Genomic DNA, 118,377 nt, shown 5'->3' with positions numbered 1-118,377 from the left:
ATCAGTGTTAAAAAGAGCGATTTAGTGGTTGAAGGAGCAGAAAATTCTTCCTGTTTGAAAAATCTGTTTACATATACTGCAGACCAACCTACACACTGCAGCTTACATACTAATTAGATCCTTCAATCTTTAATGTCAATTGAAGGAAATACATTCATGACAAAGTAGGCTATCACTATCAACGCCAACGTGTGTCACCTCGTATCCCCCCGGGTGTTTATTACAGCCCCCGAGGATCAAACTGTATGGGGCAGACTATAAAGGTGATTGCGGTGTTTATGAGAACTGATTTTCAATCAGGCAAATGCAGGAGAGTGACTTTCCTCTTGAGTACAATTCAGCCCCTCACATGCTGAGTGATAATTGCAGCTCATCTGAAAAGGCTGTTTTCATGCTCCCTCTCAAGGTGTATCCTTGCTTTTTGGATGCTTTTTTTTTTTTTTTTTTTTTTTTTTTTTTTTTTTACTCTGCATGACTTGAGGAAGCAGCAGAACAGAATAAGATAAAAGTTACTGGAGCACAATGTCACTCCCCTCAGGCAAGGGTAAATTCAACTTTATCAAAAGCCCAACTGTAAACTGTAGTTTTGTGCTTGGCAAGGTTAAATGATTTGGTGAGGACAACATGTCTAGATTGCTGTCAGTGTTGAGTGTTAATACAACAAAAAGGGAGGGAGAGAAAGACAAAGAGTTGTTATACATAATCCACACAGCCAGAGCTAGTGTATATGAATGCATACAATCAACCCGGCACAGTTGTTTGGCCCCTCACTTTGTTTAAGTACCTTGCTGCCTTTCCTCCCCCCACAGCACATACACACAAACCATCACACCACAATGTTTCTACCTCTCTTCATTTTCATCAAAACATTGCAGATGAGGTCCTGAGCTCAATTAATCATTCTACAGCCCTCCCGCACTGCCCCCCCTCCCCATTAATCACCGAGCCCAGCATACTGCAGGGTCAGGTTTCACAAACCTTTCTTTCTGGGAGTGGTTGTGTTGTCACTTGATGAGTATACATACCTACACCCAAACGCACTCGCCTGAATACACTTGCAGGCACACACACCACACACACACACACACACACCACACACACCACATTAAGGATTGCCATTGTTGCCCTTGTTGTTTTATTCCATTCAGGAAAAGTGGGCTTGGCTTATTGCAGTTAAGTTAAACCTGGAATAAGCCAAGCTCCTGTAGATACCCTGTTCAAAATTAAGTGATGCTAAACAGTTTTAGCACACAAACTGGAGATTTCACAGGATTCCCGTACCTCTGGCACCTTCAGTGGAAGCTAGTGCTGGTACATTACCAGGTCTGCTCAGACTTCTGGGGAAAAAAATACCAAGAGTCAGAAGATCAGGGACAAGTTATACGCGACCAAAAGACAGAGCATTTTCGGAAAATTTTGAACAAAAGAAGGAAACACCTCCAACTGATCTAACCACTTCAAAGAGACATAACTCAAGGTGAGTGAATGTTACCTGAAATGTTACCTTCTGCAAATCGGGAGGGCTGCAGTCTGATGTAGCAAAGCTCATCACACAACAGTCACAAAGGTGAACATTATCTTGTGTAGGCTAACATAGAGATAAGGCAAGGCACGTTTATTTGTATAGCACATTTCAACAACAAGGCAATTTCAAGTGTTTCACATAAAACCATTAAAAGCATCAAAACATCAGGCAAAAGAAAAGGATATTTAAAAATGATTAAGAACAGTGATTAAAACATTAAGCAAGCTATAAATGGAATAAATGTTACAGTGCAGTTTAAGACATCCTCAAATCTGGTTCAGGGAAAGGCAGCAGCAGAATCTGTCTTCAATCTTGATTTGAAGGAGCTGAGGGTTGCAGCAGACCTGCAGGTTTCTGGGACTTTGAACTGGGTGCTCCTCATAAAGTTAAATATTATTGTGTCAAAATATAGCATTATCTGTGTGTTAGCACTTTGCATGTATTCTTATAATAAAAGTTGGTTGAAATGCATTCAATTGATTTTAGATAATATACAAAAGAAGTTCGCATGAGCTCTATTGCTTGTTTGCATAAATACAGCTATATTAAAACTATACTATTAAAACTATTGAAAAAAAGGAAATTAGGCTTGAATAATACAGAATATGTCTTGTAAAAGACCATTCAAATTTACAACTTACTTTCCACCAAGGCATGATACTTTATTATACACCTATCACAGAAGTGTCTTTGTAAGTTTGCATAATTTTTCAAAGTAACTTCTGAAGACAATAATGTGATATTAGTTGCTTGGATTCATGAAAAACTGACCACTGCGTTCCTTAGTTCTTCAGGTCTAATTTTTGTTAATGGAAGTAGATAGTACAACAGCTTGAGAAGCAGGGGCAGTCTGATTAATTATAATAAATTTGTGGCTCTTATCTGTCCTTAGTCAACCTTGGCAATTTTATTGCACTCCTTTTACTGCGAGCTCCTCCGAGGCACAGAAAACACCCATCTTTGCGTCAAATATCTGCTTAAAACACAAGACAAAGCCTTATCTACAGGCAGCTGTGAGCGTGTTAAGAGAGCAAATGATTCAGTTCCTCAGTACGGCACTACTTGGCCTGTGATGCATTGAATCTCTCAGCTTTAAGGAGACAGTACACTCTCATGTTGTGAATGGATGTATTTAACTTACTTCTTGAACACTCACTGATGTTCCAATTAACCAAACTGATGGAGATCAATAAGATTGTTTTTCTTGTCAGGCTATGAGACAACACCAGAATCTCCCACTAAATCTCACAACCAAGCAGCAATATCACAAGAACAGAGTTGTTGTCTTGAAAAATATTGCAAGCAAACAACAATCTCACTGCGGCAAGAAAAGCAGAAAGCAGCGGTGCAGGAGCGCTGGACCAACAGCACAAGGCAAGAACATCACAAGCCGCTGAGAATTCACAAGTTGGCTGTTTTCCTATCAGACAATCTGCTGCTGGTGCAGTCTCAGTCTAAACAAATCATGGCCCTTCCAGGCGTCTATCCTGAACAACTGGCACAATATGACACTGGTGCTCTATGATAAGAGATTGGGTCTGTGTTTATTTGCAGTACTTTAGTGAGAATCCTTTGAAAAAGAATTCCATATTTTTATATTTATCAATTAACTGCATACAAAGCACACTTAAAAAAATAAATAAAATAAAATCGAAATCGAACCAATATTTGGTGTGGCCACCTTTTGCTTTTAAAACAGCACCAGTTCTCTCTGGTACACTTCCCCATAGTTTTTCAAGGTATTTGAAGGTGGGTTTTTCCACACATCTTGGAGACTTGCCACAGTTGTTTTGTAGATTTAGGCTGCCTGAGTCTCTTCTTTCTCTTCATGTAATCCCAGACTGACTCCATGATGTTGAGATCAGAGCTCTGTGGGGGTCACACCATCTGTGGAAGGATTCTTTAGTCTTCCTGTCGCTAAAGATAGCTGCTTAAAACTCTGGCTGTATGTTTGGGGTCGTTGTCATGTAGCAGAATGAGTTTGGGACAGATCAGAGTCCTCCTTTATGGTATTTTGTCTGCCTAAAACTAAACTTAGTTTTTTTGCATGTTTGAAGCTTTGATTAGAATATTTGTGTTCAGTCATATCTATCAACAATGTACAAGGACCTTTTACAACAAGTAAAAGTAATATAAATCCATGCAAGAACATAAATTGCTTATTACTTACCCTCCCTTTACTTGAGTTTTTACAATTATGTTGAATATATATATAGAGGGATAGAGGGATAGAGGGATAGATAGATAGATAGATAGATAGATAGATAGATAGATAGATAGATAGATAGATAGATAGATAGATAGATAGATAGATAGATAGATAGATAGATAGATAGATAGATAGATAGATAGATAGATAGATTTTTTTTTTTTTTTTTTTTGAATTGGAAACCATTGGAAACCATTTTTTTTTACAATGATCCCTCAAATGTGTTTATCAAAAATCTTTGACACGTGTGACATATTAGCACACTGAAACTGTTAACTCCAGTGGGAATTTAATAATCATAAATAACTATTTAAAAAGTATTTGTGATAGGCCAAAATTGGCTGATAAAATCAGCCATCTGATATATTGGTTGGGCTCTAGTGATAAAATCTGTGGTAGCAAATAGGATGTGTAGGAGCTTTTTACTCCAGTAAGAATGAATGGGCATTGGGCTGAGTGCCACAAAGAGTAATATAATGAGTGATGGACTGAACACCTACGTTGGTTTTGGTCACAATGGTTTCCAATACCAAATATTAAGCACAATTCCATTGTTTAAACAGTATTTAATGTCTTGTATGCTGAATTTGAAGAATAATATTAATCTGTCCATATTCAGCCATGCTTTGTGCTGGCAAATTCAATATCATATAGGCACACTGTATTAGGATTACCTTCCTTGATTGGCCATGCCTCTAAAACTTGATTAAAATCCACCTGTGGAAAATTCAATAAACATTTTTCACTGCTGGCACTGTGACATGTTATAGCAGGAAAAGGAAAGTGTAACTAACGACATTAATGATGGCTCGCCTCCATGCAGGTGTGCCAGTAAGCCAGTGAGACAGCACGGACAGCACTGGCACTGGAACACCAAAATGGAATACAGCCATTAATAATGTTATTAGCTACACTTGTGTTTGAGCAGTAAAGATGTCTGTTGTGAAAGGTCTTTTAATTAAGCGTGACTTAGAAAGGGCACACTGGTCTATATAAAGTCTTGGTTCACCATACAGGTCATATATGACTAAAAACAAGGCATAATGTCAAAAAACTATAGTTATGCCTATCCACAGTGCTCCAACATCATTAAGCCTGACGTTATTTTCTTTTTTTTTTAGGTATCACAAGGAAAGACACTACCCTAAAAGAGGTCTATTTTCAATAAAATCACTTCTCATCACTTTCTGCTTACCCACTTGCCAATATGCTTTAAAACATGTTTCTAATGTTTATGCACTGATATTCTCTCTTGCCTCTAAAGCAACACCTGAAAGGCAGTGGACTGTATGAATACTGTAAGCTAGGGGTTTAACAGTATGAGTATTTGTCACAAACGTTCTGAAATTTCATCAGTTCAGTACGCCCTGTGAGCCAAACCATTACTGCCAGAAGTCTCTTTATGTCGATACGCTTACAAAAAGTCTAGAGAGTTGTTGTCCATCAGCTATGGCAAACTAGCACAGCTAGTTTTGAAAGCAACCGGCAACCATCGATGACATCACCCATTTGTTTGTAACCTGCAATTTTGAAGCCTACAGTTTGGCATTTTGGCAGTTGCCATCTTGTTTTTTTTGGAGCCACACGTGACCATATTTGGGGTTGAGGAGTACGGAATGGATTTAACTCCCTCCTTCTGACTAAGAACCCTCCGATGCCAGCCCGACTATAGCAGAAACCTGGGGGCTGTCAATCAAACCACACATGCCCCGAAACGTACCTCTCTTTGAGGCCAGATCTTTAATTGATTATGGAATTATTTTCAAATGGACCACCAGGGAGCACTGGTCAGGAGGTGTGAATATCGCTAATGACACAATAATGACTTGTGGAAAAAATGTCTACTTTTATTATTTCATGAGAGAGGTTGAATGGCCACAGATTTTTTGGAGCCAGCATCTAGGCCCCAAGTGCTATTCCAGTTTAAGGCAGTTCTCACTTTTTAGACCCAAAAGCGACATCCACTTTTATATACAGTTAATGCTTAAAAGGTAAGCAAACAATGTGGCAGTTTTATTAAACCTGTAAGGTGTGTTGCCTCACACTACATGCCGAGTTTGAATTTTAACCAACCTTCCTGCATTGCCAGGCTGCAATTTCTCTGCTAACTTCAGGCAAATCAACCGGCCACCATCGGGAGCTCACACTGAGCTTGAGACCAGAGCCTCGGTTGCTTTCGTTCAGTGACATATCCAATAAAGTTTTTTCAAACAAGTTGGTTGTGTCCTCAGTGTTGATACAAATAAAGAAATGCTGTGCAATTTTTAAAGCTAAAATTGCTTTTTTGGGGGTTAAAGGGGACCTATTGTGTGTGAGAGATAAAAAAAAAAAAAATACACAACAAATGAGTGACAGTCCCTCTAACATTCACTAATCAACAAGCATTCAGTGTCAAACAACAGAAAATTGGGACAGAAATGCAGAAACACAGCAGCTAGCAGAATGCAACAACTCTCACAGGCAATTACAAGATGGTGGCTGACTCTGCCTCACATTATGTAAACAGACAGAAACTCTGACTCTGAAAATACAATCGGACTAAATAAACTCTAACAGTGTGACATAAACAGGAAGAATGTTCGACCCACACTTTTATAGATGCACACGCTAAAAGAAATCAGATATCACCTTGATCCGAGGAGGTTTTGCTGTCATTTGCATGTCTCACTGCCGCGTTTACGGGGACATGCAGTGTGTGCATTCACATAGAAAGAGCATGATCTAATGTTACCATCAAGCAGAAACACAGCAACCTCTGCATCCGTGATCATACCTGTCAACTCTCTGAGGTCTCTCCACCATTCTAGAGCCTCACCGTTGTTAACGCGGCGATTCGCCTTTGCCTGATCGTATCACTTCTTTTTCGTTTTTTATTCTTTTGACCATATGCTCTTTGGCTGTTTCTAGGCCATCTCTACCCCCTAAAGATGCTATTAAATTGTGATGGTCATGTTATTTATTCTTTTTCTATGGTACCAAAAACATACCCAACCATAACTCCAAAACCAAGGTCAATACCAAACCATGAATTGTGTGCACTGTTACAACCCTATTGTTACCCGTGCCGACCTTTTCGCATGTTTGATAGTAGATCTGTAAATATGTTATGTGAGCAACAAACTTGTGTTTGATCCCACAAAAGCTATAGTTGATCAAAGCCAAGTTGGGTGTAACTCACCTGGTCAATGATAAATGCTAGGTCGGCCTGTTTTTCTGTGCTGATTTTATCTTGCTGTCGCCTAAGACACCAGGCCATGGTGATAATAACATCCAGTTATTACAATTTGAGTGCAAGTACTGAGAATCAATAAAGAAGAGGTAGAGTGTGTCTGATCCTGACACACAGAGTGCAACTTGAAGCAGTGCGGTGCACAGACATGTGGCATTTCTTTCAACCCTACCTATATTTACTGTGGCTGTTTACTTCTTCCAAAAAGGACTGAAGTCTAGTGCAATTTGTACATCTGTTTGTATTTGAAAGCCAATCCTTCTGTGACGGCAAGACTTAGGCTCAGCTTGGCACAAAAATGTAGAGCACTCTAAAAAAAAATCATTGCATATGATATGAATACACTACATCCTCCACTTGTTCAAACCATGAAAGCCGAAACCCATTTTCTATATGCTGAAAATCATTCCGACTCTTATAAAAGGTTTGTGACTCCACAGGGAAGCCAATTAACAGAAAAGCAGTGGTGCGCACATCTGCAGTGCCCCAAAATCATCATTTGCACATCAAACAGCCTCCTCCTTCATCCTGGTCAATTTGCATATAATACCACAAAGGTGCATCAATGTCAAATACAAGTCTTGATTCCAATGCAGCATCTATGTCTCCTTTGCTGGGATGCTGAGGTAGGTGCAACTGAGATACACAAAGAAACGAGTAATATGGGGCAGGTAAGCAGCAAAACATATACTGAAGTCATACAGGGTGATGTGTTGTGGTGAGCGATAAAATAGGCATAGCATATTATCTTAGAGATGAAGATTGCTTTGGCAGGACTTGGCCAAAATCCAGTTGAAATTGATGTCCACCAGAACTGAAGAACAAGGAGGTGGGGCAGGTTGGCAAGAACCAACTGAAATAACTGTCTCAAAACAAAACAAAGATAATGTATTTAGTACTAATGTCTCTCACAAATATACTTTACCTCGGCGGGCCGCCCAGGTATAATAACTGCTGCCGAAGTATGTTTGGCAAATCATTTGAACATTATTTTTTTGTCTGAGAACACCATCAGGGATCAATTGACTTGTAGACAACTCTCCCTCCCTATACCTCTACAATACCTGTTCATTCGGCTATTGCAAAAAAATGGTCAACTATTTAATTAAATTGTTGGCTTTTATAAAAGTTTTATTGCAATGACAGTAACGTAGAAATAAATAATAACCATGTAAATAACAACAGAATCCAATGATTTGCAAAGCATGTAAACCCATATTTAATTGAAAATGGAGCAAAGGCAGCACATCAAATTCTGAAACTGAGAAATGTTATTGTTTTATGAAAAGCGTATCCTGATTTTGAATTTGATGGCAGCAACACGTTTCAAAAAGTTGGGACAGGGACAAGTAAAGACTGGAAAAGTTGTCTAAACCTAAAAGAAACAGCTGGTTGAACATCTCACAACTTATTAGGTTAACTGGCAACAGGTCAGTAACATAAAAAGAGCATCCCAGAGAGTCTCGGCACTGAAAATGGGGAGAGGCTCTCCGCTTAGTGAAAGACTGCGTGGGCAAATAGTGCAACAATCGAAGAATAATGTTCTTCAATGTAAAATGGCAAAGAATTTGGTGATTTCATCATCTACGGTACATAATATCATTAAAAGATTGAGATAATCTGGAGAAATCTGCATGGGACAATGCAGAAAGATCTATATTAGATGGCTGTGATGTTCAGGCCCTCAGGTTGCACTGCATTAGAAACAGACACAATCCTATCATTAAAATCATTGCATGGGCTCAGGGACACTTCTGAAAACTATTGTCTGTGAACACAGTTCATCGCTGCCTCTGCAAATGCTGGTTAAAACTCTATTTTTAATTAAATATGGGTTTCTGTGTAAATCATTGAATTCTGTTTTTATTTACATTTTATACAACATCCCAACTGTTTTTTGGATTGTACTTTTGACTGGAGCACAACAGTTGAGCCAGCCCTGTAAAGCGTCCATCTGTGAGTGAGGGATTAAAGTTACATCACTGGTCAGCTGAATGCTGCTTCTTCCATTTCAAGTTCAAAACCCTCATTTCAAAAAGGTCCTCCAGCAATTCACACACTGTCCAGGCATATACGCAGTTTTGACTCAGTCTTTGATTTCTTTCAAAGGGGGTAGGTGGTTCCTATGGTAGGGGAACCACTGAGTTTAATTTAGGTAAATCTTATATTAGAATGGCTCATTTCACTATTAACTATTTTGGTCACAAAAGCATTGCACCCACTGCAATTACTGAAAGAGGCTTCTGTATGTGCAGCCGTCGATCTATAGCGTCTACCCATGGTCTGCATGCGAGACGTTCGGTGAACATTTGTAAATTGTGGCTACATAAAATAACCTGGGTCACACTCTCCCCTAAAATGCATGAGTATCTGCATAAACATTGGTCACACCCACCACCACAAGTAAATACTCAACCCATGGGAAATACTGAGTACATAGTAAAACATACAGTTTTTTGCCAATCAAGCTTAAGTGTTGCTTTATATAATAAGTTTGCCTCCCAATTTTGTTGTCAGTACAGAGTCATCTGAAATGGAGGATGGCAAGGACTGGGATCAGCTGCTATTGCTCTGTGTAAAAATGTCATGGAAAAGCAAATTTGGACTGACACAACTAAAGTAACTTATAAGTAAACATGGCACAATACAAAACCTCCCTCTACTGAAGTTCGTCAAAGAAAAAAAACAGCATGTCATCTGAGACAATTTAAAGCATTTATTTTGCTTGCATATGTCACTACGGTTGTTGAACTGAAAAGAAAACAGCAGTTTTATAATGCTGCTCAAATTTGACTGTGTGCAATGCAGCAATTACAGGAATACCACTGATAATAGTAATAGAGAAAACCCTGAACTCTTGGTCATTTTGAAAGATTTTGTCCTCACAGAGGATTTATAATGCACACACACATGCAAATGCGCATGCACACACACATATACATTTGTATTTGCTTCACTGATAACCTGATTACAGAACACAGCTATTTTCACACAATCCAAAAAGATTCATCGGAAGTCAGAGGGGGAAAGGTTTGATAATTTAACCACTGCCTGTAGTAGCACTTTAACTATCCAGCTAGCAGAACACACTGGTTTGGATACATGCATTATTCATGTGTTTTCTCTCCTCAGAAGGACACATTAAATATTTGTTAACTTGTAAAAGCATCATGCAACACTCTGCACCTCAGGACTAACAATTTTCCACACACGCTTCATAGTAAAGCTACATCTGCTACAGCACTGGTCCTATTAAGGCAAAGAGGAAGGGCTCGAATATTGGAGAGGAACAGTTAAACCTCAAAGACGAAGGCGAACACAAGGGAGAGACTATATATCTACAAATAAATAAGGCAACATGCCGTCACTGTCAAACAGCTATTGCAACATCTGAATTCCCAGTGATGTTGTAGGTTGACAAGAAGCACACAGAAGTACTTCAAAACAAGACACGAAGCATCCTGACTTTGATAAGTGATTTTTAGCTGGTAGCGCTGGTCATACCATATTCTTGTGGACAAAATAATGACGATTCCAATAAACTTCTAATTAAACTGCCAGTGTTTTTTAACTGTCAAGGAAGTGGGACGGAAAGTCAAAGTTAAAGTTTTTTTTATTGTCCTTTTAGAAATGCAGCTGTCTTTGGGATAACTTTCAATATTCTTAGAATAAATAAGGCAGGGAGTCCACTGCATTAGTTATTGTTTTAATTTTTACTCTCTAAATAGTCCCAATAAATCATCTGTAATTACTATACAGCCAATGCAAGTATCCCTAATTTCATTCTATATATGCAGATAGGCTAATTACATTGCATTAAAAATAGAATTTGGTTCTTTTCTGCAGTGATTAATTAGTTTCTATGTTGCTCCGAGAAACAATCTTGTATTAAAGATTCAAACATGCTTAGACTCCAAAATGAACTTGAAAGAAACCACATATGAGATAACTGATGAATTATATAGTCTCGTTGTGTGTTTGCTTCTTTGTGCTTTGAGTGGAAAATTAGGCCAGAGAAGTTTGAGCAAAGCAGTCTGAAATATTTCCCATTGTTTCATAAATTTTCAAAGGTGAAAACAAACTTTACTACCCTTCCCCTCCAAAAATGCAAAGAATCATTTAATATTTTGTTTTACCCAGACAAGGATTCAACATTTTTGCTGGGGAACAAAAATATTATCTTAATTCACAACTTGGGATTTAGTGGTTGGATGGCAAGATGTTTAGTGGATGTGATAAACTCTGGTCTGGTTGAATGGCTGCTATTAAAAGGTGGAAAACAAAATATACTTTCTAAATGAGAACATCTCTGATGCTGTCACTATCAAAACATAATTATAATGAAAGGAAGTGTCATAGATGGCCGTCCTAGTGTAACTGGAGATCTAACTGATGGAGGCAGCTTTGTTTCTTAACTACAGTATGTGACTGAGGATGGTTGGCGGACAGTGACACTAATTAACTATCGCAATAAACAAGTATTTATGGTAGTAACAGCCTATACAAACAGAATGACAGTCCTTTTATATAATGAATACGGGCTCATGTTAACTTGATTTCTTAGTTAATACTCATGTATTAAAAATAAAGTGCCATTTTACGTTTAACTTCATGATAAAAGCACTGGGATTCCAATAACCTTAGCCCCAAAAGGTAGTTCCAGGGATTTTGTATGTGTGGGGGAATACTATCATACATGTGAAAATAACTGTCAGCTACGGAGATGCATTGTGGGTAATGTAGGTGCAAGGTTTAGACAAGAAAGACGCATGCATAGAATTAAAAGAATGATATCTTTCATTCTGCCACATTGATTTTAATACTATTTTTTCAAATAGTCAAATCATAAAAGGCCAAAGTCATAAAAAAATGCTGCATCAGTGGAGTGCTCTTGTCAATGAAACCAATAATTTCTGATATTAACAATATGCAAAATCAATTAGAACAACTGTTTGTACATTTTACACCCATTCAATAACACTTACTTTACATTGTGAATAATTTGCCAGCGAACACCTCAGATAGTGCAAAATATAATGGAATCTTTTTTGAACTGTTATTTATGCAATTATCCTTTTCACTGTCAGTAACATGCAAGGTCACCAACAACAGTTTCCCAAGTGTTTTAAATTGTAAGACTTGAATCTGTCTGAATAAACTCCTGTGGCTCACCATGATATGATGCAACATGTGACGGCCCTCCATCTCTCTGCCTCTCCCTGTGGGTGTGTCTCTCTCGCTCGACCTCTCCATCTCTCCTCGTCACTTCAACTCTCCCCCTGTGTGTTTTGTAGGAGTGCCAGTTGTATGAGGTCCGTCCAGTTGGTTGCTTGCACCTGAGGAGGGAGTGGCCTAAGAGTATAAAAGGGCTGCCTTGCCGCGATTGCTCTCTGCTGAGAAGCACGGATGCAGACCACGTGGCTTACATTTAGATTCATTTGCTTTTGTCATTTAAATTTACACTTACATTCACTCGTCACCCATCCACACATGCTTACATTACTGATACCGTACATTCCCACATTTTGTTCTTAGTTGCTGAGTTTACTTTGATAAACACTCTTTTGTCTTTGGATTTGTGTGTGGAGTTTCCCATCTGTTGTCCAGCCTTGAACCGGATTGTGACACAGCAACACAAATCTTCAATACAGACTGTCAGTCGCCATGGCGCTGAGCTCCAGACAGAAACAAACACGCAGAGCTGTGGAAGTTGTCATCCCACCTGTCGTTTGCTCTTTCTACAACCACAAACCAGCACGTTTCATACGTGACTGTTTATTTGTCTGTTGTGTAATTCCTGTTACTAGTAACTGAAGGTTGTGTAGGGAATGAAATCTAAGAGACTTTATTTTAAACTTGAAATTTTAAAAAGCTGCGTAGTGAATCATACATACAAATGTCACAGGATGTTTGATGGTGAAACAATGTCAAAACTGCACATCATTCTCAGCACCAATGCCCAATCTGCACTAATAATTTAAAAACTTAGATTAGGTAGTGGGTCTTATGAATGTAAGATGCAAGATTTTATTATTTATTCATTGAGTGACTGATAGACTAGAGGCACTTACAACCTGGCAGAAAAAAGGTCTTTATAATTCAACAGTAACAGTAACAAAATAAAACTTTCCTCAGACTGAAAGCAAGTAAATTGGCAATTGTGAGCTGATTTACTTTGTGTAATTGTCGAGAGGGGAACACAGTATCAGTAGAGTTTTGATTGCATTGCCTAATGACAAGTTCGGTTGTTTCGTTCGTACGCGCACTAGAAATTATTTACTGGGTGTGCTTCTTTAGCGGGTGTTCTTAAATAGTTTCTTAGCAGGAAATGTTTTGTAGCCAACATTGATATGCACCTCCCCAGAGTATAAAATCACTATTCCTCTCTGTAGCTTCACCTCAGGGTCGAATCAAGGCCACAATTATTTAAATTATCTTTGTACTTTTCTGATTACATTTCAAACCTTTAAAATGCCTTTTGTTTTTAGTGGTTGAGCTACTGCATTGTGAATTAATTTAACACCCATGCTCCTTTCCTCTTGGCATAATTAGCATATCCAGTGTTCCTCTAATTAAGCAATCTGGAAATGTCCATTAGTAACATGTAAAAGGAAATAAACACTGGAAGAATATCATAGCCCATTTTTACCGAATTTGATGGGGTAACAATTTCCCATCTTCCGCTTAATTGAAAATATTTTTCAGAGATAAAGTGCAATACATTATATGCCTTCAAGACATGATTATCCTCATGATTGGGCATATCAGAAGTACAGATCAAGACGGGGAAGATGACTTCCAAAAAAAGATGATCATCCTGTGTACTGTCGGGACAGAAATGGGGCGCACAGAATTTCAACAACCTATTAATGCAACGTCTGGTCTATCATCCTGCTATGAAAGTCCACAGCAGACAAAGAATAAAGGCCACTAAACAAACAGGCAGAGTTTAAAAGGGTTGGCTGAGGTTGCCCATAGGCTAATTAAAGCAGCTCCGCTGGCAGAGTTGCCCATAGAAACTCAAAACGGAAAGAATATTTCATTAGAAGTCTTGAATATTTCATTTGAATGCACATCTTTGGACGCATTTCCTCTTTCCTCTCGTACATTAGGAATTAGGCGCTGCAACAATTAAAGACGCTCATCTGCATATGAAGAGAAGCCTGTGAAATCAGCGCTCAGTCGGTGCAGTCGTGGCCCACGTTCTGAACTGTCCTTTATGAAGGGATTTAAGGGACCCAGGGAGCTGTACGGTAAATTCCCGAGCCCACTTGTCGCACCGAGGCCCATCAGCAGGTTCGTCAACATACCTCACAACGCTCATTACAGCCCTGGCTACTCACACCCCGTCTGACATCCTGTGGCCCGTAGAAACCAACATCCAGCTCTCCTGGCCTGTCTGCCACTGCATCACCATGGCAACCGCTCTTTTGCTCACAAACCCTCATAGATATGTTTTTTTCCTCCAAAGCTAAATTTCCTGAAGGCTGGTTTTAAGCATGACAGCTAACCATCCAAGTGATGTTAAAGCACTTCAAGGTAAAGTTGTGGCAGTGCCAGGTCCTTCTGTATCTTCTGCTTATTTATGAGATATGACGACAACCTTAGCCCTCAACCTCAGCATCCCAGATTATCATTACAATGACAACAAAGGCTCTGAGTGAAACTAATCAGATTATACTGTTGTTTTTAAAATCCTGAATATATTATAGTGAATTAAATTTGCACGGTTTATTATTCCACCTCCATCTTCATACCAATAAACGGATCTTTGACGTGCCAACAGTGATAGTAAGTGTTTGCTTTTGTAAAATACCATTTTTATCTGACAACTACATGCTGCATAAAAACAGACAACTCTGTTAAAAACACAGTTAAGATTATCTGTGTCAGATGATAAGCAGACTAACCTGGGATTTACAGATAACTCTGTGCTGATTAGGTCTGTCACAATTATGAATCACCTGATTGTAATTATTCGTTTCCATTCATGTCTACAAAAACAGCTGGATGACACAGGAATGTCATATTTCCATCAATATTGTGATATAATTTCCCATCCTTTAAAGTGGCGCACTTTTAATGATGTCATCTAATCTCGCCCCTTTCTTGTGCTACGGTTTAATGGCACAGATTCACTTCTAATATTCAACAGATGACATTTCGATGAGCATCTTTTGACAAAGACATTATGGATTTAGTTGCAAAGCAAAATACCACAGCCAATAATGACTCTTCTTCTTCCTAAATCTTATGTGTATTATTATGCAGTTTAGGCTTATTCTATAATAGTGTTCCATGTAAACAGCATATCCCAAATATGATCACAAACAGGCTATGACTAAGAGCAATATGCTCATTCAGATGTAAACACACAATTATACAAGTTGAGCTGTTATTACTGAAGCATAATTGGTCAGCACTTAGCAACTCAGATGTCCTCTTCAGCCATGGTAACTAAAATAATGTACCAACAGTTTCCCGACTAATAACTAAAGTGTTTTTTTTTAATTTGGTGAGATTTATCGCTGTGTATGTCATGATGAGTTATTTAAAACACAAAAAAAGGAATACTGTACCACATTCAGATCATCTTCTGCTCATCCACTGTAACTCCCTCACTCAATTAACTAATGTTCTCATTTCCATCATCTCAGTGTGCCGTTGCTGTGTCTGCCATTCACTGTTGCAAATGACAATTAGACTGACATGATAACAAGCACTGTATTTCCAATTTAACAGCTGCTGACACGTCAGCCCATGTCACCTTCAATATTTAGGTAACTTATAATGACAACTCTCTTAACGTAAACCTGCACTGCAGAATCTTTGTCTCCCCCTTCTGCCAGGGAGGGTCATGAAAATACCGTTGACCCATGCTTCCATCAAAGGCTCTGCCGTCACCTACTCTTTGAGCATATCAGCCCCAGTGAAATGGCTCCTTTCAAAATCAGAATTTGATCAATGTGGTCTGATAACATTTGGAAAGTCTAGAAATAATATTGAATTATTTGATCCCCATTCAAGTTAGCATAGGGCTAAACTGGAAGTTGGCCGAAAGGGTAAGACAGTGTAGAGCATGCTCTGCCTATACAGATGCCCAGTTCGGATTCATCTAGGCAGCGTGGGAATGTCTCACCGGGCACCAGATGTAAAAACTCTGTATACTGTGAAACACAGATATTTATCTGGCAGTGTTAGGCTTAATCAGCTTTGTGTGAACTAACTTGGCTGTTGCATGACTTGATCTTGCCTGCCTCTCTACTCACATGATTCCACTCTGCTCAGTCACCCATGTCATTAATAACCCATGGTTATTGTTAGGCAATGAGCAAAGTTTAAGTTTGGAAAGAAAAAGGATTATTTATCAAGAGTTTAACATACAAAAAAAACTATTGATGTGTTTCATCTGGACTGCTTTAGTGTATTTTAAGTGACATAGGAATATAAGCAAACAACCAAACATCATAAAATTCTGATTTACACATTGCTAAATCCTGATTGGCACATGGAAGTAGTGACACCTTTTTACTAAATGCAGCGCTGCCCCTTGTGTGTAATAAGGTCTGTTAGAAATGGCTTAGGTTCCCTGTGAAAGGATGAGAGCAGTTTGCAACAGTTGTGTCTTTGGAAGCCCCTATGGATATCGCGATAAATATTGCATGCTTCAGATGTGTTTTATTGAACTACATATGACAGCTGGCCGCAGTGTGTGAAACTGCAGTGCATCTGGATGGTGCTTTTAGGTCAGAGACAGATCATGATGTCTCTGAGCAAAGAGGAATCTGGTATCAAAGAGTTGCCTTGGAGAGGCGACACAGAGGAAGAGGGCCTTATCATGTTGAAGCTTGAAATATTTATTTGATACAATAGACACTTACAGTTGCTGTAGCTCAAGTGTGACATGATTGAAAACCGCAGCAAGCTATTAATGTTTCACATGTGGTTATGAGTAAAAGATGAACCGAACCCAATTTTTTTATTATTATCCTATTATTTATATAGTCAACAACAACTTGCAGGTAATTAATCATTTTGCTCACTTTTCTCTCTATTTTTCTGGCTTGACAGTGTTGTTCACTGAACATATTGTTTCAACTGAAGGCGCTGCCTGAAATGAATTCTTATTAGCCATCTAAAAATAGTCTCCTGGTTTCAGGGTCTAGGCTGCCTGTAATCTGACAAGCGCAGAGGGAGCATCATGACCAGCCAGCTGCCAGAGCCTCAATGAAAAACATAAGGTATATGGGCATTATAACTCTCCTGTGGAATATCAGTAGTTGTTATGAAAGATTTCTTGCTGACCATTAGCACTGGAAAATCAATACGAGGAGTCTTGTCTTATGTCCACAGTATATAGTCGTACAGTATATAGAACTGATGGTGATTGTTTCATCTGCTTTTATCAAGATAATAATTCCCATTCCTATTTCGTGTGGTACATTCAGTTAGAATTATACGAGTTCCCGCTGCTGTGAATTTACACTTGGGTGACAAATATGGCTTTACTGTTAATAATGTTTTTGTGCTCAGTTAATTTATATTTATTTATATTTATATATATGGCCCCACTCTTTTTCCAAATCTCTATTTCTTTGCCATTGCAGTGTCCATATCCATATTCATTAATACCCTGCGTAACGCAAGCCATTATCTACTGTAAAAGTGCACATTCTCATTACTGCGAGGTTCTAACAAGATGGATCTTCACGGTTTGTGTTAAGATTAGCAGCTCACATGTATTATCAACAGCGGCAACATTCTGAAAGCAAAACTGTTGACTGCCAAGTAGGGATGGGCCATCCTTTACAAATAGCAATCAAATCATTGAAAAAAAAAAAAAGTAAAAATATGGACAATTGAATGCTTTATAAAACTGCCATCTTGTTTTAAAAATATATATATATTCTCTTGTTCTTATCAGCACCTGGTAGTAATGTGCTGGTACCGCCAGAGGGTGGTAGTAATGTACCTTAAAGCTATTTGCCAACTGGCATTAAACAACAAAGGTAGGAGGATGTTAAAATGGGTGTTTTTTTGTGATTAGATGCGACACTACAAACAGCAGAAACATGCAAAGATTTCTATAGCTGTCAAAACGTTCTGTGCGGAACACCTTAAAAAAAAGTATGAATCAAATTCTGCCAGGTAAAGATAGCATGTCGTAAGTCTACCACAGCTATGTACAGTCATATATACAGTTGCAGTAAAAATAAAAAATGTGTCGAAATTTTGAATAATAAATTCTAACGCAAAACTTAATTAAAATGACTTTGAATAAACAAATGCCACCGTTATGTAATCTTATTATGAAGGTATATTGCAATGTGGGGTATTTATTGTAAACACAAAGAAATCCTTTATTGAAGCACCAGCAGAATGTTTGTTGATTTTAACACGTGTTTGGGGTTTGTTCATTGATAGCTTAAATTTAGGATTTTATCGTGCTTTTTTTTTACAGTCATGTAACGAATGCAGTCGTTATAAACTGGAATAACGTTCACCTACGTCCCCTCTCTGTTCTGCGAGAGGCACACCGCCCTTCATGATACACAGAGCGAACAGAAGAGCAGCAGCTCAGAAATTACCGTGACTTTCAGTGACAGAAAAATGCATGAGCGATTCAGACGGCGCTGAAATGAAGCAGGAGCACAAGGACTCGGTAAATACCATAATACCCTGTTTGGTTCTGGGGGGCAGGAGGTCTCGTTGGCAGGGCTGCATTTGCTTTGATTCACTCCAACTCATACGCTGCCGTCAGGTCGTGAGATAAATGTGCACTCTGTTTAGGTCAAAAAGTGTTCATAAAACCCTCAATGGATCATTTAAGTCATGCGACCAAGAATCAAACACCGATGTGATCAACGTGCACATATGCATGTTGAATTGAGAGAAAACAACTGCTTTGGGAATATCCGTGTCTTTGAGTGTAATCTGTCCTCCTCTTTTCCCTTCAGCCACTATAGGTTAAGTTTCAGTGTCTGCAGAGCAAAGACCTGGACTCCAATCTACCGGGAAGAAGGTAAGGATGCTGGATAACAAACTGCACGAGGGACCTCAGTAAGGATTGGCTTTAACACATGCACCAATTACAGTGAGCACAGCATGCATCCTTTTCCAAACACTGCTGAGCGCACCACACACCCCCTGAGAAAACATCTGCCTCCGTACACAGATACCAATTCTGCTCCCACATTTACAGGCGCATTATTCTGGTGTACACACACACACACACACACACACACACACACACACTACAAATTAAATTAAAAAAAAATTGCTAAATAAGAAAGCACATATTAATTTCCTTCTTTCAGATCCAAATAGAATTGTAATACATATTTATTTTTGCCATTATCCTAATGTTCACTGACTGTGAAATTAAAAATGACTTCCAAAAGTACCAAACCAAGAATTATTTTATCTTTCATTATTTGTATTTTCATACAAATGAACAAGATATTTTACAAAATCAAAGCCAAAAAATGAAGAACTGTCAACCATTCTTGCAAAAGAGGTTTAAGTCAAAGCTGGTTAAAATACATCCCCTACCTTTATGTAATCACAATATCCTATCATTAGATACTCAGCCTTCTTTTAATATTACATGCCCACTCAACAAACCGTTATTACGTTTATTAATAATAAACAATGCTGACACTCTAATATACTGAGGATAACATGATACACAGGAGTGCTGTAATCATAATGGTTTACTGAAAGTTTATATCTTAATATATACAAGAATATGCAATATTCAGATTCTCAACAAGAAATTATTAATGAAAGAAAATCAAAAAGCTGGTGAATCAATGAACCACCATAGGCAGGCATAGTAGGCTCCAATTTTGTGCACATGCTATTGGAGGTACAGCGGTACAGCTCCACTGTAGGAGATACAATACAATACAAGATTGAATTAAAGGCTGACTTTTAATCATTACAATCAGTAATATATGCAGAAAGAGTTTTATTTATTTGATCATCAAATATTTTAGAATCACATGCCTTGCATTGCTCTAATGTCCACTTACATAGCATATTCAAATTACCTCATCTTTTGTTGGTGATGCCACCCATCAAAAAAAAGAAATAGTTTCATTTTCTGCAGTTAGATTTGGTTACACAAACACCTTTTTTATTGTCGTTTTCCCTTTACATTGCTTAGCCATTACATGCTCGAGGCTAACATTACAGCCTCGTCCTGAATATACACTTTTTTTTTTAAGGATTCATCATTTACCCTTTATCTTCAGGATCAATTGATCAAGATAAAAGTTACTAATAATAGAATTACCTGACTAGAACTCAAAGGGAAAGTTCGGTATTTTTCAACTTGGACCATATTTTTCCATCATTTTGGATCTAAGTGACTAATGGGGTCAACAATGTTTTAAATCAGTCCAGTATTGAGCGAGAGTGATTTAGCAAGGAACCATGAAACAAGCCGTGTTGTCATACTTTGGGGCCTTTGCACCCTGCCAATATATACATGCTCTAAAAGTGCTGTTTTTGGCAACTGACAAAGCTCAGATGTTACCTGGATGTAACATAAAGGTCTCTCCTTAATGTAAAGTTATGGTACTTGTTCAACACTGCACCAGTATGGTGGTATATGAAAACTTCATACCAGGAGGGAATTCAAACCGGTGTAGCGTTTAGTCGTAGTTTCACAAAGACCCTCAGGTGTTCCAGCAAGGATACTGATAATGTGTCCTTTACAACTGCCTGGAACATGTATTAAGAGTTTGTCTGTTTCAGCTGGTTAAAGCAGGAATAATATGTGCACTTCATCTGCACTCTTTAATTTGACTTTCCAAATCCAAGCTTAAAGATAGGAGCCTCAAAGAAAACTTCCAACTCTGCAACAAGTTCTGGTTGAATAAAAACACAATCTGTGGTTTTCTGCACATCAAACTGTTGGGCTCTTCTATTCCTTTTATTCTCTGAAATCACTCTCACTCAGATTATATAAGGATCAATGCACACTGAGCGCCCTGAAATATCTCACAGCACATTTCTTTCCTGGAGCAAGACTCCAGACACATTGTTTCTGGATAATCAAGATCATAGTTTACATTGTACAAATTCAATTGTTATGGAGGCCTTCCAGTTTATGAAATTAATGGATTTCTTCTTTTTTTTTTAAAGCATTTGGAACAGTGGTATTACTGTGAACATGTAAATGTACCCAAACATGACCAAAGGAATTGTCCCATGCATTGTAACAAAACTATGTTTAATTACAATTTGTTGTAGCTTTAGCCAAACCATGCATATAGTGTTGTGTTGTGTGCATCAAAACTGATAAAAAAAAAACCATGGTGACAGAAATTTGAATTTGACATCAACCAACATAAAAAGACACATAACCTTCTCCTGTGTAACATATTTGGGGTGCTGCTCATTGTTATTTTGGGTGTTGTGTAATGTGGGACCTTGTACAAACCCACAGAGCAACAGTCATCTCTTTGGCAAACATTATATTGGTCATTGCTGAAGCCCACAGTGGTGCAGTAGGATTGCAAACCATTGCAATATTCATGAAAATTTGACCACAGACATATTTTTTCTGTAGTTGAATAAAATATAACTTGCATACTTGTTACTAAATGAATAGTTACTTAGCTAAATATTGTACTTGTCATCATTCACTGCCTGCTGTGTGCATCTAATCTCATCATGGCACGCGTGATGGGTGTGTGCAAACAGAGGATGATGGAAATGGAGATGATGGAATTTCAGCCTGCTTCTCTGACAAAACTTAGTCATCGTAACCCAATTTTTGTGAAACGGACTTCACTGCTCCCCTGCACAGTAGCACACTGATGGCCATCCACAATGAGCGACCATTTCTTGCCAACCAAAACTATGTAAGGCTGTCAAAACCCACCTCTGCATCCATGACTCAACAGTGACTATGTAGGTCAGCACCCTCTGACAGGCTCTATATGCTTGGAGGGTGTAGTTGCATATTGTCGAGGCAGCTCAAGCACAGAGACTGATACACACACACACACACACACACACACACACACACACACACACACACACACACACCTCTAAACCATTAAAGGTACAGAAAGAGGTCATGAGCTTCTAAGAACTACAATACTGATACAGCATCATAGAAGAGGAGGATGCAGCGAGATCACACAGCTCATTTCATTTCACTTGACTGCAGTAAGACAAAGTGAGGTGTAGTGAATCTGGCTCTTACAGACTGGTAGGTTCATAAACGTAAGAGGAATTATTTTGCATGAGAAATAGCCACAACGCACTGGCCATAAGGCACAAGTCCCTAACTACAGCCTTGTGGGGCCTTGCTTATCATCAGTGGCAATTTTTGTGTCGCAAATATTCCCACAACAGCCTTTGATGTAATTACTTTCCAAACAGCTCCCCTCCAGCCAATATCCTGTTCTAAATTCATGGCTTGGCTTGTTTGCAACGTCACTGGAACACACACACGCGTTTTTCATTTGCTGCCCTGTGGAGAACAAAGACGCTGCAGTCGCACTGACACCAGGGAGAGGAACCAGCTATACTCAATACCACGGCATGACAGAGAGTAAACAGGAGAAGGTCAGAGTTCTGAGGGTGCACCAGAAAAACAGCGGTAGAATTTTTTTTTGTTCAGGCCAAGCTTTAAACTTAGTGAGGAAGCAGTGTGAAGGAGGTAGCTCCTCTGAGAAGTGAGAGCAGACCAACCAAACATGCAGTGAGTTTTATTTCAAGAATACAAAGACCTATAGTCTGCCATCAACTTCTCTTTCTCCAGACAGTGCTGAAGGATAACTGGAGTCCCTTTTTAAAAAATGTGAACTTATTTTTAAGTCATATGTTTTACAGACACGGAGTACAAATACTGTACAACTTAAATCTGGTCATAATTTGTTAAGCCCGCAGCTGGGGGGGGGGTACAATTAAAATATACATGTACAGCAAAAAGTTTGGTCAACATCTTTAGTTCAATTAGAAAATATATCAAAATGTATAATGTTCAATAAGCCACATATGTTGAAATGGTGAATTTTAGAGACTGAATGACACGATGAACGGTTCTTTTTTAACGATCTAAGCACACACTCTAAAGCAGCTGGCACAAGTATGAGCTTCTTAAAAAGAAAAAGACAGCACTACAATGCTTGATTACTTTACAACCTTAAAGAAAGACAGAATGGAGCGGCATGGCTTGTCAGTAAGAAAGCTTTTCTGGACACTTTTCATGGAGTGCAAATATTTTGTTCACTGTCACTGATATTTCTATAGAATACAGGTTCATTAAATTTTCTCTTTGCCACCACAACAAACCACCCTTACTTTTAATATACCCGAGAGGCGGAAAATTGGGGACAAGTATGCTGCACTCCACGGTCAGTGTGCCAGTTTGATAAATAACACTCATCTCCAGGAGGAGAATATGGGGTTCAAAATGCTGAGTAAAATAAGCTCAAAGAGGCTTCAAAAGAACTCTAAATAATGTTTCATCCCAATGGTGCTCTGGAAGGAGAGATAACTACTAAATACATGGTCACCTGTCGGCACAGTCATGTGAAAAATGACTTTGATACAATTTTAATTTAGCAATCTGACTAAGGCTGACTAAAACCTCGAAAATATCTTGTTCTTCTTGAAGTCACTGCCTCACCACTTCTATTGTATTTATGAGAATGAAGAGCCAATTAAGTGCCTTTATTTGTTTATGTGCCGTTTTTATAGAAATAAACCAGAAATGTCTCACTGTCATGAAAAAGAATCTATTTTGACAGCGTTCCGCCTGGACATCAACATTTGACAAAAGTCCACCTCTAAGCTTCTCAGCAGCCACATTTTCAACAGCCATGCTAAATTTGGCCTCATAGAGCATATCATCACATTACATTGACCAGTTTGTTTTTAATCTAATAAAAGGTTGCAATGTCCCGCTGCAAGTCTGCCCAAGATGACAAAAAGATCACAAACTAAACCTCTACAAATGAATGTGACCTTTAAACTAGATATTCGTCAATGCTGTCACAGACGCATCACCATTTTCATAACGACTTGATGAAATCTGCTTCAAAGCACCCGTACATATTTTGGGTGGGGTGGAAAGGGGGGGGGGATGCATTTCTGCTCATGTAACTTGACAAATTGTGCTTCAAGGTTTCTATTTATATCTTTCTCATCTCACAGGGAGGGTAGAATCTTCTCAATTCTCTTGCCGTTTGCCAGCGGCTTAGTGTGACATATTGCTAATCTGGGTATTGTGCAATTTATCAGTCGTCTCTCTTTTACAGCCATGCATGGATATTATGCAGGTTTCTTATGAGCCTAAGTGCAATAACGCTGCAAGGAGCTAATGAGCGACCGCTACTACTGTGGTAATACATCTCAAGTCACTTCAGGGTACTCTTGTTGCAACAACTTGTTAGTCTAAGTCACTCCATTAAACTAACTGAATTATTATTTTTTTTGCTAATGATATAGAGAGCCTCTCAGGCTGGACCAAATGGATTGTGACCAAAACAGGAGGCAAGGAACTCATCAGAGTCCTCTGTTTGATAGCAGATACTTCAAGAAAGAGAAGTTACAGACCTTTCCGCAGATGAAAAGCCTCCCGTAACTGGTTCCCTGAATGGATGCAAGGGAAGCAGGCATCTCAGCAAGAATTCATTATTGCCTCTGGCATCTCTCAACATATGAGGTATGGCCCCAGCCACCGGAGGAAGCTGTTTTTTGCTATGTGAGCGCGACTTGATAGGGATGACAGATTGAGAGGGGCCTGAAGCAAACATCTTCATGAGCCGTTGGACGGTCATCCTTTTCTGGAGTGGTGCCGTTTTTGTGCCATCAGCTAATTAAGGGTGGTCCGTCATTAAAGACACGTATATCAGACCTTAATGTGACACGAGAGTCTTGGTGAGACACTGGGCGGGAAAAATGTGGTCCTCTGATTTAATGGGCCCTGAACTGAAGGGGATATAAGTCTTGATAATGATAGTCAAGTACAGTGTATTGATCACCGCTCCCTCTGGTGTCTATGTGGGTTAAAGCAGCCAGGACGGAAATTGAACTGGGATTTCTCGTCTGTGTACGGCGAGCTCACACAGAGACGAGGTGGTCAAAATAAGTTGACTAATGTGTTTGTGTAAGAACAGTCTGGTTCACTTTGTCATTGCTACAAGATGCTTAGTCATTTGTCCATCTGCACGCAACTGCAGCAAAAAAAAAAAAAAAAAAAGGCAACTCTGTGGGGCTTTTGGTAATTGTTCCTGTTACATAAAAGCATTTTCTTTCCAGGGGAAAAACACTAACTTTGGCTCACTCGCACATGACAACTGTCCCGGAAACATGTGTACACAAAGGAGAGAGTTCTTTGTAAGTAGGTCTATAATTTGTAACTCTTTAATTGTCAAAAGGATTAAAATTCACACTCAGTGGACGCTAACTTCTGAATTACTGGTCGACTCTTCTATGTGCAGTCCAACTCTGCTCTACACACAATTCCCTTCCCTGTCACCACTCCTTCATAAGAGTGCTAAATGCTGGCAGAGGCTGCTCTGGGAAATTAAGACAGTTAGAACTCTCTCTAATTACAAGACAACAGCGGCAAAAGTTTGACAGTCAGTAGTTTGGCATTTCGTATTCCCGTCATTATTGTAATGAAACATTAAATATTTATCATATACGAGCCAGGGGGGGAATCATTTTGCCCAGTGTCATTAAGATTTTGGTTAATTATCATGGCCCATTGGGTCCAGCACCTCCTGCAATGTGCTGCTACCCTCTGTCCATTATCCACTATGTAATTATCAACACATGCTGTCTAGCCACCATCACAGCATTTTCTCTTGGAAACATGTTTATAATTACCTCAAGATGTTGATTTGCCAAATGCTGTTAATGGAAAGCTCCTGTTTGTTTGCCTCGGGTTGAAATCAAAAGGCGTTTATGGAGGCACTTGGGAGTGCTATCTGCAAATACCTGTTCACAGTGTTTTCAAAACCGCTTTCCTCTCATATTTCTCTACACACAGGCTCCTAAATTAAAAGTCTGATGCCAAAGTCCCATCTCGCTGTAATGACTGACAATCTTCTATCTGTCACAGCGAAAACAGTATCTTTCAAAAATGTGTTTTTCTGCCATCCATCATAATTCCACACGATTCATACAGTTCAACAAGTATGTAGCATGAATTTAAAATACACAAAATAGTGGCAGAAAATCAATCACTGTTACACACAATATCCACAGAAAGATTCAAGAAAAACAGCCGACGGAACAACACCGGAGCAAACTTTGGACAGGTCCTGTAGAAAATAATCCCACTTCCAACACAGTCATTTCCTGAGTGCAGAATATAATGGAAAGTCCCTGTGAAGAATATTGACTTTATTCATTAGTTGGCGTCGCATTCATAGCAGGGCACCAACAGCGAGAGGCAATGCTTATCATCCGATGGTACAGTAACTGTCAGACGCAATCACGCTCACCAGGGTCCAGAGGATTTTTACGGAAAATTAGGAACCGCGTCCCTCTACAGATAAAAAGCTTCAGTTACTTTTCCCAAACCACCGCAGAAAACGTGAGGGAAGGATAATACCGGCTGACCGGTGATATTTAAATTCAGTCGTCAATCATTCACTAATTTTTGCTAACTTGCAAGCGTTGTACTTGGTAACCAGCTGACTTGCGATAGCTACGTTGCAGTATCCGCTTGATAACAGCTGCAGTATCTTTCTGTGTTAGACACAAAGTGAGTTATTCAGCTCGAGGGGTGTACATGGAGGGTTCACAGGCCTGCCGACATAAACACACTTCTCAATATAACATTTCATGGTTATGCCACAAGCAGTAGCTGCACACAAAGCAGCAAACAACAGACACAGGTGTGTCTGTACATTTACCAAAAACCTGACACAACAGTACTCCGTACTACAGACCTAATGTTACATGAGTGAGCATCGTAAAGTCGTAATTTGTGCCTCAACCACTCAACCAATGTATAACAGGCAGCAGAGAGCAAAAAAAAAAAACAAAAAAAAAAAAAAAACACGCATTCACCATTGGACATCTTCATACTAAAACAATCTGGCTGTTGTTGGTGTTCGGCCCCTGGTCTGTGGCAGCAGGTTTCTTAGTTCCTGAGTCCAAACTCCTCCTCGGGTAGTTTTTTCAAAACGTCTCTGGTCACGCTGTGTTCTCGTCATGCATATTGATTCATCCAGCTTTGGTTAAAAGTCCTCTGCCCACTCCCAAATGACCGTTTATTTCTGAAGAGCTGGCCATCCTGGGCCCTCCTGCTCATCAACGACACAGCAGCAGACCCCCGCGGGCAGCTGGTCTTCCTCAGCTCCAGAGTTTCTTGGTCCTGGTCAGTGACTACTCGGGTTTTGTCTACACCTTCAAGAGACCTATTAACATCACCTGTATGAGCCATCAGGTCACCTGTGTTTGTTTTGTGATTTTTAGTCGAAAAACAATCATTTGAGTCATTAATGTATTTATGTATTTTGCAAATCGTAAATTATAGAATTCACATAATAAAGACTCACATTTATAGTTAAATTGGGCCACATGAGAATTCCCTACCTAGGTCTTGAATTACAGAAAATAATTGCCTGGCATGTTCAGGGGCACACTGCTCAGCGTGGTAAAACACAACATAGTATGTTGTGCTTGTGGGGTTTGATCAAATAAAAGCAGAAGATGTGTTTTCTCACCACTCTAACTTCACCATTTGCAATTGTATACTTCTGTGTTTAAATATTCCCTGACCTGTAAAAGTTGCTTGTGGGCTTTGGCTGCTCTTTTCCCTGGTCTTCATCATGATAATTAAAAATCAAATCATTCATTATTATTCAAAGACGGCAAGGAACACTCGATACAGTTGAAAACCAAACTTAGTGTATTGTCAACTTTCAGTGGTACTCACTTGTGAAACCCACTAAAGTCACTGACTCATCAAAAACAAGTGGAACACATGGAGCATCACAAAGTGATAATATTAAAACATATCCAAGGAAGTTTTCTTTAATGTCAGAAGACTCATTAAGAAATCATCTTTAACATCACCCTTGAATTTGTCTGTAAACACAAAATTTCTGTGAAAGTTTAAATAAAAAATAAAATGAGTGGGCCAGATCTGTCAGTGGGAAAAGATTCCTGAACATATTTCTACATCACAGAGCTACAGCCTGTCATATGGCTGAGAAACACTTCTTTCAAGCCCCTAGTGTGTCCAGTGATGACAAACAGTTGGAAGCAGCACTGAACGCAGCAGTGCTTTCCTTTGCCTCGTGCCTCCTCTCCCGCTGAGATGCAACTGCAAGTGCGTGAGTGCTGAGTTTACACGTTCCATGTTGCCTTTCATGTGCATTGATTGCCAGGCATTAATTACTTGTTTGTTTGCTAGTCCCTGCATAGCTTCTCACTTTCTGTGACACCTGACAGTGGATCAGACCAAATCAGATGTGAGCAATCTTTCCTCGTCTTTTCAGAATGCCCTGCTCAATTACCAGGAAGCTGCAGGTCATGTACCCCATCCTAATCACAAATGGCACATTTGGCAATCTGTCAGTGGTTTGAGGCAGTCGGCCAGAGGGAGTAATGTGTAAACTCTGTGGGCAAGGAATCACATTTTCTGCTTAAAGTACTGAGCATCACGTTTCGTATTAAAAATGACAAAAATGAAATGTGATTTCCTTTAGTGTATGCACTCCCTGACACGTCAAATCTAATGCAGTCAACTTGCATGTCAATTGGAAGAAAATAGGTTGCCTTTTATGACTGGAGGACAAACCATACACTGCATCACCACAGTCCTGCTGACTGCATGATCTATAACTTCATCGTGATAATTGTGGTTGACAAGAGAAGACTTGTGGCATAAAATCTTCAAAATAGTTTGGAGGGTTTATTCAGGCTTAATGGGGGGCATAATTAAAGGAAAAGTGTGGAGTCTTTTAATGTGCTACAGTGGCTCAGTAGAAATTGCAGCCAGGTATCATGCCAAAGTGTGCAATACACTTGTCAGTCCAGGATAGTGTCAGTATCGTGCTTTGCCTCACCTAAAGGGGGGAAAAAAACCACGTGGTTAGGCACAAAAAGAAAGTAGTATAGTGTTAGGAAAAGATCTCTTTCAAGCAATCCTGATTGCTTTCTCACGGACTGAAACCGTGGTCTCTTGGGTAAAAATTCTAGGCGTTGTTCATTTGTCCTACCTCCCTTCTCCAACCTCAGCACTGTTGTACTCAGTCAAATGGCCTCCGTCACTTGACCTCCTTCTTCAACCCCGGTATGTATACTTTTCAATACGAGGTCAAGTAAAGTGCAACACTGACACAGTATCCCCTGGTGGACTGATGGGTGTAATCTGGGCTGCGAAAATGATGCATCTATGGTCTCGAATGTGACATAGCAACCTTGATCGTTCTCCTACCTCTTTATTTTTTTTTGTTTCTCCTCATTGTCCACTATAAAACAGCACCGTCGTATAATGTTGACATGTGATTGAAAAGAGAATGAATAATTAGCTTTCTTTGTAAGAGTTAAAACAAAAGAAGATCGATACCACTCTCCTGTCTATTGATAAATATGAAGGTACAATCAGCAGCTGCTTAGCAGGAAGACTGCAAACATGGTGAAGCATTCCTGACACCACAGTGATGTACTGGATCTCCACAGCACAATACAAACAAAATATTAGTTTTCTGATTGCATGTTTTCCTCTACATGGAAAAACAAATAGGTCTGTGCTCTACATTTACCCTCTGTCATTTGCATAAGAGCCTGGAAGCTGGACAATTGACTGCAGGAGAAAAAAATATTGTGTCATCCAAAATTGAGTTCAAGCTACGAGCTGGTTTACAAAAAGGAACAACTGCCATGCTGTAGGAATAAGGCAAAAACGCACGTCTGACTCTAAAGCCGACTGTGGTGTTTCTCCTCCAGTGGTGCAAGTTCATCAAGGAAATCACAGGGGTGCATCTTTCAAAATAAAAGGATCATCTGAGAAATGCAGCTATGTTGACTGATCACACACTATTAAAGACTTCTTACTAAAGACTTATTGTAAGACATTGTCTTTGGATGTTTTATAACTGTTAACAAGAGTCTGGCTTGATTAAGTTTCAGCACCAGCTGGCAAATTATGTATTTTATTGACGTTTGAACTATAAGGATCTCTTAAAGGGTTGAGGTACTAATTTTTATTTCACTCAGTTGAAAAAAAAGTAATTCTATGTACAAAAGTTATTTTACGTAAATCGCAGAACTTAATGAAATCATTAGGATTTCTAAGGCAGGTCAAGGAATGTTAGGGTTTGTTGACGATTCCAGAGCTGATAAATCTCTTAAAATTTCATGGTAACGCTCAACAACCTCTGAGGAACTGAGTGAGATATGAAAACGGAGCTAATTGATGACTTCAAAGCAGGGTAAAGGCTATAAAAAAGATAGCAAAATGCTTCAGAGATGGCAGTTAAGTGGAACTGTAGAAGGCAAGACAATATCTGTACAACCAAGAAAACTTTCAGATAAAACAACACTGGCAGAAAAGGCAAAGCACAACGCCCGTATGGCTGCAAAGCAGCTCGTGAAGGGTTAGCTGACACAGGAAGGGTGGGGGCTTTATTCTGCTGTGCAGCCCTGATGGACAAACAGCTTCTACACGGAGTCACCAGAAGGAAACCTTACCTGTGACCTTATTACAAAAGTCAAAGTCTGACGTCATGCAAAGCAACATTAACCAGAGTAGTTTTGGAAACAAGAGCCGTGGGCAGGTGAAGATAAAACTGAGCTATTTGGCCAAAATTACCAAGTTTGGAGGGGAAAAAAACACCTTCCCAACTGCTCAGTATGGGAGTGAAATATTCTGCTTTGAGGTTGATGACAAATTGCATGAACAGAAGGAAGAATGAATACCACTAAAGATCAACAAATTCTGGATTCAAAGGTCATGCATTCAGTCAATCCACAACAGGAATGGGAGGAAATCTTTAAATGAATAATAAAAAGACTCACGTAAAGCTTTTTCAAGCAGTAATATCTGCCTATAATGGAGGGTTAAAATTTTTTGACTTTGTAGGTTGAGTTAATGTTTCATCTCTTTCTATCTTCCTCCCTAAAAATGTCTCAGTATAATTTTTTTCTTCACACTTCAGTTAGTTTTTCGCCATTATAGCTAAAGAAATATTTCACTCGTCTTGTGAATAAAGAAAACCTTTCTCCTTGTATTTGGTATCACTGTGGCTCGTGTGGCTCAACCCATCAACACTCATTTATCAGTGAATCGAAGATAAATCAAACACGCTGAAAGAACCTTCACGGTAACATGTCGTCGTTCAGTATTTAAAGGCATGTAAAGCAGGGTCACGAGGTTCCACAATCCCCCCCCCCCCCAGGGACACCAAACACAGCTGTAAACATCCAACAAAAACTGAGGAAAAAGAGATACAGGAATATAAATCATAAAACTTCAGTGACCTCACTTTTCTTTTTCTCCTGCTATCCATGGAGGAGGGGGAGGAAGAGGTGGGGTGGTGTGGGAGGGGGTGGGGGGTGGGCATGAAGATGAATGCCAATGAACAGCTGTGTTTATTCATTATTCTTATCCGGTTTATCTGATATGGATTCCTGGGAGCAGAGACACACCGTAGGATGGTGCGGATAATTTGGCAGAAATAGTGAGTAGCTCAGTCCAGCACCCCACACCCCCTCTCACCTCCATCCCACCCCCACCCAGAGAAGCTTAATCTTTTATTGAACAACCTGAATAACACAAATGAGTCCGTGCATCTTTATTTGTAACATTCAAAGGGACCAATCATTATCTTTTAATTACTAGTACCCAGTAGTGGGGCCCATTAAAGCAAAGTAATTAATCTAACACTTCGGCAAGGGAGGGGATCCGCTGTACAAACAGCAAGTTCATTGAAACTGGCTTTGAGCTGTAATATTTACACATGAAGAGGCACCGAAAAATAAATTAATGGTGCAAGTAAGGACTAAAGTGAGGCAGCACAAAGAACTGAAAGTGCTCATGTCATGTATAGCACACAATAGTTTATCAGATACCTTTTTTTGGACCATTTTCTTTTATTTTGTGGCTCCACAGCTGAGCAAAAGACCCCTGCTGCAATGGCTAAAGAAGAAAGAGCAAAATAAATCAATAAACAAAGCGCAAATATATTATGATCACACATAATGCCTTGTGTACTACACCTTTGTCTGCATACAATATGAGTGCTATTTATATCCCTTGTTAACATATTAGTGTGTGCTCTGGCTATGTTGATGATTGATTAACATGTCAAATTAAATCACTGTCAAATTAACGCTGGCTGTGCTGATATTCCAAACAGTCCAATTACAGCCATTAATTGGGTGAACTCACTCAGTTCTCAAGGACAACAGGAGACTCTGGAGGACCACTAAGATCTGATTTCACTCTTGGTAATCCCTGCCATTTTGTAGTGTCATTTAGACAACAACAGTTAGGTCAAAAAGCATTTTTCCACAGATAATTGACCCAACATTGCAATCTTTTAGCTTGTTCTGGTCATAAGACCGGAGAACTCCATTCTTTCCAAATCACTTTTAGCAAAAGGCACTGATAAACCCTCGGCTAGCGACATCCCAACAACAAGAACACACACACAGGCAAGTCAAACACACACTATAATATGTTAAAGACCTATGTTTTTTCTTCAGGAATTTTTGGAGACCAAGAAACCATTGCTGAAAATGACACTGAAAATGTTTGACACTGATGAGAAATAGTTCTGTGGTTGTACCAAGCCCATTTATTAGGCATTGTGGTGAGTTAGGGTCCAAACGATAGAAATCTGAATAGAAATAAAAATTTTAGGGCGGTGGAAATAAAGTATGTGCTATATCATGACTGACTCATGCTCAGTCAATCTCTAACTGTTGAAAATATGAACTGACTGATATATTATTTAAAATCAATGAGTTGTTGTGGGATAGCACTTGATGTATTTAATTGAACATATAAAAATGATCTTCAAAAAATAAAATATGCAAAATAAATGTCTGGATTTAGTAAATCTGAAGCAGATCTAAAAAAAAAAAAAAAAAAAAAAAATCCAATTCCATATTGCTGTTGCAGTAACCATTTCCCATAGCGGAAGTGTATATTGCAGTATTGATTTCCCATTTTGATATCGCACAACCATTTTCTGTATCAGTAATGGACATCTCAGTGTCTATTTCACACTAAGGTATGGTTTTTTTTCCGACATTTCTCTCATGACACCTGGTCATACGGTGCATATTGTAAAACATCATGCGTCAGCACACTGAGAACAAGTTATTGCACTGGTTGGTTCTCAGTTTGTTAATATGCATTAAATCCACAGTTTAAACAGATTATTATGATCCTCTATCACCATATCTATCTCAGTAAAATCATAAAATATGGAGAGCTAAAATTGCCCTTCAAAATCATATAATACAAATATTCCTTTGCTGTCTGAGGAAAAAAAGAATGGAATGAGCGCAACTAATTGCACTGTTTTGCAAACTTTTTATTTCCGCCTCAGGAAAAAAGGAGCCATCATCACCACTGAAAGAAAACAACATGGTACAACTCCAGAGGAAAATGGTCTGGAGATTTGACAGCCCTGTGGTAATCTGTCAGGGTCATTCTCCATGAGCGTCTCGACATCATCCCCTCACTTCATACAGGAAATAATTCATCTGCATCCATGAGAGAAGCTGAACGCCATTTCCAAATTACCTATGAGTTATCTCCTCAATAACTTCTAATCAGACAGCTGCCGTTTCCTCCACTGTAAACAAAAGTAATTACAGTAGATGTGATGGATGGAAAGAATAAGACAGCTTCTGCATGCTCAGGACCAGTGTGGGACTCTACAGAGCAGAACACTTTAATTAGGGACAGCCTAGCCCAGCACAAGTGAATGAGTCTGACAAAGCACACGTTCCAGTTGCTAAAATAAGCCTCTGCCTATGCAGTGTCTTTTGTCTTCTCAAGTTTGGCCCTGTGATTTACTTCAGCACCTCTGAGGAAGCTGTTTTGGGACAGGGAATGGAGTCTCACATGATATCACTTCATCCTTATTAAAGGTAATGAGACTGTAAACAGAATAAAGGAGCAAAATCAAATATGTAACCAGAGTCAAATCAAAGCTGCAGTTTTCATTGGCCAAACAGCAGTGTGTCATTACTTATTTGCTCTTCAGTGCGCTTGGTGATTGATCATTATTTATAAAATATTTAAAAGTGACTGAGATTCAGTAGAGTGGAACAAAAACAATTCAGGTTCTGTGTTTATTCAACAGTTTGTAAATGGAAACACCAGTGGGTAAAGGATGAATTTATTGAGTGCATATGGTACACAACCATTGACTTTAATAGAGAGCACACATCCAATATTGAGTCAAACTCAATTTGAAATTGGCAACAGAGTCCCTTGAAATGCCTCAGAAAGTGGCCTTTGTGTTTCAAGTGAGGCAGAACGTCCGAGACCGAAGAAAGCGCGTCAGGTCAGGAGCAAACGGGAGGGTTTTCTTTGACATTGAAGGGGTTGTGCACCATGAATTGTTCCCCAGGGCCAGACTGTCAACACAGAGTTCTACTGTGACAGAAAACGCTCAGCACAAAAGACCAGAACTGTAGCGTGACGACACTTCGGTTTTCCAACTTCACAATCTGCCCGTTGACAGCTTGTTGAAAACACGAGTTTCACCATCATTTCACAAACACAGTAATTGCTCCCCACTCACTGGATTTAACTCCTACGACTTCTTTCTGTTCTCAAAAAATGTGACACAAAATGTGATGTACAATGGCAAATGGGCACACACGAGTGGTCACAAAGATGCTTCCAACTTGAATGACGATGTTGATCCATCACTGTAACTTGGAATACATGCTCCTTGACGTTATCGCCTCCCCTGTCTAATGGTCATGACTGTTCAGCGCTTCGTTCGTGCACAACAGGAGTAGTCTCTGAACTTTTTGTGGATCCTCGTGAGACAAATGGGCTGCTTTGCTGAGGAAATGAGTGAGACAAACTCGAATGCCAGCAAAAAGCACCTCAATAATGACCTGTTCCAAAAGGGACTCCTGTATGTGTACTTTCTGATCTGTGACCTCTTTGTTTAAGGTCTGGTAAAGTCTAGGCAACTACAGCTTAAGTAATGGAGAGATTGCCTTCATGGTTAAAATAACTCAATATTTAGTCACACGGGATGAAGCCCAAACCACAGACTCTGTCAACCTTCCTACCCTCACAACCTTTTGTGGTGGTAGGATGATGTCGAGATCAGTCATTATTTGCATCAACAATTCATTTAGCTATACTGTGATAGAGAAGTGATCCAAATTTTGAACAGCTTCTTACAGTAGACTCGGGACATCCTGAAGTAAAATAACTCCTTTGAATTCCCGGCTGCTGAAGAATCTCTTTCCTTTGGATCCCGATGCAGAACAGTATGTGTCCTTCTCTCTGGCTCTGTATACCCTCCTCATATTTAGTCCCTGGTATACTGTATGTATCGACAAAGTCAGAAATGATCCGAAGACAGAAGGTATCAACCCAAATCAATGTTATCTTGTATTCTTGTGTGATGTGAAATAAGTGGTGATTAAACTTTAATGACGTTACAAGAAAACGCTTTTATTTCACTGGGACCCAAACAAGCAGAAATGGATAAAGGGTGTAAAATGAGCCGAGACGGTTGTGTCCATTTTAAATATACATGAGGCTTGTGAGGTGACAGAAAACATGGAGACATGTTGGGTCTGTTTTAATCGGACTCAGTCTTACTTTTTCTTGTTAATGCATTTAGTATTGCGACATGTTAGGGTGATACGCCATCTGTTGTTTAAGGTGACTTGTTAAAACTATATGTTTAGTGTGTGTGTGTGTGTGTGTGATAGGTAGCGTCACTGTCAGTAGCCTTACTGCTATATGAGCCACCAAACATATTCCTACTTCTTTTATTTATGTGTTTGACTGTGTGCTACTGTTTGTGTGTGATGTTTTTGGCATCACATGGTTTCTCCCTCTTTGCTTGGCCCTATGACTTTATGAACATTGATTAGAGTATTTTCTTTGTGTATTGTATTATCAAGGGATCGCATGTCTAAGAGCTGCCTATGTACAACTACAAGGGCCCACCCCTCTGTGCTCGCCGGGTGCAGCTCCACTACCTGTTGCACAAGCTACACCTACATATCTTTGATGTTGACTCTCAAAAATAAACCACAACCAGCTGACCTTTTCTTCCTGGCTTCTTTAGAAACCCAGTTGCACTGCTGCAACCATGGCACAATTTCACTGATCAGCGGCCATAACAGCAAGTTGAAATTGCAGTGTACTAAGATACATGTTCGAGGGCGTGTTGCTGTGACTCATTCATTTGGCAAATCGTGGTATTTTGATGAACCGCTTTGCCAAGTTCAGTCAGCAGGGGGGAATTTAGCTGTTTTATTTCATTCTGCAGGAGCCATAAGTTGGATCAGCGCCAGTTTCAGTGGCCAATGTTTCAACAGAGTAAGTAGCATACATGAAGGTGCAGTTTGCATCTGTTCAATGTGTGTGAAATGTGCAAATTTGGGAATTCATGCATGCTGCTAGTAAGTTTATGTGTTCTACTGCAGCTCAAAATTAGAGACCAAATCTAATAAACATTTCTATTCACCAAAAAAATGTGTAAGTTGTTCTCACGCTGACTTGACCAGCGGCTTACCCTGGCGAGATTTGACCTCAATGTGGGGATGACAGTAGGTCACAAGGAAGGAGTGGGTCAGTCACATCGTATGCATTACATACAAGAGATATGTTTCAAGGATTCATTGCAGAAGAAGCATCCAGGCAAGTTAAAAAGAAGAGCAAAAATAAATGTAACAAATGTCTGGTTTTTTTTGTTTTATAAATCATCACAGGGTCACATTATTGTTTTTCATAGGGACTGATTTTATATATGTATATATATATATATATATATATATATATATATATATATATATATATATATGTATATAATGTTCTCCTACATATGGAGCAGGATTGTTAAACCTTCCTGGGGTGACATGCTCTCCAAGTGGGTCTCCTCCCAGATTGATGGGCCCAGAACACCTCCACAGGGAAGAGTCCAGGAGGCAGTAGTGCAGCTCTGAGATCCTCATCTTGTCCCTTAGACTCGACGAAGGAATGTTTTCAAGCACTTGAATCTGTGATCTTATTCTCCCCTTATCCAGGGTAAATCCAGAGCTTTGCCGTGCGGCTCATTTCCCTCTTCACCATAAACCTCTGGGACAATGCCCACCATATTATTAATGCAGTATCAATCCGGGATCTTATTCTCTATCTCGTGGCTGTAAATATTAGTCGTCTTTTGAACTGTAGCGATGTGACGGCTATGAGAAGCTATCCAAAATTCCCTGCAAGGAATTCAGTGTGTATATTCACATCTGGCATTCCTGAAAGATTTATATTGAGGTTTTACTTATTTGCACCTCAATTGTCTTTTTTTTTTTTCTTGGCATGTCTGCCCTCCCAACAGAAACCTTCATTTTCTGACTGTCAAATCCTTGCGCCAACATCTCATGCCCAGTGAGGCTTCTTGCCATTCAGGGAAGAGGATGAGAGTGTTATGAATTCAGGTACTTTCAAGGTTTTTGTTGTTGTTGTTTTTGTTTCTTCTCTCACTTTCACACCATGATTCATTCGAGGAATTTTGATCTAACCTCAAAAGCAACTATTGTCCTTGAAGAAAGTGTTTGCGTGGACAAACAGCCTTGAAAAAAAACACGTGGAACACAACACAACGACAACCTAAAGAGGTTTTTTTACAAAGAGGGAACAAGCTTTTCTTCATTCACAGTTCTTTCAGAGTCACCAAGCTCTTCTTACACAGCATTCTCTGGTCTGGTCAAATAATAAGGTTTAAATAAAGCTCAGCATTTTAAAATGTGAATCTCATCTATCGCTGATGTAAATAACAAAATATGGAGGCGTATTTGTCGGCATTTGTACTGATGTTTTTCACCCAAAAAACATAATGTCTATCAGCAGCTTCAGTCTCGAAGTTCTGGTCTCAGCTTACTAAACTCCATATTGGTTGAACACCATCGCAGTTTCTTTGGCTGTTTTATGTTTTGCTCCAAGCTCTGCATACTAAATACGCTATTGAACATCCTCGGGAGAAATAAAACAGTGTAAAATGCCTGCAGTGTTTTCTCCTTAAGCGGTGAACAAACCCAGCAGATCGTAAAAATGATGCAAGGATGCTCGCAGTGAGCAGAATTCTTAGGAAGTGTTTACATGCTATGTTTACATTGAGAGGAGCTGACCACTGGCCGTAGCCCGAGCTATTTACATACATCTTCATAACTTGTGATGGAGTATCCGACATTACCGTGAATAAACAAATTACACAGTGGTCTTCAATCGTGGTCCTGGAGCTGGTTTTCTTTACTGCCATCTCCTTAATTTAATTCACTTGCTGTCCCTGGTATGAATCAGTCCCTGATCGGACTGAAACAAGCAGAGCTCTGGGTCCAGCATGCTCGGACTGAGCGCCGTTGATCTCAGGTGTCCCATCACAAACAGAACACAGGCAACTGGGGAGTACGGCAGGGAGAGTTTGCCATTTGCCTCCTCTTACTTGACTTAGAATACTTTTAATAGACATTAATATTCATGTAGTAATGAAAGGATCCTAACACTGACGTATCTGCAAAACAAAAGTAGGATATTTCCTAAAGGGCATTTACCATGCACTTCAAATTTAAAGAGCACAGCTGTCCCCATTGGAGTGACTACTTTACTTGGACCTCGTGTTCAATTCAAGTTAAATGCAGAGTAGCAGAAGAGCTAATATAGATATATTGTGTACTGGGACCACAGTCTGAGGCTGGTTGCGCGAGCTCCGAAAAGCAGGAGTGTGCGAGCTTCCTGAAAAAGAGGTGCTCCGTACTCAGATCCTGCAAACACCCGTTGGCACCGTGACCAACCGGGGCAAAGAAGAAGGTCATGTGACGAAGCAGAAAGAGCGACAAAAGTCTGTGTTGGGAGGAAGTCTGAGCATGGTTGGATGGAACGAACACAGGATCTTCACTTTGGGGAAACCAGTGTTCAATATCCATGAGAACGCAAAATTCTATTTAGATGTCTTCAAAATAAAGTAAGTAAGCCATTAACGTAACGTGTTTAGTTGAAATTAAACGCACGTAGAGTACGTGACGTGCATAACGCTACTTAAGAGGACTTTAATTTGGAAGCCCGGTGTTAAAGATTGTGATAACACAAAAATAAAAAATAAAGATTTCTTTGAAGTGATGTAAGCAAGATATTTACTTATCATACCAAACTTACGAAACGTACGAAAAGTAAATTGCATGACGTATGTAACTTAGATCGAATACTTATTTCAATCTAAACCAGGGGTGTCAAACATACGGCCCACGGGCCGGATCCGGCCCGCCAGGGGGTCCAGCTCAACCCGCTGGATGACTTTGCTAAGTGTGAAAATTACAGAAAGACATAAATTGTATTTCTATGAGAATATGGAGGTTTATGAGTACAAACATTTTGTAATTTTTTTTTAAAATCGATCCAGTAATTGCTTCAAAAACAGCGTAAATGCGACGTCTGCTCCGGAGGGAGCAGCGCTCGCTGCTCGCTTTGTGACGCGTTTCACGTCAAATGCGTCACAAAGCGAGGGAATCTGCAGAGGAGAGCTCGGGCAGATAAACAGTGGGCTGATGTCTGAGTCTTTGGTCTTTATGTTTCTAGTTTATTGTAGAAATACCTTGAAATAGGGTTTATCATCCAAAAACCTTCACCAATGATTTAAACAGAGAGAAATATTGTTGTTATGTATGCGTTATTATGCTACGATTTCACTGGTCTGGCCCACTTGAGATCAAAGTGGGCCGTATGTGACGTCGGTTTTGGTGCCTAAACCTACAACATCTTGTGCGCACCTCTGAGCACCAGCTGGCTTCAACAAAACGTTTAATTTGACTCTGTAATGAGAACGGGTGACGTGTGTGTGTGTGTGTGTGAGGCAGTTGAAACTTAACAAACCTGACCTGAAACCCTGGTTGTTTCTCTTTTCTCGTTTTACTGCAGATTCGTGAAGTGAAAACTGGAGAGAACTGCAATCTTCTCCATCAATTTGAGCTCACACATGTTGGCCTGAATTTGTGCTGCTTAGAGTGAATCCATATTTGTTTTGGGACAGTTTGTGCTTTTTGTTCGACTTTGTACGCACTCATGCCGTGTTTTATTTCCACTAAGCTCTGCATGAAAACATCACGACTGAAAGGAAGCAATCGCCTCGTTTGCTGTAGCGGGACCGTTAGGCTGTGCTGCATGTTTCAACCAAATTATATTTTGATACCAGTTTTGAGATAAAACAAAAAACAAAAACAAAAAAAAACTTGGCAAACGTGCGAGTCCTTTCAAAATGTCAGAGAATGCTCGACGACAATATGCTATAAACGAAGATCTATTGTTTCAAAATACTTATTTGGCTTAGTAAATTAGTCAAAGGTTTCATTTTATTGCAATTAGTCACTAGTTATATTTTACTGTAATTAGTGACTAATTACATGTTATTGGAGTGAATAGCATTAGTAAGGCCAGGCACCGACAGTGACTTGGCTCTTGCAGTTTTGCTTTAGTAGTAAAATGAGTTGAAACAAGTAAACAAAAGAATGAGAATAAACGTTGTTTTTGCAGGATGCACCATTATTTTTTAATCTTCTGGCATCACGTGCCCGTTTGTACATTGACCTTGTTTGCTATCCTCCTGTCCGTTCTATTACAAAGGGAATATATATTTGTGCTATTATGGTGAGAAGCGGACAAAATTCAGTATGAAGCTAATATGAATCCTCAGTAATCGGGAGGGTGTCGCAGTCTTTTTAATTATTTGTATTCATTACTGAATATAAATCTGCTTCTATTTTGTACGTTTGCGTGCCTGTCTCGACCTCACTTTTACTACAGTGACCAAAAGGCTCGTGTAAAAAGTATTTGTGACAGCCAAATGATGGTCATTTTTATTTGACTGTTGTTGGAAGTGAAGGTAATTTGGAATTAAGGTTTGTGAAAGGCTTGACAGACTTCCAAATTAATGAGGGCTTGGCGTTTGCTCTTTTTGTCTCACAAGGATGATTTGTTTAATTTCCAGGGTGTACTTTCAGGAAGGTCGAAAGAAACAGTGAGCTGCTTCTTCACAGTTCCTTCGGTCTGACTCGGTTTTCTGTCCTTTTTAATAATACGATACAGACATACAGCTATTTATATATAGATGTGTATCTTTATAACTATATTCATTTCTATATCTGTCTATCCATCCGTATAGATAAAATATAGACACACATAGATACATGCAGATAGACATTCAGATATAGTTATTGTTACGTAGTTAAATACATATAGATATATATACACACACCTATATAGATGTATATCTATCTGTATTTATCTCGCTATCTACCTATATGCATTGATATTTTCATAGAGATATCGATGTACATACGTACACCCACACACAAACACACAGTATATGTATATATATATATACATATATATATATGGCTCCCATTTTTCACAACTCACAAACTAATTTCCGTTGGGCCTGTGTCCCTCCTTCCTCCAATGTAAGATTTAGAAGTCTTCGCAGACATTTCGGTTTTAGGGGACCACTGGCTCCAGCGCTCGCTGCCAGAAGAAAGAAAATATCTTCAAGACCGGCATTTTCCTCCTCAAATCCCACAACATTTTTTTTCCCACTTCCTGATTGAGAAAATGGGCGCTTCTCAGAGAAGGGCCAACCAAATAAACCCCTCCTTGGGCCCGGAGCCACTAATCTGTAATTTAATTTCAGGCGGGTGTCTGGGCCATGAGGACACACAGCAAGGTCAAGGGCTACTGTACAGAGAGCTCTGTGCGTTTGGGCACAACCTGGGGTTTGATCAACAGCCTCAGCCAGCTTAGGCAGAGGACACGGTGCGTGTGCGTGTTGCTGTGCATGCGAGTTCGTGCGAGCGAGGTTGGGTGTGCCGGGGAGGTATTTCTGCACTACTTATACAAGTCAGGCTTGATGCAAGGTAGCTATTTCGCATGACAGCAACAAACAATCACAGAGAAAATCCATTATTCAAAACAAGTAAAATGTTTGGGATGACTGAGCATCTGCAAACAGAGAGGGATTAGCCCTAAAATAGGAACGCGTCTAACTGGGAACAATTCAACATGTCAGTGTTGATCTGCATGTAAATGAAATATTTGTATTACTTTGACCATAATTCATGTTTTACTCATTATGTAGAATAGCGTAGTCGGCAGATAAATCAACTAATGGAAAAGTGGAAGGATGAATTTGAACAGCACGGCTAATCCTGCGGGTGAAGAGAAGAAATGTCTGTAATAAACTCGACCTTGTTCTGCCTGGACGAGCACAAAGTGGCCCTGAGAACAAGACCAATAATTACCAGGCAATGACCAGGCACTTTCACCATGTCTCTTTAATGTAAATAGGCATTGGGTTATCTCACACAAATGGCTTTGGCATTCATACATGGACATATGGCACGGAGACTTGTTTAAGTACGTAAAAAAAGAAAGAAAAAAGAAGGCAATAAAACAACTCGAACAACCCTGAACCAGGAGGAGATAAAACATTCCACACCAGCTGTAGAAACAAGCTGAGATAGTCCATGTTCATTAAAAACAATTTCTTACATATAAGGCTGTCAGGTCCGTGAGAAAATCAGGGTGTATCCCATGCACCATTTGCAGTTTGTTGGAGCTTAGCTGGCATTCAATTTCAATTCCCTCAACTTACTGAATATAGGAGAGCGGCACACACTGACAGGTACAAGTTACTCCAGCGACAGACGCTAATTAGCAAGTGCAGGAGTAATGGGAGAGCCAAGCTCTCCCTCTCTGGCAGAGACAGTGATGGCAACTGAGGCAGGGTCATCTCTTTAAGTGTCTCACTTCCTATTAGACAGGAGATCTCTGGCACATGCCCCATCACAACCCATACAGAGTGATGTCAGCGACAGAGAAAGGATCCTGTCACATCCTGTAGTTTTCAAACGGCGCTTCTCGTCTGCATAGCGCAGCGAGCGCAACCCGCTCGGCCGCATTCACTCACTGCCGCAGCCCTCCATTGACGGAAAGGCGGGGAGGGCAATAGAAAATAATGGCACATGATGTGTTTATGTGTTTTGATGGAAACTCAAGGGAAAGTCTTAGAAAGAGGATGATGGACTCATCTTCCACTCAGCGACGCTTTGACATTCTGTAGGGGACGCTGGAAATAGTCTCCAGGTTGATGGATAGGTGAAGTGGGATTACCCGCCAGACTCATCTCCTTCCGCCCCCCTCCCCTCGCCTGGACCCGACTCCTGGAAGAAGACACAAAAACACAATACATATCACGTCAGGCTGTTCACCGAGGGAGAGACGATTAGCTTTGAAAAATAATTAAACACTCCGGGCTGATCACAACAATACTGTACAGCCCAACAACTAAAGCAAGCCATCACTTTCTATCGTGATCATTTGTAGCATTAGTAGAAAATAAAGTTCATAAATAAAGACAAAAAAAAAAAGGTGGAGCGAGAAAGAAGAAGCAAAAAAAAAAAACATGCAGATTTTGTATCATTTAATGAACAGTTACACCAGAAGAATCTGTGTTCCCAACACTGCTACAACCTACAAGTCTCTTTCAATCTTGACATCCTCCTCCCTGTTTCTTTCTGAACTTCCCCTCACTCGGAGCCCCCGTGGACCACCCCACTGCTAGCGCAGCGAAATAAATTGTTCTCCCTGCATCATTAAACAGTTGGAATTAGCTCGGGTGGAATTTAATTATGTCACACATGACGCTCTCCCACTCGCAAGCTTTCTTAAAAGAAGTATAGTCGGCTATATGCTCGGAGGTTCAGTTTTTACATACATTATTCAAGACAGCGTGCTGTATCTGCAAGCAGCTGGGTTTCTAAATGAACAGTGGACTTTGCCCATCAGGACGCAGCTTTTAATTTCTGTTTCCTGGTGAGAAACCCAACACATGCAGGAGCTAATAATCTCCGACTCGTGGCGATGGAAATTCTGCTTGGGCTCTGTGTTCCACTCAGACTTTAGCTGTACTTGTCTAAACCTGTCATGAATCTACTTTTGTTGGCGACCCACTGTAACTTGAACAGCTCTGTGCACTCGGTAAGCAGACGTATTCTGGTGTTTGAAGCACTCACTATATATTTCATCACAGGAAACAGAAAAGTAGTTCTTTTAGCGAGCCGCTTCTACCTCCTAATTGACGCTCATTATCATCCCTTTATTACATTTTACACATGACAGCTGGTGTGACGTGAATAAATCCTGAATGAAAACCCTAAGGGCATTGCTGACAGCTTCAAAATGTCAGAAACTGATGGTTATAGAGTCTGTCATTCTGAATGATAGGAATCTTTGCAAATTGCAAACCTCGCCACAAGAATATCTGTTTTACGGAGCATTTGAAAATGCAGCCGGGCTTCCATTTGTTCCCTGTCAGAGAGTAATCCGACTTGCCAACTTATCCATCACCCAAATGAACCCGACGCAATTTTCACGCATGAATTTTTTTTTTTTCATCAGATTCAAATCTACCCCTACGCGCCCCCCCCCCCCCCCCCCCCCCCCCGGAGAGCTCTAAAGGGTGTGCATTTCAGAGTGGACTCATGCTCGCTGTTGAGTCCGGAGGTCAGAGGTGAAATGAAAGACCTCTACTTTCACCGAGATTCTGGATGAACATCTACAGCGGAGTAATTTAGAATCTGGGAAAATAACAGGGCTGGCCACTGGCAATCAAAAAGTAAAATCCAACTTAAGTGTTCGACAAACAGCCTCTCTCTGCCGGAGAATCCAAAGCAGGCACGGCGGGGTGGAGACGTTTCTTCCACTCCAACACCTGAGACACAAGCTGATGGACAGATTCATTTACAGCCGGCACACGAGATTGCACACTAATTTACTCGGGCTATAGGAGATTGTTCACGTAAAAGATACAGCGTCACAGTGGATTCAATCAAATGAAGCGTTGTAAATCCACACCGTGTCCATTTATTTCCTCATTTACATTGAAATGTAAGTGCCATATTTCATTCTCCGCCTTGGTAACTTCTCACTTTTTATGAAAAAAAAAATAAGTATTTGTGTGACAATGCGCCATAAACCAGGAGCTGTTTGACTCTGACAGAAACAACAACAACAACAATCAGAGCAGCTATCAAACACAAACACCAGACAAGACTGTGGAAGTAAATGACTGGGAGAGAAATCCAGAATAATGAGGAAGCAGCTAAACCTTGGTGCTACTTAAAGATCATTACCACATGATCAAACACATCATGACAATTTATCTGCACGGAAATGGATAATTATGAAGTATAATGTGTAGCACTGAAACAGGATATACCTTTAAGGATACATTTCAGCAGAGACTTTACAAGCCTGCAATGGAAATACGATCCCAGGGGTACGACGGGACACAAACGGCGGGGTGTGGAATATATGTAAATAGCTGTTAGTATTATCAGCGTGGGAAGAAATATAAGAGCCTATTATTATTAGGCCCAGCCATGCGTGTAAATGCACTGCCTATGAGTAAACTGGAAGGTATATGCCTCCAAATAAGGCGCCAAATATAGTTAAGTGTAGCATTTTCTCGCCCTTTTTCCAGCCCCCTCTTTTCTAAAACAAGTCAGTTTCATAAAGCTGAACAATACATAAACAGGCCATCACTGCTGTCCTGAAGTCTCTCATTAGGCCACCTGGTTTCTATCTTATTCTCTGTTCCAATTAGAATAACCTCCTTACGCTTGTGTGCCTTCACAAAATAGGTTAAGTTAAAAATGACATTCATGTCTGTCCAGTCATTTATTATATGTAGTGAAGGCTTTGAAGGAATTTTGTCCATTGAAGCTGAAAGTTTTACTCATGACTGTAGACAATGCCTCAAATATGGATGTTGCTGCAAAGAAGCTACAATTATCACAGTTTCACGGTGACGCCCAAGATCTGTGACATCAATTCAGAATCTGAACAACTGTGAAATATGACCAGAGAGGTGTTTGTGCAGAACATTATGATGTCGAAGTAAACTTGACCTTTGGGATATAAAACGTCATCACTTCACCATTTTGTCTCATTGTCATAATTCGCAAATTAATTCCTGAGGTATGGCCGCAAATGTGTTTTGTAGGGTCACGTCGACCTTTGACCACCAAAATCCCGCTGATCAGTTCATCCTCGAGTCCAAGTGAGTGTTTGTGCCAAATTTGAAGAACGTACAGCAAGGCGTTCCTGAGATATCACGCTCACGAGGGACGGACAGGCAACCCAAACACATAATGCCTCGGGCCACGGCTGTCACCAGCACAGAGGCAGAAAAATGGATTTTAAAGGATTAGTTAGGAATAGTTTTGCAAAAAAAAAGGCTTTCGTGTCAAGAATTCAATGAGGGTTGACGGCACTGTCATGCCTGCGTGGTTCGAGACTGTAAATAAGTCGAAATGGCTGGCGGTAGTCGGTCTGAACGTAACACAGCGTTTATCATGTTTGGTTAACCTGTACAAAAACCGAAAAGTTTAATGGGGACATTTTAAAGGGAGTCTTTGCTCCGCTGTGACCTCGAAGAGAGAAAGCAGTAGCAGGTTAGCCGCTCTCCCGTTTGCGAGCGTTGTCCGAAGCTAAGCTAGATGGCTGTAGCTTCGTGAGAGAAGTATCAGTCTTTGAATCAAGCTCTCATTAAGGAACCAAACATGTGTCTTGTGTTTTCTGCAGAACAGAGGAGACGGCTACTGAACAGGAGAGAGTGTCGACATGTTTAGACTCTGCAGGAGCTCGTCTGTGCGGGACGGGCAAAAAAAAAAAAAAAAAAAAAAAGAAAGAAAAGAAAGCAGCCGTGTGCAGTGATAATTCACATAGGTCACAACATATAACAATGATCACTGTGAAAGATGGAGTGATGCAGCAGCTCTTGCTACAGGCCTTTCCACTTTATCCCAATAACAATGAGCCAGAGTGAGGTGTCTGACAGGTCATTCTGTTACCACACTGTTATTCCAAAGCAGCCGCATACATCACCCTCCAAAAAAACTCACCACTTCTATCAGCTCTTTTCCCTACGCTCGACGTAGCCCACCTTCAACCTCTCTCCAAAAGCAACCGGCAGCCCCCCTGGTGTTAATTATAAGAGTTTTTCTCCCCCAGGAGCCTGGGTGGGACGTGGAAGTGCATTAATCTTGATTCTTCACTTCAGTCTAAAGGATCGTTTGAAGAGACGCCTGTGGTAGGTCCCAAAGGCGGTGTGACTCAGTACCAGGAGAAAGAGTAAAAAGGGAAGGGAAAAGGCAAGAGTCACAGTTTGGCGCTCACACCGGGACACACCGGCCACCTCGACAGGCAAGTCCGTCATGTACCCTGCACCCCTTATATTCTCTGTATGTTAATCTGGATGAACACTTAAGAGGCGCACAGGATGACATGCCAAGCATCTTCCACCTGTGCTGTGATTGATTTGTTCCCTGATGCAGCATGAAGGTGACTGTCACCTTCAAAAGCAGAACTTAGCAGAGCTGAGCGACGGCTGGAGGACTCTGTTTTTTACATCACAGTTTACATTCTCCCCCATTTCATCGCACACTTTACCCCACCATGACTATGTCGAGAGGGTCAATACTAACTTTGCCAGAGTAGACAGAAAAGTCCCATGTTCGGTATTTTGTTTGTTTTCCTTTTTTATTTGATTTTTTTTTTTTTTTTTTTTTTTTTTTATAATTCTGAATAATACTGCTTTGTTATGTGTAAAAAATAGATTGCCACCCATTTTATAGCGATAAGCCACAGCTGCCTGATGCACAACACTTAACCCCCACTGTGTCACACTGTATAATGGAAGGATGGAAATGACAGACAATTAGAGTAAAATGACCACTTCTAGCTGACTGGCTGAATATTTACCAGTGCATCACTAAAAGCTGCCTGTGATATCAAAACAATCAATGTTTCAGTGCAAAGACCAAAACAAAAATGTCCACAACATTTTAATATCAGTGTTTTTCAACAGCATCACTTCTGCGCACTCGATGTTAAATTGACTCTGCTCTTCATGTTTGATCGTGCCCCTCCTTATCTCATTAGTTATCTACTTCCAGAGTTAAAAAAAAAAAAAAAAAAAAAAATCGCACTGAAGCAGTTGGCATACAGAGACGTGCATGTTTGAGCTCCTGCTCTCTGAGCATGCGCGACGTCCCCCTGCAGTTTCACGATAACGTGCGCACACTTCAGAAAGCTACACATGAAAGTCATTGCGCCGTTCAGCAGGCAATATGTTATGCATATTCCCATCACAGTGGGGGAGGAGACTGTTCACTGTTTCATTTTACGCCATCTGTAAATTCTCTGGTGCTCAACATATTCCATTTGATAGCCAGTAGCTTTGTAAACAATATGCTGGGATCCGTTTGAAAAACACCAGCTTCTACTTATGACGAGTCTAATTTAGATTTCAAATTTGGATGTCGGTCATTGTTGCTTGGTGCGAACGCAACATTTCAAACGGGAAAAATTCTGACATCCTTGAGGGGAACTCGGGTATCATGTTGCCAAAAACAACAAGGATGAAAACTGTTTAGAAAGTGTTCTCTTCATCCATGTCGGGTGGGCGGGGCAACTGACAGCGAGCACCTTGAGTGGGGAATATTAAGTGATGCTAATATGCTGTGACAAAGGCCATGGCCTGGTGACCCCACCTCCACCTCCACCTCCACCCCCACCCACACACACACACAGTTCTCACCATCAACACAAAACATTCCATCCATGTACTGCTTTGACTTGGTTGCACCTACACATATGTTATATTTCCCAGTATTACAGGCTACCATGTAGTCTGTAGCTACAATACAACCTTTTCATATTTCAGTTTTATCACACCATCTGACTTTGCATGGAGCCTAATAAAAAAAAAAGCCTCAGAGAGTTTACGCTTCTGCATGCAGATAGTGTCCATTTTGATTATTGGGAAAATCACTTTGTGTTGCTTGTTACTGCCCTTTTTAGTGCAGCTTTTTTTTTGTATCATCTATACATTGATCCTTTATCTCAGAATCACAGTGTCCAATTGTCTGTATCCATGCATGCACTTCAGTTCATGTGTGTGTCTGTTTTTCGACATCAACACACCGCTGAACTTGTATGCGGTCGCTCATCTGCATTACGAGCAATCTATAGTAGTTAATTGAGCCCAGAGGCAGTTGGTTTCAATGAAAGCTCCCGTGCCTTTCTGGCAAAAGAAACAGGAGAGAAGGAGCTCTCTGGAGAAGGCAGCTCTCAGTTGAGAGGCAAACAGAGCAGAACTCCTGCCGTGTTCATTAGCTGTCATTGATCAGTGATTCAGTCGCTGCGCAACTCCTTCCACAGCTCACATATTACAAGTTTCATCTCCTTAAAATTAATATAAAGGTAAGGAAGTGGTGCCAGCGCAGCATTTTCCTCCTTGTATTTTATTTTTCAGTGCACTATTTTGATGTGGATGGATGTTTGTCAGGGTTTTCAGCAGCATGCAGAGAGTGCGACGCAGCACACTTGTCCATTCCACAGTTTTCCGATATCAATATGAGCTACTATATTCGGTTATTGGCTTCCCTCAGAGGCTATCATCGCTGCAACCTCTTCCATCACGGGAGATGTACAGTAGAATGAGGCTGCGAGGTATAAAAATGCTGATAAATGGCTGAGACAAAAGCATAAATAATGCAGAGATCAGAGATACTGAAATAGTGAGTCAAACTCCACTTCAAGACACCCCACACCTCCCCAGAGACAGCCAAACGTAAGTGTCCTGTCTGACATCATCAGCGTCTGCCGGGCCCTTACCTGCCACATACAGCACAGACCGAGAGGAGAAGCTCCTCTCTGGCTCTCTTTGCCCTTCATTGCTCTTCCCAGCAGAAAACCGAACATCAGAGAACTCACATCCATTCCCCCACACCTGGCTGCAGCCAGCTTTTAAAATACACCTGAGCTGTTTTTTTCCTTTCATATTTCACCCTATTTCACCCCTTTTTATCTCCTCCCTATCCTCTGAGAAAGGACTCCCTGTACTGCATGTGCGTGTAAAACCATGACAGAGCACAGCCTGAGCTACCACAGCAAAAAAAGACTATAACAATGAGATCTATTCTTTGCATGACAGTCCAGAGTTTAAGTGAATATAAAGGGTTGAATTAAATCAATATTTCACAACTATGCCAAAGGAGCTGCAAAAGGGCCATTATGTAGCACTAATTGCACCTATAGGGCCTATCTTTAAAAAATGTAATCTGCACTCTCATTGGAATTCATCGAAAGTCCTCAGGTAGATGACCAGGATTGTCCGTGCCGCTCCTCATTTCACTGAATTTTCTTTATTCCCTTCATGTCTACCTTTGAATATTTATCTCCTCTAATTTGCAGTTATCTTTGGCTTGTCCGAGGTTCTGTACAGAACCATTCCTTATCCCCCTCTTAACATATGTAGGAAGAAAAAGACAAACAAAATAAATCATTGTAAATTATGGACAGAATGCAGAATTTTACTTGGGAAGCTGCATGGTTTCTCCAGACAATAGCACTTCTAATATTTTGTTTTAATGTCAGATGAGTCAGTTGTGTGATGTGATACATTAACTGCAATCCTCAAAGAACAATGCATTGATATTCAGTAATTCGTTTTTCTTGAACCAGCACTATTCAGACACTCTGGTTACTCAGCTATCAGTGAGTATCTGTCCACTAGCAAATACAAAGAGGGAATTTCAAACTAAAGTGGTAATCATTTTGTAAAATTACCAGTTGACTCACTCGGTCCTCTGTTGCATCAGATTAGCACTGAATGGTAGCTGGACTGTGTTTTATGGAGAACAGGGATGGGAGGTTCTGACCCAGATTTATGGCCTTTAAGGAGCCAACTCTGCAGGGTCAGTGGAAAGAGGAGAGCATCCCCCCCCCCCTTCTTCTTACATACATAAAAAGTGCTGAGTGTAAAACCAAGATTTACTTTGAGAATCTTAACCTTTAACGCTTCCTTTAAAGAAACATATGCTGTCCTCTTTCTTGGTACAGGGCAAAGGCAACAGTGACTGACCTTAACTAAATTATGTGTCTTAAATACACATAACCTCTGCTGTTGGGAGTTTCCAGACCCACCAAACTACCATTATGATCAGTACGTAGTATTTACGATAACACACAGCATCAATGAGCCACTAACGATGGCAACAAACAGGGCGCACGATCTAAAATAAATATTGAGTGTGCTGCAGATAGTCTTTTACTATGCCGCCTGTCTGTTTCACTGTAAGTAATGAAACAATAAAAGTTTCAGTTGAGAAACATAAGTCACGAATGAACACATGTATCGATAAGGTAAAGGTTTATGAAAACAAAGTGGCCCCTGACTTGAAAACAACTTAATTAAATGCACAGCCCCGCTTTATTAAATAAGATATGCTGCACTCTGCATAAATTCATTAATCGATAGCAAAACTGCCACACAAATATTAGAATAATTGATCCAGGATGATTCAGCAAAAGGGAGGTGTAGGGCCTTGCAGGATATTACCTCGCAATAACAGTCTCTGTGAAGGTCAGTGGATACTACAGTAATGACAAATGTCCTCTCTTTGACTCCTACTGGCCAGACTTTATTTTGGCTAGTTACAGGAAATTACTTTCTGCACCTTCCATCATCTTGCACTCACTCTGCATGCTGCGGCTTTATGGCAATGACCAATCAGGGTGTAATAAAAACAAGCTGTAACTGTCCAACCTTGTAATAAAAAGTATTCACACAACTGACACCAAACTGCTGGTTATTAAAGAAAGAGTTAGAGGCCTGGTGAAGAACACACACAGTGTGGGTCCACACTGTGCTAATGTGAGATAGTAGTGAAGTAATGGACCCAGAAAACTCCATCAGAATTTCTTGTCAGATGGTCGGATGGCTTAGGAAGCATCGGGACTATTTGTGGGACTTTTTATGGGTGTAACACGATGAAGGTCTTCCTGTAGTAATTGCCTGAAAATGTGCACCATTATCTTTATCTATATCTATTTCTATATCTAAACGTAACGGCCACCGGCTTTTTACTTTGAATGTGGCCGCTAAGAAAAGTTGAAAACATTTAATTCCTGATGTGATTGATCAGTATGTCATATGAACTACAGATTGTAGTCAGGGTAGTAAAACACTGAATTGTCACTCTCACTTACAGAGCATTACACAGTCAGATACCTACATAGTGTAGGTGTCCGACCTATTTCAATGCCTGTATTTGTCATTGCACGGCTGTACAAAGAAATTAAGTGCTTCTCCCACAGTGGTATATACTAAATAATAATGCATTAAAAAGACACCATCAACAAAGATGACAACACACACACACACACACACACACACACACACACACACACACACACACACACACACACACACACACACACACCATCAAAAAGTCTGCACATTCAGATCATTATAAAAACAAGTGTGCGTATAAAAATGTGAATTGTATTAAAAGTTTAAAATACTCTGTAAATATTGCACATAGCCCAGAATTATTGCACATACCTAGGTTATATAAACACAGCTCAGTTCTTTGATTGCACATGGATAATACATTCCTGTTTACACAGAAGTTTGGGTAAACTGTATGCACCAGGTCTGCATCTTTGTACTTCTGCTTTGAAATGTAGTGTACCAAATATTCTAAACTTCCTTCTATATATTTTTTATATATTGTGTTTTACTTTTGTAAAGCACTTTGTCTGTGTAAAGCACTATACAAATAAACTTTACTTATTTACCTGGTATCACCTAGTTTATATCTATAATCATTCTATGTATTAAATTCACGCCCTTACTGTACACACACACACACACACACACACACAGACACACACACACACAGTCTCTAAATATATTGTGCAATACATCAAATCAGTTTCCTTTATTAGCAGAATTAATGTGGAATTGATGTGAACAAATGAAAGGTTCACAACAGCTATATTAATTAAACTGTGTTTCATATTCTGACAGAAGCCAGACTCTGCTGTGCTGTTACTTCTCCAGCACCACAGTGACAAAAAAAACTTCAATACTTGTCAAGTCAAAATTGATGGAGTGCCTCTAAAAATATTTCCCAAAATATCAGCTTCCAATATCAAAAGAGCCATGTCAAAACAAAGAGAAAAAAAAAAGATTTATTTCCACTTAGAAAAGAAAGCTTTGAAAACAAAAATATCCCGTGTCCTCAAAACAACTCCTGTCCTTTGTTGCTTACAGTACTGCAGCTTTCCCAAAATAACTCCTGGGCTTTCCTGGCCTGTAGAGGTCCATGTGCTGTGTTCAGAGAGGGAGATGGAGCATGACACAGGCTGACCACGGCTGAGTGAACAGGGGGGGGCACGTCCTGGGAGTGTCCCATTCCTCTCCTCGGGGGCCACGAGGTCCAACACTGCCAGCACCCTGGCTCCAATCACTATCTGCAATACCTGTCTGCCTGCTACTGCTGTTGCTCTTGGTCCAGGTCACACTAGGATAAAGTCATAAAAAACAGCTAATGCAGCCTTACAGAGCAGCCTCAGTCTGACAATATAAGTGAGCTGCTAGGGAAAAGAACCACCATCTTTACTCTTTGAGAAATGCCTACACAAACAACAAGAAGTGTCTCCAGCAACTGGAGACTGAAACATACTCAGGAAAGACAAGACCAATGTCCTGCACCACGTGATGATACTCAGATGGCATAACATCACCAAGGTCCAAAAGGACGCTTCAGAGACAGACAGAAACCATGAATGGATTCAGGTCCAAAAGTTTAAATGTCAAACATCTGGATGGTTGGAGAGGACTGCCTGGTCTACACCAGCCAGGGGCGACTCGTGGGGGAGTCTGTCCACACTGCAGCATAATGGAAGGTAAGCATGATGCAGCGATAATAGGAGTCTCTGGTCAGGTTCCAGACAATGTGCCCATCATACCCACAGGCAGAGGACCCTGTATTGTATCCCTGTAACTGTGGCAGCACTTCTTTGGTGACTCCATGTAATACGCCAGGACTGATGAGGTTCGACTCAACATGGTTGCGTAACTATTCCCTGCCTGCTCTGTGGGAAGAATTCAGTCACTAATATATTTGTGTCTGTGTTTTCAGTTATTATCAACACTCTTCCCTTCATCAGGGTATTCGTCTGAGTCATCCACTAATTTAGAACAGACCACTGTTCAGATGAAGCAGGCCAGCTACACTGCACCACTGTGTACAGATCAATCCAAGCCAGAAAGCAATACTGAGATATCTCTGCAGCCATCTTTTCCGGTCGTTGTATGTTGCAGGAAGTGCCGCTGTCCATGGTGCTGAAAGCCTGTTCAACGCAACCTATTTCCACACATACGGGTCTACAATACATAACGTATAGGATACTTTCTCATTCTAATCTAAGATGTACTTATTTTTTAGAAGGATACGGTAATTGTACTGTTAGATATATCGATTTTTAATGCATTACATTACACATATGCTATTAAAACGATGCTTTTTGTTGCTACTATGGAATATTTTCAGTAATTTAATATATTTCTATAGCTTTTAAATGTATGTATTATGGATGGAATCTATTTCCTGAGGTGATATGCAACTTCACTTCAATGCACTGAGCTCTGCTGCACTTAATACACTGATAATCCTGTGTTTACACTAATCATTCGTTTTTTTTTGCCAAGTCTGATGAAGAAGTCACTCTGCCAAGATTAGTAAAATTACTTTGGCACATTATGAAAGACTGAAAAGTGCTTTGCTTTGTGGGGACTCTTCATCTTATACTTTTAATCATGTTTCCATGCCACAGGGTGATGTACTCCTGAAGTCCTCAAAAACCACGATGAATGACCTGTTCAGATTAACAGCCCTAATGCAGGTGTGTGTGTGTGTGTGTGTGTGTGTGTGTGTGAGAGAGAGTGCGTGCGTGCGTGCGTGCGTGTGTGTAGTCGTAGCTGCTGTTCTTCTTGAAGAAAGTCAAGAAAGTCATCTTCAAGAAAGTCAAACTATGCCTGGGACAGATATTTTAGCATGAACATGTTCGGGTCAACCAATGCCAGAAGAAAAACAGAGGAGTAGACTTCATTTATTTGTCTCTACAATGGTAACCAGGCTGCGTAGTGAGCCGTGATCGTGGCATCTCTAATTGCACTGTATACTAGTAGGTGTGTTTAATGGGAACCTGCCTGTAAGAAGCTTTTCTTTCTCCTGCAATAATGGGGATATTTGAGTGAGTTTTTATTCTAAGCACATTTAATGTTCAAGATTATCCAAACATCTACATAAAAGCACTGAGAGACTGCTTTAATGTTGCTAAATTATCCGATTAACTATATTATGTAAGGGTCTTATTGAAAACACAAAAATGGGTCTGCGGCAGCTCCTTTCAAGCTGAAGTTGGCAGTTTGAAAACTTCACGGGGATGATTATGACTATGCATAGTTTGAGACAGAAAGAAGAAGAAAGACAGCCTGCATGACTCACACCTTAACTGTTTACCATTACTATGACTCGGACTGTGGCTTTGAGTGGGGCAGGAAATGTATGTTTGCCTGGCAGATAAAATGAAATACATTTGTCATATCAGCCAGTGACCCGGTGATTCCTGAAATCAAAATGTCAAGACTTCTCATATTCCTGACTGTCTGCTGAATTAATGCAGCCCAGCCTCATTCCAGCAGCACTTACCCATAGCCTCCAGAGACACAGTGTCCTGCAGAGCATTACTACTGAGTATAACAGACAATTGTGATAAGGAGAAAAAACATGTGACACCGCAGCAACACAAAAATGCAGATGTACTCAAAGACACATGCATATTCAAATCTTACTCACCTTTATTCTCTTGACCTTAGCTCTTCAGTAGTGTCATGGCTGCAGAAAAGAGAACAAACAAGAATGAATACTTCAGCTGAAAATATGGAATCAATAAAACATCTGGCAACTATTGTAAAGTGCTGGCATCAGTGTAACGTTCATGACCATTGTCTCATGGACCAAAGCATTATCACAGGCTTTGGAGTTGTTATCCCTCCTCCTTCAGCACCCCTCTTCCTCCTCCTCCTCCTCCTCCTCCTCCTCCTCCTCCGCTCCATCTCTGTGCACCAACCTTGCCATGGCTAACAGGAAGCAGAGGGCACAGTGCTTTATTTAATTAGTCACAGCAGCTGAGTGCTCATGTGGAACCAAACAGGGGAGGCAGATTGGGGTAGTGAGATGGATAGGCACTCTTCCCACCGGGCCTTGGCTGTGCTGTCAGAGGAGCGTAGATTACATGACAGAAGGGGGATTGGGGGGGGGATGCAGGGGTGATGTGGGGTTGTGTATGGCAGGAGGATGTAAATGGCGCCTGTAGAGGGGGCTTCTTCCCAGAAAAGAAAAAAAAAAAAAGATTGCTTTCACCCCTAAAAAACCCCTGTCCTCTCCCGAAAACACTCTGTACACCGTTACTTTTGTCTAATATGCAAACAAGCTAGTAGTGGGACTGGACCGTTGTTGTTGTTGTGATGTACAGTGCCGAGTGGTTTGACTGTTTTTATTAACTGTGACAACACTCATTATTCCAAATGATTTCGGAGCTGCTATTTTTCTTCTATCTCTTCTGACAACAATCAGGTGGCCTTTTCCTCCCCGGACCAGCAGATAACCTGAGCGGTTGCAGAAGTAGCTCGGTGTGCAGCACATTCTTGATGAGTTTCCTACTGAACTCAAAAGCAAGGAAGGGACAAAAGGAGAGAAAAAAAGTTTCTCCAACAATTACCAATTCCCTTTTGTAACATAATATAACACCTTCTCATGTTGCACGTGTGTAATACATAAAATAACAAGGGAAAGCATGCAGAAAACTGCTATTTGTGTATAATTAGAGGATTTGGTGTAGTGGGGGAGCTACTGATTAATGTGATATGAGCTTTATATTCCCATTATTATCCAACTAGTGTTACTCAGCCTACCACACTGAAAAAGAGTCCCAGGGTTCACTCTTGGAGAAAACACAATAGTGAACATGTGGTTTACTGTACGGTGTTGATTCAGGCAATGCACTCGGCATTGCCTGAATAATGCGTGTGCAACTACGAAGCAGTAGTGTGCAGGGAGCTCTTTTAATTAGCACTCTTGAAGTTATTCAGTGACCCACATCTAATAATGAAGGCAACATGAATGTTCTATTTACATATCTTTAGTCAGTAATGTGTGACCGTTGGGAGCGCCCACTGGTTGAGTATGTGGTGCCAGTGAAAAGGGAGGGCATGTCAAGCTGAGTTGCCTGGGGCTGTTTTCTAAGGACCTCTCAATTCCAGCTGTAGCAATGTGGAATGGTATGTTAGTGACCTGCAGGTCTGTCAATCTGGGTTACATTATAAGAATACTGCATGCAACTTTTTAATAAGCCGTGGTCTGACAATGCCATGCAGTCCAAGAATTCCAAGAGATTTTTCAGTATGTAGTATTTAATATGGATTTCTACATTTAGGTCAATGTACTCCGAGGGCAAATCTTGTACTACTTCATAAAAAAAAAAAAAAAAAAAAAAAATAGAAAAGCAAATTTCAGAAAATAGTACAAATTTTATTTTGTTTACATCCCTGTTGGTTTGTTAGCAGTCTTTTTCGCTGACTTTGTTGGCGCCTTGCTCAGTTTGTTGGCGCGTTACTGTCACCAACAATCGATCAGCAGAACGATTGGAACTTGATCCAGACTTTCAGCTGTGAAAATGTGCTAAGGTAGCCTGGCTCCGTCTGACTATACAGTAGTATGTAATAGTAGTATGTAGACCATTTTTATGGCAGATGTTTTGACTTGTCCTGTTCAGGTGTCTTGATGATGGCTGTATAACAATTGGGGAAGGACCAGCTTTTGTGCATGCTGGTTCACCGTCATGACTTACTGAATGGAACTGAGCCATCATTAATACACTCTTACCTTACCCTACAATCAAAATGTCTGCTGGGAAAAACAACTATTCAACAATGTCGCCAGTTGGAGAGTTTCAGTGCACAAGATACGTTATATGGTGGTCAATGCTGATTGGTTAAAGCTTGCTCCAATAGTTTAGCGTGGCCGGACCCATATGTTCTGATAATGGCAGGCAATTTTAAGGGTCAATCAATTAAGATAAGGGGACAAAGAGATTTTTACAAATATGTTAAATTAACAACCTTATTAAATTGTTTTTTCATCATTTCTGTTTGCAGTTACCCAGGTTTTGGAAATGGAAATGTAAAAACAACTTTCTATCATGAGTCAAGATGGCAATTTGTACGTGTAATGGATTATATCCCAGAGGCAATAAAACATATGTGATTTAAAGGAACATACAGACACATATGAATAGGAAGCTACAAACAATTTAATTAATTTACTCAATATGCTTCCCTTCAATCCCATGTGAAACAGAGTGAGTAATATGTTCCTCACATTAAGCTGCTGTATTTCCATTGCGGTGTAGCTCGATAGACAAGATAGAAAGAGAATATAATAAGCACAGAGGTGACTTTGACTCTGGTACAGCTGTCCTTGTTTCTGTCTGTCTGCTCGAGAGTCACCTTCTCACAGCCTTAGCAAGCTAGCTTCTTCAAAACAGCACAACAGTTAGGGTGATGAGCTCCTTGGCTTGAGGCTTTAATATGATTTTAGCAACTGTCATCCATCTTTCAGTGGTGGCCTTGGCATGAAGGAGTCAGAAGAGAGAGTGAAGGGTGGGGCGTCCTTCTGCTATCAGCTTTCCGGGGCATGATATTCCCTAACCTTCCACCTTCACGGTACTTTGCCTCAGTTAAGAAGGGTTAATAAAACCGTTTTTCACATCCTGCTCCCTTTTCGGAGGGCGTGTCAAATTGTTCCTTTCCAACGATTCTTTGTCTGTGAAAGAACTGGGTCACTGAGTAGCACTCTCTTCCCGGGCCTTGTTGCTAAGGCCTGACTCCTCAGAGTCCAGGCTTTAGGGAGACAGAGGCTAGTGCGCACAAACTGAAGCCAGCTTCTGACAGGAGGAGCTGCACTTGCATGACTGCAGCCCCTCTAAACAGCACATCATGCTCAGATTACTGAACACATTTCAGAGAGGAGGTGAGGGATGAAGGCAGCGAGAGCTGTATGCACGGCACGTCTCTGCATGTGGATGGGCATTAGCGTATAACAGAGCTTCTTTCTGTGTGCCGTGGGTGTTTCCCTCTGCGTGAGACTGTGTGTTTGTGTGTGAAAGGGGTTGCTGTTGGCTTTAGCACCAGCACACACATTCAGAATTTGAGCTCCAGTGTTTGTTAAACATTATTTGCCTCTGCTGTAGAGGCAACAAAGGGAACCTACCCCATTGCAAATGAATGAGCCCAGGTCCCTCGTTATCACTGGTTATTGTTCCAATCAGGCTGGCTTTGAAAGGGGAGGCGCACTCTCCTTTGGACAGCTCATTAAGATAACACACAAACGTGGCTCCCCATCATCCTGGGTTTATTAAAGTGGGGCTCATTTCAGCTCCTTTGTCTCATGCAGGAACCTCTGCCTTTGTCAGCGCAATTGGAGCCAGATGGCAAAACAAAGCTGCCTGTCTGAATTGCTTAGAGAGTGATCTCAGAAGACAGAGCCATTAGCTTGACTTCACCAGCTCACCGCCCACAACCTCCACCTGGATCAACCAGGTGCATGGACGATGAAGCGCAGGAGTGAGAGCAGGGGGTGGCTGCAAGTAGCTGTCTTGTCACTGGACTGCGGGCATACTACAGTCTTCCAGCTCTATTCTCCTTCGCCCAGCACCTTTAGCGAGGCTGAGCTATTAAGTCGCGCTGGTTGCGGGATGGCTGACCCTGCTCCTGGCTGCACGGATCTCTCTGAAACATTCATGAGAGAGGCAGTCGAGAATAAAAGCCATCGTCCCTCCTTCACTCAGAGACTGTCCTTCACCTCTCAGCTTATTAAAATCACATGGTATTAACTTCGGCGTTCACAGAAAGGCTAAATAATTAAATCAGAATAAAGGAGTCAAATGAATAACTTTAATGACATTAACGCTTGAGGGAGAACTGCTCAGGACTGTGAGGGGGACTCACTGAGGCTGGGCAGGCAGAAGAAGCTTGCTCTGCTTGCTAATGGCAAAATTAATTCTGGCCTCATAAGGTCATATTTCCTGCTAAGCAAAATATCACCACTCCTATTATGGTAAAAGAAGCACGTGTTATTTCAAAGAAAAATATAAATACTGACAAACCTATAACTTTAATGTAAAGCAACAGAAAAAAACAAAATCTTGAATACTTTCATTGGCATTAAAGTAATTGTTGTGTTTAGGGAAATATGCTTATTCCCTTTCTTGCTGAGACTTAGACAGCAGATTGTCATCATTTATGCTTGTGCATGTGAGCAGCATGTTCCCTTAGCTAATCACCGAGACTGGAAACTGGGGGAAACAACAAGTTTGCCTGTATGCGAAGTTAAAAAAAAAAAAGTGCTTACCAGCACCTCTAAAGCTCACTAATTAGCATGTGACTGTAATATTAACAATATTAAGTGACATGTAAAAACGTTTGCAGTTTTCAGACTATTTTCTTAAGCCAGCAACTTCCTGAAGCCTTCTCGGTACAATTATGTTGCGAGGTAACCAGTGGAAACTCCAACTTCAGCTGTAGTGCTGATTAGTAAATGTTAACATGGCATGCTAATATGCTAAATTAAGGTGGTGAAAATATTAAAAAGAGATATAGCATTTACCCATATGGTATATACTGTGTGAGGTGGATCTCTGCCACCACCATATTGATGTGCTCCCTGCTCGGTGAAAATAGATAATAACAGACTTCGAATGACAGACTTTGAATATTCTAATATGAGAAATGACAAAACCAAGCAACAGGGAGTAACATTTCACAGGTGAGAAGTTATCTTGTCATATCGTACTGTTGCAAACAAGTTGAATTCAATATATAGCAGTAAATTATTTTTCTTGCAAGCTAACATGAAGGAATGAAAGGGACTGTCAATGTTACACAAAGTTAAATGCGCCATCAGGTGAAGAAAAAAACAATAAAATGTATTATGTTGAGTCAGTAAATATAAAATATTATGTCACAGAAATATTACTGTTACTATCTACATAATATGTAGGTATTTTGACATACTTCCATGATGTAGAGCGGCTTCCCTCTATCAATATGGCGGACGTATTGACATCAACGAAATGCGCAGCCGCAGCCAATGAGATCTGGGCCTGTACACGCCTGTGATGCTTAACATCACAGTGCCATTGCCAGTATGGTAGCAGAGCTGCTGGTGTGTCCACAGACTCCTGGTCTTGTTAAGTTCGTTCTCTAAATGCTCAGTTTTGACCCGTTTGAATATAAAGTAAAATTTCGTTTGGTCGTTGTCTATGCTGGGTGATTTGAACTGGTTGGATTTGAAAGAGCAGTAGCTGGGAGAATACCAGAGGTGGTGCGAGGACTATCATAAGTCTATTTATTTTGCAGGACCTGCAATTATAAAACGTAAAGCAATTTATTCTATGTAACAACAATATCATGTGAAAACGAACACATCTGAGCCAGGGCTCGACTGTATCATCGGTTCGGCTGATAAACTCGACCATTTGAGGACACTGCAGCAGCACTACTGTTAGCCTTTTATGAAACTTGTAGAACTTGTTACCATTCAATTTACAGACAAGATATATTTTACTGTTATAGCTGCAGCTTTAGGGAAACGTTTAATGTAAAACAGCGTGTTGGCATCACTAAATTAGTGCATCCCGTCTCTCTCTCTCTCTCTCTCTCTCTCTCTCTCTCTCTCTCTCTCTCTCTCTCTGCCTCCAACACTTATACACACAGAGGAAGAGTTATGCCATTGGGTAGCTGTGTTGAATGGATTCGGTGCTTGGAGCTGGTCTCATTTTTTTCGTGCACTCATGCTTCATCAGGGCACTTCAGTAAACAAACTTAACATTCAGTTGCTTGCTCTGTTGGGGCCCTACCATCCTGACACCTGCACTTCTTGTTAAAGATGGCAGACCAAACACTGCCAAATGCAAAAGATTAAACATATTTAAACATTTGAGCATCAGTTTGAGCTAAAAGATGTGAACGTTTTGTAACTGCAGCTGTTTCCTGACCACACGTGAGGCTGAGGCTTTGACCAGGTGTGGACAGACTGACCTGTCTTTGACTCCTCTTCCTCCAGCTCCTTGGCCTCTTCAGCTGTGGGAAGACAGAAGAGCCATTATCAGTGGGAGCCACCTCACAAAGACAGCCACAGAATGTAGTCACTTCATCACAAGCCTGTGGTGAGCTGATCCTTCACAGCTCAAAGGACAAGCTGTGATGAGAGAGCTATATGACGATGAAGCTCCACACAATGGGACCCCCACCACATCACACACACACACACACACACACACACACACACACACACACACACACACACAGACACAGAGCCATATCCACCCTTTAACCTCCTATCCAGCCCTTTCACAAAGACAGTAATCACATTAGGCTTTAGCTGCGGGCTCTCTGAAAACCCACTGTCAACAGAGTTAGGGAGGCTACCCAATGATGGCTGTCACACTTACATACACACGTGGCATACATGTGCATGTGCGCACACACACACAACCTAAAAATAGCCTGGGACTGAGTATCCAAGTGGTGGATATTTCTTCTGTGACGACATTCTCATCACAATCAGGCTCGAGATCCACCATTTAGAGGCTGATGCATTAGATTAAACTGACAATTGAACAAAATTAAATGTCAAAGCAACACAATTTACATGTTTATATTCCCTCACGATTGTCTGATCTTCCTCGACTTTGACAGCAGAGACTGTAATCCTCGAGGGAAATTAAGTAAAAACAGCAGAACGTGTTGAGTTTCCAGATTCAAACAGCCTGTATATGCATTAAAATATACCCACACCACATTCCTTCATTTTGGTTTCACTGTGTCTATTAGAAATTTTTAATTTTTAAACACATTTTACTGTATTATACTCTGTATATGGCTGCAGATTATTACCAAACATTAGTCAGACCAACATATGGCTCTGGCCAGCCAGCTTCACAGTTTTGGGGGGGGCATTTAGACCATCTGCAAACAAGAGCATATTTTGTTGCCAACTTTGAACTGGATGTCAACAATACAGTTAACCTGTTAATGCGTACATCTTTGAGAGAAAAATCCACAAAAGCACCTTGGAAAAAAAAAGTCAAACATACAACTACTTCAGAACCATCCTCAGAACTGCAGTGTTAAATTAACACAGGTGTGTGTGAGCCCGTTTACATTTACTGCTTCATTTAACACCTCCAACAATCCTACCTCTGAGGCAGCAGCGGAAATACCTTGAGGGACAGGGCAATCGTAGGAGAGTGAGACTCATTTAAAAGGTGCCTTAAAGTCAGGGTGAAGATGAGGGCATCCACAGAGAAGGGAGTGAGACCTGCCTCCCTTGTACATTGACTGTTACAATTTTATGCCCCTATTGGTTGCTTTCCAAACGCGTGGGGATAAAAAAAGAGGGTGGTTATGGCTTAAGTGCAAAAGCTGGACAACACACATAAAAGACGAGAGTCGGGGGACAGAAACAGCTGTTCATTGAAGCCGGGAGACTGTTACTGTTCCTCATCATCCTGCCTTCTGTCTCTGTGTTTTCTGATCCAGAAGCGTTGCAGCAATGCTGCTAAACCTTTTCAAACACTGCTGTGGTGTCATCAGTGATTCAAAGGTAAGCAAAAGCAAATGGTCCCAGTTAGTAAACCTATAGTGCTATAAATACACTGATTAGTGGCCTAATTCATTCATTCCTGCAACCTAGAAACAGCATAGCTTTCTTCTTTGTAAAACCTCTTTGCTTATTAGGACATAAGGCTTAATGAAAGCTGCATTTTGTGCTGCGTCGGTTTGAATTAATTTTCTCTTCGTTTGAATTTCATCTCTTGGTGACACAAATGAAAACAAATTCTTGTTTTATTTACTGTCTTGATATCCATAAGAAGATATTTTTGTGGTTTAAGTACTAAAGAACAACCCAATATAGTTTTACATCTCCGCCCTTAAGCTTCTCTCTGGAGTTCTCCGAATAAAAGGCTGTTTTGTGTCTGTTTCTTTAAGACCATTAATATCAATGACCCTCTCTTCTGATTGGCTGACTGTTTTCCGAGGATGCATGCCCATAGCTTGGCTCCGCCAGTTTTCTCTGTGTTCATAGCCTGGAAACCCTGTTTGCATGAAGGTTTACTCAGCTCTTCTAAAGGACAGGCATGTGGGGAAGGCTCAGTGCGATGACGAAGTTGTCCTAACAGTGGTAGAGTCTTGGTGCACAATGTAAGTTATATGGTGGTCAATGCTGACTGGTTAAAGACCATTTCAATAGTTTCAAAAATAACTCTACACCCATTAGGATGCAACGACTCTAAACAATAGCCAACGGTGCGTGGCCAAACCCTTATGTCCATCCAGTGAATTTGGGTCTAAAAATAGTGGAATAGCACGCCCAGGCAAAACACAGGTTTTCTTTAGGCTTGTAGCTTGCTACTCTCCCCCATGAATTGCTTGACGTTTTCTTTCACATAAGAGGTGGGACAGTGGGCTGTCCTGAGGGCAGACATATGACATGACATGACGTGTCGCATGAGTTTGTGACACCAAAAACTCACTGACTTCCAAAAGGCTCATCCAAACCAGCTGCTGAATATGAGCTGTGTTTTGACACTTTCACAGTATTCATAAAAACCTGCTTTAATATCAAAAAACAAATGGAATACAACTTGGGACATTTAAAATATATGTCTGATGAACAGCTGTTTTTGGCCAGTATTTGGGTCAGAGATTAAACAAATGCCAGTTTTTATTTTATTATTTTCTAGCCAGACTTGGAATAAAAATACATCTATTCGTCTGTTATTTCATGTGAGTCATGTGCACACAAAGCCGGTCAATGATAGCGTTTGGCCCGGGGTAAACCTGTTTTTCCTGAGGGTTCACCCCAGTCAAACATGTGCTCCACAGGGAAAACACCGCTTCCCTCACAACTTTCATCTATCACACTGGGGGGATCTGTCCCATGTCGTGAACACGCCATCCCAAGAGTAGGTTTGATTAAATCACATGGTTATCTGAATGTAAAATGAGCTTTGGAGAACTGGATCAGTGGCCCTGGATAGGTCATTCAAAGCATATATTAGATACGTAGCTGCAGTCATTATGTAAAGAAGGCGGAGGAGACGGATGAATGAAAAAATACAATATCGGAGAGAACAGAGCCGTGCTGGTGTTGAGATACAACACTGCCTGTGGAATTGAGCTTTCACTTCCAACTGCAGCACCACAAGCTGCTCTGCTCGGCTATGATACACATTCTGCTGCTCCACATACATTATGACAGGGAAGAAAAATGACTTACTCACTTCTCCACTTTTACTGACCCCGCCACGCTCGCTACACAGACACAGTGAAGACAGAGTCAACTTCAATCTGGCCATTCCCGGGAACACCATTAAAAGATAAGACAACCACAATTAGGTTGCACTTTCCTGCTTCCTGCCCTCCCCACAGCTCCGGATATGTGCATAGCAATCCTATTTTAAGCCCCCCTACATCTGTATTCATACAGTATCACTCTATCAGGAGTATAAGAGTCTGCATGATATGTGAATAAGTCGGCGTTCCCACTCTTCAGGTTCGTGCTTGGAAAACACCAAAGACTCCAAAAGCATTGCTGGTGGGGGACAAAATAAGACCTAACATTTCAATAAGGCGGACAGTGGATGACCACATAATCAATCCCGCCTTCAGTGTTAGGGGCTGCAGGCGAGACAAGCAGCTCCTCATCCAGCCCAGTGAACAAAAAGGCCCCACAACCCCTCAGAGCCCTTTGCCCGTGGGAGGAACCACATTATATTTCTCTCTTTCCATTTCATTTGATTTCATATGTTTCATGGAGCTATTTACTCTTTCCTCTGAGTCTGTGTCACTTCCATATTTATTTTTAAACCTCTGGGCCCTGGTGCAGACACTGGCTGACCTTTATTTAAATGTCTCCTCCACTCTGAGCGGATCTCATTACAGCCGAGCTGGTGGCTTTGCACTATCTATCTCATTTCAAAACTTTTTCTCTTTGCACTTGCGGCGATCCTCAGCTATTCCGCAACGCTAATTATTGGACCCGAGTAATGATGTTCCTCCCTGCCGCAGATATGTGTCCCACCATCCGAGATCCTGCCTATACGCATTAAGCAGAACTCCCTCTGGATTCTCAAAGTTCCTTGAGCAGTTAACATCTCATCACTGCTCTCTCTCTCTCTCTCTCTCTCTCATTGTGCCTCCCACATGATCCAGGCAACACGTAGCAGTTATGCATATCATCTACTGGCCCACTATGTGAAGGGGTTTAAGGAATCGTCCTGCATTCTAATGAAGGCCCCAAGAAGGGTTGAAAGAGCCTGAGCGCATCATAGGTTAACATCCATTATTCAGCAGGCCCTTGAACTGTGTACGCAGCAGGGCAACACGGTCCGAGAAAAAAAACAAAACTGGAAATTATTCCATTACTTTATTCCACTTTTTTGTGCATATAGCTCCAAAGTCGCCACTGCTCAGAGACTCACATTTCATATTGCTCCTAATAAAGCCCCACAACATGCTTTTATCTGACCTTGAGGCTTCAACACAGAAATCCATGCGAGTCATCACCAATGAATTGTAAGAATACACACTGCTGTTGAATGTGCAGAGCCACCACTCGCCTCTCTCTTCCACTCCCCGTACCTTCTCTCCTGGCCTCCTCGCAGCTCTCCTTGATCTTCCTGCGGCAGACAGCAGCCAGGGCAATGAGCAGCACCAGCAGACACACGGCCAGGCCAACAGTTACCCACAGAGCCACTGGGGGGAACGCGATGTTCTGACCTGAAGCAGAAAGGGCACACGGAGAGAGAGAGAGAGAGAGAGAGAGAGAGAGAGAGAGAGAGAGAGAGAGACAGAACGAGAGAGAGAGAGAGACAGAACGAGAGAGAGAGAGAGAGGGGGGGGGGGCAGAGGAGGGAGAACCTCATTATTCACTCCTGCACAGCTAAAATAAGAGCGCAACTGTCACCGCTGTATCCATCACTATTATTCTGCCATTTGACAATTTCGCTGTTCGACTACCTTGTCGTAAAAATTCGGAATTATCTAGACTGCCGAACTATAACAGCACAACGTGATGACACTGATGATGATTATTGCCATCATCGTCAGCGTCGTCACATCCACACGGGATGAGATTTGACTTTCACAAACAGTGGGACTGTCAGAGGAAATAGAAATGAGCCTGAACCTTTGCTTGATGTGAACAGGGCTTCTTTACTCGTGTCCAATTAAGACACTTGAGTCCTTCAATTGAGTCCAGATGGCAGATAGCTTAGCAGTCACACAAGACTGTGTTGTCGTTTCACTCAAACAGCATTGGCACAGCTTTCCGAGGATGCTGGCACCAACTATCCCTCCCCCTGCCGTCTGCTGCACGTTGCTCAGATGTGAGAAGCTCTGATGCCTTTGCTTTAATATTCCATAACTTCTTAATGTCCCCAACATCATTAATAGTCTGACATAGTCTGATTAATTCAACATTTAGAAATAAACAAGAAGCAAGAAGGCTAGTAAATGTATTTCTCAAATTTGACTTTATATATCTACATAAAATGTGCCTTTCTAACTGTAAATATTAAGATAGCAGGCAGCACGACACTCAAATCACTTTGCAGACAATTAGCCATTAAAGTTAGTGACAGCATCCTGACAAACTGCAAACTGGTGGGGAGAAATAAAAACTGGTCAGCAGGACAAAAAAAAAAAAAAAGAAAGATATCAGACAGCCAAATTTCCCTGGGGTATTCCAACTGAACAGAGGGAGAAGAAAAGAAAACAGCAGAGCCACTAAATATCTGTGAGCCTGGCTGTAGCACAAACAAGCCTCCTTCAGAGAGTGCCCGCTCTCGGCTGTAAAAAAAAAAAAAAAAAAAAAAAAAAAAAAAAAAAAAAAAAGGCTGAAAAATGACTGGCATTGGAAAGACGTACTGATGAAGCATCTGTAAGGACTTGGCATCAGCTATGAAGACAGGCAGACAGGCTATAATAGAACCCAGCCAAGACGGAGGGCAAATAGAGGCGTCTTCAATTGTCAGATGGAAATACAGTCCATCTGATACTATGAAACAAATGTACCCGATATCAAAAAAAATACTTTTAGGGATGACAATATCATTTGGTGACAACTAATAGATGGACTGCCGTGACATTTCTGATTCCACAACAATGAATCCGAATTACATTGGGGAGCAGGTGGATAGCTCCATGACTTTTCTCCAGAAAACAACTATTAAAAGGGATGACATTTTGCACATGTTCAACCCTTATGTTTTCCTCAAATGCCATCATCAGGTAAAATGTTCAATCCGAGCAAGTTTTTAGCGTAGGGATTAAAAATACCTGCAAAACCGCACAGAGCCAACTGGCAAAGGTTACCATGCTAACAAGCTCAAATAAAATGTGTACATTGTAATCATTACACTTACTGAACATTAGCACTTTCCACTGTGAACATATTAGCATGCTGACATTAGCATGGCTGTAGCCTCTTAGTCTTGTTATTGCTTCCCCGATGTTTGTCTCAACAGCTCCCTGGTTACTTCATTATGCTAAATGGCAACAATAGATTAAAAACAATCACTACTAATAGATGCATTTGTTGCAAGGACAGATAATAATGTAACTTAATTCATGTAACTGAATGTAATTTTAAGGTCACCCTTATCAGTTTACCCCCCCCTCTCTCTCTCTCTCTCTCCATACATATATATATATATATATATATATATATATACATATATAGTGGTGTGAAAAAGTGTTCCTTTCTGATTTCCAATTTTTTTGCATGTCTGTCACACTTAAATGTTTCAGATCATCAAACAAATTTAAATATTAGTCAAAGATAACACAAGTAAACACAAAATGCAGTTTTTAAATGAAGGTTTTTATTATTAAGGGAGGAAAAAAAATCCAAACCCACATGGCCCTGTGTGAAAAAGTGTTTGCCCCCTCCTGTTAAAACATAACTTAACTGTGGTTTATCACACCTGAGTTCAATTTCTTTAGCCACACCCAGGCCTGATTACTGACACACCTGCTCGCAATCAAGAAATCACTGAAATAGGACCTGAAGTGAAGTAGACCAAACGATCCTCAAAAGCTAGACATCATGCCGAGATCCAAAGAAATTCAGGAACAAATGAGAAAGAAAGTAATTGAGATCTATCAGTATGGAAAAGGTTATAAAGCCATTTCTAAAACTTTGGGACTCCAGCGAACCACAGAGAGAGCCATTATCCACAAATGGAGAAAACATGGAACAGTGGTGAACCTTCCCAGGAGTGGCCGGCCGACCAAAATTACCCCAAGAGTGCAGCGACGACTCATCCGAGAGGTCACAAAAGACCCCACAACAATATCCAAAGAACTGCAGGCCTCACTTGCCTCAGTTAAGGTCAGTGTTCATGACTCCACCATAAGACAGAGACGGGGCACAAATGGCTGCATGGCAGAGTTCCAAGACCAAAACCACAGCTGAGCGCAAAAAACATTAAGGCTCGTCTCATTTTTGCCAGAAAACATCTTGATGATCCCCAAGACTTTTGGGAAAATACTCTGTGGACTGACGAGACAAAAGTTGAACTTTTTGGAAGGTGTGTGTCCCATTACATCTGGCGTAAAAGTAACACCGCATTTCAGAAAAAGAATTTTTTTTTTTTGGTACACGGTAGAATTCATGGTTCCATTTATCACAGCAAGTCTTCCAGCTCCTGAAGCAGCAAAACAGCCCCAGACCATCACACTACCACCACATTTTACTGTTGGTATGATGTTCTTTTTCTGTTACTTTTACGCCAGATGTAATGGGACACACACCTTCCAAAAAGTTCAACTTTTGTCTCGTCAGTCCACAGAGTATTTTCCCAAAAGTCTTGGGGATCATCAAGATGTTTTCTGGCAAAAATGAGACGAGCCTTAATGTTCTTTTTGCTCAGCGATGGTTTTGGTCTTGGAACTCTGCCATGCAGCCATTTTTGTCCAGTCTCTTTCTTATGGTGGAGTCATGAACACTGACCTTAACTGAGGCAAGTGAGGCCTGCAGTGCTTTGGATGTTGTCGTGGGGTCTTTTGTGACCTCTCAGATGAGTCGTCGCTGTGCTCTTGGGGTAATTTTGGTCGGCCGGCCACTCCCGGGAAGGTTCACCACTGTTCCATGTTTTCTCCATTTGTGGATAATGGCTCTCTCTGTGGTTCGCTGGAGTCCCAAAGCTTTAGAAATGGCTTTATAACCTTTTCCAGACTGATAGATCTCAATTACTTTCTTTTTCATTTGTTCCTGAATTTCTTTGGATATCGGCATGATGTCTAGCTTTTGAGGATCTTTTGGTCTACTTCACTTCAGGTCCTATTTCAGTGATTTCTTGATTGAGAGCAGGTGTGTCAGTAATCAGGCCTGGGTGTGGCTAGAGAAATTGAACTCAGGTGTGATAAACCACAGTTAAGTTATGTTTTAACAGGAGGGGGCAAACACTTTTTCACACAGGGCCATGTGGGTTTGGATTTTTTTTTTTCTCCCTTAATAATAAAAACCTTCATTTAAAAACTGCATTTTGTGTTTACTTGTGTTATCTTTGATTAATATTTACATTTGTTTGATGATCTGAAACATTTAAGTGTGACAGACATGCAAAAAAAATTGGAAATCAGGAAGAGGGCAAACACTTTTTCACACCACTGCATATATATTTCAAGAGGATCTCTCAATACACAGGGCACTATAAAGAGTCTGGTGGTGCTGCTACTGCAAAGCAGGATAAACAACCAAATGTCACACAGAAAGGATAAAATCTGGAAAGTCAATCTTGTCATTTTGATGAAGCTGCGTAGGCCTCCCCAGGCTAGTCATGACTGATGATGCTGTGGCTCGCTGTCCACCGAGCCCTTCACCCTGCTATATTTAAAGAATGACCATCTGAAAGCAGCTTCGTCCCAACAGCGAAAAAACCCCAAACATGTATGAAAGAGGAACAATCACACACGAGCTGTTCACGTCTCATGAAAACAGAAAAGTCACGAATTCGTGTAGCTTTTTGTGACGAGTAAAGAAGGTGCAGGGCTCTTTGTTTTCACGGTCTTTCTCATTCTCTTTTTATTCTCACACCTTCCCACCACTCTCTCCCTCCCTCAAGGCAGACTGATAAAGACAAATGCCATAGTCGGCTATCATTGCAACGCCAGGGCCCGAAGGGCTGCAGGATCATATTTTTCTTTTTCTCTTGTTTGATGATGTGATTTTGTTTTCTTCAGAAATAGATTTGTCTCTAATGGCTCTGTTTACCTATCCTCTCTTTCCCCTTTTCCCTATTCCCTCTGTGCAAGGCTAAGGATGGAGTGCTTTGGGCTGCACTGTCACATTTACCTGGAGTCTGCAGACTTGAGAGCTGCACCATACAAGGCAAACTTCACAGTGTTTTCTAAATACCGTAAATGTGCAGCACTCATCAAAATACACATTTTTAAAAGTTGTATAACTTAATTAATATAATCTAAAAACTTTGCAGTGAACACAGTTGGAAATATAAAGCTTGCCCGCATTAGGCTTACGTGATATGATAGAGTCAGACAATCATATTACCAGACCTAAATGCCACACACTCATCAGGGTTCCTTGTCTGTATTTATATCTTTCCACTTTTGCTGATGCCAACACACAATGTCAGTTTAACAGTAAACATAAGATGGATAGTATGTACCCCGTCAGTGCCCATAAAATCAAGCTGTCCACATACTAGATCTTTTCTTTTGTTGTTATATTACCACATGAAAGCCCGGAGTTATGATGAAATTCTTCACATTTCAGCACATTTAAACTCCACGCAGCATATACGAGTTTGGTTTTTATTGGATTCTGTGTTTGATGTGTGTCAGTGAAGCTGGACAGTTCAGCAGCACCATTATGTTCCATTAATCCATCCCTGCTGCTGTATTTTGACATCAGCAGTTACAATCATTACTTTCACATTTATATCTATAATTTCTGGCCATATAAAACATCAATGTAATTATTCTGCAGACATAAAAAAAATGACAGCAAGTAAATTAAAGCAGATCTGCAATCTCTAATCTTGAAATTTGCAGAAGAATTTACTTCCAGTGTGATGTGATCAAGAACCAACAGCTCCTGGAATTATTGTTATTAATTGATAAGATGTCGCTGTCATGTGCTGTGGCCCCAGGAGGGCCTCAATCTACAGATGTCTGAATGTGTCGAGGTCACATCTCCCTCATAAACTACTGCTAAATGCAGTTTGTGGACATAACTGCAAGAATACCTGCAAAATACAACACAAATCCCATACAATAGCTTCTTTATAATGCTCTAATTTCCTGAAAATGTCTGAGGGGCACTTTGTTAACACTGCGACCGTTTGAGAGGCCATACAAATGTGCTGCTGTTGTTTTCTTTTCTATTACATATAAGTTGTGGTGTGCTAGTGTGTCCATCCCTTGTAGCTTTTTTTGTTGAGCGCCATCAAATTTCTTTAAAAAATAACATGATGAAAAAGGTAAAACTGGTTGCGATAAATGTAACTTCCTTCAATGTTTGCAACATATTTTATATGTCACAGTGACCACACCTGGAGCGTATCCTTAACTGTTACTGCTTTTACGAGGCGGTGCTTCACTGTTGGTGTTTTGTGTACCATAGGAGGCCGCAGAAGACTGCTCAGGTAAAAATAGATATTTAATGGGGGCAGGCAAGAGAATGATAAAACACCACCTCCATATGGAGCCTCCAACACAAGGTGCATTGCCAGTGAGAAATGAGTCTCCCTGAGTCTCTGGAAGACACTATAGGGGACTCGCAAGGGGCCAGCTTAGGTATTGTTTGGGCTTCAGTGAATGCGAGAGCCAAGATTTGCAGGCATTTTTACAAGCCTGAGTGTTTTCTCTCCAGCACCTTTGGTGGAATAAAGTGCTCCTAAGACTCCCTTGCCTGTCATCTTGGTTCTGCAACGTGAAGACGGTGGAGATCAAAGCTGCTTTCTCTCCAACTGTCACCCCAGTTTTACCTGCCTAGAAGAAACCTAGCCTCTTAAGCTGTGACCAAAGGAGAATAATGTCCCTTGACAGAGGGATAGCTTCAGGCTAAAAAGAGCCTCAAGGCTCATTGCAGACAAGCTGCAGGGATGAGGAAGAGGAGAGGACGAGTCAATTAGGTTTTTCTTTCATTGTAAGGATGAACAAGCTGACCTTATCCTGCACAGTTGTGAAATAAGAGGAAGAGAGAGGGGGGACCTGTAGTGGAGCAGTGTTGATCACAGAGGAGCGAGCTGGACTAGGGGCTAGCCTAGGGGTTGAGCAGCAGCCGGGCCCAGCCCTGCTGGAGGGCCTATACAGCCCTGGAGACCGTGGAGCCACAGCCAAACCCAGGACTGGAAATGGGCTTATACATCTCTCTAACAAGGAGATAAAGACATTCATTCACACAATACAGTAAGACAGGGAAGACACAGTAAAATGTATCAGATATAAAACTCAGTGAGACAAAACAGGAGCTCACACTTAAATCACATTCACCCGACACTGGTGAGGTGATTGATGCATACTACCTCAGCGAGTGCAAACAGACTCGCCGACGTTCACTTTCTGTGTAACAAAGCCTCATCTCGCATGAAAGAGATCGGCAGAAACAATAACAGCAGGGCTGATGGAAAGAAGATGGCCTCGGTGTCAGAGGACACGGATTAGCCAGCATCCAAAACATGAGCATGAATATTAGGATTACATTGATGACATTGACTTTGAATTTGTTTTAGCTTCAGTTTCAATTACAAGCCTTTATTATCAACCTCGGAGGTGTCCATCAAAACCGTGAGAACCCTTCCCCACTCAGCCCCAGCATGAAAAGCTTGTGACCACACAGGCACGCCAGCTGTTCTTGCAATATTTCTCGGAAAACCTCTCCTCGCTGGGAGAGGACAAGGAGCTGACTTGTAGAGGGAAAACTTGGCAAACTGAGATGGATGGCGACAGGTTTTTGTCCTGTCAGCATCTTTGCTCAGAGCCTTCTCTCTTTTTTGCATTTCAATAAATAGCTTTTCAGTGAGATGCTACCTCACTGTCTTATTGGCATGCAGAGAGGCAATGCCCTCGTCTCTAGGACGACCTAGCGCCCATTTACTTACACAATTTGTCTGACATTATTGCCCATCCCTTGACGCCATGGGCTTGTGGCAAACACGAGTGTGTGATGTGCAGACGTGCACATTAAAGCAGAGTAATAGCTCTGCATTTACAGGAATAAAGTTTTCTAACAGCCCTCTTTTTTTCTCAGCGGGAGAACTATAAAAGCCATCTGGTGGTGGTGGTGGTGGTGGGGGAGGGGGGAGAGAAGTGGAGGGGGCATGCTCTAGTAAGGTGGATGAGTTAATGGGTCAGTGAAGGTTGAAGGGATTAGGTAAAGGGGTGAGTGACCAAAAAACCTGAGTGGTGGGTGAATAAGTTTTTGCTTCGCAAGCCAGCAGGCAGTGGGCTGGTGACTGCGTGAAGGCAGGACTGGGATTGAATCGCAATGAGCTTCTGTGGTATTAGTCTACTCTCAACTCGTAAGCTGTCTCTCAGACATGTCAGGCTGCTACTGACCTTTTCCCAGTGGAAGGATGGCTCACAGTCTGGAGGTAGTCTGCCTATAGTGCAGCGCTATGGATTTAGAATGATGAGTTGGTAAAATGAGTCAGACTTTAATCTAATGGATCCACAGGTGAATATTCCCTGCAGCCCAATGGTCACACAGCACTGGCAGAGGTTACAATGACACACGGACACTAAGTGCACTTGAGTTACGACTGGCTGGTCAATGTCAGATATGGATTTAGATGATTGTGGATTGAGCATACAAAACAAGACAATGCAGCTGATTGAAATTCCGAGACAAAACCTTAAAGAATTAGTGTAAATAAAGAACATCTGATTATATTTAAAAGGTATGTTACACTTACAATGGCAGCACAAATGCTGGATATCACAGATGTTACTGGCTAATGTTTGTTTGTTGCAGATATATTGCTACTGGTATACATGTAAGACAGGACAAGAAATGGCAGTACAGAAATGCCAAAGATATGCTTGAAGTAATTTAGCATCAGTCTCTCCAATACAGTTAGTCCACCTGGGAGCATATTTACTTTTCAGATGTTAAATATCCCACTTGATACAATTCGTAAAAGATAAGTTGAAGAGATAGTTACCTTTACCAAGGACGTTGTGTTTTTGGTGCCGTTTGTTTGTTTGTCAACTGGATTAAGGGTGAGATTACTGGCCTGTTATGGATTTGTGTAATGTTATGGATGGTCCACCAGCCAATCAATGAAGTTGCCCACTTGAATTTGACCCAGAATCCAGATGGCTAGCAAACTATTGTGGACTACTCAGGGACAGTGGTCCCGTAGGGGAGAAGTGAAACAATCGTAAATATATTCAGATACAGTGATTGCAGCTTCAGATCTGCATATCATGCAGGAGTGGACTATGAGCCTTCGCTGAGGTCTGTGCTCTCAGGGTGCCCTTCTAGTTAACAAAAAGTTGTATGCTGTGTTTTCACATACAAACATTGCATCATTGTTTTGAAACTCTTAAATATTACTACCATCAGGTTAAAACATCCGTTATTGATCAATTCACAAACAAAGATTTGATTAAGCTACTAACAAAAAGGGTTGTTAGTGCTGGTTACTTATTGAAAAAAAGCAAACAAATGAACTGAGGAGTGGTAGATAATGCTGCAGAAGAGTTTTGAAAGGTTTGCATGAATGTTTTAGGACCTGGGAAACTGGGTTAGCGTTAGCATCCATTTTAAACGAGATAAGATTTGGGCAACATTGCAACCACTGTGAGAGCTACTTTCAAGCCTATAGGTGGAAAGTATAGATTTTAGATCAGATTAATACGTTTTCAGGAGTGTATTTCTGAAAGATAGAATGCTTTTAGGCCCAAAGATGCACGTTGAGCTTTATTCATGTGACCTATTTACATTAAACGCACAAGTAAATACATAATTTTATAATAATTGCACGTGCTAGAAAGTTATTATCTATATTTACAATAATGTTACATAATTGTTGTAACATATATGTTACATGCAACATGTAAATACAGGGCGATGTGACATCCAGCTGCTGAGTTGATTAGCTGAAAGTTAGATTTTTTTTTTTAGAGTGTCATAGTCATATAAATGAATGTGTAAGGCAGAATTTATTGAAATACTTTCATGAGTTTTTCGCTTTTTACCACAGTGCAACGAAACCTACAATGGCAGGCCCTGATTTGTCTGGGAGGAGGGCAGAGGGAAGCGAAGTCACAGGTACTTTCAAAGGAATGATTTCAAGTCTTACTCAGATATGCCGGGGGCAAGGTTAGAGTGGATTCTCTCATCTTTACAGCTGAAGGTAATCCCATGCCCAGTAGACTGGCTAATTAACTGAATATACAGCTCAGAGCCAATTGCATGGCTGTCGTGTTAGCAAGGCAGAGGGTGCGTTCCAGGCAGAAGCGTGTGAGAGTATCTAATAGCGCTGTGCTGGAATATATAAACAATGGCCTGAGGTAGAGGTGGCCGGGATAACCTGAAAAAAAAAAAACTGGTGGAGATACATGCCCTGATGTGGATTTGGCTACACTATTTGTTCTGGTACCGAATGGATTTTAAATGTTACGTCAAAAGTGTACCGCGAGCATCAGCTTACTGCACGTTAACCAGTGAGCATACGCTTCCGTTTTACACAAAAACAAACACACATTTGCATGCTAAGAAAAGGGCGGGTGAAGAAATGGAGTCAGACAGCTCAATAGAGAGGAGCAAGCCATGAGGAAACATGTCAGCAAGTGTGAGCAATGTTTGAGAATGTGCTCCGGCTCTGACACAAGCAGCACTGGCACTGGTGTAAAAAAGAAAAAACACGATGCAGACACTGCTGGCAGAGTCCCTGTCCTAATGATAAGACAAGTCAGCCGTGGCAGGACATGGTGGGGGGAAAAAAATGGTTCATGGTACATGAGAAAGACTGCGAGCCTTTCGCCCCAAAACTAAATCCTGAACTTGTTCTGCAGCTGTTGTGAGCAAACGACACACACGCACACGCACGCATGCACACGCGCACACACACACACACACACACACACACACACACACACACACGGAGTGTCGCCTGTACAGCGTGATAAGCTCTTAATTTACACCAAGCATGAAACTCCTCCACAACGGCTGTAAACTATATTAATAGTTAACTGATCATGGTAATAAATTGATACTATCACAGTCTGTCCTGCATTTGAAACATCATCTAAAGATATGAGGAAAAAATATACTGTGATATATGTTGTTATTATTAATATTCCAAATATACTGTAGAATAAATTTGATGGCGTACTGTGGCCAGCCTTAGCTTGGGAGAGAAATGATAGTGGACTGCTACACTGCTACACTGTCTCACAAAGGTCCTGCCCACCTCATCCTACACTGGCCAGGCAAACTCTCCCTCAGCATCTCCCGTGTCCCCTCCCTGCCCCACTGGAGCCTCAATTAAAAACTCCTCTGATGTCTAGTAACTGACAGAGAGTCCATCACTTCCGCACATCCCTCTCCACTGAGAGTGGCATTAAGATGTTGGAGGCAGAGTGGACTATCGATTTTCTTCTATTTTTTTTCTTTTCTTGGTTGCTCCATTTCTTCACTCGGCCATCTTCGCAATGCAGGCTGAACTTCGGTGCAATAATCAGTCTACAATGTTGTGTTGTCTAAATTTTTAATTAGCTTTAAAGAACAAGAACTGCCCGTGAGGATGTGTAGGATAGAATCACTAGTGACAGCTATCAGTACCGAAACAGACCAAGTAGAAGAGCCGAAACTCAAGTGACAAGGACAAGTAGGTATGACGGGATTAAAGGGACACCTGAGCTACATCTGGTTTCTCTTACAGCACAGTTAATTCTTGTTTTAGCCACTTGGGGGCAGCAGAACAAGCTGTAAACACTGATTGGCGAACATGTTAGCAAGCACCCAGTCTGCATACGTTAGACACAAAGAGTAACGTTATGATTAATTTGCAGTCGTACTCTCTCCTTTTGGCGCCTTCCTTTCCCTGCATGAATTATTAAAGCTCTTTAAGTGGCTAAATGCATCACTACATTTACCAGCTACTATTTGTTTCTAACTCCAGTAGCATACAGCAGATTTATCACGGCTTTTTTTGCAGTAGCAGGAAACAATGCTGATGAGAAGTTTCACTGAACCACAACAATAACGTCGCAGCCGTACAACCAAGACAACGAGTGGAAAGACGCTAAAGTGCTCCAATTTCTTAAAGATTTGTTGCCATAAGCAACTCCTTCTATATTGAAGTTATTCAATGAATTTATTGTGAATATAAAACAATATATTAGTGCAGCTTTAAACTGTCGTCCAGAGCTCCCTTGTAGCATTGTTTTGTCAGTGCATGTTCACATGCTGCTGGTGGAAAGAAATACTTTATGTAAGCAATAAAGTCCACAGATAAAACCATAACAAGGGCTCATTACACATGGAATAAGAGACACAAACAGTAATATTTCAAACTACTGTAATGCTGAACTAACATGGTGGATGAGCCACAACGCCATTGTGCTTATTCCAATGGCTCATTGCACCAAGAACGAACTGCAGTTTGAAACTCTCTGTAGACTCTGTGAAGTGCACACCTATTGCTGAAACAACTCCTGTGTTGCATCAGTACAGTGCAAAGTGGGTGAGAAATATCATCCAGAATATGAACTTAACATGGCACTTATTGAACCATCCATTCAAGTGTTAATTTAAGTCAGGAACACACCCAGTTGAAGCCTTAGCTTTTGTAATAGTCTTTCATGTTCACTTTTTGTCTCTTTAGAAAGCCATGACGCTGTCATGACCAAGCTAAACAGCACTTGGGTATTGTTTCTGGTGCGCTCTAGTTCCAAAATGCCTTTATCTTTTGCAAAACTTTTTACAGTCATCGTTAATTCTGTCTAATATCCTCTGGTTAGACATTAGAAAAGGGATGCATCATTTTTAAAGTATCAATGTTGGTTTATGACAAAACAAAGCTGTAGTTCAAATTCACAGGAACACTTGCTGCTTACATGATAACATCTTGGAATACAAAATGACAGGATGTAAGCTAAAACTCTGTATTACAAAGCAACGTAAGCTCAATCCAAAACATGAAAGAAGCGCCTGGACCTCTTCAAAGAGCGCACGTTCTTAGTATGCTTCTCCCACTGCAGTATTACTGGGAGAATATATAATGACAGATTTTTTTTTAAAAGACATGTCTCTGCCTTGGGCTCTCATTATAAAACAGCATTTCTCATTTTCCTCTGCTGCAGTCTTTGGTGGTTACTGGAGAGAGATGAATATTCTTAAAAGCACTCGAGCTCAGGCTTCGATACAGGTCAGCTCGATCATGTTTGTCGTTCCTCTCATGAACACAACCGAACCTCCTAACATATATTGGAGACAATATATTTTGTTTAGGTCAGAGAGATACCAATGCAAAAGCTGTTCAAGTCAGCATCAGGTTTACTGGCAGGGATGCTGTCTTATTTGAGGCAATATCTCAGGGCAGGACTCTGAAATCTTTCATCACTGAAAGCATCTTTAGTGCATTTTTAAGTACGCATGACACAGTTTAAAGAATGCCTAACCTAAAGCCAAACACAAATTAGGTTCATATACTTCAATGCTCAACACATAATCCTGTTTTTTTCTGACTATAACAAGCTAATGAGATGTTTTTCAGCATCTTGGCTAGATGGATAGCTTTGTTTCACAATCACAGTTTTGCAAGAATTTAACTGTTAGCTTAAATAAATACTGCAGTCTGGAAGCTCGCAGTGATTCCCACTGTCACGAGAAATGATTAAAAGTCGACAATTCTCCGATTTTACGCCGTTAAACACTGAAACTGCTTTACCGTGTCCATTAAAGGCTCAGTGGAATCAATAGATCTCGCTCTTCTTAGGAAATCAAGTCATTTGTTGAGTCTAAATCATAAAACACTTTCTTAACTCACTTTTGATTGACTGTGTTTAAAGTTCTTATAAAATAACCTTGTAACCAAAAATCACCACTCACATTGGTATGAGTGTCATTATTTATCACTGAAATTACAATAAAATGTAACATTTACAGCACATTTACATTCTTGCTTTACTACAGTCGTTTCACAAAAGCAAACAGCTACTTGAGGCTGTGTTCACACACTTCTTTTAGAGGAGTCCCTAACAATGCCTCTAAGCTCTTCCAAAATCACTGTCAAGTACAGCTACTCATGGCTTATTGCTTAAATATACTTTGTCTCCTTGCAGCATTTTTTTAAATATGGTATCTTGGACAGAGTCGGAAAAGAAATGGCTTTCTAAATCTCTCTCTCGGTGGAATATTGCTAATCACAGTCTTACAACTTGTGTGTAGCTAAGTTATTTATCCTGAGAAAATGCTCAGCCTCAGGCTCAGAGAGGAGTCAGGGACAATATGTTCCAACCAGTGTCCCACAAGGATGGCCCTTTGCACAAAACAAATACACTGTGACTAAAACAAGGCTTGCTAATGGAAAAATAAGGATATTTAACCTCTCATTTACCTTAAGATATATACACTGAAAGCATACAGCAATGTAAACAGGCTCTGAAGAAATGTAAAGGAGAGACAAAACAAAACTCTGACATTCATTGATCATAAATGAAGTATCTAATGCTAATTATCATGTCAACAGTCAGTTAACTTTTTTTCAAAAAAACTTGTTTTATGTCCTTTTAGCTGTAAACCTTGACTAGATAAACACAAAATGAAAAGAGGAAAAATGAAACATTTAGACAGAGGTGCAAGAAAGAGTGAAATAAAGAGGAAAATAAGAAGATTTTCAGTTTTTTTTTTGCTAGATCACAACCCAAAACTCTGAGGCATTAACCCCGACAGTGACTGGCAGATTGAGAGTTCGGTTGCTCCCAGGTGTGACTATGTGAACTAGGCCACTGCTATAAACAGCTTCCGTGCTAAGCAAGCAATTCCTGAGTAAATACAAACAAAACTGACTATTTCACTTGGGCCATGACTTTGAGACAAGATTCTTTTTATGGAACAATGAAGGTCTGGAGAACCATGGTCACACTTTCTCAAACAGACTGCAGTTTTAAAACAGGACAATATAACCAGAAGCTGATTATAATTACAGGTAAACCAACATTAATAGTTGTGTACCAGTAGACAAACTACTCTGTAACACTGATGAAGTGACCCACAACTACTGTCCAATGCATGCTGTGCATCTGGCTTAAATAGCACGCATACAACAGAATGGGTGATCATTACTTCTCCCAGCAATTAATCCTTCGTATTGTTCTTTTTGTAGTTTGACAATACTCTCCTCTAGATCCCCCCACTGTCACTGCACCTTAATGACAGAGACCTTAAAGCAAATGGTAAAATGAGTTTGCCCTGTTTTCTTCCCTTTTTATCATATTTTGACACCAATATGATGAGCACTGCTGTCGTCTTTGAAGCTGTCCGCCCTTCGCTTTAAAATGTGTGATAAATAACAAGAAAATACTGGAGGAAAAACATTCTTGCAGAATCAATGGCAGATTTACAGTGTGCGGGATTACAACTTGGATCCTATTTTACTCTGTAACCTTGACACCTTCTTTTCCCGCTTTGGAGTACCGGCACTAATTCTTCTCGTGGTACACAATACAAAACAGGACACACTTACTTTCATCTCTGGATGGGAGTCGTAACTTTGCTGAGGCTGCACATATTTCAAACTGAGGAACCAGTTACATCATCGAGCCCCGCAATGTCATCACATTAGGTCTCGTGGCTTTACGGAGAGACGCGGTGAAATATTGAAATCCAAGGGCATCAGCGGGCAGTCAGCCTGCCTGGGGCGACATGTGTACGCAACTAAATGGCACGCTAAAGATGTATCACTGAAAATGTATGCATTACTTATTTTATGAAGTGTAAGCAAAGTTTAAAAAATATATATATACATATGTGTATACACACAATTGTTAGCCCAAATCCCAATCCCAATTTCTGAACAGGTTCAAAAGGGCTTGTCAAATGTTAGATTAGAAGATTAATACCACTCTCCTATCGAAACAGTTAAAAATAACGTGGGGCTACAGCTTGTATACTTTAGTTAGTTAGCTTAGCTTGGCACAAAGCCCTTGCCTGGCTCTCTCCGATGGCAACAAAATCCATTCCAGACATTACTAATAAACACATTTTGTTTTGTAGGGGGAGGCGGATTTTGTTATGTTTGAGGGACTTCTCTACCGTTGTAATACTTAGGTGCAGCCATGTGTACACCCAAGTGTTTTTTCACAGCACCAAAGCTACTATAGCTTCTCTATGCTATGGTACGCTGCTGTTTTCATGTCAGACAGTGCATTTCAAAAAAAAAAAAAAAAATGGTATGATAATAGTCAAACATTATGTGAAAATGCATTGTATTTATTAAAACAACTGTCCACCACCCCCACAGCACCTAAGCCCTCCATAAACCTAGGGAAAACCTGCCTTTGGAGAGAGCTGGGACTTTCTTGGTTCCACAACACACTCATAGTAAAATCTACTCTTAGCAGCAACCCTGTTTGGATTTCTTAACCCCTCTAACAACTACATGCGGAGAACAAGCTGACATTACAAATGGCAGCACTCTTCGTCTGGTAGAGTAAGTGTCTGAAAGCATCGAGACAGATACATTATAGATATGACAGACTCTTGTGGTGTGGGTCACTGAGCTGTCTCTGCCATTGACAGAGATTTGCACTTACTGCGGCATCACACATGAGGAGGGCAAGTGATGAAATTAAACACTGTTGACAATATTAATAAGGTAAGAGGAGCGAGTTTGTTTCCTTGTGGACAGTTTGTCTGTAATGAGCCGCAAGTTGTCAGGCTCTGGGGGCACGGGCACGGCTACAATGTCCGAGCCGGCGGGAAGATGTTAATGCAACTTGAAGGGGACGTGAGTCATCGCAAGCCGCTGTCCATTCAAACTGGTATCACAAGGAGCACGGGCGCAGCATGGCTTAATCACAGTCATTATTGTGATATTTGACACGAGGGTTGAAACAAGGGGCTCCGTAATGGGTGTGTTTCTTATCACGTGGTGAGTCAGCGGGTGCTCACGTAGTTTCAAGTCAAGCTGTCAGTACAGAGTGAGGTGAGCGAGTCGAGCAGTACGTTTGCTCGAAACTCCTCTCCTCTGGGACACAGCCACACGCAGTCCGTTCTTAACTTCCATTTCACACTTGGTAATCAATTACTGGTCTCCAGAGCTATCGAAGAAAAGAGTCACCTATCCTGAGAATAAGCTAAATCTCTCAACGCCTCCTAATTGAAAACACATTATAGAGCTAGACAATGGTCCTTGTGTGTTGCCAGCCACTAATTTAGACTGTTTGCATGCACAGAACAAAGCAATTTACTGAGGTTGCAAACATCCAATGCAGGACAATAATTCATAGCGTTATCAGGTGCACAGTTTAAACATCAAATAAACGGGCTGAATAATTAAATAACTGAACTTTGAAGGTGTGCCCGGCCGTTTGTTGGTGGCTATTCTCCCAGTAACTCTGAAAAGCTGAAACTAATATGATTTCATATCGTGAAGCCAAGACTGATGCCAGACCTCCCGAAGCCAATCCCTCTTACAGGATTTAGAGGGAGCTGTGTGAAATGTACACTGCGGGGCCCCACCAGTCCCAATGATAGTCCTCGCTGTGAGTCCAAATCAAAATGAACCCGATCAATAACAAAAGAGGGCTTTTGTGTGTTTACTGCCATCATAAATACAGTGTCCTGAAAAGGAAAGCGAGGGAGGACTTTTCCACCCGGCCGGGAACAGACATAAAGATGTCACACTGCTGGTTGTGGGAACATGGCAGAGGGTAACATCATACTGCTGTGATATGATGCCAAACGATGGACTCTGTTTTTGATTAAACAGATGCTGACATATGGAAGGCGGGAATCAACACTGCAAGGTGTACTCGTGTAGACAAACATAAAAACAAGGCATATGCATACATGTACTCATACACTCATGCACCCACACACACTCTTTTCTTACAGAGCAAATACCAAACGTACAGTAACAAGGAAAACTCACCGTCCAAGAGGAAATAATATGCCAATGCAGCTTTTAATTGTGGCAAAGAAAAACACTTTGACACCCAAGCAGAGCCAAAAGCCCTTTAATGCTAAAAAGTCATGATGGAAGAGTAGCTGCGAATTAAGGGAGAATAAATCCCAGCACAAAAGAGAGGAGGCACATTTTATCTTTGAGATTGTACTGCTGGAAAAGAGCAGCACAGAGACCAGCAACTGCTCACAACTGAGTCTAACCCAACAATTCCTCAGAGCTGCTCACAGTAAGACTGGGAGCATGACAAATAACATTGCGCCGGCCATAATACAGGGATAAAATGTCCTGCTGTCATACTGAAGGCCCAGAAGAGGACGTTCAAACGTCTTAGAGCAATGACGAAGGCAAGTGGCCCCAGTTAATAATCTTGATAGGAATTAATGTGCTTACAATGGTGCCACTGCTGCCTACCTGACTTTATTTTAGATTGCCTACATTATTTCATCTGTCTATTTGGTTGTTTTCCCCTCGCTGGGCTCCTGATAAGACAGAGAATGCATTCAGCAAGAGAGAGAGAGGGCCTGTTTGTGCGCTGGACACTAATTAATACAGCGCTCAGCGGAGAAAGTTGCCTGCTTGCTGCTCTACTGACAACAGATTCATTTATACGACTGTTTTCTGTTTCTTTGAAGGCTCTGCTAATTGCATTTAAATTAGTCCTTGTTCAGTGGAGAACAACAACCAGCACAATGGGTTGTTATGGAAGCTAAAGAAGCAACAACATTATACTGGGCGACATGTTACCCCCAAGTTGACTGACGGAGCTTTTGATAGGAGACCCTACCAGAGAAAGGCACAAACATGTTTGTAATATATCTCATGGATAATTGCGATTACTGCAATTTCAGCACAACAGTTAGTTTAATGAGAGAACCTTTGAAACCAGTAGATCACTGCATCTTTCTGTTTGGCCCTTTGGCTATACGAGCACAGCAATGCTCCAATTTAATACACATAAATGTTTCAAACTGCCACACAGTATTTGCAGAGATCCGAGGAGAAAATATAATGTGTATGACAAAATTCTGAGAAAACAACCATTGAAAGACTTCTTAGAAACAACAGACGGAATGAGTGCTTTATGGGTCGAGTGAGCGCGGCAGGTAGCTATTTAGATGGCAACGTCATGTCAGGACTGAGCTCTGAAGACATAATAACAGTGAGGAAAAAGAGGCAAGCAGCAAGCTGGCACCCATCTGACGATGAAAAACACAACAAAAAAACACTGCCAAGTCTGTTGAAAAGCTGAATGTTCTCACACAGACCACCTACCATTAGAACCTCCATCTTCATGACAAAGGTCAATGTTTATACTGCAATTAAAGATGTTTTTTAACCTTGATTTACCCAGTGAAGGTTGGTTTAGAATGCATGCGCTTCACAATCACTGAAACAAACAGTCTCCTTGGGGAAATATGGCATACTAAAATAGCGTTGTACCTGGACAAGAAAAAGCTGGTTTAGAAAAGACTGAAGGAAATTGAAGTCATCTCACAGAAAGTGAGGAAATGTTAGCATGTGGTTTAGAAGACACGGTGCGGCATAATTCTCAGCGGCCATGTTTATTCCGGCCTTTCAGGATGCTGACCGAGTTGAGGGATACTTTAGAGAGTTTGGGCTCTAGTAGATTCATGGGAGATTAATATTAGCAGCAAGGTCAGACTGGGTGAGGGTCCATTACAGTTGGTTAAAAAAACACATGGTGTGGTTGATGCAAAGCAAATAAAACTAGGCCCAGCCAAAGCAGTCCAATCCAGTTGCCACATATACAATATCCACACCAATGGATGTTTTGACTGAATGATGTGGTCACGTCATCTGTGGGTAAGGAAAGCAATAGCCTCTTTTCCTTTAGTTGCTAACTTTGTGAGTGTGTGTGTGCGTGTGTGTGTTTGTTGAAAGTTTACTCGTCCTTCACAGTGAGAGATCCCAATCTGATTTCATTTGCAAATTAATTAATGAAAATTATAAACCTAAAGTAAAACACTGTCAATATACACGGTGTAATCCAAAAGTTCCTGAACTATTCCTATCACGAACAAATGGAGCGCAGCAATATCTTTAATGAGTAACTATTGCTTAATCAACATCAGCACCTGCGTTACACAAGCTTTTGTGACCACTGATGGGGGAACATTTGAAATTTCAACATGGACTTGAACAGAGAGCGCGATTCAAATTTGCTTTTCAGAAAGCTGTCGGCAATGATGTAATGAGCCAGACGTTTCAGCAGGGGAAACATTCAGCACAATCGGCCTGAACTGTGGCGCGATGGCAGTTGGGTTCTCCAACCTGAAAACACGCCTGCTCACAGTGCGCTTAAAACACACAAGTTTCTCGTCCACAGCAACACAGTCGTTGTTCCCCGCCTACGCGCCAGATTTGGCTCCTTGCCACTTCATTCTGTTCCCCAAAAGCCTGATACAAACTTTGATTCGCGCTCTCTACTCAAGTTTCATATTGATGGTAAAATTGCAAATACTCGCATACAAAACGCTTGTAACACAGGTGATGTTGATCAGGTGACGTAACTTGGAATACTTCCACACAAACGTTATTGTTTCCCCCTGATCTGCCCTCATTACTGTGCTGCACTTAACAGGAACAGTCTTGGAACCTTTTTACTTGCACTTCTAAATGCGAGTACCGTTTTAAGATAGACGTGGAAAAAATGTGAACCCGTTCTTTAATGTTAAACCCAATTCATAGATGTTAGTTCTAGCTACACATTCCGTCTTTCGAACTACCAAATGCAGACAGCCATTCTTCATAAAACAGTCCGACTTCAAAAACTACAGGGTGTTTGAACTTTCTAACTCCTCTCTCCAGTTGCATTGTCTTTGGATTGAGTGAGAAAATTAGCCCATGCGCCAGAAGCCCACACAAACATGGGGAAAGCGTGCCAATGCCACACAGACAGGATTTAAGACTGGGAATAAAATCTGGGATGTTCTTGCAATAGTGCTAACCGCTGAGCCACAGTGTTGCCCAGTGAAAGCCAGAGAATGCCAGCTACAGTCCATCTCAAGCCCATCAGGCCGTAATGCCACAACTCTGAGCTCAGCAAACGTTGTCGTCTCCATCTTACTTTCTGTCATCCACTTCTCACCCCTCCTAAGCCTGCCTCCCCAGCTCCCTCTCTCTATCTCCCTGCCTCATCTCTCTATCTCCTTCTTTTCCCCACTCTATCTCCATCCGCACACTTTTCACTGTAAATGCTGTGCCAGCAGAGTGATGCCGGGGAAATGGCGCCATCCTCATTGAGAGAGCAAGCAGACGGAGTGGGGGTGGTGCTGGAGGGGGTGTTCAGTGACAGGCCCTGAAACTCAGCCATCAGACAACACACTGCAGCAATCACACAGCTCCAGTCGATGGGATACATCGCTAAAGCTCCACATTCGGAGGAGGATCAGGCAAAAAATTATGAAGATACAAACTCGTAATCCCAAAACCTCCAGAAACATTATTGTTTTTGAGGAGGAAAAAAAAAAAAAAAGTGGTCACAATAAGCTGGTCGTGTTAAACAGCGCAAGGCATAAGGACAGGAGGAGGAGGAGGAGGAGGAGGGGAGCGGGTGGGGGTGGGGGGGGTAGTACACAAGCACACTCTCCAGGCAAGTAGACAGGCCACGGTTCATTTGAGGACTGAAGCTGCTCCTTTCCATCATTCGACTATTCATTAATACCAGCTGTTCCTGTGGGTCGCCCTGCACCCAATTCTTGCATCGCTCTGCAAATCTATCAATAATCCAGCAACACACAAACACTCCGTATTCCAGAGCTTGTCTTATAAAACTGACCCGTGCTCTGCGGGGCGTGTTTGCTAAAATAACCGTCTCTGAGATGCCCGATAATAGCGTGCATGTGCTGTGTGAATATGTTGTCGGCAGTTTCCGGTTGACTAGTTTAACGGGTGGTGACTATAAAAGAGGTAAGATTAACATGGATGACTCAACACGGACTCTCAACGTGTAGCTCATGCCAGACCACATAGTGCTGCGCTCGGTGCGGGTAAAGGGTTCATTTTCTCAAAATTAACCTTGTCAAACTCCTGTTCTGCCTGGGGGAGGTTTGTATTACTATTGTAATTTTTCAATCAGAGATTGGGGTGAGTGTGAAATTTTAACATGCTTGTTCACTCTCTACCTCCCCACCATCTCTCTCTCTCTCTCTCTCTCTCTCTCTTTTTGCTCCCCCATTTCTTAATGTTTTTTTTTTTTTTTTTTTTGTTTTTTTTACCCACTTTCATAGTCCATTTAGAATTTTAAGCAGATTTCACCCATTCTTATAATAGGATTCGCCACTGCCTGAGAGTGCTGTGTTTGGAAGTGTATACAGCAAGCGTGTTCGGTATATCAACTCCAGCTCGGCACACTCTGCTACTCCAGCAGAAGAGTTCTGCTGGGTCAAAATTAATTACAGAAACTGTTAAGCACACAGCAGCTGTTGTAAACAAATGCAAATACATTTTCATTTCAAACAAGCCCCCTTGTATCGTGCCACACAAAATACTATAAATCTTCTGTGTGTTTACTAACAACTTGGGCCATCATCAAGCTGTGCTGGCGCTCCTACTGAGAAACTACACTTATTCATGTGTACACAGTTGCTGAAAATCACAATCACCACTGCTTTAATTAACGGTTTACCCCCGTTTATTTGTGGATTTGCTTCTCTTGCTGTCCCTCTTTGAAACATCACACTTCAACACTCCAATACTCTTTAGGCCAGAACTCGTTTTTTTCAGTCTGTTTTGCTCTTGATTGTTTTCTTTGAATGCGTCTGGTCACATTGATTGTTTTTCATTCGTTTCTCTTTTAGTTTTCAGAACGACAGGACCATTACACTCTGGCTAAAGGAAATGACAAATCAAAGCCAATAATAACAGCCTTAATACTGAACTTGATGCTTCTAGTATCCATCTCTCATTCAACGGGTATGTCTGTTGGCTGTAAGGTCATTAAATAGTCCGATTATTTAAGTTTAGAGCAGAACCTTTTAGCCTCTTCCATGCATCCATCCGTGTACTTGTTATACTACAATTGGTGGTATTGTTGGTCGTGTGTAGCAGCTATGAAATAGTGGCTTTGAGCAAAGATAATGTTGCCAAAGTATGCAGGCACAATTCATACTAGTTTAGATGTAAAGCTGGCGGGGTGGTGGGTGGGAGTATTGAGGGGAGTAGTTCTGGTACACCAGGACTGCTGTTGAGCCTTCCCGAAGTGTTGTGGTCTGAACTTGACGAAACACCGGCGAAGGGAGGTGCACACTTGATAATCCCAGAGAGATACTGCACACGACCTCCTTGTTGCTAAGGCTTTGTACCAGGTGGCGCCTTTCTTGGGTGTATGGGCATAGCACGCATAGTGCTTGCATAGCATCCTGTGAATTAATGAGGTGTTCGGTAGGTGAAAACAGGTGGTAAGATTGAGTCAGTCAACCCTTTAGCATTAATGTTAAAACAATTACATCAAAAAGTTTGGCTGAACATTTATACTTTTAATCTCAATGGTGCTGAAAAAAGGACAAGTAAAATAACTGCAAAGATAATCGTTGTGATTTTGTATCGACTCTCCTGGGAAAAAAAGGCCGAGTGTACGATCATCTAAACACGTTGACGCAGAGGACTGAATGTAAAAATAATGTTTAAATGAGAGTCTCATTTGTCGAGAGGAAACAAAAGAGACGAAAAAAATGACATGAAAGGTAATGCCACTATCGTATTTATTTCAAGCAAGCCTGAAAAAGTGCATCAATCCAGCAAAAGGAGAAGGATAATAGCTGCTACAGACTATTCTAACAGTTACTTCACCGTCGTATTTCATCCTCACCATGTGTTTAATACCTCTCCGCTGCCCCAGTGGTCCTTCTGACTGGTTATCTGTGCTGTTTTGAAAGAGGCCAACTAAACTGTTAGAAAGGCCACCTTCCCTCAGCCGTCCAGCCCTGCCAGTCGGCCATCCTGTTTCCAGACAGCACAGTCATTTCCCAGCCCAGTGGAGCAGCACTCCCTGACCTCTGCCTCGACCTCCGCCTCAACAGCCCGAGCTCCAGCACCAAGCCCCGGCCCAGAGACCGGACTGGGGCCACCTCTACTTATTTATGAGCCATTTCACACAGTGCTGCTCCCATTAGAGACCCAGCCTTGGCCCACCTTACGCGACACTCTCCTTGCACTCAGCGCATGGAGTACACCAGCCAGGCGAGGAGGGACATGGGAGGTGGGTGGCGGGGGGACGGTTGAGGAGACCATTAGGCCGAACAGAGGTACTGTTGCACAAGATGAGCTCAAGATGACGTCAAACAAAAAGAGAAAGGCAAACATAGCAATCTAATTCTTGGTTAGCAAACATTTCCTGCAGACAGATGCTCAGAGACCAATCACTCCTTCCTGCCCATCCTTTCATTACTGTTTTGTCTTTTGAAATATGTGATGAATAGCTATTTGACTATCCTCAGGGAAATAATCACCCACTGATCTAATTTAACGATGCACGAGAGCTGATGGGTTATGCTTATTGGCCCATAATTGGACATTTCATTATATTTCATTCATTTCTTCGTAGCTTTAATGTGACTTAGAGAAAGATAAAAGAAAAAGGTTGAGCCGTCGCAGCAGAAAATTCGACTGACAGACTGACTCACAAAAGCATACAATACTTTCATATGAAACTGCATATGCATGACTGAAAACAAGATTGGTCTGAGCTGGTAGCATTCAAACTCTGTAGGAAGCCAGTTAATATGGTCGTTGCCAGTTTACTTTGCACAAGAATAGGGGTGGCAATATCGACTGAAAGACCTAGAAGTCTTTCATAATGAAAGAGAGATAAAGACGCCCACCTGTGATTGTGACGGAGGCGTAGCCCTCCTCCCCCAGCAGTGGGTTGATCAGTTGGCAGCTGTAGGTGCTATTGGGCTCCAGCACGGCTGTCAGCACGCTGGTCATAGTGAAGAGTCCTTCTTCGTTGGCCACCACTGATGTGGTGATGTTCTCCGTCAGGTTGCGCCCGCCCCCGTCCTGCCATATGACGCCACCCTCGGGATATCCTCCGTAGGCCACACAAGTCAGGGCCACCTCGTCACCGGGCCGCAGGTTGGATTCAGGCTCCAAAGTCACGGCCGGCTTGGAGTAGGGGGCTGAGAAAGAGACGAGGAGCGCACGGAGAGAAGGGGAGTGGACGGGTGAGGATTTAAAGAGGGAGGAAGGAAAGAAAGAGGAATGGAGTGGGAGAGGATAAGGAGTTGATAAGAGAGCAGCAGACACATACTGAATTTACCAGTTTTAGATTCTCTGCAGTGAGTGTCACCCTGGGAACTGTTTGACATGAGTCCCATTAAATTCTTAATTATATTTAGGGAGCTTAGCATAACACAGTGCTTAAGATCCCACAGACACGGACAGCATCTGCAGCACATCCTGATGCTGCATCCCTACACTCCAACGCCGCTCTCTCTAGAGAGCCCAAGCACTGAGCCACTCCCAGAAAGGAAAATACGGTGCAAGCAGGGAGGAGGAGGTGGGCAGGCCTGGGAGTAAACTGGCAGGCTGAGAGATTTGGGACGACTCAGCCTATGGCACAGAAAAGAGTGCGGAGGGGTGGAGGTGAGGGGTGAGTCGTCAGCCTCGGCTGGAATCACGCTTCTACAATCCCTTGAGCTAAAACACGAGAACAGAGGTGGCGAGGAAAGAGGCTGCTGTATTCCCAGAACCAATCATCGCACGGCAAACAATGGGGTGGAGCTGAGGGCGAGATGAAATAAGTTCGTCTGAGCTGCTTTTTGAAATGTGGACCCTCAACACAAAGACAGATTTAACGTGGCACACACTAACTTCTCCAGCTCTCCATTTGACGGCCAGATTTCCATCGCGGGCTCCTTTCATTTTCTTCCAGCTCAGCATGAGGGAAGTCTTCGACATTAACTTTAAATGCTGGCTAAAAATAGAATATCTATAAATCTAATGCATAAAAATGGAACCAATTTGTCACTGTTGGAGACATTGTTTTCCCTTTCCCCAGCCGAGAGAAAAAATGTTATTCATTAACACCGCGTAATGCACATCCATCCTGGGAGAATACAGGCACAATCTCACAACAGATATAGAAATGTGAGCAGGAGGGAAAAGCACACAGTATCATTATAAATAAATAAAAGGCTCTCAGCTGTGAAGGTAGGCGATGGGAGTCGCACAGCAGAGAAGATGTTAGTGAAGGCTGATTGACCGTAACAACAGCTAATAATCAAAGTCAGCAGATATTGACCATGACAGAGACCGCAATCAGCACTTATTGACCAAAAACGCTTCTCAGCAGCCCTGAGGAGGCTGTTTATCACCTATTTACATCTGGTGACAACAAATGATCCTAAATCACCTCCAACAGAGTTACGTGTTCAATACTTTTTATTGCATACTATTAGTGCATTTGTGTTGCTGTAATGATGGTACTGTATAGAATAATCCCTTCAAACAAAATGTGTTATTATATTTGTTTAGTAATGGAAAGGGGAAGGAGGTGGAAAGGGGCGCTGGGGGGAGGGGGGGCTTAAAGGGACACTCCCATCAACTTTACATTGGAGGACTGGTTTACTCGTCATTAGTACTCAGGCAGAGCAAACACTTGTATTACATCTTCTGTGGCTCTGGATGAGCTTGAGAAAAGCTTTGAGCAAATTCAACCTGATGATGTCATTGGATTTACCTAAGCTTGAAGACAACTTACTGAAAGCCTGCATCACAAATTAAAGGCATGAAGTTTGCCAAGCCAGAAAAACCTAATAAAAGATGCAATTGGGTTGAATTAACGGACATTTTTTGAGCTCGACCAACACCATACACTATAAATCAGAATACAAAAGGGAATTAATTATTCTGAAGAAATATATATACACATCTGGAGTTGTAACTGATTATTTATTTTAATATCTTTTATCATTTAAAAAATGCCATCCTCCGTTGTGCGGCATTATAAGGCTAGAGTTACATTGCTAATGAGACTGATGAAGCTAATGAGAAGTCGTGTAAATACAGCCTTTTAGTTTAACTGGAAACTGTAGATTTACAATGCTGTGCAAAGGTTTGAGGGACTTCTCGCTCAGGAAGGCGTCTAATCAGTCTCCAATTCATTAAGAAGAAGAAAAAGGAGTCCTGCATCAGATGGTGTGACCCCCACCGAGCCCTGACCTCAACATCGTAAAATCAGTCTGGGACCACATGAAGAGATAGAACACAGACATCTTAAAAGTAAAACTGTGGCAAGTTCTCCGAGACGCTCGGAACAACCTTCTTGCAAGGTTCTGTTTTAAAGGCAACGGGTGTCCGCACCAAATACTGCTTTCATTTGTTTGAAGGGATAAATAAAAACTACTCAACATTACTTTTGAAAGCATTCTCACTTTACATTTAGTGCCAACTTTTACACAGCACTGCACATTGTTACATGGGAAGAAGCAATGCAACATCGATAAAGTAAGACATTGTGTGGCTGAAGCTACCTAGCAGCCCAGTCACTGGTTAGGGCTGTGTATTTTTAACACTCCCGTGTGCACAGTCACCTGTTTGTTCTCACATGTGTCATGGACCTTCACAGCTTGACTCACCGGCCACCTGCAGCAGCAAAGCAGCGCTGCCGTAGTCCTGCACCCTGACGAAGCAGGTATAGCTGCCTTCATCAGCCACCACCACCCTGCTTAGCAGGAGCGAAGCGTTGCCCAGGCCCAGCTGGGTGGGGAACAGGCTCGTACGGTTGGCGAAGCTCTCTGCCTGGTCCGCCAGCTGGTCTCGTCCCTCCCAGTACCCATGCACACTGCGTTTTGTGTCTGTCAGCTGCCAGAAGACACTCAGATCAGACAGGTTGAAGGGGTTGGCGTGGCTGAAGGAGCAGTTGAGTGTGACGTCCCTGCCGTGCAGCGCCACCACTGGCTGATCCGGGACGTGCACTTCAATCACGGCTATAAAAGAAGACGAGGGAAATACAACTGTCAACAAAGATAGAAAAAAAAACATGGAATTGTGCTTTTATATTTTTGGAGAATATGTTTTTGCTGCATGCTAGAGAATGTTAAGTAAGCTGTCAATCACAGAAATGTTGATTAAATACACTTTTATACATTATTTTCGGCAAGCATCTGAACTCGGCAGCCTCTACTATGGCACACATCATACTTTTGTCACCCAGGTAGTCTAAAATAGACAATAAACAGTATTAGTAAATGGTATTTGGCCCAGGTCTAGTATAAACATACAGTACTCACTGAATCACAGCATTAATTCAGTGTGCTGTGTTCAAATGTGACAGACTGACACCTACTCATATTTGAATGTCTTTGAAAATAAAATCAATGCAGCATTTTGAAATATATGCTGTGACTGCTTCGGAAACATCCACTTTGTTTGTGCAGCCTGGTAGCGTGAAACGGGTGAGACGGGATGAAGGCGAGAGCGCAGAAGAAGAGGAAGAGGAGGTGGGGTGGATCTGGAGGTAAGCGTTAGGACTTTGTTTGTGTTCCTATAGGCTTTGCCTCCTGGCGATGGCTCAGTGCGCTGAAAGTGAGCGACGGAAGCAACAACACCTGTACAGCTTTAGCTTAATCGGTGGTTAAATTTAAAAAAAAAAAAAAAAAAAAAAAAAGAGAATAATCTTCTGCTGGTGGTGGTGATGGGTGAAAAGTGATTGTTACTCAAAAAAGGCTGCTGATTTGTGTGTGTGTGTACGCACCTGTGTGTGTGTGTGTGTGTGTGTGTGTGTGTGTGTGTGTGTGTGTGTGTGTGTGTGTGTGTGTGTGTTGTTTGTCTAGACTAGACAGAGAGCAAAGAGTACACTGCATAATCATTCTGGATTAGTAGCCATCTCAGGCAGTCTAGAGTACATCCATAGTATTCACAAGAGTCAGCATTCTCCATTGATCCCTGTCTGCTGTTATACAACTCTGAGAGACTCATCGGCATCACAGGGGAGAAAAAAAGCCAGTCGGCCCCAGGAGCAATACCCTCTACCTTATGCTCAGCCTCTCTAATTGTTATAATCACAGTGGCATTTTAGCCTCCTCACCCCCTTCCTGAGCTCTGTCTATCACACAGCCAACGCCAGTGTTGAATCATTTTGCTGTGAAGGAGATTTGACCGCAGCGAGGTGCAATAATTACTCACCCTATTAACAACAAACAAGTCTTTCATCTGTGCGGCTTCATGTATGGACAACTACTGCTAAGTCAAGGCGGACCTATTTTCAATCACAGGCAGCCAATCCCAGCAAGGTGGCCCTCTCCACATCACACCCCCTCCTGACCCGCTCGTCTGCAGGAACAGTGCCACCTACTGTCCAAGCTCACCAGTGCAGAGGAGAGGGACAGGGAAATGCACGGATTTAATGCCACTGAAATGAACTGTATGCCTGGGTGTAATAGACAACTTTTTATGAATTAAACTGTTTTTCCTTTTAAATAGTCAATTCAAAATATAAACAGAAAGCATGAAAACAGGAAAAACAAACGGTTTCCGCTCAGTCTCTGTGTCACAGGTCAGTCGGTTGGCATTACTTCATTTTGGCAGAAAATGTTGCTCCACAATTTTGACCTGCAACAAATCAAAAGTGCCCACGCCAACCCAAGTACCAGTCACAAAACCTTTATCTGACCCCCACGGTGAAAACGGCAGAGTTTTTTTTTTTTCCTTAACTGTGATTACAAAAGCTCTTCTGCTGCGGTGGTGGGGGTGTTTCTCTGTCCCCATATCGTGCCCACGTTCCCCCAGCAGGGCTGCACAATACAGAAGAGTTATCACAGCAAAGCATGGCAGAAGCAGGCGGCATTGTGTCGCCATAAATGGGGACAACTGGCCAAATTTTCTAAAGTGTGTATTTTGACTGTGGTTGGAGGTGGCCCAACCTTTGCGGCAATGAATAGGTCGCTGTTGTTTTTGGTTTATTTTTTAGGGGCGGCGGGTCAGTGACAGCCCTCTCTCAGAGACGCGCGTGTTGAAGGAGGAGGAGAGAGAGCAATTAAATCACTCCCCGAGCAGCCTGGGATGACTCACACCACTGAGTTCATACGCGTAGGGGGAAGGGAAGAGGGAAAGACAGAAAGAGAGGCTTGGGCTTGCGTTGAGTTCACACTTAAAGATAATATCTGGAAACAAGCCAAGGAAGAGGCTGCGGTGGAGCCTCACACACTAATCCCCCAACCCGGACCAAAGCCATGTCAGAGAGGAGAGAGAGATAGAAACTCCTCTTTCACATCCTACACCTCCGCCTCACCCCTCCTCTTCCACTCACTGTTTCTTTAACCAGTGACCCTCCATTCACTCCAAGGCCCTGAGAGGACGCAGCTCTGCACAGGGACCTTGTGTAGAGACGCTGACCTGCACTTGGAAAGAGAACAGAAGGGGAACATTTTGCATGACATCGAGGGGAGGGGATTGGACAGGAGGGAGGCATGCCAGGCCGAATGACGTCATGGAAAACGCACATCTGATGCCCTATTCGTCAGAGGTAAAACACCATGAGCCAAAGCAAATCACTGTGCACTTGGCTGTTTTTTTTTGTTTTTTTTATCTGCTGCTGTTTACAACAGACAGCGTGTTCTGCACAGTAGTTGCCCGTTTGATCGTCTCTCGACATGAAAAAAAACCGTCTTTCACCAAAGAGACAAGTGCAAGTAGGAGAGGTTAAAGATTGTAACATGAGTGGTCTTTGGTGATACGGGGGGGGGGGGGGGGGGGGGGGGGGCATCGTGTCTTCTCAGAGGGCAAGTGAGGATCTCACCTATCCATTTTCCCTCTCGATAAAGAGATGCTCAGGAGCCATAGAGGGCAGGCTGGGAGACGTCAGGCTGCGGGGATTTACACAGTGCACTTTGTGTTTATGGGTCTCAGCTCTGTTTGAGTGCCTGCGAGACAGAGACGGGCACTTTCACAGCCGACATGAAATAAACTCATTACAGCCTTTGCGAGCGCTGGCAACGGGCCCCGCTAGACAGCGAGGCACAGGGCCGGCTAGAAAAGGCTGCAAGTGATCTTCACACTGGTCTCCACTCTACTTTCAAGACTAACCCGCCACCCCGTCACCATCGACACCTCCTTCCATTCTGCTTGCCTCAGATACGCAAGGCATGGGTGCTGCTGGATTTGCTTCTACCCAAGTGTGTGTCATTTAGTGAACTGCATGCTTGCTAGGCACATGAGGTGAGCGTGAAGGCTGACTGGGAGCGCGAGTGTGGGATGCGAGGAGACGGTAAATATGTGGATCCGAGCTGTGACGGAGGGGGTGCTAGCAGGGTTACACAGCACACGGCTGTTGGTAAATTAAATCCACAGACAACTTGGCAGATACAGACCGGTGAGTGTGAATGTGTGCATCCACATGCGTTGACAAATGCAATATGTGTGCATGTCAAATAACTGGACAGGGTGTATTAGTCTTCACCACTCCGTCTAGGTAAGCTTTCATTTGACTGATTTTGATATGTACACCTTCAATAAACTCAATTACACCTGTATTCGTTTTACAATTAAACTATCGCTGATTTCGTGCAATCTTTTTCAAACAAATGGCTTGAGAAGCAAAAAGGGCTCTCCAGAGTTTCTCTCCATTACCATACGAACAATATGCACTCTGCAGGAATATGATGTTGGCACTAACTGCATAGCTGTAGTTGCTACATGAAGTACATTTCAAATACAGGAGAAGTTAGTGCTTCTTTAGGTGCACTTTAGCACACTTCAACAGTGTACAATCCTTTCTCAAGGCAGATATTTTAACATTTCATAGCGAGCAAAGTATAATTCCTTGCTAATTCCTGGGCACTGCTATAGTGACATTGCTCATTGCTCATTGCTTTAATAAACCAGATAATATTCATTGATGTATATGTTGAATAATAGGCTGGGTATGATTTATTTACAGTAACATGACGGTATTTATGTGTCATGTAGAGAGAAGTGCTGATGTGGGGCTTTAGTGAATGTCTGCAGGCCATAACATTACTGTCATTGGTTTAAAAAGGCAAACAGAGACTTTCAATAAATATGGCACAAAACAAGCTTGGTAGTGAAATAACTTCACATGTAAATACATTATACTAGTTAAACCTTTTACTTTTCTATTGTATAAATAGTAAAACAGTATATTTTTTCAAACTATAGCAATATTTCACAAAAAAATATTTGTCAATTTTATAAGATGGCTGTGTCAGTTGGCTTCTAATTCAGGTTTCTGGCAGCTTTATTCTTTGAAAACCTTTTTTTTAATTATTTTTTTTTTAAAGGATACCATGCATGTGGGATTTGGACAATTTAAAAGGTGCACTACAAAAAAAAAAAGATGTACGCATCAAAAGTTTGCTAAATTTAACCTACATATCTGCCATGAAATGCAACATAGAAGCAGCCAACCAGCCAAAATCAGAATTACAAAAGTAACAACCCAAAGAGTGCTGAGGTACCAAAACTGTGCAAAACTCTCAATAACACTTTCAAAATAAAAGACAAGAGTGAAATGTTATCTAGAAAGTTGTCTTTCTATCTCTTTGTTCCTGTCATTAGCTCAAACTTCACAGGTTTGATCCTATTCACTCATTTTACATGAACTTCTTATTCTGCAGCTCCAAAAGTGAGCAAATGGATCACAGACATGTGCACGCACACACTGCTGCAGACAAACACACACATGTACACAGAGTACAGAGAGGGAGGATTACCAGGAAGTAAAGCTAAGTTAGTTACTGGTTGTTGGATTGAAGTGAAGCATCTATCATATGTTTTCCTGCCATGTCCTTATACTTCAGAATCATCCCAAAAACAAGTTAATCCCAACAAACACAGAAATCAACAACAATTCAAGCAAGAAAAAACAGTGCTTGGCAAAGTTGCAGCTATTAGTCAACTGCTGTCATGAGAACATGTTGAGGGAAATTAGGTTTCTGCCAAAACACACCTGTTTGGAACCCACTGGGGGTTGCAGATGAATGATGGAGAAGTGGAAAGTTGGAGTTTGTATGATCATTTGTTGCTTTTCCTTCCCTACTGTGAAAACTGGTCGCAATTGGAATTCATTAAGTCATATGAAATCTAACTTCCACCAACTGTAATTCAAGTCTACTAAAGGGGCGAGGGTCTGACACCCAGATCAAACTAATTTAATAGCGAGAACTCGAGAAAAGTTGGAGATAGCGGCGGCACACTCCGTCTCACAGGCTGAAATCACTCTTTTGATCAGCCTTAATTTCTATCCATAGCTAGTCACATCATGCTGCAGTGATACTGACTCGAGTCAGCTAATCTTTTTCGGGGGAAAAAAAACAAGCTGTGCCGTTGCCAAAAATGATCAGCTCTGAATGAGTGATACTACAAGATTTCCAAATGATGGTTATTTCATTCCTGCTGTCAGTTAGTGACTCAACGAGAGGAATGATTTCGCACAAACGCTGCTGTGCAGACGCAGTAACAAGTGAGGAGTAGATATGTCTATTACAATGGATCACTACCTTAGTGTCACACTTGGGAAAGGGGAATAGGAAAAGGTAAAAGTATGAGTTAGGACTGATAAGCAGTGTCAATGACATCAATGGAATCCAAACAAAATCCAGCTCTATACACACAAACACACACACACACACACACACACACACACACACACCCTGCCTGACACACACAGACACACAATTTCATGGGGAAACAGATTCCCAAAGGCCAGGGAACACATTGATATTCCACACCTGTGTGACTGCTGACAGCTCCACAGCATCACACTGTCTGAGGAATTGGACACGAGGTACCCTGACACTACAATGGAGACGCTGTTACAAAGCTGCTCCGGAGCGGAGAGGTTGCCATCATCATGAGCGGCGACAGCCACGTACACAAACACACACGTGTATACACGGCGCTACACAGGTGCCCGGGCCCTTGCGCTGCCCTTGACTCACACAAATACAAACACACGTCGCAGGCAAGCGCACTTCATTGTTCAAGTTTCGGCAGCTATTTGCGAACATGATTTTCACATGTTCACAAGTACACACGCATATTTTAACTTGCAATTGAAGTTGTGCCAGCTGAATAAGCAGCAATAAGTTCACTCCAGCTGGACTCAGTTCAATACCATTGAACCACACAGAGAGCACTTTGCAGTCTCTGTTCATAAACTGTAATAATGGCGCTAGTTTAATAGCACACAGTGAGTGCAGCTATTTAATCACTGAAGCCATTTGTTTAACAAAGTTTTCACGTGTAAAAAGGCAAAGCCCTGCTGCAACATTCGACATGGGGAGGAATAATATGATTTCATAAATAAAGAAAATCAAGCAGCAGCACTGGAGGGCAAATTATCGGGACAATATTGACACAGCAAAGTAAACAGGTGCAGTACTAACAGAGTGCAATGCCAGTAGGTTTTAGTCCAGCAAGAAGGCAAGCAGGAGAAATATGCTTTTACAACACTGCCCCCCTCTGCTGATGCACGGAGCTGCAGCTCAACACAAATTCTCATTCTGGACATTTTCACACCACCTGAACATCAAAGGATTTTGCTCAAAGGATCTGCGAGCCCTTTCATACCGATTATTCTTATGATATAACCAATCCCTGTTTAAGTCTGAAGGGAAAGCTAGTTTTTGATTTCATGCTGTCAGGAGCAGATGTAGATGTCCATAATACTCAGTTTAAAAAAAAAAAGATTTCATCTGGAAAACATTAAGGGCGCGATGGCACTGTGTGCACGGTGAGCACGATTTGGATCGAAATTCGGAATCTAAAAGGGTTTCTGTGTCTTGAACGACACTTCTCGAACGGCCCCTCGGTGAAAGAGGCACAGTATGGATGGGATTAAGTGAACTTTCTGCAGTGTAAAGGGGTCACTTTCAACATTAAGCTCTGAACATAATCTCTTCCAGTTTTTCTCCAGGAACCCATGATGGAGAGTGACTTCCCTCCCTCAGGAACAGATACAGGTGAAGGCAGATAGGGGGGAACTCTGACTTTCTTATTCTCAGCAATCTCGTAAATCACAATGGCACTCAGTGTCGCTTCATTGTCCTTATTTTTTTTTTACCTCCTCTCTTTCTTGCTCCCTGTCTCTGCTTCCTCTGTCTTGCTTCCTTCATAGATGTATGCCATCTAATATCCTGTCAATAAACCTGTTAATGGGCTCTGGCAGGCAGATAGTGGTGCCGGCTAAAGAACAGTGGACAGATAAAGGCAAGCCTCTGGCTTTTAACCCTAAGGGACAAGGAGCTTTTTCATAAGAAGGAGGCTAGGGATGGAAAAGGAAAGGGAAGGAGTGTGTACAACGAAGCACCCAGAAGTATATATACAAATTTGGCATGTGCAAAAGTTTTACTTGTAGAATATGAGAAACGAATTTACTCGTTAAATCTACTAACAAAGGTCACAGATTTATTGTCAGCTGATGACGATTCCAGAGCTAATAAATTATCTTAAAACTCTTGCTGAGACGCTCAACAACAATGTGCTCCTCTACGCAGCCTGCTGAGGATCTGAGAGTGAAGCTGAGCGATGCCTACAAAGCAGGGAAAGGCTATAAAACGATATCAAAGCTTCCAGCTTGCAGTTTCCACTGTCTGAAATGTCATGAAGAAATGGCGGTTAAGGGGAACCGCGGAACATCTTGCCAACCGGGTGGAAATATCTCTGCTTTGGCGTTGTGAGGCAACTGGTGACACAGGAAACACTGCATGGAGAGAGGGAAGAATGGTGTCCACTACATATCAACAAAGTCTGGATTCCTGAACCTAAAAAAAAAAAAGGCAGGCTTCAATGAACAGGACAAAAGCATCAGAACTCAAGGTCTACCATGAACTAACTTCAAGAAAAGCAAACTGTAGCTGTTACGGTGGCTCTCGCAGTCAGCTGATCGAACACTGAAAGTCCGCGGGTGATTCTTAAACATGGTGTGTGTGCGCAAGGCGGCCAAAAATATCTCAGAACAAGAGGCAATCTGCAGATGAGTGGGTGAATATTCCTAAATCAAAAACAGAACGACTCTTAGCGGACTGTGGTATTTGTAGTGATAGAGTTGGTCGCCAGAACTTTTGCACTTCACTTATTTGAAGTTCATGAAATAAGAAGTGACTTGTGCAGGTCGTGATTTATTTCTTTTAAATTGAAAGGGGAGCCCAAACCTTCGCACGCAGCTGTACGCGGAAACAGACCGAGTGGCAAATATTTTCCCCCGACTGACGAGCAATGTGTTTTAACAGCTTCTGCCTTATCAAATTGTAAGCTCTTTCACGGGTTCTGTGACGTGATTTCTGATTCGCGGTTTATTGCAGCAGGAGCGGCGAATGGTGAGGAAGGCTCACGTTTCTGACAGCTGCGTGTCGCCTCCCTCGCAGAGCCGGCGCGCCCGACGTCACCGCCGCCGTTGTCAGGCAACACCCGGCAGGTGAGGGGGGGTCTTCCCTGTGTCAGCTGCTGGGATGCTTCCGCAGCAACGCTTTCCAAGCACAGATCAGCATCCGTTCAGCCCATTCATCACAGCCCACTAGACACACAGCAGACCCACATATGGCTGCAGGCCCCTCTTCCCCTCCAGAACTGCAATCTCGGCATATTACCCGCATCAATTTTTTAACGATCCCGCAAGGTGGCGTTTTTAGGACTTGTTGAAATAATCATGAGGTGCTTGTTGGGTAATGCACTCTGTTTCAATGAGTGCGCTGTGAGAAAAAAGAAGAGCCGGGGAAGCGGCGAGACGGAGGCAAGCCAAAAGAGGCCGGTCATTATGTATGCACTGCGGCGAAACCAATCTTTGTTGAGCCTGTCCTCGATTGTTTTTAAAAGGATACTTTAGTGGACACAATCAAATTAACAAGAACATCACTGATACGGGGTAATAACCCTAAATTGAATTTCTGCACAGGCTAAAGTGTCCCCTCTCTGCAGAATCAATTGCTGTGAAGAGAAAAGGAGGACAGGAAGAGGGCATTCATAGTTAGCAGACCTTTAAAAAGTACACCAGAGATGCAGGCATGAGCGGGCTATTTTCACGCTCGGGGGCCCTGCCATAATGTGCGCCTGCCGACGACTACGCTAGATGCAATCTATCCAATTATGCTAGTTAATTTGAATTACCTTACAGCTCCCATCACTGGGAGTGTAATCGGGTCAGGTTTCCATTTCTGCATTTGCATGAGTACGATTCTCTTTCATTGTTTGGGTGCTGAGCTCTGGCAGCCCAGTGGCTGTGCTAACTGAACACAGAGTATGACAACAACAAGCAATTAGCTCGACAGCCTCCTGTTAGCTCTGCCACTGGCTGCCGCTGCTGTGTGCTGTGCTGGAGTGAGCCAAGGATGGTACTGTACTCGGCTAACTGCTGTGGCGCAGTCATTACTGTACATGCATTGATGTTGGCTGCATTTCCCTGTCTCTCCTAGCCACAAAGAGTGCGAACAAAAAATAAGATATTGTGAGTAACCAGCGGGGTCAGGGGTCACAGCGGGTCGCTGCTGCTTCCTCAGGAGCGTTTTCGATCACAGAAACAACATCCGCTCACAGACAAGCCTCTCCTAGGCTGCAAGTGACAACAGCTGTGCAGCGCTGGGTGACTAACATCGTGGAGAGGTTTCACCGAGGATGATCCATCATCTGACTCCTCACTCAGGATGCAGCTGCGAGCTACAGACACAATGTTACTTGCGCTGGGATGACAGTGTTGTCATGTGCCGTCCTCGCGTGTCTTATTTTTTTTATTTTTTTTTCCCCTGCCACGAACGCTGTTCTCACGATAGGATGCGTGTTTGGCTAAGGCCACCGAGTGACATCATCTCTACCGATATGAGCACTTGATGGAATTACACCCAGTGATCCCACGGAGGGACCTGGATCACCTTAGCCCAGATGTCCGCTGCTGCTTGTTTTAATTACACAAGAGTGTAGCTTTTATGTTTGTGTGGCCAGCAGAAGCAAAACATGGCTGCTTATGAATCAAAGGCGATCAAGTTGACCTTTAATTAGTTAACCTGATAATTACTGTTGCCCTATACTGGTCCAAAAACAAAAAAAAGAACAAGGCTGTGCATTCACTACACTATCAAGTCCACTCTATATATTCATTAGCACAAATAAAAGATAGATTTTGTCTGTGCTATTTTGAAATGCACCTGGGACTCTTTTTGAAGCCACCTATATTTCTAATATAACACTTAATTAAATAAGCATGTCGTTTCCGTATCATCATACAAGGTTACATGCACAGACTATAGTATCAAACTAGACTTCAACTAATTCACTTATTGCTCCAGTTAGCAGAGAGAAAGTGAATCATTGTGTGAGCTACAATAGCCCATTACCCGTGAGTTAAAGAGCTCCATCAGTCCCCGACACCTCCTCCTCCCCCCTCCTTCCCGCCCCGGTGAGGGGGAGCGAGTTAGGCAGAGGATGCCACACAGCCGGTAATGAGCAGGCCGCGGGCCCATTTGTGCTGGGAGAGAATAGGTCCCTAATGAACCACTGAAGACACTTAGGTCCACTGAGTCAAGACTGAAATGTGCCACTGATGGCCGATAGGAGGTTGTGTCAGCTCAACCAGGGAGCAAAGGATATGGGGGGGAGGGGGGGGGGGGGGTGTAGCGCTTTTTAAATGGTGGCGTTTTGCACGATAAAAGGTCTTTCTGAACTTTGTGGGTTTGGAAAAGTATGACGAGGTCATGTCTTAACATCATGCTTTCGGCACAAAGTGCAAATCTGACTTCCTTCTTCATCTTCAGGCTATACGTTCGTACAAAAGTTATATCGCCCACTATGAGATTTTAATTTACACAATGTGTCAGCCGCACACCTATTGGGAAAAGACTGTCATTAAAATATGCGCACTGTTGCTCCCTCTACTGACATGCTCCACTCCCTTCTTTTATTCACTGTGTCATGAAATGCTATCAAGCCCACCCAGGCTATTTGTTTCGTTTTTTTTATGATGACACAAGTTTTCCTTTGAGCACCATTTCTACTGAAGTAAAACTTTTGAGTGCGCGAGTTATGAATTCTCAGTTGCAACATCAACCACCAGCACCGCCGCAGCCACGCTACTTCCCAGCATTATAAATATAAAGAGGATGACTTCCTCACCACACTCCCTGAGTCACAGCAGAAAAACTGCACTTCTAGCATTTTTCACCGAGGAGCCTCACCCTCACCCCGAGCGCTCGCTGCTCCTCACCTGTCTGGAAAAAGGTCAAAGCTCTTCTGTTTTACAAGCTGAAATGTAAAGAAAATAGACGGGGGGAAAAAAACACACTCCCATATCACAGCCGTAACCCTGTAACAACTAAACTCAAAATGTCCCTTTACTCCCTCAGGCAGGGCGTCTGTATAAACAAGAATATGCTCTCTGTCAACTCGTCTCGATAAATGAGAGTTTAAAGAGGGAGGGTTTATAACATCCCCAACTATCTGCACATTACTTTTGGGAGTAGCCTCATTTGAACTGTTGTTTTGCCCAGTGAAGCCTTTGAAGGCAGAAGACTAATAGGCCCTGCAGGGTGTATTGTTTAACAGGCAGTGGCATTTCCCACCGCGGTGACTCGGATCTAATGGCAGGGCACGGGCAGGGGCGACACCCACCCATCGCTTGGACGGCCAGCACCGCGGGCAGCAGGAGGGAGAGCATCGTCTTCCGGCGTCGATTCGAACCGCAGGTTAACTTCTTCAGACACAGCGCTGCGGGTGGGGGGAAAAAAAGAAGTGAGGGGGACGAACATTTATGATAACAAGGACACAGCAACATAAGAAGATGTGAGGGTAGAAGGGCGATTAAAACAGGGAGCCACGTCTTCCACGTCTTTGAGGTTGTTTGTTCTCCCATGCGGGTGCCGTTTGACGAGACAAGCCAATATTTCATGAAGTGTAGGCCATTTGAAAGTCTTGAATTCTTTTTGTGACTTACAAACTAATCTGAAAGTGAGTCTGAAGGTGATTACTTCAGGCTTTAGTCTGGGCTGCGCAGGGCCTTTCTCTTTCTGAGGGAGTGGACCTGCCGTGACAAATGAGGACTTCCAAAGTTGACGGGAAACAGCCGAGTCATACTCTGAGCTACCCGGTGGGAAAACACCACTTCAGGAGGGAGCGGACAGCCAAAACTATCCCCTCCCCGTCTACCTCCACTCTCCAACGCATGAAACATTTATGAGATGCTTATCTCGCCTAGATTTGGTAGAGGTCGCTATTTGTATCTGGATTTGCCGAGACAAAAACTTGAATTTGTGTTTTGATTAATAGTGGAGATGGGCTTGTTTATATTCACTGATATAAAGTCGCTGTTGTACAACCACCGAATATGAATAATTGGGGAAAGCAACAGTATTACAACCGTTTACAGCTAAAAAAACAAAAAAAAAAAAAAAAAAAAACATCACTTTGCATGCAAGGTGCTTTGAACTACATCTTTATCTACATCGGTGTCCCAGCTTCATGTTCAATAGTTGCACATTTCCTACAATAAACACTCTAATAAGTCTGTATTTCCGACTGCATTACCACACTGTGTTAAGAAAAACACAAGGGTACTGGTGAATACATAATATCTATACTATTTCACTATAAATCAAGCAAGTTTAAAAACTGTCCGAGTTGTGTGTTTATCTGAAGTGAATGTAAAACAACAACAAAATACCTGGAATCTTAAACACAATCTCTGGGTAACGTTTTGAAAGGTTAAACTCAGACAGAAATAATTTGTTTTTTTAAGACAAAAAAAAATATATATATATATATTTTGTGAACTACAGTGCAGGTTAAGTTTCCCTCATGTGTTTCCCAACAAAAATAATACTGAATAAACTCAAAAACAAACAGAAAACAACAAACATAACAGGGTGTGAATCACGTTTTGTCTGTCTCCCCACATAAAAGCACCTAGCAGGTCACCGGAGGGGGATGGGGGGGGGGAGGGACTTCTGGGAACACAGAGCAGGAGGGGCAGACGGATGTTGATGTGGAGTATTTGCATTGGAATAAACGCGTTGAACGGTACTTTGGCTGAGTGTTGTTCGCTGGTGCTGACAGAAGCCCGGTGACGGCAAGATCCATGTCACACAAGGTTTTCCTTGCGTGTCTGGAAGTTCTTTGTTTTGTTTTTTTATTAATAACTATGCATCTTCACATCATTTTGTACTATTATCGTTACAAGATTTTTATTTGAAAAAAAAAAACAGTCTGCCATTAGAAAAAATAATAACGACAAAATATTGGTAAAACAAGTTTTATAGCGAATGGATTTGAACTGCAATTTTCTCATCCTGACATAATCAGCACTAAAAAAAAATGTTTTTTTTCCTGTGTTCATTTGGTTCAGGCGCTGTGAAATAACACTCGGGTGCAGCACCTAAATGTTGTAATGGTAGGGAAAACCCTGTGTAATTTAATAATATCATATAAAATACTTTGACAAATGGGAAAGTCTCAACGGTAAAGAGATATTCTGTACTGAGGTGGATAAACAGCAGAAGAACAGGAAGACAAAAGCAAAGAAAAGAAGAGAGGGAGAAAAGTTTTCTATTAGAGTGAGCAACACCTTAACACAAGTCATTTATCTTGATTCACAACAATAACTGAGTTACCTGCATGAAATTTTTCTGCACACAGAGATTGGTTTCTTTTCTGTTTTTTCGACCGCCATTTCTTTGTTTCCATGCTTTTCTACTTTTCTTGACACTGTGAGCTCACAACCTTGATGAACAACACCCAAATACCAATGTGCGGCCGGCTGCTTGGCAACACCCTGAAGCTTAACAAAAGCAATGGCACTTCATGGTTGAGTGACTAAAGGTATACCAGAAATATCTAAAAGTATAAGTTCAGCTAACTTTGTTTTTGTATGTTCTGGATATTTAAACATACATAAAGTATGAAGAGCAGCTGAAAGATCAGTTGTTTTGTTTTGGTGCTATGAATCATTTCAGTATTGTAGCTCCACCTCATGGCTTAACCAAACGTTTTTTCCATGAGGCTCTAATTATGGCTTCAGCAGAGAGGATGTGGGCAGCAGTGCAGCTTCATCACAGTTTCCAGAGAAGCCCTGCTCACCACTCGCTCTCCCGACTTACAGAAGGAGAACAGCTCAAGGCGCCGAGCACTGTACGACTCTCCCTCGATGTTTATCCCAAGAGACGGACTGTGTTACTCACCGAGTATATTCAAAAACACTAAAATTTTCCTTTAACAAAAGAACGGACAGCCACGCTCTCCAAAAGGACTAGAAACATCCCTCAATCTATTCCTAAGGGTAATGAAGTGAAGTCTGCCAACACAGAGTCTGTCTCAGCCTGTCCAGGCACCAGGAAGTACATTCCTGACACCTTCCCAGCATGTATTCTCTTTGCTTCCCCTTATTTGACTATTTACTTAAACGTCAGTGATCAAAACAAGCTGACCAAACATGCAAGTCACAATCTGAACAATCAAACAACACAATAAACTTTAACTGGAGGAGTTTTTTTTTGTTTTTTTGTTATCTATCTTGATATTACACCCCTGGATCAAAACTACTGCTCAGAATGTAAGATTGTATTGCTGTTCATAGGCCTATTTAATAACGGTGTAATTCCAAGACAGTTATCATGGAAAAGAAATGATCTCTGACAGACTGCTTGACAGGTTGAATGTCTTGAATTTCTTTCAGTGATTGGTCGTCAGCTTCTGAATCATTATCACTGGTGTATTTCATTTTGACACTTTGTTCTGGACTATTAAACTTCATACTGAGGTGACAAAAAAAGAGAACCGATTCCTGATGTCTCGCAGAACATTGAGATTTACAACGGTAAATTGCACGGTTCCTTGTACCATCGCTCTACTCTTTTGATAAATCTCTGTGCCAGTAACAGTTTGCCTTTTTTTTTTTACCCCACACTACCACTCTTGATGCCACTCTTCTACTTTACTTTTTGCGTAATGAGTCTGAATGATCCTGCGGGCTCAGATATCTCACTGGCATATGGCCGGCATCATTGCCGAGCTCCTCAAACCATTTGGAGCCATTCACGCCTTGATGTTAGGGACTTGATCGACACCGCCTCCACTGAGGAAGAACTGAAAGTGAGCCCTTCAAACCCATATAGCAGCGGGGATCTCTGGGATGACTGCACTCACTTTAGTCAAGTCATTTAATACATTGCGTAATCAAATTATACATCAGTTCACCAAACTGAGAAGAAGAACTTCATAAATGTCAAAAAAGGTTGACGACTAAGAAGCTGCATAAAAGTTGTATTTTTAATAAAACTGCTGAAAGTCCAATTTGCAGTTTTCACTCCAGGCCGTTGCATTTGTCTCATATAGCAATCCAATAATAATCCAGAGACTGCAGTACTAGATTGTATATCTTTATCTCTCAGATAATTAGCAGGCAAGGCAGCAACAGCTGTAAGTTAGAGGTGTATAGGATCACTTTAGGAGCAAATTTTGTGTCAGCATTATGTTATGGCAGCATGATATATATTGAGTACGAGGATGAAATAACTAAGAACTGCCTACTGTCGCCATCACATCCCTGGCTAAACAAAAAGGGGGTAGACCACCTTGTACACTGTGAAATTAAAAAAGAAAAGTCCCTTGTGAGATCAATAAAGTCTATCTATCTATCTATCTATCTATCTATCTATCTATCTATCTATCTATCTAAGTTCATTATCTCTGCTCTACCAGTGATCACTTCCTATAACAGTTGTCATAATGGTAATACATACGACATGCTCCGACATCCCACAGGAACACAGGCTGCCAGCAAAGCACAGCTGCATGATCATGTGATAAGGGCACTATGACGACAGCAGCTCCTGTTCCAGTGGTTCCCAACCTGCAAACTTCATTTTTTTTCTTTTTTGTGTACCGCTTTTGCTTGATCTAAATGGTTGCCGGAGATTAAATTATCCAGTACTTTGACAGAAGGAACTAAAGAATGGAGGAAACGAGAGATGGAATAAGTGTAGTTCAGTGCAGCAGGAATTTACAGTTAATTTCATCCAGAAAGAGAAAAAGAGACGAGAAGAAATAGAAGAAGAATTAGCTCTGTGTATACACACACACACACACACACACACACACACATATATATATATATATGTATGCATATATATATATGTATATATATATATATATATATATATGTGTGTGTGTGTGTGTGTGTGTGTGTGTGTGTGTGTGTGTGTATAACTTACTTTTATGTGTCCATATTGAATAATGGAAGTTGCCATTGAATGCAGTGTTACCTTTTTGTCAAATGGGGGCGTATTCCGTTTAATTCATATCCGTTATGAGATACATGTTATATCTGTGATGTTTGATCAGGCTGCTTTCAGAAGTACAAACAAACACGCAGACGTGACCAGAGAGACCGATACAAGAGCTAACGGAGGTCGTTGTGTGAAGCAGGTCGCCTGCCGCTTCTTCACGGGGTTCCTCTGCTCCGCAGCTGTTGATCGTCTTTTGGAAACCACTGAAAGTTCACCGTTATCTTTTTTTTTTTTTTTTTTTTTTTTTTTTTTCATTAGCTTGCGCGTGGCAACCTTGTCCGTTAGCTCGAGCTGTTTTTTTTTTTTTTTTTTTTTTTTTTTTTTTCTCTCTCCAATCGCCGCTGCTTAATGCTTACCATGTTAGGTGGGCGAAACTTAAAACCCACCGACCGTCCAGCGGCGGTGACTCTTTTCTCTGTCCAGCGCAGGCGAGGTTATTTTCCGCAGCAGTTCATTCCTCTCACAGCAAAAGCACTACGAGAACTGCGACCGGGACACTCGGTTTTCACGGAGAATAAAACTACCGGGGGGCTTTTCTGAGTGTCTGGGCTCGCTCCATTGATTTGGGACGTCTCCACAAAAACCACTCCTTGCTGCTTTGTCCAGCGGTGATGTCACCGGTGATTCCCCCCCCCCCCCCCCCCTTCCCCTTCCTCCTCCTCCTCCTGCCCTCCTCCGCCGCTATTAACCGTTTAGTGAACACAGTTTTGTGTTAGGGTTAGGTTAGGTTAGGTTAGGTTAGGTTAGGTTAGGTTAGGTTAGGTAGTTACTTTATTCATCCCCAAGGGGACTTTTTTTTTTTCGCTACAGCAGCATACAGGAAGCAATAAGATAATAATAGAATAATAGAAAGCAATAAACTAGCAGTAAAAAATATGAAATATAAAATGCACAGTATATATCTATATATATTATATACAAACAACCAAGAAACACAGACAACAGTGTTATTGTTGTGTGATGGATTTTGCCAGAGGTGAGCTGTTGTATAGTCTTATTGCGGTAGGCAGGAATGATCTCCTGTATCTGTCCTCTATTATTATCTAATTATTATCTAATTATTATTATTATTATCTAATATGTGTTCAAACATATGTAACCCAGACCGTTGTCAAATAACCAACATGGCTCGTCAAACACTCTGAAAACATTTTTTTTTTTTTAAATGTTGTTTTTGATAAAGCATTATCGTACATGTGTAAGATAATAAGCTGTGTGCGTTGGTTAATACGTTCATTATCTGTATTTATGTCCTTTGAATAAAATGTGACAGATGACCTTAAGTTATGGCACTGTATACAATAACGTGTTTGTTTTTTTTTATCCAATGTTTCTGGATATAAAGAAGAGGAAGACATTTTCCATATTACGTGTTTAATACAAGTTTTCTGCAAAAAAACAACAAAAAAAACAAAAAACAGGGATACAGTAAATTAATCAAAGACACCTGCACACCTTAGAGTTCACGACTAAAAAGTGAACAAAAGTGAACACAAAAAATACACTGTAACTAATATAATGAAAGAAACGTCGTTGCAATCAAGCCATTAAAAGATAGAATATATTTATATTCGGGTAAATTGTAACAGAATATAAAATATAGCCTACATAATATTAATATAGTTCATCAAGACGAGATCACAGCGAAGAACTCCGAGCAGTAAAAACGCTCCTTTGTTTGGTCAGCGTCCGTAAACGTTACGCACACCACGTGACATAAACCAGGAAGTGGAGCGAGTGTCAACAATAAAAAAAAAGGTGAGTGTGCAGTTATTTTAGAGACACCTCCGTGGTCGTAGCCTTATCTTTTAATACGTATGTTTTATGAGTTGGAGTATGTTCAAAACCTGCCGTATTACAACAGACGCACTCGTTTAATGTAGCATGTCGTTGTGCTTTTTTTTTTTGTCTTTTTTTTTTTAGTAAACGCAGAGCAGCTAACCAATTAGCACCATTGCTAACGCAGCAATTGATTCCCCCCAAAAAAACAAAACCCAACGACATAAATGACGCCGCTTTTGCCCGTGCCACCACGTTGAGGCTGTTGTGTGTCGCGTCACCAGGATCAAGATGAGCTCTTCGGAGTGGCACCTTTCCCTGAAGCTGGCGGATCAGCCCAAGTCCACCTTCCACTTCCCGGAGATGATGCCGGGGGACGTCCCGCCCGGAGGGTACCGAGTCGCGACTTTAAAGCAGCTCGTCGCGGCTCAGCTCCCGGACTCCATCCCAGACCCCGAGCTGATAGGTGTGTACAGGAGCCGGAGGGACGTGGTTGTGTGTTTGTGCGCACCTCGTTGTTCTGTGAGGTTAAAAAGGCTGTGTGTGTGTTAAGCTGTCCGTCAAACGTCTCTGTCCACGTGGTCACCAGAGCTGCTGCACTGCGGGCGGAAACTCAAGGACGACCTGACTCTGGACGCCTGCGGGATTCAGCCCGGGTCCACCTTACACATCCTGAAAAAGACGTGGCCAGAGCCAGAGAGCAATTCAGGTCCGTGTGCGTGTGTGTGTGTGTGTGTGTGTGTGTGCGCGTGTGTGTGTGCGCGTCATGTAAGGTATGACACTTGTTTTAAAGCTGTGCTGTCAGTGACACCGAAAGTCTCAACGTGAACGTGTGTTTTTGTTGTGTTTCCCCAGAGCCTGTAAACAGAGCGACTGCAGCCAGGGAGTTCAGGGTGTTTCACGCCGCTCTTCATTCTCTCAACTCTGCCTACAGAGACTCGGTGAGCAGAGGACGCACGCAGACAATGAGCTTCACCGAGCTGCTCGGGTATTTAGTTTGAGCCCGTTTTAATTCATTTTTGAGTCCACGTTAAGAAGCCCGGTGGTCTTTCATCCACCGGGTGTGGGATACCTTCTCTCTCTGATGATGTCATTGGGGAATATCTGAGCCTTTTGGTAAAACCCGCAGGGCAGAGGTCTAGGCTGAGGCTGAGCGCTGGATCCATAATTCCCCCCCCCCCCCATTAGAATAAGAGTCAAGACAACTTTATTGATACCGAAAAAGGGCAGTCCGTACACACAGCTTTAGAAACTCAAACAAAGTGGCTTCGGCCATATTTCGGAGGCAACGGGTCAATTTAACAACACGCGTGGCTTGATACATGGAAACAAGAAGCAGAAGATAAAAACAAGTTTAAAAAAAAAAATGGGTCAGTCTTTTAAAAGGACCACTCGGCGTTTAGTAACCTGATAGCAGAAAGAATGAAGGACTGAGAGTAGTGATGTTTTTCTCCTCTGGGAGGCGGGACATTATGACATCGACCTGAGGGCGTCACGGTGAATTCACCGGACAGAACAGGGTCTGATTGGCTGATAGTCCCTTTCACCTTCTGGCCCACCTGCACAAGCAGAGAGAAACAGTCGGAGTGACAACAGCGATGTAGGCTTAGAGACCTTTTTGCCAGTCGAACACTTTACATAATGGCAGCAGCAGCTTCTGACAAAGATGAAACAACTTTCTGGGGTCACTCTCTATGACAAGACGGGGAACTGATGGAGGGAAATTAACGCAAGTCATCGTTTAGGCAGTCAAAAAGCCTGGTTTTACTCGCTCGCTGAAGACAGTCGGTGTCAAATGCGAAGCGCTCGGCTGAAACCGATGTGCGGAGGAAACGTCGTACAGTGTTTAAGCCCTTTGTTGCGTTGCCCAGCTGCTCCTCAGGCTTTTCTCTCCTGGTTTTACATTTGGAAAATGCGTGCGGGGCTGTTTTCTTTCGTTGGTCTTGCACACACGGCCCCGTAGGCACGTGGTTTAAATGAAGAAAACCCAAACGGAAACTGAAATCACAAATCGGCCAAAAACTCACATTTTATTTATTGGCCAGACCTCCCTCCTCTAGTTCTGAATTGTTTGGTAGCACAATACAGTGCACGGCTTCGCGGCATAGACAAAATATCACCTCAAATTTCAAAATACGGATGACCAAATACTCGTACGGTGTTGTACGAATGACCGTTTGGTGCTTTCACAAAATATTTACATGAGAAATGTTTGATAAATATTCATCAGTAATGTAGACATCATGACTCGGTGGGTAAAAGCAAACAATAGATCAGCCAGAACAGTCTGATAAGTTCAGAAAATGACACCTCTTTACTGTAATGAAGCCTTTCAGACCAGGAAAAGACAACACTTATGCCACATCGTATGGGAGGCTGCGGCTCAGACGGTAGAGCGGGTCGCACACTCATCAGAAGGTCGGTGGTTCGATCCCCAGCTTCCCCCGTCCACACGCCCAAGCGTCCCCGAGCAAGACACCGAACCCTAAGTTGCGCCCGATGGTGTACCATCGGTGTGTGAATGTGCTCCTGATGGCAGCACCCTGCATGGTGATCTGTCTCATTAGTGTGTGAATGGGAAAACCATGTTAAAGCGCTTTAAGTACAGACCATTTACATCAAGATATCCAAAATCTAGACCAATATCTACTCTCATATCAGGATATGATCAACTATCAAGTTAACGCTCAGCCCTGACAGTATAGCAAATGCATTGATTGAATCCTTGTCAGTGTGTTTCACCTCTTTTCTGACTTCACCTGAACTGAAAACGGACTTTACTGCTTAATACATTCTTTGCTGTTTTGCGCGTGGCCACAGCTCTACAGAGGAGAGGATGTGGAGTCCATCTCCTCCTCAATCCTAAACGGGTCTACAGCTTCTTCTTTTTTTTTTAACGTGTCATGCCTTCCTCACAGTAAAATGCTAATCAGACCCGTCCACCACCAGGAAAAGCAATGGGACGCTCACATTTTCTAATATTCGGACACGCGTCCTCGACCGGGAGAATGTTTGGCCGGAGCGACCGGACTCCTCTCCGCAGCTCTTTGGGTGCCGTCACGCCTGCGTTCGCAGCTGTTTGCTTCAGTCGGGAACACTCCGGATGCATTTCGGGGCAGCGAGCGAGTGAACAGAAACCCCGGACGGCCGGGAGCTGGTCAAAGATGATCCTCGGCAGGAACACGGTTCGCTATTAGAGCTTGGCGGCTTTCCATGTCGGAGACCAACGAGCATGTAGACTTGAGGGATTAAGAGGAATAGACCGACGCTAATACGGGCGACTGCCACAGCTACTCCTGCAGACGCTCTACCGCATACAAGCGCTGTTACTGCTTCTTCTTCTTCTTCTTCTTCTTCTGCTACCTTTACTCTCTTTTCCCCGACTCGTTTAGGTGTATAAAATGCTGACAAACAAAGAGTCCCTGGATCAGATCATCGTAGCCACACCGGGGCTCAGGTCAGACCCAGTCGCCTTAGGTAAGACCGGTGGCACGAACAGCTCAATGCCATATCGCTGCACCAAACAAACGGTAACATCTCCCTTTAAAACGTACAGGTGTGCTCCAAGATAAAGATCTCTTTGTGCAGTTCACAGACCCCAACATGCTGGACGTGTGAGTGCGGCTGTTTCCTTTTGTTATGGCACCTCATATTTGTTGCACGATGGCTGTTTCAATCCCCCCCCCCCCCCCCCTCTCTCCCCCCCTGTCTGTCTGTCTGTCTGTCTGTCTGGTAGGTTAATCAGCTCGCACCCAGCCCTCGTCAATGCCATCATCCTGGTCCTGCACTCGGTGGCAGGCAGCATGCCCGCTCAGTCCAGCGCCGGCTCCTCACGCAACGTCTCAGCCAGTTCTTACAGCGACATGCCGGGTAAGTGAGTAAGTGCGGTTCGGGAGAAAGCGGGCCCGACTCGTGGAAGCCAAAGGAGGTATCAGCAATAGATGCACGAAGCGTTTCACCGACGTCGCCGTCTAGAAGCCGCTCCCGTTTTTCCCCTTTATTTACCGTGTCACTTCACGAGCGTCCGGCTTGTTCATGCGACTTCTTTGCTCTGTTTGCCGCCAGGAGGCTTCATGTTTGAGGGCATGTCCGACGATGAGGAAGACTTCCAGTCTGTAAGTCAATCATCGAAACCAAACACAACGCGTTGGGGAAATGGCAACGTTACCGATGGCTTTAACATCACACGGGCGTTTTTCTGCACGTGTGTGACAGGGGAGCCCGGCGGGGCCCTCCAGCAGAGGCGGCATCTCGGCGGGAATACGACCGGTGTCTCTGAGCCACAGCGGAGCGACGGGCCCTCGACCGATAACGCAGAGCGAGCTGGCGACGGCTCTGGCCCTCGCCAGCACTCCCGACAGCAGCGCCGTCACGCCAACGACGGCGAGCCAGGTGAGCTGGATTTACATTTTTAAGACATGAAAGATGATTTTAAACCACCGAAGCGACTTCGAATTGAATTGAGAATAAAATGTCGCACATTAAAGGTGTTTTAAAAACACGCCGACCTGACGCAGCAGGCGGTCTGTCACTCGGCGTCATCCGGGAAGTCGTCCACGGCAACCGTTTGATCCGTGCTGCGAAACCGGCCACATCTTTTTTCCTTTTCCGTTCTACCTTTGGTTAAGGCGGACCCCTCCAGCGGCGTAGCCCCGATGCCAGCAGGGACCCCGGTCAGTAACGATCTCTTCAGCCAGGCACTGCAGCAAGCTCTGCAAGCTACCAACATGTCCGCTCTCCAGGTGAACTAACCGACTACATCCTGGAGCGGGGGGGCGGGGGGTAATAATATTTCAAATTGTAGCTGGCCTTTTTATAATGAGTGGGTATCGCCGTCTGGTGTACGCTGCAGCTGCTTGGACTGTTTCGAGTGTTTGGTTCAAGGTGTTTTTTTGTTCCGCCAGGGTCGCTGGCAGTCCCAGATGCAGCAGCTCAGGGACATGGGGATCCAGGATGAGGAGCTGATGCTGAGGGCGCTGCAGGCCACAGATGGTGACATCCAGGCTGCCCTCGAGCTCATTTTTGCTGGAGGCCCGGGACTCTGAGCCCGAAACCCGAAGGACAAAAGCCTTCCGCAGAGGAGGGAGCGGGAAGCAGCCGGTCACCCTGCTGCCCAGAGACGATAAGCAAACGATGACCTCAGACGTACAGAGTTCTTATTGTTACCACATTTACCTTCAAAACGTACCAACAGAACCATTTCAGCAGAGCTCCACAGGTCATGACAACTTGACATAACACCAACTTACCGCATTTTCTTATTAATGTGACAAAAGCTTGGAATAAATATGAACATATTTACATCCTCAACATCATCTGCGCGGATTTCATTTCACTTGTTTGTTTCCTTCTTTATTGTGCAAGAATATACGGTATAACAAAATGTAAATGAAATGTATGCCCTGATATAATCAGGATTTCTGCAGGTTTTTAAAAGTCTTAAAAAGCACAACAACAAAAAAGACATTAGATGGTATCAGAAAGTCTTCAATTTAAATTGAAATTGGCCTTGAATTTTCTTTGTATTCCTACCATTGATAGTAACATTAGGAGAGAGATACTAGGAAGTTTGAGTATTTATTTGAATTATCAAATTATTATTTTTTTTAATTGGTTGATCTATCCATTTTTCTTCCCTTTAGCCAGAAATGGAACAATTATGAGACAAAGGGCCCCCGGGCATACACAAACAAACCCCCCCCCTCCACACCTATACAGGACGCCAAGACTAAAAAGTTATTTTCAGTCCGAATGGAATTTTTTTTTTTTTTCTGGTTGTTGGTGTGAAATGTTTTTATAGGTGCTGTTAAAAGGTCTTAAAATTGAATTTAACAGAGTGTAATTCTCCGACATGGACACTAGATGGCAATGCAGTAGTTTCTATGCAGACCTGACTCTCTCTCTCTCTCTCACACACACACACACACACACACACACACACAGCTTGTTTATTTTATTTTTTTTCTTCTTCTTTTCCCAAATTTGAAATCA

The 118,377-nt window shown here is 41.9% G+C and overlaps 2 protein-coding genes across 6 annotated transcripts; one reads left to right on the top strand and one right to left on the bottom strand.

Annotated features, from left to right (window-relative positions):
- Nucleotides 1–42,465: 42,465 nt before the first annotated feature.
- Nucleotides 42,466–111,220, bottom strand: cd276 (CD276 molecule). 2 transcript variants are annotated; one of them, XM_069174335.1, is made up of 8 exons: nucleotides 110,964–111,220; nucleotides 105,941–106,036; nucleotides 93,964–94,314; nucleotides 91,207–91,503; nucleotides 66,837–66,974; nucleotides 62,229–62,270; nucleotides 55,927–55,965; nucleotides 42,466–43,371 (listed from the first exon to the last, which is right to left on the bottom strand). In XM_069174335.1, the coding sequence occupies exons 2-7, from the start codon at nucleotides 105,984–105,986 to the stop codon at nucleotides 55,943–55,945; spliced, it is 897 nt and encodes a 298-aa protein (XP_069030436.1). In that variant the 5' UTR covers nucleotides 105,987–106,036; nucleotides 110,964–111,220; the 3' UTR covers nucleotides 42,466–43,371; nucleotides 55,927–55,942. The 2 variants fall into 2 exon arrangements, with proteins under 2 accessions (XP_069030436.1, XP_069030437.1); XM_069174336.1 differs by lacking the exons at nucleotides 42,466–43,371; nucleotides 55,927–55,965 and having other exon boundaries at nucleotides 66,785–66,974.
- A 1,109-nt stretch (nucleotides 111,221–112,329) lies between these two features.
- LOC138213213 (ubiquitin-like protein 7) lies at nucleotides 112,330–117,696 on the top strand. 4 transcript variants are annotated; one of them, XM_069174154.1, is made up of 11 exons: nucleotides 112,330–112,365; nucleotides 112,531–112,852; nucleotides 112,940–113,095; nucleotides 113,242–113,327; nucleotides 115,779–115,863; nucleotides 115,943–116,000; nucleotides 116,123–116,256; nucleotides 116,452–116,501; nucleotides 116,602–116,778; nucleotides 117,015–117,128; nucleotides 117,291–117,696. In XM_069174154.1, the coding sequence occupies exons 2-11, from the start codon at nucleotides 112,678–112,680 to the stop codon at nucleotides 117,429–117,431; spliced, it is 1,176 nt and encodes a 391-aa protein (XP_069030255.1). In that variant the 5' UTR covers nucleotides 112,330–112,365; nucleotides 112,531–112,677; the 3' UTR covers nucleotides 117,432–117,696. The 4 variants fall into 4 exon arrangements, with proteins under 4 accessions (XP_069030255.1, XP_069030256.1, XP_069030258.1 ...); XM_069174155.1 differs by having other exon boundaries at nucleotides 112,343–112,365; nucleotides 112,671–112,852; XM_069174156.1 differs by lacking the exon at nucleotides 112,330–112,365 and having other exon boundaries at nucleotides 112,441–112,852; nucleotides 112,976–113,095.
- The last annotated feature ends 681 nt before the right edge of the window (nucleotides 117,697–118,377 follow it).

Source organism: Embiotoca jacksoni, unplaced genomic scaffold (genome assembly GCF_022577435.1).
Source record: "Embiotoca jacksoni isolate LCO1_2020_lvr unplaced genomic scaffold, fEmbJac1.0.p SCAF_6, whole genome shotgun sequence".
Lineage (NCBI taxonomy): Eukaryota > Metazoa > Chordata > Actinopteri > Embiotocidae > Embiotoca > Embiotoca jacksoni.
This window is presented reverse-complemented; position numbering and strand designations above follow the sequence as displayed.

Bases quoted from the DNA above. Each gene is read 5' to 3' on its own strand.
- LOC138213213 (XM_069174154.1), top strand. From the start codon at position 112,678: ATGAGCTCTTCGGAGTGGCACCTTTCCCTGAAGCTGGCGGATCAGCCC. The intron at 115,864-115,942 runs GTAAGACCGGTG...TAAAACGTACAG, and splicing joins GTCAGACCCAGTCGCCTTAG to GTGTGCTCCAAGATAAAGAT. The intron at 117,129-117,290 runs GTGAACTAACCG...TTGTTCCGCCAG, and splicing joins CCAACATGTCCGCTCTCCAG to GGTCGCTGGCAGTCCCAGAT.
- cd276 (XM_069174335.1), bottom strand. From the start codon at position 105,986: ATGCTCTCCCTCCTGCTGCCCGCGGTGCTGGCCGTCCAAGCGATGG. The intron at 94,315-105,940 runs GTGGGTGTCGCC...CTTCTTTTATAG, and splicing joins GCTGGCCGTCCAAGCGATGG to CCGTGATTGAAGTGCACGTC. The intron at 66,975-91,206 runs GTGGGCGTCTTT...TTTCTGCTTCAG, and splicing joins CGCCTCCGTCACAATCACAG to GTCAGAACATCGCGTTCCCC.